Raw genomic sequence first — 143,516 nt, forward strand, 5'->3', positions numbered from 1 at the left:
TTCTCTGGCAAAGAGTGATCAGAGTATAATACAGAATGAGAGGATGGTGTGAAGTCTTTTCGACGGACACCCTTAACCCATTTATCCCGAATCTCAATTATTATACAAGAAAACTTAAAAAAATTTTAAATTGAATCGGGCGATATGATTTTCAATCTAATCTTTACCTGGATCTCTAGGAACCCTATGGAAACTACGTCCAGATGAAGAACCCTTATACAAATTGGAGCAATCGAAGTAGAACAATATTTAACCATTTTTGTAAAATTTTCGTCTACTACTATCTTTTATTAACAATTACAGATTACGTCTTTGAAATTATGGTGTTCTTTACTAAACTCGTCGCCAGGGCAGGGGGCAGGAAGATAAGTTAATTGAGATTTAACAAAAGGGGTACTATATTATATACCAAGACACAATAGACGCGAGGACTGGCAACGTCCTCATGGAGATTCACAGACTGAAAGTGCATATGTAAAATAAGATAAAAGTAAGATAAGTTACACATAATCAAATGCATAAAAGAGTAGATTTGTATTAAGGGGTCATGCGGGTTGAGTGCGTAAACACTACAGAAATTACACTCACTTCTTAGATTAACAAGTTCAGAACCTTATATTTTAAGAATATACAATACCAAATTGTATTTGTAATTATATTCAAATCTAACGACATAAAAAAAGTTGACCAATCAATTTATTTCTTTTAGCTGACGTTGAAAATAACATAGGCCCTCATTTAGCAACTGTTCATTCCTGCAAACCCAAGGTATATAGAATAGATGGTATATTCTTCTGACTTCTTCGGCTGTGTCAAACAGTTTTACAAACGGGCGCGCATGTGACGTAGGTGGAATTTTGAAGGTGCACATCAAGAAACGCTATAAAATATATATATATATAATATAAAAGATAATATTCACTATTCCATAGATCTATGGAATAGTGAATATTATCCTTTTTTCTTTCGCAAATACAATTTTAGTGGAAGATTCTTCTTCTTTTTTCCCTCTTATTTTTCAAAAAGTGAAACTAAACAATGCCTTAAATTTATTTTGTCCCTGGTTGCAATGTGGGCCAGCGGGGAAAGGAAATACCACCCCAAGTCTCCACCTACTGGATCCTATCCGAAGGCACAAATGGATTGCTGCCATCAAGAAATTACAAGACCATTAGGATTATAACGAACATTCAAAAGAGTTAGAGAGAGAAAGGCTTGAATCAGCTTGTGAAGCTTTTGAAAAAATTCCTCCGTTTAAAGCCGTGAGCTCATTGTTGTAAGGTAGCTGCGCACTTCACATCTCAGACCCAATTAGTCCAAACCATTGATATTCTCATATTTTGTAAGAGTGATAGTGGACTCCCGTTGGTGGAAGGAGGGATCACTATTAAGGACGATTATACCTTTAGAACATTGATTAACGGCTCTATAGTACTTCTTCATAAACTCATGACACATTGTTAACAAAAAAAGGAATACTTACGGAGACTCTCCAGATCACTAAAATCATAAATCTAGCCTTTCCTTGGTGAATATTTACTTTTAGTCAAGTGATTAATCCATTAATTTCGTATAATTATGGAATTACGCATTATAATGGCTGTGTACCTCCTTCTTTGTCCATGATGCCTTATCTCCAGAACCTTTGGAAGGCTCAGCATCGGGCGACAAGGATGTGATGGTTGGGATCCGATTAACTTGGGGTATGATGTGTAACACACCAGAGCAATTGTCAGATCGAATGTCTAGGAATCAGAGGTCAATTGTTCTTCGGGCCGTTGAAGACTCTATTCTTCTGCTCGGAGACACCTATGGACTCTTCTATTCATATTGAAATTATTTGTTCGACATTTTGAATCTATATACTACTTTCTTAATTATAGATCTTATGAATTTTATATTATAACAATATTTTAAATATTATTGGACAATTTCTTTAACTTTCTACTAATTTCCTTGTTTTTCATTAAATTGATATTAATATTTAGTGCCTTGATTCTAATAAATGTTCTTACACTTGTATATATTTTTTTAACCTCATAGGGGAAATCTGGACCCAAACTTTGTAAAATAGGAATTATTTTCTCTATAACGTGAGGTTGAGGGGATATTTCAGATCCATGAAAGGCTTCAAAGATTGCTTCGAATTTCTTTATTTGAATAAAAAAGGTACTCGCTGGTTTGATAAGTCCTCCGCTGGATACGTCTTATATTCAAGACGTAGTATCTGAGCCACAGAAAAGGTCATCTCCCTTTAATGAACACTCCTTGGCCAAGTATCCAGTAATATAACCAAGTCCTTGGAGGTTACAATCATAATCTGAAGAGGAAGAATCTGAAGATGTTTCGTGTTCCATATCCGGATTTAAAGCTAACTCTGTCACTAAAAGATAATCATTTTGACATACTTCCTAATCTATATCTGCTGCTTTAACTTCTGGCTCCATGTCCTTAATCAAGCAGCCAAGGAAGTTATTTGAAGATAAGTTTTCTGAGGCTTCAATTTGGGCTGCTGTTGATCCAATGTGAAGTCTGTCAGCTTGACCGAGGATAAACAGTCTGAATCTATTGATACAATCAAGAGTAATTGGATGGTCATTAGAGACTCCAAGAGCCCTCAAAACGGGAAAAAAAGTTTGGAAGACAATCTTGGTTCAACCTGGATGTAAGTATGTATTTTATATCATATGTTTACCTCAAGTCATCAAATAACAGCTCTAAAGACGAAATGGAAATCAAAATCCCACACTGGAAAGGGATAAGTGTAGTTCCTTTGCCGATTCCTATAGTATTTTTGATTGTTTCTTTTTTAAAGACTCTTTCTGCTCATTTAAATATTTGCCAAATCCACAAGACATCCTTTTTTTTTTCTTCAAAAGGCATTGTACTATTAAAAATATATCGCAAAAAGTAGGATAAGTCTCCATTTCAGAGTGAATCATGTCTTGTCCGTGTGGGGCTTTTCATTTTAGTAAAATTAAAATGTACTTTGTGGTTGATTGATGGAACAATTTGCTGCTTATTGCAGTCATGATGAAGACACTGGGTAATTGATATGACTCGTTATTGATCATGGGTACTTAAAACTGATTTTTACTGCTAATTTTATCATTTCATATGTAAAAAAAGGTGGTATTTATGTATTCAAATATATTTTTAGATGAAATGTTAGATTTATATGTCAAAATAGTTATTTTTTATGTTGGCATCCCTGATATGGTCAGGAGGCGCCCTAGTGTGCCGCGTCATCCACATTGAAAAACACTGAACTAGATTATCATTGATGTCATTCTTATCGCTGGATGCCAAACTCTGTCTTTGATACATTATTTCCCCCAATGGCCTGCTGTCCCAATAAGATAGAAAACAATGGTATTTTGTGTACCATCCCTGCTGGCCTAAAAGAAAGTTCACCATTTGTCAAATCGACACAAATTAACCACCCCTGAGGATGATATTGCAAACGAATTATTATTGATAATATTAAAGCAAAGTTTGTTTGTGTTTTTGTCTCTTAATAACTCTGAGCAATGCCAGGTAAGTACCAATATGAGTATGCCGTCAGATGGAACTTATGTTGGCTGGTCCTTAGCATATGGACTGAAAAGTCCCGGGCTTCATACAAAGATGATGCAATTTATTTTTAAAAGCTTTATTTACACAGCAAATAATTTATAAAAATTAGAATTATTTAAAATTCTCTGGTGAAGATTTTTTTTTACAAAAATATGATTTAAAATTATAGTTTAAAATTTATTAACCAGATTAAGGCTTACAAATATAAATACTAATATATCTAATCTAATAACATTAGCATGTAAAATCAAACAAATACAAATATATAACATAAAGAGCAAATTTTCTCTTAAACTAACAACTGTCTTTTTTGCCTAAAATGTTTGAGTATTTTTTGCAAAGTCCGAAAATATCTTGATGCATTTGATTAATAATATCTAATCAGGGTTGTCCCCTTAGCGGTCTTGTGATTCTAGTAGTTCAAGCCATTCCAGTTTTGAACCGCTAGAACCACCGAAAAGTATAAAAAATAATAATCACTATATTAAATACAAATTTCCTTATTTGGTTTGATTTTGCGGTTTAAAATAAAATAATTAGAGACTATTTAGAACAGACTATTTAAAGAGCAAATTTATAGTTGAGTCAATATAATATTAACGTTTTTAAAATGGCAATACTCTTCGTTTAATTCGACTCTATCTCGTTGTGCCAATCATTTATAATAGGTATCCATATTTCTCAGTATTTCGATTCTGAATTGGCAGCAAACTTCCTTGAAATATTGATGAAGCAAAGTCATTATAAATTTCTTAATAACTATATGAAGTTCGAGAAAGAAATTAAATTGACCAGTCACAGTGTTCATTATTTTGGATGAAGATTTCAGAAACCCTAAATCTGAAATGTAATAATCATCTTAATACAATAATTCAAATTAAGGAGCTCACAAACACCATAATTTGATAACCTTCAGCAATGGATTTTTCGTTAAGCTTAAATTCTATACTATTTGAAAAAGTTGTTTAGCAACTTAAAGTTATGACATATTTAACTGAATTCATATCAGAACAAGAAAATATTATTTGGATCAATCTATTATTTCAATATTCTGTATTTATAATTTATTTTTATTTATAGTTATATGATTACAATTGTTTAATTTAGTATATTTAATATAAATGTATGATGATAAATTTTTTAGTATGTAGATTATATTTAATTTAAGCCTTCTTTTTAAACTTGGAACTTCAAATATATTTCAAAATACTCTACTTTGTCGTTTCATTAGTTATTATTCTGAGAATATGGTTCATAATAAATTACAATTTCATGGAGTGTGACGTTTTCAAATCTACTGTAACGGATAAAAAACGTCAAAGTCAGTTATACGTAGTATATCTTCAATAAACATTTGCTAATAAATACTTTCGTTATACCCTCAAAAATCATAATAAAGCAGGCAGCTGATAATCACATCAGTATTTTAAACAATGATACCATAAGTCTTTCTCCCCCTTCTCTTTGCACGCGTTTTTCTCTACAGAAGTATTAACTTTACTGATAAGTTATCACTGATCATCATGCCGAAGAAAACGTGCCTTTTTTCATGGGTTTCTAACAACGGAGGTACTGAATAAAAGCATATCTTATTGTTTTTTCGGTTTCTCGTGACCATCTCGTTCTTTATGGTAAGTAATCAGCCACTCCTAAACCTCCCATCACATCAACATATTAAAAGTCTTCCAGAAATACAAGATTCAAGGAGACGAAGGAAATTAAACGGTTCATCATTCAACTTGGACGTAGTAAAGTTATTTGTGTCGTATAACATCCTTTAAATATTTTGGATCATCCCAATTTTTACAAGTTTATTGAAAAATATACTGGAAAACTTTTCCAGGTCGATGGGTCGTTAACAATTTGGTTGTTGAAGTATGTCAAGGAGTTTTGAATAGAATAAAAGAAGAGGTGTAAGACAAGATATTTTTATTGCACTAGATGATACAAGAGATCATCAAGGGAGGTCAATGACGGCAATTTTGATTGGCCCTTTGGACGGACCTTTCTGTGGGAGACCTTACCTTATTGACTTGATTGAATTGCAAACGCAAACAAAGTAAAGAACATTGTCATAAGCTCAGTTTATAAGTTATTGGGATAAGATTTTGTCCCGTGTAGACTTAAAGTTTTCATCACTGATGGAGCCTCTTATTGTCTCAAAGCAAGAGAAGATCTTCGAAAAAAAATCCCGGAATTGATTCACATTACATGTATTACTTATGGATTACATAGAGCTGCAGATATGGTTCAACAAAAGTTTTCTCTAACGAACTAACTTATTTCCAATGTGAAGATGTTTTTGAATTCTGGTAGAAGAATGCGAGTATTTACTGCTTCGTACGAAATTTCCCTCCCTCTATCACCAATTATAACAATATAGGGAACTTGGTTAAAAGTAGTAGAGTACTACTTCCATCACTTTGCCGTCTTCAGAGAATATTTAAACAGCCTTGAACCCTGCAACCAGAAGAGCACAAGAAGTAATTAATAATGATTCCTCAAGAGAAAAAGTCGTATTTATACAGGAAATTTTTCGTCAAATACCTTTGGAAATTACTGCGCTTGAGGAAAGATTTCCTCTTCTTACCAGCCTAACCATAGTAGAAAATCTGACTCAAGATATGAAGGAAGAGCCATTCAAGACCAAGTTAAAAGAAGTGCTTCAAAAGAATCCTGGCTACACAAAACTAAAGGAACTCTCAACAAGTGAAAACCTTGTATACAAAAATACACCAATTGTCAATTGTGATGCTGAAAGTCTTTAGTATGATGAATATCATAAATACGGAAAGGAGGTCCAAACTAAATTGGAAATTGATCCACTTTTCCATCGACAGTTTGTGTTTTTTTGTTGTTAGAATGAACTTTCAACGAAGAACTGTTTTTTCCATGTTTTGAACTCAAATTTCCCCAGGTTGGAAATGGAAAATTTGGAACAGACGAAACACTTGGCTGACTTTTCAACCTCGTCATATTCTAGCCACGGGAACTTACGGAACCAATCATATTGAAAGTCTCTGGAGTATTTGTCATCTATCTGAGGACTGTATGTTTGTAACTTGGGCTGTAGAGGATGGTCTCTCTCGACTTTAGGCACAGTTTCCCGCTCAGTCTCCACTCTGGTTCTGGTCTGGATGTCCTTCCACTTTGGCTCCCGCCCGGTAAGTATCAGGTCACCCAGCTGGCTCGTGAAGACGACAGGGTACTCTGGGCCTCTGTCCACAAACTCCATCTCCTCAGTCTTGCTCTTCTCACCTCCCTGGACATTGTCGCTAGTCTCAGAGTCCTCTGCAGAGGGAATATTGTTGTTGTTGACTACAGAGAGCTGCTCGGGAGAGAAGATTGGTCCGATATCGAGATTAGGAAGTCTTATTCCATGAGAAATCCGTCTGCTGGGGTAATTTGATGAGTCGCCATTATTTTCTGTGTCTGCAGTAACTTTCTTTTCAGCAGAAACGGACTTTTCAGATCTTGGTCCAGGCAGTAAGGCCTCAACTGGAGCAGGGTCATCGGGACAGGAGGAGGCAGTGACTGAGGATGTAGCAGAGGAAGTTTTCTTATCAGCAAAGTTCAATGTTTTCTGCTTCTTATGATCAATTTTCACTTGATACTTGCAGCTGGGGTCATTCTTATGGAGTTTAACTTTGTGATCATTAAAGTTGTCCTTCTGTATTTCCTTCTGACAGATAGAACAAATCACCAACTCTCTGTTAAAATGCGTTTTCCGTTCCCGTGATACATTTCTGATAATTAATAAATTACTGCAACAATCCACTCTAAAAAGTACATAACTATTATTTATGTCCCTTTTAAGCAGTAATAATTTAATTTATCTTGTATTCAATGAAACAAATTCTCACGCTCTTAAATATTTCAAGAGTACTCCATACGAAAAATGTTGTGTGCGTCTTTTTTTTTTTTGGGCTGTAAAGTACTTCACATTTGCAACCAGTAATGTTAAACGTAATATCTAACTCAAATATCCACTCAATGTGAAGTACTTTAAATCCATACGAAAAATGTTGTGTGCATCTTTGTTTTTTATTTTTGGCTGTAAAGTACTCTTGAAATAATTGCAGTAATTTATTAATTATCAGAAATGTATCACGGGAAGCGGAAAACGCGTTTTATATTCAAAGGTTCAATCATTTATATTTATTAAATGACAGGCAATATTTGAAAGAGATATTACGGTAAATTACAGGATTTGAATTCAAATTTCTGCGATGAATTGAGATACCCGAGAGTGTTAACTGTAGTTTAAAACCTCCGTTTTATCTATCTGACTTAATTTGGCCCCAATATTGTCTTAGAGATATAATTTATTAATTTACTAATTCTATAAATGTGCCGGTGAATTTTGGCTACTTTAAGTACAATTTGTGGTGCCTCCAAAGGATTAATCAGAATCATTTTTTCATTTAAATGAACTATAATTTGTTGGAAAATGTATTCCATGTTCAATTTTGAGAAAAATTATCTAGCTTCCTTTTGGGTGGACGTGCTACAAATATGTAATTTTATTATAATGACTCAGTACTATTATGAGTTGGTCATAAGTTACATATATATAATAGATTTTAATAATTAATTATGACTTAATTCATCTATATTTACATACCTATATGATTGGTGGACGGTTGAGTAAGGTTTGTTTTTTTTGGTCCGCTGAAGCGGACAAAGCGCAATACTGACGTACGGCCCTGTCTATACATCCTACCCTACATCGGTAGTAAGAAAAATGACAAAGTGACGTCATATACAAAACGACATTTTGCGAAAAGTGTTAAAACGCTGCACCATTGTATTTCCTCAGGATAACGGTCGTGTTTCGCTACTTGGTTTAAAGTAAAGGACTCCTTTACTTTAAAGCTTTATGTGGTAATAATAAGTTTGAATAAGTAAAATACGTATATAATTTATTCTTGTCTTAAATATTTTATATTTACATATTAAAGCAAATTTGAAGCAAATTACTTCAAAATAATGGGTCATGTTAGTGTCTGAGGATGCAAAAATAGAACTGAGTCAAATTTGAAAAGCTTCGAGGAAACATTCGCTTTTTTAAATTTCCCATTCCCAAAAATTCCAAAAGAAGTCGCAGGAAGAATAAAATGGATATCAAATCTTAAATATCTGCCTAATTGGAAACCTACAGACCATTCTGTATGTGAAAATCATTTTGAATCATAATTCTCATTCCATAATTGTTCAAGCAAAAAGTATATGAATAATGAAATAAATCAAAGTACTTGACTCATTCACGAGAGAACAGGAAAGGATTCTCCAAATGCTTGAAATAATAATACCTCTAGCGGACAAAAAAAAGTAGATTTCCACAAGGATATCTTTTTTCGCTAATAATGACGTTAGCCTTCGATGCGCTACTTGGATTAATACCTTAGTTTTACCATGTTGATTTTCGACTTCTTTTTTTTTTTAACATGCCAATTCTACACCGGATTTTCACCTTTGGGTATGATCGACTCATTTGATTCACTACCAAATGATTTCGTACCTTTTTCTGTTTCTTCATTAGAAAAGTTTACGTAATACAATAAAAGTAACGACGTGAGCTAAATAATAATTAACAATTGGCTATAAGAAAAATACATAATTTTTCCTGTCCCTTTTGTTAGTTGAGGGTGAGTGAGAGGGGATAAAAAAAGCTAGTCGTGATACTGTTAACAAATAAGAATTCAAAGTTTTTACCTATCTTAAATTCGAAGTTCATATCATTTATATGAACATTGTAATAGATGGAATTAAAACATATTCAATTTTTAAACTTAATGGATATAATTGAATATTGAATCAAAGATAATAAGGAGACATAATATTATTTTTGAGTTGAAAAAATCATAACTTTATTGTTAAATATAATAGATATTTAATTCGAATTAATAAAGCATTATTTATTCTATTTTCTACTAGCATTTTACTTCAATGATATTGTGTATTGTATAAGGTCAATTTTTTAATGAATATATTAAGTCTTAGGAAACGGAGGCAATTGTCCTACACAATTTTAGCAATCAAATAAATGTAATATTTAATACACCTAAAAAATTAATTGTAAATAAAGAAAAAATGTAGAGTACTATTTAATACGAGAACATCTTGTTGAAGCTTACAGAAATTTATTGTAAATGACGTTAATAATCCTGAAGTTATCAACCAGCTGGATGTCCTAGGGTTAATTGGTAAACTCTTTTCTGGTCTATCGATGAATATTTTTAAGACCACATACAAAACTTAATTAAATCATTCAGATGAGATAATTTCCGTCCAAATTGGCTAATTCCCAACTGATTTGGGGCCCTTTTGTTCTTTCTTTTTCTCGTGAAAGGTTGCGAGATACAATAAAGACGTGTTCTCTCTCGCTCTTTTCTCTAGCTCTAGTCTCTCTATTCTACCTTATTCTTTCTCTTCATTTATGTTTCTTTCTCTCTACGCCCTTTAATAATTAATTGAATAAATTGATCTTATTAGATCAATTCAAAAATGAAATATTGTGATGCCCTTACAACGATATAGGGTGTTTTTGAATAGAACCTTTTTCTATAGTTATAGTTCAGACTTTCAGGTATCAAATGAGATATTTTTGAATTTTTAGTATTTCTTCTGCATAGACCTATGAGTCTCTGAAGTAAAAACAACCGTTTTCAACTTTAAACATAGATAACTCGAGTTCTAAACATGATAAATACATTTCAAATATATATATATTTTTAATCTTTCATATTAGGGTTTGAAATATATTAATATAATTTATCTGCAGCTTCAACACCAAGCGCTAACATACATATTGAATCTTAAAAGTACAAAAAAATATATAAAGCCTTTTTCTGAAGGGCTTGATGGCAATAGAGAAATACTAAGGCCATATTTGGAATGAAAGGATCAAACTCAACTATTTCAATCTTTTGACATTTTGACTGTTGAACTGTCTTAGTAATTAGTGATTGCCTATGTAAATACTATTCACGGTAGTTTTTCTTTATTTCAATTATATGAACTGGGAACATCAGAACTATTTTATCCACTCTGAACCTCGTTTGTCAAAAAGGGAAAGGAAACATTTGAAAAAAATGTATAGTAGCTAGTCTTCCATATTTTTCTAGTTGCCAGCTGTTGCCAGGAATATAACGATAGAGAGAAATGGAAAAATCTGAATTATAGCGTTGATAAATAAGGAATCAATGGAAATAACAAATTTAAATTAATACATTTTGTACTTTTTATTTATTACAGTCTTACAGATACTTACGAGTTTATAATTCTCTTGGATTCGATAACAACCTCCTCAATAAAAACTTCGTCGCTCTAGATATATATATCTTATAAGTTATATGATATAAGTTATATCTATGATTGTGCCCAAGGTGGTTATGCCATGTTGGAGTAAACATTTTTTTATTAGTTTGCTGGCGCTTCATTAAATTTAAGCGAATTTAGTCTTTTTTTAAAAAAAGTATGTTAAAATATTCTAAAAAATTTAGATTTGAAGGAGATAATAAACTTTATTTGATACAGCTATTTTCCTGATTTCAGAGATGACAGTATTTTTAATATTTATACGATAGGAACAGAGTAATTTGATTTTTTCAATAAAAAATTGGTCTCTTTCTTCTCCGCGTCTATAATATATATGTAAATTGCACTGATATGGTGTATGCCAGCTGTATGAAATTTTGTCAGTTAATAGATGACATTTATTAGAAGAAATCTATTGTAAATAAAATTAAATACCTTAAACATTACGAGAGTTATGTGGCTATTACTTGAGATTAATTATAAATTCCCTCCTCTCCTGGGGAGAACAAAATGAGCGCCCCTACTATTTTTAACATACTTTTAAAATTTTAATTTCTAACATAATTTTATAGGAAAAGAATGGGCATGAAGTTAGAATAGGGCATGAGTAAATAAAAAAATATATATTATCCTCAAGGTGATGCGACAGATTTTAGCTTGGACCCCAACACAAATAAACTAGAATAGGGACTCGGTATAGCGTAAAACCTCCTTCTAAAATCAAATTGAGTTATCACTTATGTATCCCAATTTGTTACGAAGTTATGGTCGATTATCTATATTTTACGTTTTGTTACCTTGACTTCTAAATATTTAATGGTCTCTTACCGGGATTATATATAATCTTCGTACCAAATTTGATCAAAATCGATCTATAACTTTTGCTGCAATCCTGGTGACTAACAAACAGAGGCAAAAACATAATACAACTTTGTTGCAGATGTAAATAAATAGGTAATTCCTTCTTCATTTTCTATAAAATAAAAATTCCCAGCACCCTATATAAGTAACATGTACATACCTATATTAGTATATTTTATATCAAATAATATTATCATTTTGGGAGTTGTATTATTTTTGTGCAAGAAATCGTAAGCTTTGTTTCCAAACTAATATAAGTAAACTATTGTAATGGAGATGAGATATAAATAAATCCAAACCGCTACATATATTTAATGTGAATTAATTATGTATTGAAAGAATTGAACATAGCTTCTCAATGACATTAAATTATATAACTATATATACTCTTTAATAATTAATAGATTATGAATAGTAAGATTTTATTTTTTAATTTGTAGCTTTGGTGAATTATTAAAAGTAAATATGAAAGTCAGTAGGTTCTCAGAACTCAATGTATAATAATAAATAATTATCATCAATAGCAAAATTTTGTCTTGTTTTTAATCTTTCAAAGATTATAATTGAAATATGATGATTTGTAGCCTATAAAATTAAAGACAATATAACAAGTTCCTCTCAAAATTATGACTTTTTTTTTTCATTTTCAGAAAAATACCTTTATCAAACTAGATATCTAATTTAAAGGTTGTTTTGCAAACTTTAAAAGCATACTAATGATCTATATAGATTTTGAATTTATCGTAAAGTATTTAGCTGAACAAGAAATAGAGGTGATTTCTGTAGCATCATATGGTCACAACTCGTAATTTAATTTTTAAATGAAACAAAATTAACATTATGTATCTTAAATTATCACTTATAAAGTTATTTTATAAAACTTTGGATTTAGTTAACAGAATAAGAAAATAATCTTAAGTTAATATGAGATACATTAATTAATAATTTTTCTTTATAAAAAATAGGGCTATGAAATATTAAGTAACAATTCATTTTAAATGAATTGGATTATTGTATAATGGAAAATTATGATAACTCTTCAATTATTCATAACATGGTGTTATAATATAATAAAGCATTTGTACATAAAAGGTATTTCAGCCATTGTGGGGGCCCGTATTATTTTTTTCCCCCAAGTGAAGGTACTCTAAAAAAACTGTACGCTATATTTTGGTCTTCTAAGTATAATAATTATATATAGGCTTTAAAACGTTTCAATGATTTCCTGTACATCACTCTTTAATTTTCGTAAAATAGAGTAAATTAAGTGAATAATATAAAATGAATTAACTTTGATTGATCTCTAATTAAATATGCGACCACAAACTACTATTTCTCGAATTTCAGAATAGAGTAAATAGAATAGATTTCTTCTCTAGGCAATTTATTGAATTTGTAATCAATCATTTAGTAACACAAGATCAAATAATTCAACCCCATGAAATATACAACGCAATTCTTCAATGAGACTTTTATATTATATAAATTGTTCATTACTCAAACAGTACCTATATACTTAACAGTGGAAACAGCCCAGGTTTTATTAAACCTTTCTAATCATCAATTCTGCCACATTAACAATGTATTATATATCATTTTGTCTCATGTATAATTACTCACATAAAATAAGTATTTTATATGTTAAGCTACTTAAATTCACCTAGTAAGTCATCAATCATCATAAAACAACGTATTCCATTATGTACTTAGTATTTGAAATATTCATACCACGTGGTGACTCAGTTTATACCTCGTTAAACTGACAAAAATAGAACACATATATACAAATAGGATTTCGAATTCACAAAATGTCTCTTGGATGCCAATACATCATTAAAGGGATCATCTCTTTATGGAATAATTCAATTATACAGACAATCCCATATTATAAGAATATGAAGAGTAATTATTTTCATAAGCATAATCTTTTAGAGATCTGCAATGATCAAAAATATCCAATGTATTATGATTATTTATGTCTATAAGGGTAAACCTGTACAAAAAAATTATTAATGTAATTTATAAAAGGAAAAGCCTTTGGATATTTTGAATTCATTAAAGTATAATTATTATATGAATGAAAATGGAAGTAGGGGGCCTTGAAAGAATTAGTAGCAGTGATTGAAGTGTAAAAGTAGTTGGTAAGCCTGAATTTATGTAGCGTTAGACCCCGCTTCCTTTTGTAGTGAGAGTGGGGGAAGCGTGGGATATTTTGGTTGCTCTTGTTGCGTGGTGCCTGATGATAGCTCCTCCTTCTTCCTCTCCTTGAATTGAGCTTCTCTCTTCTTCTTCTTTCTTTCCCTTTTCCCCTTTTTTCCTTTGTACTTCCCTTTGTGGCTTCATCTTCTCTTTGGTGTTCATTGAAGAAAGACCACGTTTTTGAAGGATCCTCTGGATTGAAGAATTAATTTGTGTAACTTTGTGAGTAGACCTTGTATAAGACGCGACTAATGAAGTGCAGTCCTCTGGAAAATCTGTTATCTATGGATTTCTTCTTATTCAAGAGGAAATGAGCTTAAGTACCTTGAATATACTTCGTAGGCCCTCGCCTATGGGGATATATTTGAAGGTAGAAATTAAGTGTTGAAATAACCATCGGACGATCCGCCCAATTGAAATAGTGACTGACAAACGCACGCGGTTATATGTATAGATTTCGAATGCGTAAGGTGCCACCTTGTTGCTTAGTAAGTAGAGGCATGGTCGGAGAAGACAAAAGCTCTGGTACTTATTACTAGAGTATTGTAAAAAGGACTTGAATGGCATATTGAATGAATTGACCTGTTTATTTAATGCAAGAGGGGAGTTTGGAATGGAAATGAGTCTCGTACCTCTTGTACTCCCTTGTTCTGACTCCTCCTCAGGGATCCACTTTTGATTAGTCCTTTTTATTAGCTTCTCTACTTCAGGCTATTTATCAAGTTCTGAAGGGGGCACTTGACTTCTACTTAAGAAACGCGTTCATTTCTGAAATTGAAAAAGAAAGAGATTCCGAGACTAGATGGACACTCATTTCCTTTCACAACTCCCCTTTCCCCTTGTTCTGTACTCTTTGTGTCAAACAATCGGAAATAAAGGGATTGATTTTAAACTAGTCTTCAGTTGCATCTCTTATTGATTCATTTCTTTCTTTCGGGGCGTTTGTCGTTTCTAGCATTTGCAGGGGACGTTGATTCTGTTGTAACTAATTGAGTCATAGATAGAGGGGTAGCTGACTGCCAGCAGATTGGCGCCTGTGTATTACACTTACGGATTACATTTAGTCACTCCTGTTCATTTGTCAAGACTGCGGAATGCCACGTTCGGATACCTACTATCAAAGTAACTGGAATCGAGGATCAAGAAGTGAAAGTCCTTAGCTTTTATGTCGTGGGGGTCTACAAAGGAAAGGATCCTACTGTTTGAACAGGTGCTGCACTAGATAAGTAGTCCATCGGTCTGAAGTGAGGGGCTTTTCTCTCATTTGGACTCTTCAATTGTGTTCTCATAGGTGCGAATTAGAATGTGGTAAAACGAATAATGACTCATTCACTTATTTCATTACTTCATTCCGTAATTGTATTTCTTAAGACTCAGCAAGTAATGACTGTATTTTGGTTTATATACATTATCAAATTGAATTATTAACGTTTAAATCGTAGTTACTACAACAGAGCCTTTGCAGGTATTATTTTGGGCGATCGTGTTTTTGTGAGTATTAGAAAAATAGGGTTTTTCAAATTTACCGGTGGTAATTTCTGTGTAGATTATGTCTTGAATTCCATGGGACCTATTCATTTTTCCCTATTTGTGTCTGTGTTTAATTGTTTCCCTTTTCTCCCATATTTTGCATCACTTTTTAGACCCTTTAAGATAGTAATTAAGATGTCGCGTTCTCAAAATGGTAGTGGATCCTATGGTCGAGGTGGTGGTGGAACCCGCTTTAATTCTGGAGGTCGATACGGTGACCGTGGTGGGCAAAGTCGATTTGGAAGTGATAGAGGAGGCAGATTTGGAGGAGATCGCAATGGCGGAATGAACAAAGGAAAGAACCCTGGACAGAATTTGAGAAAACCCGTCTGGGAATCTTACGATTTAGTTCCCTTTGAGAAGCATTTCTATAATCCTCATCCCAATATACTTAATGCTGAAAAGAAGACAGTGGAGGCTTATAGAGACGAAAAGGAGATCACTATTGTTAGAGGACACAATATTCCCAATCCTATATTAGATTTCACGGAAGCAGGATTCCCAGACTATATTTTAAAAGAATTCAAGAGGCAGGGGTTTGAGCGTCCTACTGCTATTCAATCACAAGGATGGCCTATTGCCCTATCTGGTTCTAATATGGTTGGTATTGCGATGACAGGTTCAGGAAAAACTTGTGGTTATCTTCTGCCTGGAATTATTCATGTCAATAATCAGCCTTATCTTGAAGAGGGAGATGGTCCTATTGTTTTGGTTCTTGCACCAACTCGTGAATTGGCTCAGCAAATTCAAGAAGTCGCTAGTGAATTCGGAAGAACTTCTCGTATTAAGAGTACATGTATTTTTGGAGGTGCTCCCAAGGGGCCTCAACTCAGGGATTTAGAGCGTGGCTGTGAAATCGTCATCGCTACCCCTGGGCGTCTAATTGATATCTTGGAGATGGGTAAAATTAATATGCGACGTTGCACATATTTAGTTCTTGACGAGGCTGATAGGATGTTGGATATGGGATTTGAACCTCAAATTCGTAAAATTATTGAACAAATTCGCCCAGACAGACAAGTGTTGATGTGGTCAGCTACTTGGCCTAAAGAAGTGAGACGCCTGGCTGAAGACTTTCTTGATGATTATGTTCACATAAACATAGGAGCAGCTACGCTCCATGCAAACCACAACATTCTTCAAATCGTAGATGTATGCGAGGATTTCCAGAAAGAGGAGAAATTGGCTCGTCTTTTGGAGGAAATAGGTTGTGAACCACATAATAAGATTCTTATATTTGTTGAGACCAAAAGAAAGGCTGATGAATTGACGCGTTTGATGCGACGTGATGGTTATCCCGCTATGTGTATTCATGGTGACAAGCAACAGAAAGAAAGAGACTGGGTTTTGGGGGAATTTAAACACGGTGCAACTACAATACTTGTAGCCACTGATGTTGCAGCTCGTGGACTAGATGTTGATGACGTTAAATTTGTTATTAATTATGACTATCCAAATAATTCTGAAGACTATATTCATCGAATCGGAAGAACTGGTAGAAAAGATAGAACTGGTACCGCCTATACTTTATTCACATCTGGCAACAGTGCAAAGGCTAAGGATCTAGTCGATGTTTTATTGGAAGCTAAGCAAGTAGTAAATCCTAAATTACAAGAACTTGCCCAATGTAGCGGGTTTAATCGTCGTGCTGCTGGTGGTAGAGGTGGTCGATATAGCGGGAGCTCTCGTTATGGTGGGGGCGGTGGAGGCTCACGGTACGGTGGTGGTGGTGATCGTAATGGTGGGTCACGCTACGGTGGTAACAGTAATAGTGGATCTAGGTTTAATGGAGGTGCAAGATATGGTGGTAGTGGAGGTCCTCCAAGGACAGGAGGGGATCGCCGTTGGTGAATTTTAAGTACCAAAGACTAGGGATATTTATAATTGGGCTCTTTACCTTGCTATCCCATTCCTCTAAGTCCTATATTCAATTACTGGAACATTGAATGTTTGAGAAATGGTTATTAAAGCATTTTTTGTCTCAAATTTTTCATTCTGTATATTTTTCCCCTATGTGTTTAGAGGGAGGAAAGAAATCTATTTTTTTTTTGTTTTCTAATCAATATTATTCATGTAATATTTTTGTATGTAATGTATTATCCCTCGTATTATCTCAGAGAAAGATTATTACTTTTTGTAATCTAGTTTTAATTCTCAAGTTCAAAAAGGTAGAATATATATGGAACTAAATATTTTTTAATTCCTTATGCATTTTCTAAAATTTATTCAATAAATTATAATATTTAACTGACGTTAAGTAGTATTTTTATTTCTTCATTTGGTTATCTGATGGGTGGAACTTTGCTAATGGACATCGGTCAAATACTATTAAAAAGTAATAATTATCAGTTTTCACTAAATTATGTAGATGGTGATCATTAAAATACCGATGTAGTGTTTCCTGCTCGTAAATTACAAGTAGTATGATGAGAAGAAAGGGAATTTTGATATAGGTGAGCTAAAGATGTAATGAAATTAAATCCATTATTGTTAACGTCGTAATATATATACTTAATTAGTTAATAAACTTATATCCTAAATAATGTATGATTAACTTTAAAAAATATATAAATAGCCTAATAAGAAGTCTGACTTAAAAAAAAAGGACTGGATTGAATCAAATATATATTAAATTTAGTAATGTTCCCTGATTTTTTAAATATAAATTGAAGAACCAACATATATAATATTAATACTGAATCTTACGAGAAAGAAATGTACTTTTTTATCTATGATACAAAACATATGTTTTCAGATATTATACTTCACTAAACCTATTGGGCATATTTAATTTTATCAATATAATTAAGGTATTATGAAATTAATGATAGCCTTAACGTAAAACCTATTTTGCTTTTATTTAAAAAAAATTAAATGAATATACAGTTTTTTTAATGATTTCTTGTAAGTTGTAATAACGTCTTCATAAATTCAATATCCGTCATTACGATTATGTAAATTAAGATACTTCGAGACTAAGTATCTTGAAGTAAATAACATGTATAATATCTGAATAATGAACGAAATGAGTAGATTTTACTTTTTAAGAGTTGATGGGTATTGATAAGAAGTGGAGTAGGTTTGGGATGTCGAGGTTGAGTGTGTGAAAAGAGTCGGGTATGTTGTATTGTTAATAATTGTATTTTTTTAGCCCTAGCTGTTTTATGGACGCACGCATATGGTAGAGAAAATGGCGATGAATCACGTGACCCCTGGCAGAATTGGAAGGCCTTGGAGGCGCAGGAAATCAATTTTTCAATGGAGAGAAACAGCTGATAAAATGGCTAATTGTAGGACAGACAGCTGAACTTACTTTGAAAGAGAGAGAGCTTCTTGCTTCGGGTTCAGTCTTGTAGTGAGTTTGATAGGAGTAACATGATGACGAGCGTAGGATTGATGAATTCCCTTAATGTCGGTAGACGGGTTCTGTTGGGAGCTCCTTCCTGGAGGAATTACAGTGCTGTAAGCGCCGCTAATGGACAGGTCGTGGCTGTGATTGGTGCCGTCGTGGACGTGCAATTTGATGATAGCCTTCCCGAGATCCTGAATGCTCTGAGGGTTGAGAACCGTGAGCCCAAGCTGATCCTGGAAGTAGCTCAACATTTGGGTGAGAACACAGTTCGTTGCATTGCAATGGACGGAACGGAGGGTTTGGTCCGTGGGCAGAAGGTGTTGGACACGGGTTCTCCAATCAAGATCCCTGTGGGAGAAGAGACCTTGGGGCGTATTATCAACGTGATTGGCGACCCCATTGATGAGCGCGGTCCCGTCAACAGCAAGAGCAAGGCTTCTATCCACGCCGAAGCTCCTCCCTTCTCTGAAATGAGCGTCCAACAAGAAATTTTGGTAACTGGTATCAAGGTTGTGGATCTCTTGGCTCCCTATGCCAAAGGAGGAAAGATTGGTCTTTTCGGGGGTGCCGGTGTAGGCAAAACTGTCCTCATCATGGAACTGATCAACAATGTCGCCAAGGCTCATGGTGGATACTCTGTCTTCGCTGGTGTTGGAGAGAGAACCCGCGAGGGAAATGATTTGTACCACGAGATGATTGAGGGAGGCGTCATTTCACTCAAGGACAAGAGCTCCAAGGTGGCACTCGTCTACGGTCAAATGAACGAACCACCAGGTGCCCGTGCTCGTGTTGCACTTACAGGACTCACTGTTGCCGAATATTTCCGTGACGTTGAAGGCCAAGACGTACTCTTGTTTATTGACAATATCTTCAGATTTACTCAAGCTGGTTCTGAAGTCTCTGCTTTGTTGGGTAGAATCCCATCAGCTGTAGGGTATCAACCCACTCTGGCCACAGACATGGGTACTATGCAGGAGAGAATTACAACTACCACTAAAGGATCTATTACATCAGTACAAGCTATTTATGTCCCTGCTGATGATTTGACTGATCCTGCCCCTGCCACTACATTCGCTCACTTGGATGCTACCACTGTATTATCTCGTGCAATTGCTGAACTTGGTATTTATCCCGCTGTGGATCCTTTGGATTCTACCTCCCGTATTATGGATCCCAATGTCATTGGAGCTGAACACTACCAAATTGCTCGTAATATTCAAAAGATCTTACAAGATTATAAATCCCTTCAAGATATTATTGCTATTTTGGGTATGGATGAATTGTCTGAAGAAGACAAACTTACTGTCGCTCGTGCCAGGAAGATTCAAAGATTCTTGTCTCAACCTTTCCAAGTAGCTGAGGTCTTTACTGGCCATGTTGGTAAACTTGTTAGCATGGAAGAAACAATTAGTGGCTTCCAAGAAATTTTATCTGGTAAATATGATCATTTGCCTGAAATTGCGTTCTACATGGTCGGTCCCATCTCTGATGTTGTTGAGAAGGCTGAACGTTTAGCAAAGGAGGCTGCCGATTCTGCATAAGTTATCTTCCTTTTGTTAAAACTATTTTAGTTGTCAAGAAAATATATTGCGTTTATTTTAAATCACTTTTAAAACAACTTTCCTCGATATATATTACGTGAAGAAATAAAACTGTGAATAAATGTTTTGTTTTTAATTATTAGCTTTTGTACTTTTATCTGGACTAGAAAATATTTAAAGATAGAACAAAAAATGAGCGAAAGGAGATATACTTTAAAAAGGCCACGTTACTGTCAGGTAGATTAGTTGAGTCAACACATTTGCTTCAGTTTAATTGTAATTTCTATAAGGGTCCTATTTAAGGAATTACATGGTTCCTTTTGCTTGTAATAATGTTTACATGTTATACTCATATACCATATTTATTAGTCGTGGAATAATGCGACTTATCGCGCCTTTGATCGCTATCATGATATTCATTATGTATTGTCATCATTTATAAGAAAAATATAATAAATATAAGACTTGTCGTTTCTTAAATCTTAATGTGAGTTGACAATAACCTTTTGACTTGGAATACTGGCTAGGATGCCCAAGATAGAGAAATGAGATCTTCTTGCTTAATTCCCTTATTAAATAATAACAGGTATACGTGAGTCTTGGAATAGCTTGAGAGTCCCTTTGAGGGGCAATTAAAATATGTTAAATACATTTTTTGGCAATCTATTTCCAAATGAAAATAGGGGTTTTTGCGGGTCAAAACTGACAATTTTTAGACCAATTTAAATTTATATTTGATCTAAGGTGCAACATAGATGCTTAATCACTAGTGCGCGTAAGGTAATGGGTAACACTTATGATTAGGTGTGGAGTTCTAAGTGTAAGTCCTTCTTGAACTCGGAATAGAATTGAGAATCGACATCAGGGTAATTTCTGCCTATATCATTGCTAAATAAGGAGTGAGTTCTCACTTCACTGTTTATTTCCTTCATCTCATAGCTAATGAAACGTCATGACAGCTAAGCTGCTCTTCTTTCAAAGATTATTTAAATTGTCAGTGTGACTATAGACTTAAAATTTTATATATAAGGTGAGCCCACGTTAATTTTTGGCTTTTCTTTTTAGCAAACCGGGAGGTCATATTATTTTTATAATTATAACTGTAATATGATAATTCATATTACTTAAATATTATATAGAGCTCAACATAATGTATTTGGAGATTTAAAGAATAAATTTGACCAAAAATTAATGTAATTTCGACAAAAACGGTTAGGTAATATTGAGTGTTTTACGTGATATAATCACGAAAAATAGTGAACTATTGGATGTCAAAATGGGACCATTAAATAAAACCTTAAATTGTCCATAAAAATTATCCCTATGTTTTATTGCATATCTGACCCTAAAATGTATTAAAAATATGCAAGGTTGTGCTCGGTTCATGTTCAGTGGTTCTATTGGCCCCGGGGTTGGTTCTTTTTAATAGAGGCTCTTACCCAAGCAACAATTTAACGTTGTATTAACATAGGCCTTAAGTTACTGAACGTCGTGTAAACGTTAATTTTGGTTGCTCCATGGTTGTGCAGGAAAGTTGTCGAAGCGTTGTATTAATGTTATCTAAAGGTTAAAAGCAACTTTCAAATAAAGTTGATATATGTTGAAACATGTATTCATAAAAGAATGGCATATAAAAAATATATAAGAATAACATATATATATATATAATATAAATAAGAAATAACAAAATGATAATCAAGTGCCGAGTGTTTAATATGATGTTTCAATGCCCAGTGTTGTAAAAAGTTATTGAGTGAGTTTTGTACTTCACTGTTCTCAAGGTAGAGTCATTAGAGAACTCAATAATATGTATTTTTATATCTTCAATAATCTCAGGACAAACACTTTTACTTAATGGTATTCCAATTGCCATCCTATTCTCAGGCTCAGTATTTGACAATAACAATAAGGAATCCTCATGGTTAGAGTCCTGAATTCTGATAGGTTCTTGTTGTGTCGGTTCAAGCTGTTCAACATTGGTTACACTGTTTTCTTGAAACAATTATTCTATCAATCAATTTCGCACAGATTACAACTCTTGACGAACCCTCTTCCACTTCTTGCTGTAGGCTTGTCTGGCTAACCGCTCCTGACTCATTGCTCAAAAATTCATAAAAAAATTAATTTAAAATCATAATTTAGCTTTATAGTTGTAGAAAAAAAATATTTTTTTTGAATAACAGCGACACTAACCACTCAAACAACAACGAGCTACATAATGAAGGGTATAGAGGATTGATAAAAAAAGCAAGCTGAACAACCCTAGGTAATTAATACATGCTCCATTTTACATTCATTCCTAGATATATCTAGTCTTTTATGAATTTAGAATTATTAATGATACAGCTAAAGAATAACTTCAGAGTGACAAATAAATAGTAAGGTCGTTAGGTGGTACGAGTACCCGTAGAATTTTTGTGTGCCAAATACATTTGTTCGTCTATTTGTTTGTGTGTTTTAATCAAAGAAAATATATATTTAGGTAACAGCAAGGTTAATAGAAATAGTATTTCTATTAACCTTGGGTAACAGCAGGTTTGCCTAAAATGAGGTTTGTGGATATTAAAAGGGTTGTTTGATGCTTAAAGAATCCGCGACGATAGAATTTGACATACTTCAGGGGCAAGCTTAGAAACGCGGTGGCGGTGGAGTTTAAACTGTTTTAGGGCCCAACACTTTGCTCTATAACCTGTGGGCTGAAAATATTAAATAGAGTATTTCATGGCGAGTTTTTTCATCATTCAATAATTTTATCGTCGAATATAATATAAATTGCACACGATAATAATATTTTCAAATAAAATTGCTTACAATCATATTACTTACAATGATGTTACTTCACAATGATATTACCCACAACAATTTTTTTCATAGTGATAATGTACACGACAATTTTACCCTATAACGATTTTGTCTGCAAACTTTTTAGCACAACCATTTGTTTTTATAATGTTCATTAATGATTATAATTAATAAAAAATATTTTTCTGCAAAAGAACACTCATTAATTTACCTATAGATTATATACCATATATAGCATATGAGCAATACATGTTTATCATAATATCATTTTAAATTAAATTAAATATAATTTAATATAATTTTTAAGGCAAATTTCCCATATGGTCCTTCGGCAAATTGTTCATTCGGTTAATTGTTGTTCGACAAAATGTCATACGGAAAATTGTCCTTCAGCAAAAATACTTTTGGCCGAAAGTCTGCTAACAGGCTGAAACATACAAAAGTGTATAAAATTCATATCGAAAATTATCAAAAAACAGATTTTATACGAAAAAACTAATTTCACATTCGAATTAAAATTGAATTCATAATTTAAAATATTGATGAAAAAATAAAATTTTGTTAATTTTTTTTTAAATTTATATATTTATATTTTTTGGTCTTATTTGAATTTTGTAAAACTTTTGCTCCTTTGCATAATGTGGTCAAATGGCCAAACAAAGAAATCCTATTAAAAAAATTCACCACGCTTTTCTCATAATTTTGTTTGTTCCAGAACAGAAATTTTTTCTAAACCAAAACAAAAAATCCTTCTTTTTGGGGTGAGGGGGGGGGGGCTACAGCGACTCTAGCTCACCCCTCTTTTTAATTATTTTACTAGCGGAACTACCCGGCCTTACTATGAGTTATAAGGCGTCGACAAACAAACAAAAAGACTTTGCTTGTATAATATAGATATGTACTCTCCTTTTCTTTTTTAATACGATGTGCTGAGCTTTAGATACAGAAGCCACTTGCTATGTTGTTATTTATTAGATTAAGTAGTAACGCCGTTCCAAGCTTAATAAAACTACAAGGCTATACATAACGTTTTTCTGACTTATGTTTGACTGCCACAACCCTTTTTAGTAGTGACGTCAAAGAGTATATACTGTTTCTGTTCATAATATATTTTCTAGTATTATCTGCTTTAATATACCGTTATTATACTCTATGACGTCAAACTATATCTGACTTGCCTACCAGTCGGTACGTTACATCAAATTGAAAATTATAGCAAGCCCAATTACATGATTGTTTAACCTTATATTTCTTTTCAAGCATTGACAAACAGATAAACATCTATGAAAACTTTTCTTCATTAATACAGATATATTATGAATTAGAATACAGATTGCATATTGTATTGTAATATATAGGCAAAGCAAGGCCCTGATTTAAATGGAAATCAATTCATAATCGTTTATACTGATTTGTTATTTATAATAATTATAAATCATTATGTAAGACTTTAATACATTATGAGTGAATAAGTGCAATGTTATTCATTTATTCTTCAAGAAATATTCTCCAGTCTAGTTTTCTTAATTCCCAATTCAAATAAGATTTTTTAACTCTTGTAACAGTACCTGGGTATGGATACAGTTCCAACATTTTACGGATCGTATTCAAATGCAATTAATAAGAAAATAGCAACCATACATATGTGGCTATGTTGGGTGAAAATTTAGCAGGCTTAAGTCAACCAACTCTGAGCAATTTAGCCAAAATTGTAGCAATTGTTTCCGGTCTCTCCCTTCTCTGCAACATATATTTCTTAATCTGTATTTTTAGCTATGCTTACTGTGAAATCGTAAATACGAAATCGACATAATTTGGAGTTAGATCTGCTTTCTCTCTCTCTAAATATTGAATGTATTTTCACAAAAAATAGCCCCAGTCATCACACATCACGTTTGTAACGTAAATTTTATAATTTTTTATTACTTTTGCCTTATAAATATATGAATGCATATTATTGGAGTTTATTCTTTTAATATTGTTAATTGTTTTTTTAAACACAAGTTAAATTAATTATCGATATTCAGGGCCGTTGAAAGTGGCGCGCCCTTCCAATGAATCTTATAAAAGAAAAATATTACTTTCCTTTTTTTCTTTTTCATAATGTTTCCCATTCTATTATTCCCTCGGTAAAATCTTAGGTGGAGTTTGAAGAGTGGTCACGTCTTCCTGATCCTTAAGATATGTATATGACAATACTTATGTTTTATTATTTTTAACTGGTATTTAACTATTTATTACTTTTCTAAGTTATAAAAAATATAAAATAAATCAGTAAAAAAAAAGAAAAAAAAAGTATCTAAGAAAGCTCGCCTTTGGAATTTTTGCCCTAAGAAAGTTTGCCGTAGGATTACTCACCATCAGAAAATTTCCCTCGGAAAAGCTCGCCGAGCAGAGGAATCGTCTTCCTTTATTTAATGTAAATATAATTTACGTTAATTAAGGAAGGTAATTTATTTTATCAATTGTAATTATAATAAATTTATAGCAAAATGGTATTTTTTAACTAATATTTAAAATATTAAAGAACCGGCATCAGCATTTTTCTTACTTTATGTGCATTATTTGTGAGAAGTGGATAGAATCCCTCCATGAGAGTCCAACACATTCCAGATTTCGGTTCTATAGTGTATATTTTACGTACGAATCATATATTAACTCCAAAAGCTCTTTATGGACAAAATTAAACCCGTGGCAATTGATTAATTATTTTTCCAGACGTAAAGAAAAAGTAGATATACTGCAAGTCCAAGTCGAGTGTCAAGTCTTTGCACACAAGTCCAACTCCTTAAATAACTTAAAAGAGTCCATTTTGAGCCCTCAAATTTCATCCGATTACATTTTAAAAGCAGTTTAAAGTTTTTGTTGAGCACATCGTAAACTAGGTAACTTAATCAATCATAAACATGTGAAGAAATCTAATTTTATATTTGGAATTGTAATTTTTTTGTAAAAATATTTTTTTAATAAGATTATGCACGACAAGAGTTTATAAAAATGCAAGGTTATTCCATCATGTAATCGGGTTTCCCAGAATTTTCAATTTGATGTACCGTACCGACTGATATACAAGGAAGACCTATTTTGAAATCATAACAACGGTACTCTAACAGCAACAGTCAAGGAAGACGATATATAGCTACTTTTGCTAACATTTATACTCTTTGACGTTACTATTAATAAGTGTGGTGGAATTCAAACATCAGTCGGAAAAGTGTTATGGTATAACTTTGTATTTCTATTAACCTTGTACACGACTAGTCTTTTTATCCACTCTCAACCTCGACTGTCATAAGAGAAAGGAAAAATTTCTAAAAGCATATGGTAGCTGGTCTTCTATGTTTTTCTTGTTGCCAACTGTTATCTATTATTTAGAGAATATTTATTATATACATTGAATTGATAATTTTATCAAAATAAGTATCAATGACTGAGTATGAAATGATAAAAATTTAAACGAAGGCCCTTGATTGGTATAAATTGATATAAAAATCCAAATCTTGTTTAATAACTTTTTGAGTTCATAATATGTAGAGTCAACTAAACAAGAGTCAGTCAACTTATAAAAATTATTGAAAACAGGTGAAAGAAAAATACATTACATCTTTGTATATTTAAAAAAAGGAGAGGAAACAGAAGGAACAGCTTCTTGCGAGAGGGAGAAGGGGCTGATCATAAACAAATAAAACGGACTCAAATTGATTTTTAACCTAGAAAAGAGTAGTTTAAATCCACTGAGAAAATTGAAATGTCCAAGAGGAAATTTATACATAGTAAAGGGGGATTCAAAACGGGCGGTTTTTGGATTGTAGAAATATAAAACATAAAATATTATATTATGGTCAAAACTTTATTATGAACCGAAAAAACAATCCTCTACAATAATTTCTAGAAAATAATCCCTTTCATATGTTGGCCGCAACTGGCCTTTAAATGGCCCATTCTTTCGCGCCAATTTTAAATGACGCGTTGGAGCATTGTGACCGGAATTTCACTAATAACTTGTTCAATATTTGCTTCCAATGCTTCAATCGTCGCTGGTTTATCCACATAGACTTTTGCTTTTACGTAGCCCCAAAGAAAAATGACCAAAGGTGTGATATCACACGATCTTGGTGGCCAATTCACCGAGCCAAAACGTGAAATTAATTGCTCACCAATATGATGTCCCAATAAGTCCCACACGCGCTGTGGGGCAAGTGGCACCATCTTGTTGGAACCAAATATCGTGGAGACCATGTGCTTCAATTTGAGGTACCAAAAAGTCTGTTACGACAAGCTAAGGTGTTGAGAGTGGGGGCGAATCGATTCTTCACGATCTTCGGCAACACTCTCGGCTACAGCCGCAATATTTTCTACACTGCGAAAATCTAATGATCGTACCCAAGTCTTTAAGTGAAGACACTAATGTCAGATAAACTAGTTGCAAACCATCCAAAGCTACTACTCCCGTTGTTGTGACCATTTAAACACTTGTTTTTTTCCATTTAATGAGTTGTGTATTATAATTCTTGATAATTTTGGCTAAAATAGAATCATATTTTATGATTAGATTTAAAAAAAATTGAATACTTACTGTGAGATAGTACAAAATTCAGAGTTCCATTTCGATATTCGTAAATACTTTTTACTGATAACTTGATCGTCATTTGGTGTGGATGACTCAAAACATTTTTATATGTATTTCTATAAATGACATCAGTACCAACATCCTCCATTAATTAAATGATGGTTCCTCGGGAAGGGATAGGTTTACCCGTGTGTTTCTCCATAAATTTTTTGAACATAGATGATTAGCAATGGATAAGGTTATATTACATGCAATAAGCATCTTTGTGAGATGAAAGTTAAAGTCTGACTTGATGTATGCATCGTTAACTTGATTTTATAGATGAATATCCATACTCTTATTATGAGATGAGAATAATGAGTGGCGTGTAATTATAGACAGGGGACTAGAGGCACATTTATATCGATAAATCCGACAATTATTATATTAATATTGAATAATATAGGCGGGAATGATAACGTTCTTGATAGAAGAAGATATATATTATTTAATCAATGATGCCATGTGTATTTATTCTTTTCTCCTCGCACGCTTTTCTATTCTTACCAAAATTATCAATCTTAAGTATGCCTGCATTTAGCCTTGAAATAGACTATCCTATTACTAAGGGTGATAATTTTGGTAAGATTAGAAAAGCGTGCGAGGAGAAGAGAAGAAATACTTATGGCATCATTGATTAAATAATATACATCTTCTTCTATCAATCATGAACGTTATCATTCCCGCCTTTATTATTCAATGTTAATATAATAATATTAGATGGTGATAGACTATAGAGAACTGAATAAAATGCCTAAAATAACGTTACCTTCTGTCTGGATTTCTGAAAATGGAGGACCTGGAATTTGGAAAATACTTACCGGATGAGAAACAGATGGTTTGTCGGATTTGTCGATATAAATGTGCCTGTAGTCCCCTGTCTAGAGTTACACGCCACTCATTATCCTCATCTCATAACTAGAGTATGGATATTCATCTATAAAATCAATTTAACGATGAATACATCAAGTCAGACTTTAACTTTCATCTCACAAAGATGCTTATTGCATGTAATATAACCTTATCCATTGCTAATCATCTATGTTCAAAAAATTTATGGAGAAACACACGGGTAAACCTATCCCTTCCCGAGGAACCATCATTTAATTAATGGAGGATGTTGGTACTGATGTCATTTATAGAAATACATATAAAAATGTTTTGAGTCATCCACACCAAATGACGATCAAGTTATCAGTAAAAAGTATTTACGAATATCGAAATGGAACTCTGAATTTTGTACTATCTCACAGTAAGTATTCAATTTTTTTTAAATCTAACCATAAAATATGACTCTATTTTAGCTAAACATATCAAGAATTATGATACACAACTCAGTAAAGGGCAAAAACAACTGCTTAAATGGTCACAACAACGGGGGTAGTAGCTTTGGATGGTTTGCAACTAGTTTGTCTGATACTAGTTTCTTCGCTTAAAGACTTGGGTATGATAATTAGGGTTTCCAATATTACATAGTCAATAAATATTACTTTTTTATCACTTAAGGCTTAGCTATGGTTGATGGGATCCAAGAAATGGTGTTAAGAAAACTCATAAAAGGCAAAAACAACTGTTTAAATGGTCACAACAACGGGGGTAGTTACATTGGGTGTTGCATTATAATTAACAATTGTGTATATCCTTCATGATAATAGTATGTTGTTATTTAAGCATAAATAACGGGGGGGAAATCTTTCTTGATGCTCTTAATAAGGAGTAAGATGGCCGGACATTACTACATAATTAGCTTTTGCTCTAAATCTTTCAGATGGATTTATTTCTAACATTTTTTTTATTAGTATATTTATTGTCTAATTTTATGATTTTGACATTTACTTTATTATTAATAATTAGTTAGATCTCATCGGTAGAGATATGTCTATCCTGTGTACAATTCTATATAGCAACTTCCACATGAAGAAGAGGGGTGATTATCTTTTTGATTAAACTCCACGTCTCGCTTGTGTCTTGCAACCTAAAGTTATGCCATATTTAACTGGATTCCGATGTCAGAACAAGAAAATATTATTTGGATCAATCTATTATTTCGATATTCTGTATATATAATTTATTGTTATTAGGTATATGATTCCAATTGTTCAATTTTGTATATTTAACATAAATGTATGATGGTATATTTTTTATTATGTAGATTATATTTAATTAAAGTCTTCTTTTTTAAACTTCGAACTTCAAATATATTTCAAAATACTCTACTTTGTCGTTTCATTAGCTATTATTCTGAGAATAAGGTTCATAATGAGTTACAATTTAATGGAGTGTGACGTTTTCAAATCTACTGTAACGGATAAAAAACGTCGAAGTAAATTATACATAGTATATATTCATTAAACATTTTGCTAATAATTACATTCGTTATACCCTCAAAAATCATAATAAAGCAGGCAGATGATAATCACATCAGTATTTTAAACAATGATACCATATGTCTTTTTTTTCCCCTTTCTCCTTGCACGCGTTTTTCTCTACAATATTATCAACTTTACGGCTATTACACCGGAAGAGTCTTACCCAACGCAATGACCAAAAGAAGGGGATTGAACCAACGTGTTGTAAAAGCGGAAAAGCTTTTGCTCTTATAATGTGCTGAGATTGTTCGAAGTTAAATCTCACCCAAGATCTTAATAGGAGAAATGAAGTGCAAAGTGAGATGATAAGAAGTTGATACTTCGCGGAGGAGATCCTGTTCTAGAGATTAGTCCTGGACGAGGAACAGTCTTTCGATCACTATTTGGCAGGTTGAAAAGTGCTGATCTATCACCCTCAGTAGGATAGCTTAGCAAATATTGCATATCCTCATAACCAAGAACCCTAATTCATCAATTGAATATTATTTATTGTTTCTATATCTATCTTCCTCGCTTTTTTGTGGTAAATCTCCTTGTGAGGTGTTGTCCTTATTTAGGACCGAGGACCTTGGTCCAGTCCAGTCCAGTCCCACTTGTCGGTCCTTAAAGAAGGTAAAATCGATCCCTTGTGACGTCAATGAGGGTGTTTTTCCTCCTTTTAATGATTCTGTTATACAATAAAATAAATTATATAACCAAGTAACAATATAATATGGTCGTATTATATTGTAATATAATGAAAAATATAATATTTTTTTCATGCAATAATCTTAATACATAGTTCCATGTATCATATTTTGCTCAATAAATCAACGATATAATTATGAAAAATTCCAGGGACCGACAATCTTAAGGACCGGTCCCGAAAACTGACGGTCCTAAGGACCGATAGGACCAATTCTAAGACTGGACCGAATAAATAAGGACTCACACAACACTACACATAGTGCACCTGAATTAAGAACTATTGTTAATATTAGCTCCATGTTACATGATCTTCTCATGAAATAAAGCCCACATCTTTATTCAATACTTTAAAAAAAAAAAAATTATTTACATTACAAAAATTTTTCAAATGTGCTATATCTTATGGCTAGCCCATTTTTTGGAATTGGTAATCGGAAGAATGAATTTTCATTTCCTTTGCTGTTCTCATTATTATTTAACTTCTAATTAGTGAACTTCCTTTCCTAATACATTCAATGATATTCAAAACCTGATTGAACATTCGTGCTTGTTCATAAAAGACAGAGAGTAACCTTAAAGATATGTAGCAGATTTATAATTGTAAGTATTTATTGGACTCAGAGTATAATTGGGGATCGACATCGGAGTAATTCTTGACAACATCTTTGTCATGAAACGTCTTGATAGCTAAGCTGTTCTCCTCCATAACATTCTTCAAATTGTCATGGTTTCCATGTTGATTTTTGATTTCTTCTTTTTAACATACCAAAAATACACACGATTTTCATTACAATTCATAAATTTAATGTGTTTTTTAAAAGTAGTTTTTTTTTCAACATAAAGCTAGATTTTAAATTTATTGGAAACGGAAAAGATTTAATTTCCAAATAAGCAGCTTTACACGAGTTTTGACAAGAATGTAACAGGTTTTGTAATTTCGTTTGTACTTATTACTTAGTTCTTTGTGATCAGTCACTGATCCCTAACAAGTTTCTAATCACTTAATTATATCTGATAATTGAGTATTTATTTTGTCACCCTTCTTTAAAAAAATGACTTCGTCCATTCATAACACATAATTATAAATTATAATCTTAACTAATGATTAGGTAAAATGTGAGGCAGTAAGAATAGCATTCTGGAAATACTTATATAAAATAATGCAGTTAGTCTGGGAACGAACTGGATTTACAGAAAATATGAGAGGAACATACCCCCCTTCCTTCAACTAGATTGACTCCTGTTTCAATTGTTGTTGTTTTTGTCCCGCAATTTTGGTTTCTATCCCAATTCTCCCATATTAAGTCAATGCCCTTCTTTTTGTTGATTGAGCTCAAATGAGCGCTTTCATGTGACGTCGGTATTTTTGATGTCGGCAATTTTGGTGGCGTAAATAACCATGTTTTATAAGAAAGAACCCGATTTTTTCATTAACATATTAATATTTGGTGAACTACTGATTGTCAAAATGCAGGGGTGTCTGCAGTCCGCTTAGTCATTAAAAAATATTTTAGTACATCACTACGATGCTATAGTAAGTTACGGTAAGTAGATTAAAATAGTTTGTTATCTTAACATAAACATAATGAGCAACTTGTATTTACTTAAAATGATGAGCTTTTCAGAAATTTTAATTTCGGATCTTAAAGGTGCAAGAGCAAAATTTTTAAGCGCAAATGTATCAGTTAAAACGCAAGATTTGTGCATTTTGTGTAAGCATGGAAGTAATGGCTGTCCCTATGATACCCATAGAAAAAGGATTACCATCCATATTTATGCATAAATCCCTCGATAGGATTTGACTTAAGAAGTAGCTTAGTAGGGTATGTTTTAATTAGTAGTCATTTTAAGTCATGGTGCTAGGTAATTTTGCCTCAAGGATATTTCGATTTAATTTATAAATAAATTTATGGGTGATTTTGTTATTTTTAGTTAAAATTGATGTTCCTTTAGAATTTTTTTAATCAAAATATGTAATGTGTATTACTATAAAACACATTAAATGGTTGTTTTCTGTTGAAAAATAAATGATGAATTCATGTCCCGAAATTTCAATCATACACCAACAAAATCTCAATATTTAATGAATTCGAACCAGAAACGAATAGGTAATCAAATTAGTATAGTAATAAAAATAAAAGTTAATAATCACGGCAACGATTCGTTGTAATTATCATTAGATTTGATGGATTATTCATACTAGAAAAGACTCAGGCATAATATGAGACAAGAGCATAATTCCATCATTATTCCAATAGAAAACAAACATTTAATGGATTTTATAGTAATAAATATTACATAATTTGATTTAGAAAATACAGAGGGAACATCAATTTCAACCAAAAATGAATAATAATTAGGTATACACCTCATTCATTTATCAATTAAGACGAAATATAACTTAGGCAAAATAGTTCAAGGCAAAATTACCGGGCATCATTAGTCATAACAAGTTCAAATTATTATTGTCAAAATTGGGAAAGTGAGGACTAAATCTGACTCCTCAAATCTCGAGGGCACTATGTATTAAGCAATAAATAAAAAAAAACAATATTAAAATTATCAAGGATTTTCCAAAAAATAACACCACTAATTTGAAGGGAAACAATTGATGATTGGTTGATATTAGAGTAGTTTGGAGCATCAAAGTACTCTACTTTGTTATTAATTATTTTTGCACTCGACATGATTAGTTAGTTGTTTGTTTCCCGTTGAAGTGAATAGATGTCGTCTAGAAAGCCGCCTCCTCTCCCTGAAAACCTCGCTGGTCGAGGAAGAGGCGGACGCGGTGGTCGAATAAGACCACCCACAACTCTCATGCCTGGACCAATCCCACGTTCTGGATTAATGGAGGGAGCTGCACCGAGACCTCGTCCACCGTTTCGACAATTTCCATCACTTTCATCAAGCTCTTCAGGCAATTATTAAATTAATTTATTATTTCATCTTGATTATGTATTTTTATAATGAATTTATAGTTCCCGGGGTCGCAGGATCTTCTGAATCGGCTGTTGAATCTGTTACTCAAAAGTTAGGTCTAATGAATACGGATGAGAGTGAGTCTATCGAAGGAACGGGGCGTGGAAGATGCAGAGGGAAACTCTCGACTTGTATGCTCCGCACCCGCCCAGATGACTGCTCCTCAAAAGTGGGTAAGTTGGGGAAAGTGGGAGGATCATTATTAGATATTATATATTAATTATCATCATTTAACCTGATCAAATGAATGCTTTTTCAAAACTGATGACTTAATTTTTCTTTGCATTTGTAGGTACATCTGGAAATGTAGTCACTATTGCGACGAATCATTTCATTATGAAATGCAAGTCTGGATGGAATCTTCTTCAATATCAGTCAGTAGTTTTTTCGTTAGTGATATATTTATAAAAATTATTTGTATTTAATTTAGTGTGAGTTTTAATATCGAAGAGGATCGGACTTATATGAAGAAGAAATATGTGAAACAAGTTGCGAATAAACTACCACCTTATATTTGTGATGGGGCAACGCTATTTACTGTAACTCCGCTCACACATGATAACTCGCCTTTTGAGATTTGTACTAAAAGAGAGGTAGACTTGGTCATAATCTCCCTAAGTTTTAAAACTTCACAAAATCCACTTCTATTTTTATAAGGATGATGGGAAAATGATTGGGATTACCATGAAGTATACTCGTCAGGTGTCTCCCATGGATTTTAGTTACTTTCAATTTTTCAATATAATCTTAAGAAGATGTATGGAAAATCTGGATCTTCAGATGCTGGATAGGAATTATTATGATCCAAATGCCAAAGTTACGCTCACAGACCTACATTTGGAATTGTGGCCGGGGTACATAACTTCTATTCGTAGACATGAAAAAGAAGTGTTACTTTGCTGCGAAATATCCAATAAAATTCTAAGGACAGATACTGTCTATTCTCAGTTAAGGACTGCTTCGGCTACTGGGGATGTTAGGAATGCTGCAACGAGGTTATTGCTAGGAGAAATAGTAATTACTAGGTATAATAACAAAACCTATAAAATTGATGATATCGATTGGAACACAACTCCATCCTCAACATTTCCGGTATAACCTTATTGTATTTTATTGCATCTTTTTGGTCAGTATGTATGTAATATTAATTATAGAAAAGGGACGGCTCTTCCATGAGTTTTTCGGATTACTATCGAGAGAGATACAATATCACTATTAAAGATTTGTAGGATAGTGTGGGATATAGTAGATCAATTTAATAATGTCAGGCTACTTATAGGAAACAACCCCTGCTCATATCTTTGCCTAGAGAAAGGGATCGTAGAGGAGGCAATATGGATAAAAACCAAAGAATTATGCTGGTGCCTGAACTATGCTACATGACTGGCTTGAGTGAATCCCAAAGATCAAACTTTAGTCTCATGAAGGTATCTTACGTTCGTGTTAAATATAACGCTCTAACGCTTATTTTTTTTTTTAGAGTTTGGGAGAGTATACCCGCCAAGATCCAGCGAATAGATGCTCATCTCTAAAGAAGTTTTCTCAAAGGCTTTTATCTTCTCCTTCAGTTAAAGAGGAACTGAAGAAATGGAATATTGAATTGGATGAGTATAAAAATGAGATATTCTGCCATCGTTTATAAACTAATCATTTCCTTGTTTTAATAGCAAATTACGTACGTTTCAGGGAAGATCTCTCCCTCCTGAGGTTATTCTTGAAGGCAGTGGCAAGAAAATTAGTTACCCAGTAGAGAATGCTGATTGGGGGAGTACTTTTCGGAACATGAAACTTTTTCAACCTGCTCACTGTCAGAAATGGGTGGTCATCTCCCCACATAGATTAAGGAATGAAACCAGTGATTTTGTAAAGGGATTATTGAAAGTATCTAATGGCATGGGCTTTCAACTTGATGCTCCAAAACTTTTTGAGATACAAGATGATAGAGTGGGGACTTATGTGAATGAAATAAATTCAACTCTCTGTCTAAGACCCCCACCGCAAATGATTATGGTTGTCGTTCCCAGAAATACTGGGGATGCTTACTCAGCAATTAAAAAAATTTGCTGCGTTGAAAAGCCGATAATAAGCCAAGTTATAACCGGTACTTTGCTTAAAAAACCCAAGGGTCTGATGTCTGTTGCAACCAAAGTGGCCGTGCAGATGGCAACAAAGTTGGGTGCTGAGCCATGGGGGGTATCTATCCCCATTAAAAACACGATGGTTATAGGTTACGATTCCTACCACGACACAAGTTTAAAAGGAAAATCTGTTGGAGCTGTGGTATTTCATATTAATTTATTTCTATTCTTACACAAGTTGTGTTTTTTAGGTATCATCAATTAATGATAGCCTGACTAGATTTGTGTCTTCAGTCACAATTCATCAGCACAATGAAGAGCTACTAAATCAGATAGGTATGTGCATAAGTCGTGCACTCAGAAAATATAATGAAGTGAACAACGCATACCCCAAACGGATTATTATATATAGAGACGGTGTTGGAGATGGGCAAATAGAAACCGTGAAACAAGTAGGTTATGATTTTTTTCATCAAGTTAGTATAAAATTTCAACCGGCTCATTTTTCAGCATGAAATACCTGCAATCAAGGAGGTTCTTAAAAAATTAAACATAACTCCCAAGTTTACATTTATCATTGTATCAAAGAGAGTAAACTCTAGATTTTTCTTGAAAACTCCCCAGAGAATGCTTAATCCTGACTCTGGAACGGTCATTGATGACGTTGTCACACTGCCTGAAAGATATGACTTTTTTCTCGTGTCCCAGAGTGTAAGGCAAGGAACCGTAAATCCTACTAGTTACAATATAATAGAAGATGAGAGTGGGCTCAAACCGGACCACATACAAAAACTCACTTACAAATTGACTCATTTGTATTATAATTGGCCTGGGACTGTCCGTGTTCCCTCTGTATGTCAATATGCTCATAAATTGGCATATCTCGTGGGAACTTCGATCCATCAGGATCCAGACGCGGTATAGTACCATCTTTATATTATAAAAAAATAGTCTTCGCTTCAAATAATAATGAAATTTATATTATTGCAATCTTATTTTTATTCTTTTCAGAGTCTTGATTCTACACTATATTACTTGTAATATAGTTACGCGAAGTCTGAGAAAGGAATTTATTAAGTGAAAAAGAACTGGGATTTGGTTATTTAAAATTCGTCAAGATAACGTTAGATTCAAGGTGGACCAATGCATCTTCATGAAGCATTTACATTTTTAAGGAGCTACGATTTTCAATCTATGTATATGTATAGGATAATTTTCTGTTAATGACCAATTCGTCTATTCTTATGTTAGTGTTAATTATATAGTTTATCTAGAATTCAATTGTTCAAATGTTAATTGTTTTAATTATTACAATGCTTCTACCGAGTTATAATGCTCTCCTAAACCATACATATGCCTGTGGTATGCTAGTATGACTATATCCTCATAATCTTCACCTAGCAGTATAGGTGTTCCCTCTGCCTGTATGACCTCAATTTGTCTTTCCAAAACATGAGACAGGGCATTTAGTTCAACTTGACCTCCCCATATATCAGACTTCGATTCAAGATCGGAGCAATACGTTTCGAATTCTGTGGGAGACAGGATTTTGCCATTTGCATTGGTGAGGAATGGAAGAACTTCGGTCATTGATTCCCTAAGCCTTTTGGCGGCAGATAGTCTTAAGCTTTTTACTGTTTGTCCTCGAACTTGGTCAGCAATTGCTGAAAACATGCAATCTCCATCTGCAGGTATATCTTTCAGTCGGAGTCCTCTATTTGAAAGGATGTCTTTGAGCTTGTCGATCTCTACTTGACGAACCCCTAGTTGGTTCATTTCAGCAGCCAACTTGATTTCCTCTTCTCTATCTTTTTCCTTTCGCTCTTTTTCTTTTCTCTTCTTCTGGGCCTTTGACATTTTAGGATTGACTCCAGGAGCTGGAGCTGCTTCTGGAGTCGAAATCTCCTCAAGAATGGACTCATCTGTCTGTAAAAAAAAGAAATACACTTATGTGAACATATTAATGAGATTCACACAACTGAATATTTGTATTACCTCTTTGACTAGCTGGAGTTCATTACTATGCTTCAGCTCGAGATCCTTCTCAAGTTGCGTTATTTCCTCAAGGGATTCTTTCTTCTTTTTCTTATCTCCTTTGGAAGCACATTTCTTAATGCTTTGAATTTGAGCCTTATGTATAAATAAATTTATATATGTAATTGTATTAATTGTATGCTGTTTCACGCAAACATTATCATAATAATTCATTCACTCATACCTGTAGTTCCTTTTTTTCTTTTCGATGTTTTTTCTTGATTTTCTCCAGTGGGGAGAGCTCTGGTTCTTCATGATCTTGGATGCTAGTCATATTGTTACGTAATCTTTGTCCCAATAATATGATCTATAAATAATACCGCACCCGAACCACCCTTGTCAGATATAGACACGCAGCATGTTATTCCTTAGTTATTTAACATAAATATAACTAGAGGAGACCAGAATAGGTTGTTTGATCAATAAGATCTATAAAAAGCTCGGTATACAAATACAAAATTAAAGGAAATTATAATGGAATTCTCTATAGACTTATGGATTAATTAGCTAAGCTTGTTTTTTTTTATTTCTCTTCTTCAAGGATTCAATGGAGTAAAAAATGACTTCAACTCTTTTTTTCAACCAATATGTTTTATTCTTTTATATTCCCCTTATGTGGGGAAAAAATTCTGTGTGATTATTCTTTCTAGAATTCCATGGCTTAATGGTAGGCCCCTGTGCTTCAACCAAGGTTAGTCCTTTGGATTAAAGTGGCCCTGAATATTAGAGTAACCATATTTTGATTTTTTTTAAAAGAGGATATTGTTAAGGCGTTGATTAATAAATTTAATAATATATTGATTTTATCTTATATTTAAGTTGATTTTAACCTGTGCCATTTGTCGAAATTATAAAACAGTCAACGGAAAAATAAGATGTAAAACGAGGATATATCTGCGAAAAGCAAAATGGGATATGCAATTAATGCACATTTTATTGATTTAAATAATTTTGTGTTTTTTGTCTATGACAAAATAATTGGGAAATGTTTAATTTAAAAAATATATATTTAAATAAAAATCATGTGATTACATCATTATTTGAAAATTTTATGGGAAAATGTTTTTGTTATCAATCTTCAAAAATTTTATTTCAATAAAATGATGATTAGTTATACGAAATTAACTATTTATAGTACTAATAGTTAAATTATAACTTAATAATTTATTTTAACAACGACTATTTATTTCGTTAAGTTAACAAGATAAGATGGTAGTTATTGAATATTCCTAAATGAATTTTTTTAGTAAAACCCCACCACAATATTGATAATATATAATATATTAGTCATGTTATAAAGCAATTTCAATATATTAGTAGGTGTGGATGTCGGTCATCTCTGGATCAAATTTCGAATTCAATCTTCATCAAATGATGATAATTCAAGGAAAAACAGTTAATATAACTAGCAAAAATCTGTCTTGGTCTTCCCTAATTACATTTTTTCTGATGCAGATAGTGATTTAAAATGAAAATGGAAACACATTTAATAAATCTCTAAACCTTTTGTTTATTATAGTATTTGATAGATTGTAGACTTTCACCAGCTATTAACTTCATTATTTAAAGATCTAAGTTATTTACATTGCTCATGAAAATTAAAATACTAACATTATGTCCGGCTGAAAAGAGTATGAATATAAAGATAGAAAGATTGAGTATTATTTAGATCCACAGACTACAATTTGTAATTTGACAAAGATATCAATTTGATGGAAATTTTATATTATTATATATTATAATAATATTGGTAACATCAATATTAATTAAGTTAATATGAACCTAACTACTATTTAGCCGGGAATGTGGAAAAGTTGCGTGGTTTAAATAATACAAACGTACATTAAAATATGTAGCCTGTCAACACTAAATCAAGCTAGTGTAATTTTTCTCTAAATTGAGTGTTATTATATTGTTGAGCTGTTTCCTCAACGAATTATTGTCAATTTCTATCAACAAATTATTCCTATTAAGCCCTTGGTTGTGTTGAAAATTGCAATTAAAGTTGCAGAAATTGATTGTCACTATAAAAAAAAGGATAAATTGATAGCTTTTATTTGAAAGGTCAATGGAAGCCAATATGTCTCATAATTCAAATAAAGGTTCTAAACTATAGCTAAAATTCTTGAGTATCTTAACTAATTCCATAAATTTGAATACAAAGCCTATAATTAACTAAAATATTTCTATGAAATATTAGTGCAGTGTATATATATATATATATATATGTGTGAAGTAAAAAAATAAATAAAGGTTTATGTGGACGTTGGTATCTGGTATGGAAAAAATTTATTAAATTTATTTATGAGTATTTTGGTATGCTAAAGTTAAATAAAGTGCAGTTACATTATCATACATATTTATATTAATGGCTTCATTCTTATTATAATTAATAATATGAATAAATTAAATAAAGTTATTTTACAAATTATTTTTGTTTATTCTAAAATTCTTATACTTTTATCGCTGGTCCTCAGCTCTTTAAAACTTTCTTTTTTTAAAATAAAGAAACTGTTCTTAAGAAAAAATCGTTTTCATCCATGCGTGCGATTATTTCTTAATTATTCATGGGATGAACTTAAACAACTAACAAGTATAATGATAATAATCTAAGTTCCAGCAATACAATATTACAACATTGAGGTAAAATGAAAATACGATTAAAATGATAGAAAAAATGAATTTTCAATAAAACACAAACCTAGTAGAAAAAAAATTAATATTTTTTGTTTAAAATTAAAGCTGATTTTCAGTTTTCGTAAGGTTTTTTGCAAGGTTTTATAGTATATTTTAATGATGATATGAGTAAGATAAGACAATAAGCTAGACAACAACATGTTATTTTATAACCTAAATATTTGTATTATATACCACTCAACATCAAATGTGTTTGTAATTATTCAATACTTATTATCAAACATAGCATGAGTACATTTTTTTAGTATCAATGCTTCGTAATTTCAATGGTATTTGAAATATTCTTCATAAATTTCTTTGTTAAGTTTCATTTAACCTAAATCATTTTTTATATTTTTGATAAGATAAGACATTGATTTGAAGTTATATTTGCTGATAGAATTGCTAGGTTTTGTTAGACACTAAAAATGAAGCTATAGCTTTCGTGAATCATGTTATTATTAACAATACAACGAGTGAGAAATAAAGAAGAGAATATAAAGAGAAACAGTGAGAGAGAGGGAGAAAGAGTAGAGCCATGAGACAGAGCAGCTGGTTTAGAGAAGAGCATCAATCTAGCTGTTGCCGTGAAGAAATGAAAGAAAGAAGCAGAAGAAGCTGAAGGAGTGAAGAAATAATAGGAAAATAAGAATAAATAAAAATACCTAATGTGAAGAAAAGATGGAAGCTGCCATGCATGGAATAATTCTGAAGAGCAGCTTGACTGCTGGAGAAGGAATTGCTGCTGCTGCTGTAAGAAAAGCAGCTAGCAGCAGCAACAACAACAAGATTCAAGACCTAACTAAGAAGCTGAATGAATCCGAATAGAGTCTGTAAAGACCTTATTGAATGAAATATCAAGTTTGTCCGTCCTTGCGTCCGCGTGTGCCCAAGTTAAGAAGAAGGAGTGAGTGAGCTCTCGGATGCGGTACTTACTCTTGGAAGCATGATTCAAGGCAACGGAGACCCCCTGGGGGATCCTTCTCTGACTGATGCGGAGTGGTACTGGGGTGACATAACTCGCGAGGAAGTGAATGAGAAGCTCAAGGACTCTCCGGATGGCACATTTTTAGTGCGTGATGCGTCAAGCCGCGGCGGCGAGTACACCCTCACCTTGAGAAAAGGAGGGATCAACAAATTAGTGAAGATTTGCAGAGGAGGAGAAAGACTCTACGGATTTGCGGAGCCCTTTCAATTCCGCTCCGTCCGTGAATTAGTGGAATTCTATCAGAAAGAATCCTTGCGGGAGTACAATGTGATCCTGGACACTCGACTCCTCTACCCCATTAATCGATTCGCACCCTCAGAAGACATTGAATGCGATGAAAGTGTGGAGCGAGTTGCTCTGAAACTCAAGGAAGTGAATTCCCTCTATCTTGGACAGTCTCGCAAGTACGATAGATATTATGATGAATATCACAGAGCGGCTGGTGACATCGTTCAAATACGACAGGCATTAGATGCTGCTACTGCAACAGTGGATATGTTTGAGGCTCAGATTGAGCTTCATACCAAAGCTCAAAGTAATGTTTTCCCGCATGAAAAAGCTGCACTCAAAGCTAATTTCGAAATCATAGTCAAAAGGTTGGAACACTATCGAGAAAAGAAAAAAACTTTGAGTAGTGAACTTAAGAAGAAAAACGCGAAATCTCGCTCTTTAGACAGCGAAATGAATTCTCTTAAGCCCGAAATAATCAAATTCTATAAAATGCGTCAGCAATACCAAAATTGGTTAGCATCCCATGGGAAGAAGAATGAAGAAATTAATAATCTTCTTGATCAATGGCGGTCAGAACAACAAAGAGAACAACGCATTGAGTCTTTAGGTTCGCATTATCCTACGGAGACGTGGTTGTTCCCCGAGTATGATAGAAATAAGGCTATAAACGTCTTAAATGGACGACCCAATGGAACATTTCTGATTCGGAAGTCCAGAGATGGAAAAAGATTTGCACTCAGTGTTATGTGTGATAACAACATTGGGCATTGTATAATTGAAAAAGGCGATAGAGGATTCGGTTTCGCCGAACCAGTTTATGCATCTCTTTCTGACCTTGTTGTTCATTATTCCAAAAACTCTCTGGAAGAACATAACGACAAATTAAGGACAAAACTCTTGTATCCTGTCGGATTAAATTCTCATCCCGAAAGTGCATATATTGAACGTGCTTCATGAAACTCATTTAATAAGTTACTGTTTTTACATTCTGAAACCTTAAGGATGAATATTACATACGATCGAGACTTTCAAACTCTTTTGAACTCCTATATTGCCCATTTATATCGAAAATATCAATGACTTTCATTGTAAAACTAGTCTTATTGTCTAATTACTATTAAAATTTATGTTTTCTCTTCACTATTGATTCTTCCATAATTATGTTCTCCTCTCAATCTTATTTTGAGCGCACATCAATGTGAAATCATACATCAAGCCACATTTACACGAGCCAATTTAAATAATTTGAAACGTTGCTTTAAATGTTGATAAAAAATATGCTCATTGTTTGTTCATTACTCAAGAAATTATTCCCTGCTTTGTTTTTTTTAAATAAGGGATATTTTAAATAGTTACATACAGTTATACCATATTAAAGAAAAAGATAATACTTACATCATCTGCGATTTTCTTACATTTTAGATTGTACTGTCTGTTACAAAAGAAAAAAAACCTGTATCCAAGTTTTTGTTATTTTTTCGGTAAAACAAAGAATAGGTCTAAATATATTTATAATTCCTGTAACGCTTATCATACAATATAAATTATATTTTTCCTTTTTTCTTTCAGATGATGAGTCTTGAAAAAGACGATGAAAATACTGTTCAGTATTATATTTATCCTAGCTCTGGAAAAGTGAACGAAGATACGCTTAGTGAAATATACAGTTTCTTATTTCCCTATTTAAATGACTATATATGGCACTTAGAAACGTTCAACTTAAACTGTCGTAGAGATCACTTCTTTGGAAAAATTTGTTTTGGCGAAAACATAATCGATGAATGGTTTCTTTTTGACTTATTAATAAAGATATCCAAAAAATATATGGACTTTGTTATTCGTATCATTGATGATGACGGCGAATTTCCATTGATAGAAGCCGCTGAAGAGATTCCCAAGTGGGCCCAAAGACCTGATGTATCGGAGGGGAGAGTTTATATATATAATGGGCATCTTCATATAATTCCGATTGCGGTGAGTCCATCTTTACTTACTCCATTTCCAAATGGAGCTATAACGCAAATTGATCAAGCTGTTAACGTCGTTCGAAATCTGGAGTTGGTTACTAAAGCTTCTTCAGGTGTGCAAAAGTGTTTAAAAGATAAACTTGATAGTTTTATGCTAAATAAGAAGGAAATATTTCATCACAAAACGTTACTCATTCCAAGATCTTTAGCATGTGTTCTGCAGCAAAGGCCAGACTTAATTTCACCGGCTATTCATTGTTTTGTCTCTCGAGATTGTATTGATAAAAGAGCTCTTAGAAAAAAACATTTTTTTAAGGACGACGAAGATCTTGTAAACTATAGAGTTAAATTTACTAGACTCTTATATGCAATGTTAGATGGTCAAAAGTTTTATCCTGATAAAAGGACACACAAAAAAGAAAGGGATTTAATGGGTGTTAAATTGACTTCCGCTTTCGAAGTCTTATGTAACAGAGCTAAACAGAAGGGAGGAATGAAGCAAGGATCAATATTAACTGCAAAGTATAAAATTTTTGAAAATAAACTACAAGAAAAAGGATATTTTTGCAGTTTACTTCCAAACTCTAATGAATATCGTTTATTGCAAAACAAGTCTTTAACATTTTTTGAACAAAGCGGTTTGAGCAAAAGCGATGAAGCGATGAAACACAGTGATGATTTGATAAATATTTTGAAAAGTGATCTAAGCCATGTCCAGCTTGAAATCAATACCAAAGAGGATGATGATGATGATGAAAGTTGGCTCACTGTAGATGAACATTCATTTGAAGAAATGCTCAAAAAACAATTTCAAGCCAAGAACAATAACACAGAAGCCTTTGTTGATTTTGAAAAAGAAATTCCTTCTGAATTGAAAAGTTTTTTTGCGCAAATGTCTGGGTATGAAGGAATTGATTTTAGTGGAAATAAGGAAAACAATATGACGGATGAAAGAATACGGTTTAATCCGGAAGAACTTGACTCTCATCTAAAAAAAATGTCGTCTAATATAGACTTAGATTCAGATCAAGAAAGTCTGGATGAGTGTTTCGAAAATGTTTCCTCTGAAATGAAGGAATACTTTGAGGAGTTGGATAACGAACTTATTTGTTCAAAAGTAGAACCTATTTCCGAAAAGAAGAATGTTTCTTCAAAAAAAGAGTTAGAAGAGGAACTTTCTAAACCTCTAAACGTTGATTACACAGTTTTTAAAAATCTTTTGACATCTTATAAGGACGAAAGTTTTATGGGTGGTGGCCCTGTATCTACATTGTTAAAAAGTGTTAAAATGTAATTAACAAATAAATTCATGCTTAAATATATACATATAGATTCAACTTAAATTATTTTGATACATTCATGCTTCATTTACTAACGTTTGCTTTAAATTTCAGATAAATGCCTGTTGATAAAAAAGGAAATACTGAATCCAAAGGTAGGATTGCACCTTTCACCAAGGATGGAGGAAAGAGAGTCCATTCAAGAATGGGTAAAGAAGGGTTCGTTAATGAAAAGAGAATTAAAATCGATTCCTCAACCCCTACAGTCGCACAGATAAAATCGGACCGAATAACTGATTTTGCTCAAAAATATTGGTCCCCATTTTCCAACAAACTGGAGAAATATGAAGCAGATATTATTGAGAACATTTATAAAGTTGACCTTCAGGGAGATTTAAGGTCCGTGGTGATTCTTGAGTTCTCTCAGTATCTAGAATGCTATCTATGGCCCAATTTCAATGCCGAGTCTAGTTCGAAAGCACATATCATGTCTATTATAATCATGATTAACGAGAAGTTTAGAGAAAGAGTGCCTCCGTGGATCCCTTTTCAAAAATCACCGGACAAGTTTCCTGTTTTTTTTAATAAAGTAATGAACTTGGCTCTTTCCTCTGAGATTTGTAAAGTGTCCATATCGGAGCAAGTTGAGATCTTAATTTTTTTAAATCACTGCTTTACTTCGATGGAAATAGATTTGATTCGAGACAGAGTTCAAAGGTTAGTGTCACTTTCGATTTGGATAAGTGTAATGGAAACTAGGCGTAACAAAGAGTTAAACGCGATTCCAAAATGGAAAAAGTTTTGGAAAGCAATTCAAAAGCGAGATGCGAAAACAACTGAAAGTAAAGAAGAATTATTGATGGAAAGAACATTTTTACGCGAGTTAATAAATAGATACTTTTCGATATTACATCAAATATCTTCAGATAATTTAGATGAAAACAAAAACTTAATTAGTTACTGTGAAAGATTTATAATTTTCATGACAGATTTAGAAGCTCTGTTACCTACAAGGCGATTTTTCAATCTAGTGTTGGATGATTCTAAGTTGCTCACTACTAGTAAATTGAGTTATTTGTACAGATCGCCCAATGGAAAATTATTCAATGAATTACTTGATCAATTAAATTTTTACGTTAGATTTGAGATTTCGGATGAAACTGGTGATCAGCTAAGTACAAATCAAACTATGGCCATTCATTATGATAAAATTACTTCTCTTCAGTTGGCTACTTTCTCAAAGTTTCCAGAAATGAGACAACTTTGCCTCTCAACTGTTGCTTCTATTGATAATCGAGAAAATCTGTATAACATTTTTGAAAATTTAGATAGGAAAACTTTATACAATATTGCTGAGTACCTTTTCTTGGTTCCTCCAGTTAAAGAAGATGATTCATTCCAGGATATTTTTACTAAAGAATTTCTCGTCGAAATGCTGATTTCGAAACATGAGAAAAGAGAGTCTCACTCGATGAAATTGAACGAAATGCCTTTATATCCTACGGAAAATGTCATATGGGATGAAAACGTTGTACCTGGAGAATTCTATAATGGAGATAGTGTGTTGGCATTGCCAAAACTTAACCTACAATTTTTGACTCTTCACGACTACCTTTACAGAAATTTCAAGCTCTTTCAACTTGAATCTACTTACGAAATTCGTGGTGATATTGAAGATTCTATAACTCGACTCAAACCTTGGACGGGAGATGAAGGAGAAGTAATATTCGGAGGATGGGCCCGTATGGCGCTTCCTATCATAACTTTTTCTGTAGTGGAAGTTGCAAAGCCAAATATTGGGGAGAAACAACCTTCAAGGGTAAGAGCAGATGTATCAGTAAATCTTAGTGTTAAAGATGCAGTAAAAAGTGAATGGGAAGGCCTTCGTAAGCATGATGTTTGCTTCCTTGTGACTGTTCGACCACCTATCCATAACCAAGAAAAAAATAGACATTTTGTCGAAACTTACGGGATTATGAGTGTTCGGGGATGTGAAATTGAAGGCATTCTTGATGAAAATGGTCGTGTAATGGAAGAAGGGATTATAGAAAAGCCAATTTTTAAAGGAGATAATCGAACGTTTCGCGTCAAGTTGGATACCAATCAATATCATGAAGATATGGAAAGTATTGCTCTTGAAAATAAGCAAGATGTTTATGAAACTTTTAATGTACTTATAAGAAGAAAGCCAAAGGAAAATAACTTCAAAGCTGTATTAGAAACAATTAGGGAATTAATGAATACACAATGTGTGGTTCCTGAGTTTTTACATGATATAATTTTAGGATATGGTGATCCAAGGTCTGCACACTATTCCAATATGCCCAATCAAATAAGAAATGTGAATTTTAGTGACACATTTCTGAGTTTAAAACATCTTATTTCCTCTTTTCCTCAGAACGAAGTTATCTTACCCAAAGATGATCCAAAAGATCTAGTGCCTCCTTTTAAGATTACTTTTCAAGATTTTGGGGAAAATGAAAAACAGAAAATACATGTAGAGTCCTTTAAAGTAATGAACCGAGGTCCTTATTCTTATAACTTTCCTAAAAAGAACGCTATTCAATTCACTCCTACCCAAGTCGAGGCTATTAAATCAGGTGTTAATCCTGGATTAACTATGGTTGTTGGACCTCCTGGGACAGGAAAAACGGATGTTGCCGTTCAGATAATAAATTTATTATATCATAACTTTCCAGAACAAAGAACTCTTATAGTCACTCATTCTAATCAGGCACTTAATCAACTTTTTGAAAAGATCATGGCCTTGGATATTGATGAAAGACATTTGCTTCGTCTTGGTCATGGAGAAGAAGCTTTAGAAACCGAAAAAGATTTTTCACGATATGGGAGGGTTAATTATGTTTTGAATAAGAGGCTAGAACTTTTAAATGAAGTGGGAAGACTCCAAAGTAGTCTAAACGTTCATGGAGATTTAGCGTATACTTGTGAGACTGCAGGCTACTTTTTCCTTTATCATGTTTTATCAAGATGGGAAATTTTTTGTCAGAGTGTTCTTGATTCTAAAGAGTCTGTTTCAATTGGGGATATTGGTGAAAAATTTCCATTTAAGAATTTTTTCTCTGATGCTCCACAACCACTATTTAAATGCACTTCTTTTGAGGAAGATAAGGAAATAGCTTTTGGTTGTTGGACTTGCATTCAAGATATATTTACGCAGCTCGAAGAGTTCAGAGCATTTGAGCTGTTAAGATCTGGATTAGATAGAACTCGATATTTGTGCGTAAAAGAAGCCAAAATTATCGCAATGACGTGTACACATGCAGCCTTAAAACGCAAAGAATTAGCAGAAATCGGATTTAAGTATGATAATATACTTATGGAAGAATCTGCTCAAATTCTTGAAATAGAAACATTCATCCCTCTTTTACTTCAAAATCCCCAGGATAATCACAACAGGCTGAAACGTTGGATAATGATAGGAGATCATCATCAATTACCACCAGTAATTAAAAATGCAGCATTCCAAAAATTCTCCAATATGGAGCAGTCCCTTTTTACGCGACTTGTTCGTCTTGGCGTACCTACTATAGAACTAGATGCTCAGGGTAGAGCCAGGCCATCTTTATGCTCATTATATAATTGGAGGTACAAATCATTGGGCAATCTACATCATGTACTCGAAAATAATGAATACTTAAATGCAAACGGAGGTTTCAGTTTTGATTACCAACTTATTAACGTCGCAGATTTCCAAGGAGTGGGAGAATCTCAACCCTCTCCATTTTTTTATCAAAATTTAGCTGAGGCTGAATACGTTGTTGCAACGTTCATGTATATGCGTCTCTTAGGTTATCCGGCAGAAAAAATTTCTATTTTAACTACATATAATGGTCAAAAACATCTCATAAGAGATGTTGTAAATTCAAGGTAACGAGTTAACTTCGTAGTCATTTTCAGTAAGTTATTTTGAGAACATTTTCAGGTGTGCTAAAAATTCCATGGTTGGAGTTCCTTACAAGATCACGACAGTTGACAAATATCAAGGACAACAAAATGATTTCATACTTTTATCATTAGTACGAACGAAAAATGTTGGTCATTTGAGAGATGTTCGAAGATTAATTGTAGCGATGTCTCGTGCCAAATTAGGGCTTTATGTATTTGCACGAGTTGGTTTATTCAAAAATTGCTTTGAACTTCAACCAGCATTTAATATTTTGACAAAGAGGCCACTTCAGCTACACTTATGTCCAGATGAGGTAAATAATTATCCGTACATAAACATATTATTTTTTGAAAATTATTTAACAATTATTGTTTATCAACAGGTTTATCAAACTAAAAGGCAAGCCAATGTGAATGCACCTAATCCATTAATTATTAATGATATGACCCAAATGTGTAAATTTGTGTACGATTTTTATTCGGATAAAATGTCATCCCTCGTTGACCTTAAAAAATCTGAAAATACGGCTCCAACCAAAAAAGAGGAGAAACATGTTGTGGAAAAGAGCAAACAAGATGATGAAAAAATTGATAAAAAAAAATGAAGAGACGAAAGATGAACCCAAGATCGTTGAGATTGTCAATGAAGTGAATGAAGAATCTGCTTCTTAAAAATATATTTGATCTGTATTTGTTCATAGAATTAAACTGATGGTATTTATGTATGTTTTCATGGCTTATTTATATTTAACTAATAAATCTAGATTTATTGTAAAAGAGTTAAATCTAAAAAAAACTAATACGAGAATGGTCCTATTGTGGGTTTTTTTTTCTCTGGTGGGTAACGAATTTTAAAATCTATCAGGCCCAATTATATAATTAGGGTTTCTCGAGAAGTGGCTAGATGCTTTGATTGAAGTAAATAATTTGGCAATATTGATATATAACCAGCTGAAGCCTATAAGCTGGGAAAGGCCGTAATAGAAATATGATGAAAGTGTCTGGCTATGAGTTGAAATCGGCCATTTTGTTTCTGTTCTTGTCAGCTGTGCTCAATTCTTGATTTGATCATTTCATTTGACGGAAGTATTCCAAGTGAAGTCAGTAAGAATGTTGTCCAGATTAGCTCTTCGCTCCGGTTTGTATTTTAGTTTTTTTACAAGGAGATTTTGAGATGAAAATAATTGTAAATTTTGAATGTAGTGCAAAACTCGACTAAAATCCCTTCTTTGGTGACTGGACTTCGTTCCGCTTCCACTGCAACTTCTGAGGACTCTCAAAGAGATTTGGTGAATTTTCCTCGTCGTGTAAGGCCAATTGAACCAGGTAGTGTTCGTCTTGGTATATTTCCCGAGGAATGGTTTAATGCACTCTCCACGAAAAGCGGAGCCACAGGTAAAAAAAAGTGAAAAGCTCTTTTTAAAAGCTCTCTCTCCTTACTTGTGAAGGTCCCTATGTTTTCTTGGCCTCCTTCGGAACGTTCCTCGTGAGCAAGGAATATTTTGTCGTTGAGCACGATTTCTACAGTGGTTTGGCTCTCTGTATCATTCTTGGAACTATTAACAACAAGTTTGGAGCAGACATCAAGAACTACCTTTCCGGACTTGTTGCGGGCGATGAGGACAAACTTCGCTCGATCCGTCAAAAAGAATTTGACAAATTTAATGAGGCCATCGCAGAGGAAGAGAAGGTTCAATGGATGGCTTCCAGCTATGAAACTTTAATTGAGGCCAAGAAGGAGAGCGTAGCTCTTCAATTAGAAAATGCCTACAGATCTCGCCTACAAGAAGCATATTTGAGAGTGAAGGAGAGGCTTGACTACCAACTCGAAACAGCTAATGTTCACAGACGTATGGAACAGAAACATATGGTCAACTGGATTCTTGATGGAGTCAAAAAGGCCATCACCAATAAACAAGAGGAAGATGCTCTTAAAAAGGCTATTGCCGATCTTAATACTTTAGCTTAAAAACCATGATTCATTCCTTAAGTATATCCTTATCTCCCGTATTTAACCACTTTTAAATATATTTAAAAGCTCTAAAATAATAGTAGTACCTTATTCACTGTATTTTAGTTATGCAAATGAAACAATGTTTTATTCATTGAAAAAACAACTTTTATTTTTTCCAAAGTTTAAGCACTTTATCTTTACCTCCTGACACAACACGTTGTCCGTCGGGAGACCAATCAACACAATAAACGTCAGCACCATGACCCGGTAGGTCTGTGTGCAACTTTTTGTTCTTTACACTCCACAACTTTACTGTTGAATCAGCAGATCCAGACACAATTAATCTCGAGTCCAATGACCAGGCTAATTGGTAAACAGCTTGGACGTGTCCTCTGAATACAGCCATAAACTTTCCTGTACGACCGTCCCATAGTCTGATAGATTTGTCAAATGAGGCAGATGCAATATATCTCGCGTCAGGTGAAAATTTAACATCATTTACAGTTTGTTGATGTCCTGTAAGTCGGGCATAAGACTTTTTGTCAGTCTCTGGCTTCCAAAGGAATAGGGTAAAATCGTCGGAACCGGATACAAGAATTTCTGTTCCACCGGCGGATTTGATGAGATGATTATACCGTAGTTCAGCGCTCTTTTTTAACTCCTCTTTTGGATAACTTGATAAGCTTCTGGGTAGAAGAGAAGCTTTAGCTGGGTCAAAGGCACCCGTGCGAATAACATAATCTGTATTTAACGCTAAAACATTCACCCAGTGGCCATGCCCCTGTAATGTCCGACACAAAGTACCATCGCTAGCTCTCCAAACTTTAATAGTCCTATCCTGAGAAGCTGAGTAAATAAGTCCAGAGCCTCCCCATTTAAGGCAAGTTACATTTTGTGTGTGGGATGTGAGGGATCTTAAACAACGACCAGCAATATCCCAAATCCGAATATCTCCATCTTTTGAAGCACTAGCAAAATGTTTAGATTCCCCACCAGACAAATGAAGTGGCTCCCAAACAAGGGCGGTTATAAAGTTAGAATGTCCAGACAGAGTCCGACCCACTGTTTTATTTCCTGTTTTTGGATCCCAGAGCAAAATACCACCCCGTCGGTCCCCAGAAGCGAGTCTGGATCCATCTGGTGCCCAAGCTAAAGCTAGAACCCATTGGATATGCCCCTCACATTTAAAGTGTGGTGTTTCTGTGCTTAAATCCCAAAAGCGTACTGTAGCATCTCCAGAGCCCGAAGCTAGATATTGACCATTTGGAGAAAAAGAAGCGACAATGACTGGCTCACCATGACCACAGAGAGAACTGGTGCATCGAGATACAGGGGACACTGTAAATCAAAAAGGAAGGAAAGATTAATAGTTTAATTTAGATCTAGAGGAATGAAGTTTGAATGTACCTTTGAAGATGGCCTCTGGTTTGAAGATGATGTCCAAAGTCTTTTCACTCTCCACAATCATGGCTTGAAGAGCATCTCGCAGTGTGGATTTGATCTGATAGTCTTGCACAAAGAAGGTGAAAGGAACATCCTCGTCCTCAGAGTCCTCATTGGATTTGGAGAGGAAAGCCTTCACAAGAAGTGTGAGCTCTTGAGGGCTTGAACCCAGGGGCAAAGTAAAAGGAGAAAAAGGCGCGTCTCCATTCTCATCCACAAACTGCACAATCAAATTCTCCAAACCCTCCGTTCCAGCAAGCATTCGCCTCTTTGACATAGGCTCCATCAGAACCTCCGTCCCCATATTAGAATACTTCAATTAAATAGACTCTATCAATGATGATAAATACAAATGTTAAATGATATCCCAATCGGCAATCAATTATAATGAATAAATGACTAATTACCTACAAATTCGAAATTATTATATACAATAATCTCACGTGTTTCTCTTTCTGCCTCTAAAAACTACTACAAATTCATAGCTCCATTCATTTGTTTACCTTAAGAATTCACGTCATAATAAAAACCAATGACGTTTTTTGTATATCTTATTCATGCTTCTAACTTAATTTAACTATTATATTATTAATATTAGTAGTTAGTACGAAAGTAAAATAGTTAATTTTCACAATTTATTTTAATTAATTACTATTTATCAATGGGGATCAATGAGCTCTACATAAATATCTGGAGTGGCACCTGCGTAATCTCATCGATGGGTTTAAGAACATTTTAAGGAAAAAATAAAATGGCAGGGTCTTAGAAATTATGTACAATTTATTTTATTATTCAATACATCATTGTTAATACTATTTTCATAAGTCACGTGGCATAATATGTATCCTCACCATATCATCCAAATTGGAATACTGAAATAAGAACGTTTTTCAATTTTAATAGATCATTAGACTGATTGTTTTGACCTATGCATAAAATATAATTTTTAATAAGGAGTTTTACATAGTCCCATGACAAAAATTGTCAAAACAAGGAGTTTCATAAGGTTAATTTATACGATGAATTTAGGGAGCGATTTTTGAAGGAGAATCTACAGTGATCAGAAAATCCCTTCTCAGATATTTATTTTAATATACTTTAAATTCATATTAAGTAGTATGATGCATTAATACCAAAGTGAAATACTTAAATTGGTTAATTATGATTTTTAATATGTATATTATTTCAACAAATTATAAAATAACTTAATAAACTCATTGTGTAGCTTATTATTTTTTTATGGGATTATGTATAAATATTTATTAAAGATTAATATATGCGATGCATTGGTCAAAACATTCAGTGTAATTATATATTTTAATTGAAAAATGTTCATATTTCAGTATTAAAATTTTGATGATTTGGTGTCATTCCAGATATATTTATAGAACTCATTATGCATTATATTGTACATAATATATATAAATATAAAAATTATAATAATATAGTCTAATATAGATAACTCATGTTTTGATGCATTTTAGAAAGTCAGCTGCAAGTACGAAGAAAACAATATTATATACATTGAATAATAATATTGAATGTCCTTACTAATTGCTCAAAGGTATTTTCTTTTATCATTTCGTTCTTTTCTTATCTTTCAAGTAATTTAACATAATTAATATAACTATACGAAATTTAAAAACGTAATCACTGGAAGATATGTGAAAACAAAATTGGCTTTCTTTAATTATATATAAATATAAATTGAGTGATACATTATTATAATATTAACTAACGTTTTTATAATAATTGTCAAGAAATCCTTTGTGAAATCTCAACCCAGTGGAGTCACTAGCCCTTTTTTTGAGATGGCTCAAGCCCCCCCTGCAATTTTTTTAATCATATATGATATATCATATGTGTATACAGTTGAGTATAATATATAAAGTAATTAATAATTACGTTAGGTTATTGATAATTTTTGGGCTAATCCCCTCTCTGATGAAAGCTAGTATTGCCCCTGTCTCCATAGTTACAGATGGAGAACTTGATATTATATTTGCAATAATAATAATAATATATTTAATATAACATTAAATACTTTATTTTTTATTCTACAGAACGTATCATCATCAACAGTATGACTTCAGGATTGATAAATAAATGTGGTCGCTCATCCAATGATTTACTTCATCTAGCCAGGCTATGTAATAACTTTTATCTGGGGGGTAAGTATTATTCTATTTACATGTATTAAATCAATTACTTCTTCCAAAGAAAAATCAAATCAAATTATCCTTTTACCAATCTCAGCTTTCAAACAAAATGAATGTAAGCCCCTTTATTTCGGAAAGTTTCAAATTGGATTGGTTCGAAAAAATGTAGAGAAGATACTGCAAAAATACGAAAGTATTTTCCATATAAGAAAGGAATACATATCCATCGTACATGACGAAAATATTTCTTCGAAAATTGACTATGTACTCCGGGAAATAAAGGGGAAATACCCTCACATAAGTGCTCTTCAAGGTTGGCGGGATGAAAACTACAACATTAAAGCTTATTTCTCTGATTCCGAACCCCTTCTTAAAATGGAACGATCTGCTACGTGTATGTCTATTGTCTATTTTAAAATAAAAGTTATCCAATTGTCCTTTCACAATTTAGGTCTTTTTGGACTAAGACAATATGGAGTTGATATAAATGGCTATGTTAAACATCCTGAAAAAGGTATGTGTCTTTGGTTCCAAAAAAGATCTCACAACAAACCAACTTGGCCAGGGAGATGGGACAACTTTGTAAGGAACCCTTTTTAAAACCATGTACGGATTAATTCTATTTTATTCATCATAAAATATTATTAATATAGGTTGGAGGAGGTCTTTCTGAAGGTTTTGGGATATTTGAAACGGCCATAAAAGAGGCCAATGAAGAAGCTAATGTTCCGAATGAACTAGCACAAAAAATGCAACCAAAAGGATGTGTCTCGTAATTCTGTTTTTACCTATTTTTAAAACAATATTAATATATTATTCAAATATTCTTAGATTTCGTATAGTTTATCATGTTCATATTATGTATGTATTTGCCTTTTTCAGATTTTTCTTTGAAAGTGAGCGGGGACTTTTTCCACAGACAGAATTCGTTTTTGATTTAGAACTCCCCCTTGATTTCAGACCAACAGTGAATGATGGGGAAGTAGAAGAGTTTGAACTTCTTTCAATTGATCATGTTATATCTAGAATTTTGTCAAAGGATATGAAAATGACAAGTTGTCCCATAACTATTGACTTTTTGTTTCGACATGGCTTTATTAATATCTTTAATGAACCAAATCTTCCCGAGCTTCTAGAGTTAATTCATATTCCTTTGCACAATATATACAATGTCAGATCTACGGAGGAAGACTAAGGTATACCTCACTCTAATTTTGAAATAAACATTTATTCTTAAAATATACTTTTTAATTCAATCCATGTGTACTCTTATTATTCTTAAGTAATGACTAATGAATATTTTTGACTTTTACATGGAAAATAATATGTAATTTTCAATAAGCATTATTACATAAATAATCAAATAAATGAAATATTTTATTGGATAAATAAGTTAGTAGAGTACACTCAATAAATATATAATTTAAATAACATATTCATGTTTGCATAATATTTGACGATGACATTGGTAATAAAAAGTTTATTTGTAAAAATGGACGATGCTCAATTTTCTTTAATTTTCAGACGTTTCGTTCTTGAGATCTCTATATTTCTTTATGATGGGTTGCCAATGTATTGCATGCTCAAGCATGTTTCTACTTCTCATACTACTGACAGAAGCAGCGTGTGCACCCTCATTTGTAGAAGCAGCATCTATAATTAAACATTATTAATTTATAATGAAATAAATGATAATATTATGTATAACACCTGTAAAGGGAGATACTTTGCCCATCTTCTTTTTTAGGGACGAAGTTTTAAGACCCTCGGAGGGTCTTCGTTGCTCATGCTTCATTCTCTTATACTTATCCTTCTTTTTCAAATTTTCTAGGAAAGTATATAGAAAAAAAAGTGTATGCAATATAATTTTTATAATATCTAGTTATTAGAAATTCTACTTTTGAAGAGCTGATACATGAATACTGCCCATGTGGTGACAAGATTAATTGGCGCAGGCGATGCATTTGTTCGATGCATGTTACGTATCAGTTTAGCAAGCCCAAACTTCCATTCCGTATCGGAGTGTTGCTGAATCCTTTGATAAGTATCGCTCATCATAGCAATTAGCAAGTTAATAAGTACAATAACTGTAACTAGTAAGTAGACTGAGAACAATACTTTGAACAGCTCCAGTGTCCATTCCTCATTATAAACGGTCATTTTTAGATCTTGAGGTTTTGTAAGACCAAAAAGAGAGAAAAACAAGCCCTCAAACCCTTTAATTGCTGTTACATTTACCTCTATAAATAAAAAGATGAGTAGAACACTACATAATCAAATATATTGGGGTTGCATACCTGGTTGCATATCTTCTTTGAGGTTTTCAGGACTACCTAGTTTTGAATAAGGCTGATTCATTGCCATAACAAGCATCGTAAAACCAAACTGGAAGAGAAGCAATACTGTGAGAAACTTCCCGAGATCAATTATGAGTGATGAAATGATGATGGCCCATGGACCAAATAAGTGATGGAATGATAAGAAATCTAGAAATTGAGCACAACAACAGAGAACTGCGACTCCACTAAGTTGATTTCGAATGTACATAAGTCTTGACCAATCTTTTTGTTCGACAAAAAGGGCAGCAATGTGAATCCCTGCTGCAATCAAATATAACACAATAATAACAATTTTTATAGCCCCAAGACCTCTCCTCTCTCCTGGATCCGTCAATTCTCTCAAGAGTAATCCCGAGAGCCAAATGAGAACCATCCATTCGTTCCAATAAGGAAATAGTGATGACCTTGTAATGGGATATAGGGGTAGGCATGTTGTTATAATTTGGAATATCATAAAATAAATGTGAGAAGTTAAATGGCATCCAAATTTGATGATCGGAGTCTTGTTATACTTGTTATTCAGAGGTAATGAAAAAATAAGCCATAATGGTGGGAAAAAGGCAAAACATGATAAAAGAATAAATATTTTCCATCCAGGCCAGTGCTCGATGCCTCCTTTCCAGAGCTCTGTTGTATAAGTCTGTACCGCTGAGTTGGCAATCACTTTTTTCAATTCGCACTCAATTAAAATATCCAAAAAGGGAGAATTTCTTCGATCTGTAGCCTGAAGAATAACTCCTAAGGGAGAAAAAAAAGGTCATATTAAATTATTTGATATTTTAAACGTTTTCCACTTTCGTTCGTAAATGCCATTCTTAAGAGAATACTCTTTTTATAATATTCAATGTAGATTCTTTCTCATTTAGTATATTTCGTTTTCTGATACAACACTAATATCTTATGTATCTATGACAAAGCATAGAGTACCCTATTAATAATTACAATTTTAGGTTTAAAAGCAAGTCATTTAAACATATATTTAAGTCATTCCAAATCAAATCACCTCAACAACTCAGAATTTGATAAAATTTAGTACATATATGTAGATTTTTACTTACAAACCCCAAATCTGATTTTTTTTTTTCAATCAGATTATCAATGCATTAGTGAGTGACACTCAAAATTCATGAGCAATTTGATATGAGTAAAATAAATAGCTCTTTTGCTCATTAAAATTTTAAGGAAAGTGTATTTTTTAGTGCCCGATTGAGGAATAGCGGGGGCGCACTCATTGGTTCTAAAGACGAGCGGAAGCGCGCTCACCAAATTGGAGTAGTGAGCAGGAGTGTGCTAGTGATTTCTTGAGCGGGCCTAATGCATTGTAGATTATTGATTCTCGAGAAATTTAGTCCCTTATTTGTGCAATTTTAGTAGAAACTGTGTTGTACACAAAATTTTGAATTGACATATTTTCTAAGCCTTTGGTTCAATTTTTAACGTACAAAGTATTTCTTAAAAGTAAAAACGTGTGGAAATAACTTATATTATTTTATAGGTTGTTTCGGGAGCATGACCTTAAAATTGACCTCTTGTATCAAGTTTTACCAAAAAAGAAAATAAATTAGACTTGGAGTTAGCAGGTGAAATTCACTTTTATAGTAAATTTCACAAAATTTTGAGGTATATATTTTTTTCCCCGACGATTTGATATGGAATGATGGATATATATGACTTAATGCTTATACTTTTCTCAATTCCTTGATTTTAATGCACAAACCGATTTAAAAAAATGAACTTATGCTCAGTGATGTATGTCACTTATGTCACAGATGTAGATTGTCTTTTCCCATTCTTCAAATCTTCAATCGTTAAGTATCTACTTGAAGCATGGATTTCTTATTAAAGAAGGGGTCACTAAGCAATGTACAAGGTTTGGATCCCTTGAGAAAAATATTCTATATTGCGTCATCGGGGGGGTATAAAGAATATATTAAACAAAAATGGACCCAATTTTCTGTTAATATTTCGAAATTAATTTGTAGAATGCATTTTCAAGGTGTGTTATAAATTCGTCTATAATAAAATACTTTTATATAAGGAAGGTTATTTCTAAACTTTGCATACAAAAAAGTAATTCAAAAAATAACGTTTAAATCACATCTCCCTTTCTAATCAAATTTATCATTTTCTCATTCCTTTGTTGTAACGATCAATTATGGTTACTCTAGGTGCAATTTGCGATACACCCGAAGGGTGTATAAAATAATTTGTTCATAGAAATTGATGATAATTCGTCGAAGAATACAAAGGTAATCCAGGGTCAATTTTGATGAAAAACATTCTAGCTCGCTTTTATGTTGACGGGCCGCATCTGTAATTTATTATCTTAAAAAATATAGGATACGAAATTCCCCTAGAAAATGGTATATATTTTTTTTAATTTATAAAAAAAAATTCTAAATTTGTAGCGTAGGAGAGGTAAAATTTACAATTGACTTCTACTGTGAAAGTTGTGCTACTTCGCCAATGAGTATGATGACCTTTTATGGACAATTCTCAACACTTTATCAATCAATTATAGATCTATATTAATGATATAATATACTTACCTTACTAAATTGTACATACAATAGCATTAACTATACCAAGCTAAGAGAGCAAATCCGTGAGAGGTACTTATTTACAAAATCAATAATACCTTAGTCCTGTCTCAATAGATCTTGTTGTATTTTATATGAATGTTTGTATCTTAGATGTACATAGAAATTTAAGTATGTACTTTATGTATATGTAAAACACTCCGGGTTTTGTAAAATTAAAACTTTGCTTTTTCTTACTTCTAAGTGAAATTTCTTGTTATTCTTGCGAATAAGCATTTGCAATAACATCAAAAACAATTAAGTAAAGAGCGTTTTCACTAGACGTCAGCATTGTTGATATCAGCTATTTTGAGGGCCTACACAACCAAGTTTTATAATAATGAAAACCCTTCTTTCATTATTATAAAGGAAAATATTTGATTGGATGTCAAAATGAGACGAACAAATAAAAGGACTTAAAACTTACTGTGCATCAAAAATTTATCCCTCTATTGACTAGTCTTATTAAATATCTGATCCTAAGTAAAATGTATTTAAATTTTATTATTTCATGGTTGGTTATTTTTTTGCTCTAATTATCCTACTTTTTTCGTCCCTAATGGATATATTTTTTTTTGTGCAAATTTTCATGGGATTCTCAGTACATATTACTTACTTTAATTATATTCAAATATCGGTGTTTATCATTGCCATCAAGTTGTATACGATTCAAATGTTATAGAAGCGTCCACAGGGAGTGTGGAAGGGCCTGTACCCCCCCCCCCCCAAAAAAAAAAAATTTTAATGTTTGAAATTTAATTAAATTTTTCAATTTTTTTATAAAAAACATAATTTTTCAATTTTTTTTTCCAAAAACATAATTTTTCAAATTTTTTTTCCAGAAAACTTCATTTTCTGGGAATAACTATGGAGTTTTTAAATTTTTCTAAGAAAAATTTAATATTTAAAATTTAATTTTTGAAACTTTTTTCCCAAAAAATTAATTTTTTTAAACAGTCGTAAATTTAAAAATAAATTCTAGAAAATTTAATGCTGTGAGAAGAGTTATGGATTTTTGAATTTTTTTTCGAAAAAATTTAATATTTGAATTTTTTTCTCAAAAAATTTGATATTTGTAATTGAATTTTTGAAATTTTTTCCCCAATAAATGTTATATTTGTAATTTAAAATAGAAATTTTTTTCGAAAAAATTTAATTTTTCAAATTTTTTTTCTAAAAAAATTAATTCTCAATTTTTTTTCCAAAATTTTGTAATTTTTTCCCCAAAACAGTTCCAAAAATAAATCCCTACCCTCCCCCAACAAAATGTAATCCTGCGGACGCCCATGTGTAAGAGGTTTTTTTCTTTAAAACCCCTTGATGAAGTTTCGTCAAGATTGATCAAACATTTGTCAATTTTGTTGTAGTAAAAGTATCAACTTTGAGCCCCCAAAATGGCGTTTCCTTCAATTTTGATGCAATTTATGGCGTCAGTGAACACACTCTTTTTTGGTATGTATTAGTGTTGAGATTCGGTCTGAGACAAAGTTTATTATCTGGTTGGTCTTAAGGGATTTTTTTCGAAACCGATATGGACCGAAATATCAGTCCAGACCAAAATGTGAAGCCGTGGACCGATTCTTTTTTTTGTTTACAACCAACAAAAAATTTTTATTCCTCTTTTCTAAAAAAAAAACCTTTATTTTTTTAAAAATTTCTTTAAAAAAAACATATTTTGTTATGTAACCGGAATTAAGAAAGAACGCTATTTTTTATAGATCGGTTACATACCGTTCTTGGATCTAATTATGACAGTCTCAGACTGGTCTAGGATTTCTCAGACCGAAACCCAACACAAGTATAGTATATTATATTAGACTGTTTTAAAAAAAGCAAAACTTATTTGGAAATAAATGAATGAAATGACATAATTTCAACATATCGGAAATATTTTTCCTTTTCCATGCTTAAATTGATTAAAATTTACAACGCACTCGGTATATACTATTCCCTTTAGCTCAATGTGTGTAGACTCGTTTTCGGATCTTTCCTATAGAAGGAAATATACTTGATGTATTTTGAAATCAAAGACAATTTCTCTGTCAAATGGAGTAAGTGTAAAACTAATATGTTTACTTATACTTAAATAGTGCAAATCTATCTCACCATTTAAAGAATCATAAAAAAATCAATTGTGACTGCAACAGGGCAGGCCTTAATACGCTACGGTCATAGAGGGCCCACACATCTAATAGGCCTCGCCCTTGATTGAAAAATATGTAGAAAGTTCCCTCCCAAAAAAGGAGTACCCTTTTCCAAAAATCTAATTTTTAGATATTGCGCAATCCTCTTCAAATGAGGCCCTTTCAATAGCTAAAAGAAGCCCCTGTTCTGCAATTCTAAAACAGTCTAATATACATATATTGTAATATATAGGGATGTATCGGTTTAAAAAATTTGACGTCCCGTCCTAAATCTCAAAGACACGTCTGAATCGGAGTCACAAATCGTACTTCACCATTGACGCGGGAACCATAGGGGCACTTTTGGAAGATTGTCATATTAAATTATCGCCTCCTCTAAAAAAATTAAATGTCAAGATTTTCTATATTTTTTCAAATTTGTGTATTTTAAATAAAAAGTTCAGTTTAAATTCATTCTCTTCCAAATATGTAAAAAAAAAGTTATTTGTCAAATTGTCAAAAAAACCATCCCTTCGTCAAAAAAACAACACCAACCTGCGGTCGGCCCTGTTGAAGTCTCCATGATACATGTTTACTGTTTTTGTTGTTGCCTGTGGATTTTTTTATTTATCTCTCCGCTTATTCTATACGTTGATTGGTTGAATTGGAATGAGCTCTTGTTAAAAAACTATTGACAATAATTATAGTTCTTTAGTTTAGAAGAATTGAATAACAATTACTTTCTGTTTCTTTTTAGGTGAAAAGTTGGGAGATAAAATAAAATTAACGCCATGCGTCACATAGATAAATCTTTGTATGACTTTATTAAAAAAAGCAGACACCATTCTCCAAATCAATTTATCTCAGCTATATTCGATGTTTATAAGAATATTACAAATTTTAAATCTTAATGTAAAACTTGTCTCACGGATGAAAGATACTAAAAGGATAATTGAGCGAATTCAATCCTTAAACTGTGACGTACTTAAGAGTAATATCATTGAAAATTATGTACGGTGTCTTTTTAAATTTGGGACGTGTTTGAAGTACGGACAATAAGGACTGGACGGAACAGGACGTATTTTAAGTCCCATATTAAGGACTGATACAACCCTACTAATAAGTAATATTAAAGCTAAAGAATTACCTGGATCGTTTATGTTCCCTTTTAACGTGATTTGAATATAAAAAAAATTTTGTAATGATAATATTTTCATATTTGCATGAATTAATTAGTATGTATCTAAATATGTATATCAACTCATTAATTGCTTCCTAATGATATCAGAGGTTTTTTGTTTCAGCATTTATTTCTTGTTATGATTATGGATGAGAAAAAATAATTTTTGGGAAATAAAAAAAACAGTTATATCTTTACCAGGATTATCCGCTCCGCTAGAAATGCTAACAAGCTCATTACAAATATGTTCTGAGAATTTGGACACGTCTTGAAGATCAAAGGCTCTTTCTTTTTCCTACAATGTATAAAATAAATGAAGATTTACAATGATCCTTTTTTGAATAATTACTAATTTATTTAATATGTACCTTGACGGAAAGCTCTCTATATATGGAGGATATTTTAGCTGCTATGTCAACCGGAGCGGGGGATGCGAGTATAAAGTCCTCTGTAGGTGTATTGTTACATTTCTTACCACAAACCATTAGATTGAAAATAAACTGCAAGGAATAAACAGACCAACTTATCTCATGCTCTAAATGTTATCTTCATTTTATAAAGGTCTTATTGAATTTACTTTTCTATCTTCTAATAAATTGTAAGAGTCATGTTCTTGTTTTATCAGATAGATAACAACCACGATGTGTCCCTCAGCCGCAGCAAACCTGTAAAACTCAACTGAATAAAATAGGCCTATTTTTAACATTCAAATACTCATACCATAAGGGTGTTTTGCCATTCTTTGTTTGAACAGTTGTCGGAGCTCCACTCTCGACCAAAAGTTTTACCACATCAAAATGCCCAGCCTGGGCTGCACAGTGCATAGGGGACCATCCTTCCTATAATGGAAATTGGCTGTTAGATTTTTGCATCAGATAAAATATATAAGCGGGTCATGATCAACCTTCTATTTTTATCCAGACAATTTATTCCTAAATTTATTAATCTAAAAATATTTTCCCCTTTTACCTAAACCAAATGACCTTTATTTGGAAATCAAACTATGGTCACTCTATGTAGAGGGTTACTTATAAGCAGAGCTCCACTCAAGAAATCCTGAGCGTGCTTCCGCTCAGCTATTAATTTTGTTGAGGGGGAGTAGGAGCATTTGAATTTGAGAACTCTTTATGATTGCAATCAATTTCCTTATATTTTCCTATACTATTTATTCCGAAAAATGTAGATAAATAAGATACAAGAATAAATAAAGCATAAAATTACATATATTTCATTTCAAATCCATAAGATGATTAATCAAATGTTCTAACTATTAAATATATGATTCATTTCCTTCTTTTTTTTTTTCTCAAAGATTTCCTCTTTTAAACTCTGGCATCTGTTCATAAATAATTGACCACGTTTGGAAAATAATATCTCAACGGTAGCTGAGGACAATGGCGTATAAAACAGAAGTTAATATTTGGGCTTGATTAGATCTAACGGCAATTCCGCCAAATATTCAAATATCTTTGAACGACAATTATTAAATTGATAGAATTCACATTACCAAATAAGATAATATTAAGTGCTAAGTGTTAGTGGTTCCCAAACAGTGTGTCTTGAGGCCCGTTCAAATGTGCCGTACAATTTGTGACATCCATACATTACTTGCGATAGCTAATAATAATCCAAATATTTGGTTTAATTAAAATAGGTGTGTTAGGAAATTTTGTATGTCTGTTGGTGTGTCTTGGGCACAAAAAGTTTGGGAACTACTGTCTTAAGGGACATGTTATTATGAGGTTTCCTGCACTATCATCCAGTTAAGTCTGGTAATTAGTTTGAGCTTAAACACAGGGTTATGAAGTTTTTAAAGTTATGCTTGCCTAAGATTTTGAGATTTAATGTTAATTTACTACATAAAAATATAACAAAATCGTATTTCAGTTTGTAAAATTCGTTTACAAAAAAAATAAAAAAATATTTATTTTCCAAAATAATATCCACACACGAAGGATCTGGCAGGGTCTCTAAGGGTACTAATGTCTAATTCTTCTTATAGTGGCTAGCTACATGAGAAGCAAACTCGTTAACCGAAGACAGCAGAGATCCGAAGATACAGCATATAATAAAAGATTATAGCTTATCTTGAAACATAACTTGAACCGTCTTTTCTTGCAATCTTTAAAATTATTCTTTAATTCCAATTTTTTTGATGTTATCTCATAAGATGTAGAAACGGAAAAATGTAATACAAATTTATATAAATGAGTGCAAATTCGAGCGATTTTATTGCTCACCTAAAATGGCAAGCGTGCTCCATTCAAGAATTTTTAATGGTGCGCATTAATAATTTGCTCAAAGTTTTAAAGGTTTCATAATTGTTGCAAACATTTGCAGCATTTAATCTATCAATTTGCCATCTGATTGTCTTAAACTCAACCCCAGACTAAACCATGACTAAAAGTGTAAAAAAAAGTGTATTTAGTCATCATGTATCCATTAAGGAAGGCGGTTAAAGGTATTTACAATGAAGGAAAGACGCCGTTTCAAATCCACCATACCCTAAGTGACTCGATAAGTCTTAGTACCAGTGAATATACAGTCTGGAAGCTTTTTAAGACTGGTAGCTGTCACGACAAGCCAAAAAATGATGATCCAAGGATGGAGAGATGGGGAGAAACATCGGAAAGATGAAATGAAGAATTTATCGGAACCAAAAAGGTTGATCTCCAAAATGTCGTCAAAAATCGGAATTTTGAAGCAATTAATTCATAGGTTGTCCAAAATAACTTGAAGATGAAACCTTAAGCTGAGGCTGTACAAGCCAAAATAATGTAGAGGATCTAGAAACGGTTGGAAATTTGTCTATAGAAGCTCTGTAGTCTGTATTGTCTTTAATGACGAGAAAAAATGGGATATGGATCAATACCTTTCTTAGTTTAGGGAACATTCCTCCGATATTAAGAAAATCGTATTTCAGGAAGATTAAGCTCAAATTCATACTGGTCGAAAATCTCAGGAATGGCTGAAAGAAAACAATCAATTAAGGGAAAAATCGATATGGCCTCCTTCGAGTCCAGATTTGTATCCCTTTGATTATTTTGTATAGGGTTATCTAGAGTCAAAGGTTAGTATAAATTCCTATAGGAATTTGGAATCTCTCCTCAATGCTATCAAAGAAGCCTGGGTGGAACTTCTAGAAAAATACATCCTTCCGCATACAACTCTTTCTTCCACTCTCGTCTATCGAATGTATTGCCTAACAAAGGGAGGAGTTCTATCGAATAAGTAAATTATAAAAAAATTAAATCAGATAACAGTATTTTATTATTACTGTTTCCTAAATATAATTTTGTCTGTTTCATTATTGGGTAAAATAATATCTTTAAAACTTATGAATAACCCTGTATCATTTAATTAAATAATTTACCTTATCAATGATTGTATAATCACTGCCTTGACCCAAAAGGACTTGAACCATTTCATAGTGGCCAGCTAATGCCGCCACATGTAGACAAGTTCTGCCTTTGCTATCAGGTATCTTCAAAAGGGTAGTTGAGCGACTCAAAAGAAGCCCCACGACTCCAACATGCCCCTTTAGGCAAGCAAGATGAAGAGGTATGTAACTCTAAACAATCAATCAAAATCAGGTTATTTACATCTTAAGTCCTAGGTTATGGGGCCATATAAATATATATGGCATATACATTTTATAAGAATAAATGAAATCAATTAAGATAGCAATGAAAGATTACATTCTTCCCTTTTTAGGAAGCACTCAACTTACAGAAGGACTGCTTCCTCCCTCCACTTGCACACCAGATGAGTTCAAAAGTGCTCGTACTGCATCTTCTGATCCCGAAAACGCTGCTAGATGTAATGGTGTAAGTTCAGACTCCGTAGCAAGCTCTCGAGCAATGGCGTGGCCTGGACTAGATGGAAGTTCAGATTTCATACTTGATGGAACATGTGTAAGTAATTCTCTCACAACATCTACAAAAAAAAACAAATTATTATATACTATATGTACATATATATAATTAACATGAGGGTCGTAGATAGCTCCTCAAAAATTGGGGGTATGTAAAATTTTTCTTTTATTATATTGTAATTACGCCCCCCAATTCTGACGGCCTTAATATATTGTGAGAGATAAATAGTCAACACTTTAATAGTCCTTACCTTCTTCACCATGATAAGCTGCAATGTGTAGAGCAGACATCCCTGTTTTTCGACTTACTTGTCGAAGATTAATACCTTGTCTGTAAAATTGATCTATAATGTCGTTGTGACCGTGTTTTGCTGCAATGTGAATGGGGGACAACCCAAACTAAAATGTGTAAAAAGTAAGATATCGAACACATAAAACTTAGAATTATCGAACCTTATTTTCATCAGTTGCAGAAGCTCCTGATTTCATAAGAAGAGCTACAAGATCTTTATGTCCTCCTTCCGTCGCAATATGTAGAGGTGTAGAATCAGTGATCTTGTTTCTTGCATTGATAACAACGGATTTATCAAAGAGCATGAGTTGCTCAATCACATGGGATGACCCTTTTCTAGCGGCAATATGAGCACAAGTACTTCCATCCTATACGCAAAATCAATAATAATGTGTCCCTCATTTTTGAAATGATTTTATTTACTTTTGTCGTCACTGATACAAGATTAGGCCTCTGCTTTAGTAATAGCTTAACCACCTCTGGTTTATCTGACCGCGCAGCCAAATGAATGGGTTTTTGTCCAAAATCATCTGTAGAGTCCAAACTCGCTCCCAGTTCTAACAAGAGTCGACATACCTCCAACTGACCTGCAGAGGCAGCTAAATGCAGTGGAGTTTGTTTTCTCATATTATGTGAGTCGATGGTGGCATTATGTTTCTTGACAAAAAACTCAACAAGCTCTGTGTATCCTTTTTGAGCCGCAAAATGTAGACTAGTCCAACCTGTTTTGGACTTACTATTGATGAACGCATTCTTTTGAAGGAGATTTTCGCATACTTCGATGCTTCCATGCTCAGCTGCCAAATGAAGTGCAGATTTACCTTCATTATCGAAAACATCCACTCTTCCATTGTTTTCGAGATAAATCTGAGCGAAAGTTAAAAAACAGACATGAATGTTTCTGATTTCATAAGTTTCCTTATTTAGTGATTATGATCATATATTTATGTATTTTGACCATGACAACAACAGCATAAGTTATATATAAAAAAACCCCAAAAAAAAAGAAATATCAACATTCAAGACAAGGTGGGAAAGTTAAAAGGAAATAATATCAAAAGGTATTCGACCTTTTGTATGCTGAGTAAATATTTTTTTTTTGTTTTATAATCATTATGATTCAAATACTGACATTTATGACAAATTATAAACCGGTCCACTCTAATTAAAAGAACTTAGTTTGAAATTATGATAAACTTTGCATTTTGGCTACTCAAAAAAATGTTAAATATGTAGATGTTTGATTTTGTCTTAAATACCTACACATTTAGATATACAAAAGTATATTTAATTATTTACACATTAAGAGCCTCCTTACTTTCACAAGTTCATTATGCCCTTTACTCGAGGCCACAAGAAGAGGAGACCATCCTGTTATGGACTGTTTATTCACGGCGAGTTGAATTTGACCAGAATGAAGACTTTTGAGTATCTCTCTAAGAACATCTGGATTCCCCTCATTGGAGACAAAGTGGAAAACAGTTTCTTTCGTATCATAAGTCTGTTGAAATACCTCAGCCTTGTGCTTCATGAGAATGGATACAATTTTCTGATCCTCGTCTGGGTAATGTATATCATTTTTACCAATTTTGGCAGCGTAGTGCAAAGCAGATTCTCCTCTGGTATTGACTTTATGAATAAATTCGTCACAATTTCCGTCTCGCGTCTCCACATAAGACAGTAATAGTTTAATGACTTCGTAGTGGCAACTCTTACAAGCCTTGTGAAGAGCCGTTTCTCCTGTCTATAAGTAAAATTTATTCATTAAAAGGCAATCCTGGACTTATATAATGTACATATTTAGATCTGATTCATTTAGTATTCCTTACCTTTGACACCAGAGACCTAGAGATATACATATGTATAATTTTATATTGAGGCATGCAGTTTAGATGAATCAAAGTGTTACATTCATTCTCACAACACTTGTGGAGTACACTCTATAACTATCTAAAGACAGAACACAATATCCAATCCCAAATTATGTAGAAGGGGGGGGGGGTACAGTGGGGCGTGTTGGCACTTTTCAATTTTCATGGAATAACCCCTACTAGTGCTCCAATAGCTACGGGGATTTGAGAGGGCCTAGTACTATTCCCTATCCTGAGCTGTGACTTATTTTCTAAATTTTACACTCTCGGAGTAATATTTGTCACGGCATTTAATTTTCTTTTGAAACTCAAGCATTAACTTAAATTCTTAAAATCTTTTAATTGGAATATTATAAGTTAATTTAAGAGTGAAATAGAGTTAATTTGTTTAGTGTTTAGTATAATATTAGTAATTTTATCAAAGAGTATTTAGCTAATTGAACTTTGCAAAAAAAAAAAAACACCCTCAATATAACTTATGCAAGCTGAGTGGTATACCAAAATGTGAAAAGTATGCCAAGTACCCGTTCCCCTACATATAGGATTATAATTTATAAGTGACTACGACAAGGAATGTGTAAAATGTGATTTAAAAGTCTTTTTTGGGAAGGACTGAGTTAGTTGACACCCTGGGCCTCTTCAATATCGTGAACTCCCTATGTATGTTGGACGTGAGTAGGTAAAGTAATAATTTGGCAAGTGCATTATTAAACATCATAATAATCTTATTAATGGTCATTTTCGTTCACGTAGTACCTGTTTAGAAACAATAAAAAACAAGAAGGTAATTGCTAGTTTAAAGTTATGCAAATCCTAAAGTACCTACTTGAGCATACATAATACAGGTTATTAAGAATAATTTAAATGCATGCAGAAACGAATCTTCGCAATTATTATAATTTATAAGTTACCCATTAACTAATCAATCAGAAACAGATCAATATTAAATACATATGGTACTACAAAATTAATAAATTAGTCCAGCCACTCAGTCAAGTGTGATTTAAGTTTTTAATTACACTCGTCAACAATTCTCCCCCCTCTCCACATGGATTGAGAGATGATGTGTACATTTTGCCCTGTGGCCGGTTTATTGGTACAATTTGAAACTTGCTCTTTGTAGACTAAACAAATCGGAAAAGTTTTGCCTCCTGCTAATAGGGCTCTAGGTATTTTACAGCGAACATTTTTGCCACTGGTAATTTTCCCTCTTGTCTTTCCAACATAGCCTCCTTGTAATTCTACAAAATTATCTCAGTGATGCTCCCATCTCTGTAACCCGTCCCAATGCTTAGTCAGAGTTTTTCTCTGAAAAATAACACAGGTCAACAAAATTAAACTTTTTTTGTCATCACGAATTTCATAGCATTTTTTTAAAGGCAATTTTTGCGCGGATTTCAAATCTAATTTTTTTTTATGTAGCCTGTAAGGTTTTCAAAATAGAGTAGTTTGAAATTTTATCAATTTTTTGAGATTGTTATATCACAAAGATCAAAGTACATGCAAATAGTCTAATTTTGCAAACATAAAGCAACAATATATATATACATAAAGATTATATATTAGAAGCTTATGAATGTGTCTTCCTTTTGTGTATTTTGCCTGGATTGTCACGATACATCCTCCAACAATGGTCCACCATTAGGCTTTCATTCCAAAATTCTTGGTAGCGATTCAGTCAGATGTGCCATAAGTCTGAGACTTGTGTGTAAACATACCCATGATGTCGTGGTAGTAAAAGAGAGTACCTTCAACTGAAAAAAAATGCAGTTAAATCAAAATTCTGCTTTCTTTAGTAGCTAACGTGAACATTGTGATCGATTAAATTGTTCTCCTTTCGTCTTGAAGCCAGAAGTTCTTACTTTTCTTTAGGCAGGCACAAGTTTCTAACAAGATCATTCAACTGTTCTTGGCTGGTGAGTTTAGGCTCAAAACTTATACCTTTGTAAGTGTAATCTGTATCTGCCGTTGGTCCGGACACACAAGTTGCACCTTGAGGACTTTCCATGTCATCAACCTTACAATCTATCCGTACATGTGGGGTGATTGAAATAGGCAATCAATCATCATGTATTAATGGTGTACGTGCTGCCTCCATGTTTGGATATTCAATCAGGTGCTTGTTGTTGAGAGAAAACCCTATTAAGTTCACTCTACAGAAAACCCAACGACATTTTTTTACTTTTTATATATTTTACTATACTTTAGAAGAATCACAGCGAGATATGGGTATCAATTTTAAGAATTGTATTTAAAAAAAAATATTATTTCAGTATAAGGAAGCTTTATTAAATATATTGATTTACCTCAAACCAATAAGTAAACTTACAAAGAAGCAAAATCAGCTTCATTTTAAAAACTGTACGTGCTGGAATAAATACAAAGACAAATTTGAAACCGCGTCAAAAATACTATATAATAAATTCAAAATCATATCTGATGAAAATTCTACGTTGACCTGTGTATTTGTCCATGAGACACTTTTTTTTTTTGGGCTCAATTACTCTGAGACGCGTCAAATTTTAACACAACACGCCTGTGTTTGTTATTGTTTGAATCTATTTAAAGCTACACGTTCAAAAATAAATATTTAATAAGAGCTCGATACTCGATTGTGTCCATTTTCACAAAAATGCTCAGATCAACTCCCTCAAACGACTGTTAAATAACAACTGCACGTCCAAAATGGCTGAAATGGGCAGTAACTGTCGACAGATGCTAGATAGATGTGACTAACTTATATTTATGAGTGCTGTCATCTTCACATTTAGCTTTAAACTTTTCAGACCATCCTTTTAGACAGGGAATATGTCATGCGGCAAGATTTCAGAGAGGCAAAATTATACGCACCAAAAATTTTCGCTGTAAAACTCCATGATTTTGAAAAACTTGAAAATAACATTTATACTCCAAGATTTCTTTTTTTTTACTCCATAGAGAGAAACATTTTATAAACTATCAATAAGCCTTGATAGCTTTATATATATACATATATATTTCTAAAGCAACAATTAATTTTCAAAATATTGATTTTTTAAAGATGTTTATTATTATTTTGAAGTTAATATGTCCACACTTTACGACAAATATTTTTTTTTGCCATTGTATTCAAAAATGAGGAAATTATCAGACTTTCAAATAAAAGCTTGACTATCGTCTTTTTTTTCTGAATACATACAAATTTTCTCTAATTAAAAAAAAGATACTGAAGTAATCAAAATATTTTTGAATCTGGAAAGATGCACTTAAAAACTTTTTTTTTTTCTTTGTAATACAGTTCAATCTTTCAGCACGAAAAATAGCACTAAATAGTGTAGATGTTGTAATTTTTTTTCTTCAAAAAGGCATTTTGGAGGTTACAGAAAACAAAAACTTTGAATATAACTCTCATTTTTGTATTTTTCGATGTAAAAACAATCATGAACATACCATTTCAATCAAAAAGCCAAAAAATAGAGTTATAAATTTGTTGACTAGTGTTATTACAGGGCCGTCCGCAGGATTATATTTTGAGAGGGACTTGGTTTTTGGAATTTTTCTTCCAAAAATTCCAAAAAAAAAGTTGTAAAAAAATTTTCAATATTATATTTTGTGGGAAAAATTACAAAATCTAAAGCCATTCACAAAAAATTAAATTCTTTGGAAAAAGATTTCAAAAATTTTAAAAATTCACAGCTGTTCAGAAAAAATTTAAAATTACAAAAAAAAAATCAAAAGTTAAATTTACACCTAAAATTATTTTTAGGGGGGAGATCCAGCCCCTCCGGCCCACAACTTGAGGACGCCCCTGTATTATTTTTACTTTTTAGAAACATGCAAATTGCTTTAAAATTATAAGCAAATACAAAAGTGATTTGAAACAATTATACAAAAAATAAAAATTGAAGCAGTAAAGTACCCGCTGAAATAAGAATAAGTAACTTGTGGATTAAACATATAGAATAAAATTAATGAACTCTTAAGTATACGTGGCTTAATCAGTGACCAAAGAACGATTTATATAGACCCATAATTGAATAATATCTATCATTATATAAATTACATAAATATATACATAGTATGGATGTATTGGTCCCCAAATTTTGACATCCCTACACCTTAAGAATAAGCCCGAATCAGACGCAAAAGACGTCCCATTGAACAATCTTTGATAAATGAAGTAATCATGGATATAGTTTAAAAAAATAAAACCTCCCGGTTTTTAAATACCGGGAGGTCTTATTTATGTGATCAGCCTGACAATTGGAAGAATATTTGGAAGGTAGCTGTTACAGGTTTGATTAAATTTGATGCAATCAACCGTAAGAGGGAGGAGTTAAGCACAAATCCCACTCCGTATCTGGCAACGATATAAGTGGAATTGTTCCAATATTGATTCTCAACTCTACTCTGAGTCAAACAAGGATTATCAATGATAAATCCACAACCAATCATCAGTATTTCTCTCCATTGTCCATGAACTCATGTACTGTATACTTAGATGTTCCCTCCTCGATAATTAAAGGTTAATGATATCAGTTTTGGAAAATAAAAATTACAAACTAGAAAGAAAAAAAAATCGTCGAAGCTAATATTTTTGGCAACCATAATCATGGATATGAGCTAGTGATGTCATCTATAATATTCAAGATTGTGGTCACAATTCTGCAGTTTAATTATTAGAGGGCACAAGCATAGTTTTGGTTAGGTAAGGCCCCCTAATGCCCTTTCCCGTATTTACAATAAGGATGTCAATGCTCCCCTAAAATCTGGCCTCATAATCTCAGAAACTACTACAATGACACAAGATAAGTTCATAAACCCATTTGTCAAGCATTTGTTATAAGATCTTTATGGATAAAAAAAATAAACCTCTTTATTAGATTCGAATAGTTGAATGTATAGCTTTACCCTAAAAAGGCTTGATAACGTAATTAATTAATTTATTAAAAACTGTGATTTTGAATATAACAGGCCCATGATTTTTTTATATTAGTATATAATTAATTACCTAATTTAAATCTAATAAATACTTTTTTTCCCCATGAAAATATGACGCATGGTCGACAAATGGCCTTTTGGACTTATGTTATGTCATTGTAATAATTTGAGCCTTCGCTTACAGGTTTATAGTGTTATATGAAACTTCCTTTCATTTGAAGTACATTTATTAGTATTGTGCTTCGGTTTGAAAATCTGTGACCGGGTAGAGACGACTAGGATTTTTATTAGACAGAACTGATTTGTACTGGCCTCAAAGAAAAATTATGTCTTGGTCAGTTCCAAAGAAAAATTCGGTTTGGATACTTCTTGTTTAAAATTCAGCCGAAATTGATTCTATAGATGAATTGTTGATGACATCATGTGTGTATCTCTAAATTGAGTAAATCGGCAAAATAACGTCATATGAAGTTTTTTTCTTTTTTTTTATCATACAGTATTTGTTACAAATTATTTTCTACGAGTAATTACAAAGAACAATAATTGCTTAAATGACATGATATATATATATTTCATAGCGTAACGCTATCACTAATTTATATCGCCTATATTGTAAATATTAAGGAATCATGGCTGTAAGAATTTTTCTTTTCTTCGTCATACGAAGTTTAATGTGTTAATTAAACAATATTTAATGATGAAAATCCAGTATAGACTGGGCATCTTAAAAATAAAAAACCGAAAATCAACATGGCAACCCTGACAATTAAATGATTCATTAGATCAGATACAAAGGAAGGAGGGAGAAAAGGATATAAACAATGATATTTACTAGAATTACACCGATGTCGATCCCCAATTCTACTCTGAGTTGAAAAAAGACTTACAATTATAACTGATTACATCCCGTCTTGTATGAGCAATCACGAATATTCAATCATATTTTGAATATAATTGTATCTAGTTAAGAAAGGAAGTCTCAACACCATTATTTAAAATGTATATTGTACTGAAGACTTAATGAGGCCAAGACAAGGGATAATAATTGTAGTCGTTTTTACAAACAACAAACTGAAAAGATTAACCATCCCCTAGGGAACCATATTGTATTTACACTTTATTGGGCACTTTATTCCAGAATAATTCCCTCAACCACCCTGTAAAACTATTGTCTAAAAATAAGACTTGCATTTACGAAATAAATTTAATAAATGCAGTAATATAACAGGGGCGTCCGCAGGATTATATATATATATTTTTTTTTGGGGGAGGGGTTGGTTTTTGATTTGAAATTTTTTTTTGAAAAGTTAAAATTTTTTAAATAGGTATAACATTTTTGTGAAAAAAATTTCAAAAATCTATAGTTATTCTCAAAAAATTAAATTTATTTTATCAAAAATTTAAAAAATTAAATTTATTTTATGAAAAATTAAATTCATATGAAAAAAATATCTTAATTCAAATATTAAATTTTTGAAAAAAAATTTCAAATATAATTTTTTGGAGATAAATAATCAAAATACACAGCTATTCACAAAAATTTTAATTTGTTGGAAAGAAATTTAAAATAAATTACTTTTTGAAAAAGCTTCAAAAATCCATAACTCTTCTCAAAAAATTAAAATAAATTTCAAATATTTGAATTTTTTGAAAAAACAAAATCAAATATTAAATTTTCTAGCAATAATGAGAAATTCCTTAATTATATCCCCTCTGGCCCACCCTCTGCAGACGCCCCTGTATAATAAACATACTAAGTCATTGCATATGATTAATTGAAAAGATTAAATTAGAAATAAATGATATGTATATAAATGCTAGAAGCGTGCTTCAAAATGACCAAAATAAAAAGGTATGTATAATATATAAATAGGATACCGTGCCAGCATGACATGTCAGGGGGGGAAGAATCAGTCAATTCTCAAATATTTACAACTCAAACTACTTTCAACTTTTTTATTGACAGCTATGATTAATATTTGATTCCTTGATGAGTAATTACTACGTACTCATTTTTACAATCGCTGTCAAATGCCATGAGCCCGCAAGAAAATAGCCCTCTAATATTGCCATTAAAAAATTGCTAATAATTTAATTAGACTAAATTTTGACTGACCCATCTAAGTATCTGTAGATATTTTTCCCCAGCTGTCATTGTAAAAAAGTATTGATAAATTAGGAGATGTCTCTTATGGTTCTTAAAGCGGCGGTGGTGATTTTTTATATGTCTTTTTTTAGCCAAATGTGCTCTTATTTAGAAATCAAAATGTTGTCGCCCTAACATACATACTACTCATAAAGCTAGATACAATACACATGGTATATATTGTGCTCTCAAATTCTCTCTTACCTCATCTATCTTCCCAGGATCTCCATTATTCTCTAAAAGTTCTTTGAGTACAGAGATGCTCCCACACTCTGAGGCAATATGACAGGGGCCTCGACCATCTGACATGGGAAGATTGGTGGCTGCACCAGATTTGAGTAACATTTTAGTGCATTTCTCTCCGCGGACTTCATCGATGCGACAGGCAATGTGCAGAGGAGTTTCTCCAATTGTACCCCCTATTCAATAAGTCAATTGGTAATTGTAATTAATTCTATTTTTAAGGAAAAGCAGGATTCAACAATGTCGCATTTGTAGATTTATATCTTGAATATATATTTACACACGTTGTTGGTATGTATTGTACTTTCATGCATATCAAAGTCATTGAAAGGACTCTCATATTTAAAAATAAAAACCTAAATATAGCCCCTTTAAAGATTAATCTTTTCATTTAGCTTTTATTTTAGGATATTATTTAAAAAAAATTATCTTTATGACGTAGATTACCATTATCATGAAATATATTCCAAGGCTTTTGAGACCTACATAATTAAATTATACATATATGAACTTGAATCATTTTACCCTTAATGTGTACTGCTGCTCCATGTCCTAAGAGTGTTTCCACGACTGCGGATTTGCCGGCCTCCACCGCCAAATGGAGTGCAGTATAATTGTCCTAAATTCAAAAAGTTAGAAAAAAGTCTGATGAATAATATGGTCTAACACTTACATTCGTTACTGCATCCACATTCTCTCCTTTGGCCAATAAAGTATTGATGACGGATACATGACCCTTCATAGCTGCTGTGTGGATTCCCCTCGCTCCATTCTATGATGTTAGATTAGTATTTTTGAGACCCCCAAAACACAACTCACTTACTTTATTAGGCATCAATAAAGGTACACCCTTTTTGAACAAAACCATGGCCGTGTCTGGATGGCCATTGAGAGCTGCTATGTGCATGAGAGTGCTTCCATCTTTTGTACGATCAAAAACAGAGGCTTTAAATTTATCTGCTAGGAATTCTACGACTGCTGTGTGCCCCCTTTCCGCCGCCATGTGTAAGGGGGTTCGATCTATATATATAAATAGGGGCGTTATGTGACAATATATAAAACGGGTTCATTCATGTACCTTCTTTGTCTGTGATGGTTGCATTGGCCCTAGCTAGATATAAAGTGCGGATCATGTTTTCATCTCCATTCAATGATGCTATGTGAAGAACCGTGGTTCCATCAGTCTGTTGATTACAAATAGTAATTGAGCTAGGAAATTAGAATATGAAACTCATTCTTACATTGCGAGCATCAACAGCTGCACCCCCTTCGATGAATAGCCGCAAGAGATCATTGTCTTTGCGTCTTCCAGCTAAATGCAGAACTGTCTCGTTAAGAGGTTCTTTCGTATATTTTATTTGGGCTTCAGTGTCTTGTGTCAAAAGCTCTCTGCAGACATTGATATTACCAGAGTCAATGGCAGCAAATAATGGAATATTTCCATCCTGTTGCACAAAAAAGAAGGAAGAAAAGTACTAATTATAATTTTATTCGGGGAACGAAAGGGATGCTTACGGCATCAGGGATAAGACGAGCGTTTTTTGGCGCAACAGTCATAAGGGATCGTAGGATTTGAAGAGCTTGAGAGGTTGGGCGTGAGCAAACCAAGTGAATGCACGTTTGTTGCTTAGGCTGAAAAGAAGAGGATTACGATAAATGTAAAGTATTGCTCCGCATCACAACAAGACGTGAAACATACTCCTCCAGAAATGGACGGATCCGCTTTTTTCGACAAAAGCATTTTGATTGTGTCATCCCGTGAATACATCGACGCCAAATGTAGAGTAGAATACTGTTCCTTATTTTTGGCATGGATATTACAGCCAAGATTCAGCATTCTCTCCAAAATATTCGTTTTGTTTTCCATCGCTGCGTACATGAGAGGCGTATTTCCAGTTACAGTGTCCATGGTAGTTGACAGAGGCTCAGATCCGCTCTCAATATCTGGATCCTGAACAACTCTTTCAAGAGCTTTTAGAGCCTGTTCGCAACCAGACCAATCTCCTTTTTGAGAAAGGACAAGGATGCGCTTAGCAATGTTGTTTGGATTTCCCATGTTGACGGAGGTTTTCATGGATGAAGAACCAGTGGATGAGGAACTACTGCTGCTGGACTTTTCCGAAGACTTGACCTCATTCTCAGTTTGTAACTAAAAGCACAAGAGATACATCAGATCAAACACAAGTTGGAGAGTACATGAGGGATAGAGAACTTTTCAGGATCTCTAACCTTAATCATGTTTCCTTGATCCAAGTTTCCCTCCTTTTTCAATTTCTCAGAATACATGCTGGAGTTTATTACTATACAAAGTTATTGATTGTTTTATTTATATATTTTTAAATATATATTATTTATTTTTGATAAATATTTTGAATGGAGGTCAATAACTTTGTCTTTTTTCTTTTTTAAATGTTCCCTTCCAAGTCTGTTATAATTTAGAAATGCCTTAGAACTGATCTGAGTGTGTGTTCCAGTTCATACATTTATAATAGTTTGTTGTTCTTTAAATAAAAAGTAAATTACTTTCTCTCTAAACAAATTCAAAAAGAATAAAAAATAAATTATAATATAAGGAGGGTGCTTAAATAAATCGCGTTTTCTTTCTTTTTCTCTCTTGATCGTTAAGGAAAAACCATTAATTTTCATAACCATAATTACATATACATTTTCAAAACAGTCCATCAATTAATATATATATCAAATATAAAAAGTTTTTACGAGACAAAATCACGAACATGTACAAAATGGTACAGAGTCAAAATATTGAATAAAGTCAATCCTAAACAAACAAATAAAGACACACACACCTTTCTATACCTCTTCATACAAAAGGATCTTACTAACAAAGTATTGTGAAACCTCAAAAATCAAAAGAAGAACTGAAAGTCCTTTTTTTCTTTTTCTCTACTGATACATATATGTATATGGTATGTGCAGCATGTCTGTTTTTAGGTATTGTCACTTATTACTCATTCGGTTCCCTCTGATAAGCAAAAAACATGCTTTGGAAATACCAAAAGCCATGAGTTATTAGGATACTATATAATACAAGGGTGTCCGCAGGACTATTATTATTTTTTTTTTTTTTGGGGGGGGAGGCTACAAACCCTCCAGCCCTCCCCCACTAATATGTTGTGTACAAGTCAGATATTGTACAAGTTGCAAACAGCGAATATTTCGTTGTATAGCTTGTTTTTAGCATAACGATTACCAGATAAAGATGAAACGAAACATTTTATTATGAACCTTTTGTCTGGCTAAAACAACATTTTCTTTCTTGACAAAATATTGACGAAATTAAATGTTACGAAAACGGAGGAAATGAGAGGAAACAATCGTAATTAACATACTCGTTGTAAGCAAAAAAAAAAAAAAGAGATGTAACACTATAAATCACTTTTTTTTTTTTGTACTTTTGACAAAGATAAACCAATGATTGGATTTTCAATAGATGGTTGATGTATTTGTAATTTTTAACTTTTCTACATATGAAGTTACGAATTGACAAGTACTCTTTGGCACATAATAAAGTTCAAATGTACACAACCTTATATTATTCTTGCATATATAATTAATAATTAAGTAGTTTTAATAGACCAACAAAGTATAGAGTAATGATTGCACTATTTAGTAATAGTTTGTAATTAAAATGATTCACCTCATATAATTACAACCCCCTCCCCCTGTTAAAAAACAAAAAAGATGCAATACTGCAATACTAGGGAAACTCAGGATAAAGTCAAAACATTGATCCCTTAACAAAAATAAGATTTATAACTAGAGTTGTAAATCGTAAGCACTTTCGGTATGTGGAAAAAAAAGACATCAAAAATTAATTTGGTAATCCTGACAATTTGAAGATTGCTTGGAAGAAGAGAAGCTAAGCTGTCATGACGTGTATTAGACATTTTATAAAGTAAGCTGAAAGCAGTCGTGTGATGAAGGAAATCAATATAAGACCCAATCCGTATCAAGCAAGAACATAGGGCAGGAATCACTCTGTTGTCGATCCACAATTTTACTCTGAGTCTAGCAAATCTTCAGAGTTATTTTCCGTCATTCATAAGCAAACACATATTCGCGGTTATACATTATACTTTATGTATTATGTTCTTATTATCAGATATTAACCTAATAATAAGAACAAATACCTACTACACTTGTATCTTATTAGCCCAAGGGCAAAATTTGATGCTATCATACAATACTATTACTTTACTTTACTATTACATTTTGAGTACGTCTACATCAAAACAATCTTGAACTAAAATCTAGGAATTTTTTTTTTTTACTTCATATATACCTGCAAGCCAATGTTTCATAAACATACTTTATTCAAATACAGGCTCAGTATAAAATATGTCAATATCTCATTTTTTTTATTGTGATGATCAATTTTGGCTACTTTAAACGTCATTCTAGCATGCATTCATTTGTCTTGACGGGCCACATTTACAAACCAAAAAATAGTAACTTGAACAAGTTTGAACTAATACAATTATTGTACCTTTTAACTTTCATTCTAATTGGTTGGCTCAGAGACGTTTCTTATTCTGCTATGTGCAATGGAGACACTATCAAATATCTATAACACTTGAGGGAGATTCTCATTCCTCCTTGACTCTCTTTTCAACACTATGTTTATGTTTTTTTAAGAAATGGCTTTTCTTATTCTATACCTATGTATGTACAAGAAATAAAAGTCGAATATACAATAAGAAAAAACAAAAACAAAAAAATAATGAAAAAAATAAATCGTGGTATAAAGGTTTAGAGTTGCTTTACAACTTAGAAAGTTCTTAGACTCACACTATGACTTTTCATTCTTTTTTTCTTCTTTTTCTTGTTATTTTTGTATATAATAGTATAGAAAACATAATATTACCTTTAGACTATGTACAACTACTACTAACATAACTAACTAAGAATATTAGGAAGACCTGATTTATATATTCTGTAATATATTATAAATATATTTTAGCTTCTTGTAATGTGTGTACATAATATTTTATTTATTCACATAACTTTTTGTTAACCTGATTACTTTGTAATGTCCATTATAAATAATGTTCATAAAACTACTTAATTTCTGTATAAACATTACTGGTATTCAACAAGAGTATACCATTGTTGATTTTTTACTGGAGGGGGTTATTAAGCCTCGACAACAGGCAGACAAACAAACTTTGTAGTAATAATATAGACATAAAATCCCCTTTTCTTTTCTTATATGCTGAGTTGAGCTACACACGCTCCTTGCTAAGCCTCAACTAAAGTGACATTAATTATTTTATGTAATGTACTCCCCTTTTCTTTTTAATATGACACACCGAGCTGTAGCTACACACCCTCGTTTTTATAAATGAGTTCTCCACATACAGAAAAACTGAGATACTTTCCATTGTTAATATAGATGCACAGTACTTCACTTTTCTTTTTTGATATGCTCCGTTGAGCTAAAGCTACACGTCCTCGTTACTAAAAATGAATTATCCAAAGTGAGACATGTATTAATATAACATAAAAACCCTGTTTATTTTTTTTTTTGATATGACGCTCTGAGCCTTAGCTACACACATTTGTTGCTACATTGAATTTTCTTCGATCAAGTAGTCACGCATTTCTAAGATATCAGGCGTCAGCTCATAAATAGTGGCTAAGCAGACAAACTTTGGTTTATTAATATGGATAATTTAGTGTTTTTATTAACATTAAAAATTGTATTTAAGGCCGGCTTTAGGCCACCAAACCCACTACGGCAGCAGTGGGTCCGCACTTCTAATGGGTCTAGCGCTTGATTCAAAAAATAAATTAAAAATGTATCTTCTAAAAAAATGGATGGTTGAGAAAATTTATTTTATAACTTGAAATTCATTCAAGTAAAATGAGAAATTACCATTCTAAAAAAAAGTTATTTTTAAAAATGAGAAAGAATAAATGAAATACGGACACACTTTAATAATAAAGAAAGGCTCATACTAAGGCTTAATTTTTCCTAAAAAAAGTTATTTAAAAAAATACAATATTCATTTTTTTTTTTTCATTTGATAACTATTATACAAGATCTTATCAAAAAGGGGGCTCTAAAATATGTTTTCTTCAAAAATGAAAGTGTTCCATATTTTACATTTAAAACTTAGTTAAAATGTTAAGAAAATCCCTACACAAATTGGAATTTAGGCTCTACCCAATCTGTTGTACATAGGGCCTGCAATAGCTAAGACCGACCGTGATTGTATGCTTATAATGGAAGGCAACGACACCATCTAGGGAACTTGCAGTGGATATATTTTAAGGTGAACATCCGCCCTCTTTCCCCCAGATACATTCTCTTTTTACATTATATCCAAAGTGTCCGGAGACTTTTTTAAATCAATTCATCGACTTTTAAAAAAAAGGATTTAAAAATGAGGAAAGAAATACTAAAAAAAAAAAGAAAAAAAAAGGTCCTAAATATTTTTCCTAAAAATAATCAAAATCTATAATTAATATTTTATTCGTTATTATTATTATTTTTTTAAATCAGACCTTAACCCTATTTTTTAAATAAAATGGAGAAATTTCCCGTAAAAATCTTAAAGATATTTCATTAAATGGATTTAAAGATAAACTGTATTACAAATAGCTTGATGACAACAATAGAGTATCGTAATATTTGAAAGAAATCAAATAATTTTGGAGTTAAAATCTCTATAAAATGGCTATAATTGTCTAATGAATATTTTGGCATTGATTGGGTACATGAAAATTAATATGCATTAGAGATATATATCCACATCTTGATGGATGAAAATATTATTATAATGGAAGAGGTCCCAAGGTTTTTGTACTTGTTACAAGAATATATATTTTTTATTTTCCAACGCTATCATCATTATTTTTTTATTCTTGAAGAGAGAAAATGAAGTATAAAATAATCACGAGTGCGTCATAGACCAACTTAATGATGTGGATTTTGAATTGCTGGTAAGTTATACCGCCAAAAAAGATAAATATCATATGATTTAATGTCAGAAGAAGTGCTCAATAATGGAAGAATAGGATTTCCTTTTGTTGATTCTTCAAAATATTATTTAATGTCATGCTCGTGGAACGTTAAGACGGCCCCCTAAACTTTGATGCAGCTGTGAATGAACTCTTGAAGCTGCATAGTAAGGATTTGTGCCTCCCTATGAGTTGTCTTCTCTGGGGGGATCAATCATGATAAAAAGTTTACCGTGCAGTTACAAATCTCCACAGATTGTATTAAATATGTTAGTCCCTGCAAGGGCTGTGTGGAAAACTCTATAATAACACCCTTCATGTGTTTGTAGACTAGCCTGCCATCTGTATCCTTAAATATTTGTATTCATCAACCTAAAAGGGTTGACGAGTGGGTAAGAAAAATACCTTTAAAGTCTTGTTCTTTTTGGAATTTCAAAGAAGAATAATGGAACTTCTGCAGGTACAAGGGACCTGAACTTTGCAATTCTTTAATGTAAACCCCTCCTCGCCAGCCGACTAAATACTTATCAGCCTATACTGGAAAATGAATTGAGAGGTGTTATCTTGGGAGCTTCCACCTGCTATGTCTCTCTTACTATGTAAGTTCCTAAATCATGATGTGAGTCATGGAATTTTGCGGGGGAAGAAATCCGGTTGCTTCAGACGACTTTGCATCATCATAAAAATATTTTAAAAAGGGTTTTAATAAATTTTAATAAGTATTTATTGTAATTCTTAATTTGCTTGTTTACAGGTTTTTTTAAAGATTGATTTTTAGAATATTAGTTGAATTTCTACTCAAGTAGATCACATCGAATCCCACTGTAATAAATAATCATTTGATTTGTTATAGCTAGGATGTCGTGTTTATGTATTTTTTTAGCTACGCAAACTCAAGGGGCATCAAAATTTGCGTAATTTTACACCATTTATGAAAATAGTAAAATAAATAAAATTGAGCATCGTTTGGAGGGCTCTACAGCTCTTCAAAGTTTTGGAAAAATTTACGTCTTCATAGATTTAAAAATCATCTTTGTATTATTTTAGACATTCGGTTTGAGAGTTATTTTATGATTAAAATAAGAATGGGCATTTGGTAGAGCACAAAACCTCTGCCTATGGTCCTTTTTTGTTGAGACCTTGACCTTGAAATTTGATCTTGACCTCTCAAAATCTAATGGCCTCTTACTGTGACTGTATATATAGTTTTAGTACCAAGTTTGATCAAAATCGATACGTAGCTTTTATAATTATATTTTATTTTATTATTAAAATCAACTCCACTAAAATTTTGCGTCCTTTGGAGGGCTCTACCGGTGTTCGAGTCATTGTAAAAATTTACATTTTTCCATAATTAAACTAATTGCATAATAGAATACAAAAATGAATATTATTGAAAGGTATTTTATTATTAAAATGAATTATCCAAAATATAGGGAAATAATATAACTAAGTTAGAGATTATAATCCACGACAAAACTCAGAATTTAAACTTATTTTTGTCTCCAAAATTTGGCATTTCTGCTCGAAATTGCAATTTATTTCTTATAAAGCCATCTCTAGAAGTAGCGTTAGTTACACTTTGTGAAACATCTGTTACCCGCTTAACACATATTTCCACTGATTTCGTGGGACAAAGATAATCAACAATTTCTAATTTCTTATTTTTGGTCATGATTTGAAGGTCCTTATTAGAAATATTTCGAAGAACCGGTGGTGCTGTAACATGACATTTGTGCCACACAATACTTTCGGTGAAGTTTCTTGCATAAATGTTTACTTTTGGTGGTTTAAATATTCTACTTTTAGTGTTAATTTCAGTTTCCCTAGCTTTTATTATTCTTCGCAATCCCAACTCCCGAATGTGGTCCCGCTCATCAAACAACATACTAACAAGTAGGGTTTCTGGGTGCACAAAAAAAGCATTTCTTTCAATAACAGGGTCCACGACAGACCTAAGATTTTCTGGTAAAAGTCTAGAGCAAATAATCAGTTCAAAAAAAATGCAAAAGTCCATCCTTAAAAGACGTTTTTTGCTTGATTAGGAACCACACTGGAGTGTAGACTTTAAGTACGTAGTTGACAAGCACTTGAAAGTTTGTTGATGGATTATGAGTACTTTTGTAAAGTCTGAGTAAACGATTAGCAGTAGTCAGCCATCTTGAGCGTGCCAATTTTCCAGTTTTAAAGTTTGCCAGCTCAGGAGTAACATCCTCAAAAAAAGAAAACAACAATTTTTTATTATGTACTATGGATCTTAGTAAAAAGGGAATTTTTTATACATTTTGTACAATGATCTCTTCTGCCATAAAACCTCATTATATATTCTAGACAATTCTTGATGTTACTACAATATCCCTCTTTCCGTTCATATGATGTTTGAACATAATGGAAAGGTTGATACTAAGATGGAACTGGTTATTGGCGGCCTTGACTTAGAAAAGAAACAAAGAAATTAGATAGTCAAAAACTTGATAACATCTCTGGTGCATCTGCATACAAACAATCACAAATCAAGAAAATGAGATTTTTCCAATTTTTCATAGACATTTTTGAGTCAATAATGGTTTTTATATCCAAGTTTATGGGATGAGTTAAGATACTCTAGTATTGTATTTATAGTTTAAACTCTTCATTAGATTTAAGAAACATACATTGATCCCTGATATGACCCCTTTCAAATAAAATATATCCATTTCTCATTCGTTTATGGTAAAAATCAGTTTTGCCTACTTCAAGTACAATTTGCGACACATCCAGACGGTTAATAAGAATTATTTGTTAATCGAAGTTAACAATGTGTTGTAGAAGACTGCAAATGTAATAGAGGCTCAATTTTGAGAAATCTGACTATAACTTGCTTTTGTGTTGAGAATTGGAATCGGTATTTCAGTACTTTTAAATACTTTTTCGACTAAAATTATGAAACAAAGCAATTTACATCAACTTACAATGGCGTCCGCACGATTTTTGTATATGTAGTAGCTAGTTCAGAAATTAGAGGACATTTTTCATGCTTGCTTGTTTTATAAAGGACAATTTTGTTTGGAGTGAGAGGACGGCACATAAACTTGAGGGGCTATCTTATCGGCGGGTCTTTTTTTTATGACTTAGTGGTGTATGTAAATACCGATTTAAGTTTCAATATAGCATAGTACCCTTTTAAACGAATCAGGTACCACTATAGTACTGGAACATAAACGAATTAGTGTACCACTGATCTGAGAATATATGAGTGTATGAAGTCGAATCTTACGTAAAAATGTTAATTAGTCCTCGCACTTATCTAGTAAGTTGTTATGTTCTGACGATTTACATATAATTTAAGGTAATGGATATTTTAAAGCTCTTGGAATCACTTTCGAAATGTTTTGTTTTTTTGGCAAAATGTTGGCTCTGAATCAAACGGACGAATTAGGGCTAATCCACACGACAATGTTTCCTAGGAAAACAAAGCATATTTTTACGTTTTGAACTTTGCATCATAGACAGTCAATTCAAACGTTTTTATTTGAAAACTCTTTCTAGAGTCGAGGAATCTGACAAGACCGTTTTACGAGTTATTGTTTGGGGAATGAAAACTGAAATTTTGCAAGAGTGATGGTGACTTCTAGCTGATCCTTTCTTAGAAGTTAAATTATTTATACTCCAAAGGAACTCGGAGTATCCGTTTCCAGGCCTTTACTAGGTTTTCTCTTCTTGACAACAAAGTATTTTTTTAAAATCATAATCTGACAATTATGATTTAGAATAGTGAAAAAAGACAAAATTCGACAAATGACTTTTTTCTTAGAACGACATATTTAATAAAAAAAATCCTTTTCTACAAATTTGACCCCAACCCCGGGTATTCACAGACTTGAATAGTTCCACTTAGTCATTCGTGGTTCGGAAAGTATCCTACTGGTTTTTTACAGTCACCATTTTTATTTTTATATCTATATTAATAAAGCAAAGTTTGACTGTCTCTGTGAAAAATAGTCACGGGGTATAATTCCACCTGATGTATATCGTAAAGATATTTTGATCATAGAAATAACAATTTAGTTGTATCAATGAAATATTGCAGGGGTATCCATGTATTGAAAGAGCACTGTTTCGGTTTTTTGTTTGTTATTGCTCTCTTATGTATATAATTCATATATTTATTCTGTATATGTTAAGATATGAATGAAATATAAACGATGCAAAATTGAATTAACTTAGGCGTTTTGCAATTAGCATATGCACTGCTTTGTTTGTTTTAGTTAATGAGCGCTAAAGTAACCATCACCCATGCCTTCGGCCACCATATCTTTTTTTTTTCTCAAACTTTCATTACTATTATTTCATTCTTGAGGACAAACCATTCAAACATATGAATTGATATATATTTGCATTGTTTTAAAAACGTTGCTATATGGATGGGACTAATGTGGCGCTAGAACCATAGGGGCCATTGTCCCCCACTTTTAAGAAATATTTGTGACAATAACAATCAAAAAAATCCTATGACTAAATATGTTTCAAAGTCAAAATTTGTCTTCATAAAAAAAATTTCATTTGTTCAAATTATTTTAAAAAATTTCAATTTTCTTTTGTCTCAAATTTGGGAATTAAAAATAAAAAACATTCATTAAAAATTTTCTGGGTCTGGTGGGTATATTTATTTTTGTTTTGAAGGGTTATTATTTTTTCCCAAGACAAAAAATCTTTATTTTTTTTTAAATGAGGGAGGGGGCTACAAGCCCCTCATGCGGACGCCCCTGATAAAGAGCATGTTCCTAATTTTTAATAGACCAAAAACTTTCACTTTTGAACCAAAAGGTCTTTTGTATTAGATTAAAAGATTTATAGAGAGAATTTGCATGTAAATAAAAGCTTTCATAGGTTATCAAGGAGTTCTAGGGCGGAGTTTTTAAACGGTCCCCTATTTTAATCTACAATATGAATAATGGTATAAAGATTGACACCTCAGTTGATACCATAACAATGATTAGTTGAGTCAGTGTTAACAAAATTAGTTTTATCTTTTTCTTCCATAAATGCACGAGAGAAACATCAGACTGCAGAAGGAGTGAAAATAAACCAAGTGGTTAGCTTCCAACAGAGTGTGGTATCTACATACTTATATTGTTTTGAATGTGAAATCCTAGTGCAAGAACAACATTAGGCCCTATGTCACATGAATAGCTCGCCTCCCTCTTCTCCAGGCCCTGTTTTTTTATATGTAAGAAATAGTTGAGAGAAAAACCAACGAAGTTTCCAGAACGAGTAATTATTAAGCCATTTTGGGGCAAAACCACAGAACAAACTGCCATATTAAAGTGTTCACATAGGTCAAAAAGGACAAAAAAAGTTTAGTATACTCTCTTTTGTATACTTAAATATTCAGAATATATTAGTAAACTTTGTTAATCGGCTCATTGAGATTTGACTAATTTTAAATGAACTATAAGACTGTTTATAAAAGCCACCCAGTGCATATTTTATAGTATGCATGTTCAAATATTTTTATGTACATATCTACCTTTATGTAACATTATGGTTTTCTGGAATAAGTTAATTAATACTCTGTCAGTAAGTGGATTCAACTAATCAAGGTACTAACAAACAACTAATATAATACCTCTATCATTGCGTTGAAATCATTTCATTTCATTGTTCATATTAATTAGAATGAAAAATAGTCTAATCATTACTTGCCAAAAGTTAAGTTGATTAATGAAAGGTAATCTTTATTAGGGGTGTCTCTATGTACATTCAAAGGGATCCATGTTGTAGAGAAAAAGGTAATTTTCTCCTGTGGAAACGTGAGGAGCTGATAATTATCAACTTTTTGATTAAATTGTCTATGTATATATATGGTGAGAGACCAGGTATACCTACGTATTTGCTTGTTTCTAATCAAGACTAAAGCCTCTTTATACTTGAGGCCGATTAAATTTGTAGGTAAAATATACATACATACAAACATATCAATATCAAAAACTATGATATCATGACATATTTACTAGGTATGATTATCGAGTAGATATTATGTCATTTTTGTGCCTAAGAACTTTGATTTTAGAATAATACTAACTATAGATACATATCTGCATTCTTAGAAAGTGATATTCTTGGCATTTACTAGTGCTTAGCTTAGGTTTGAAAATTCTAGACCGTTATAACTTTTTGTGATCTAGACTCAATTTATCCTTTAAAAAAGTTCAGACTGAACCGGTCTCAAAGAAAAATTCATTTTCTATCCGTCTCATTTAAAATTAGGTCAATATCGATTATGTATATGAATTGTTGATGACGTCAGTAGTGTTTCAAAATTGTGAACATGGACCTACAATAACGTCATATGTAGTTGAATGCAATGCATAAATAATATTTGCAAAACTCCTCAGGGGCGTCCGGAGGATTATAAGTACTTGTTTTTTCTTTTTTAGGGGGGGGGGAGGCTTGGTTTTTGCAATTTCTTAGAAAAAAATTCCAAAACATAAAATTTTTTGGAAAAAAAATTCGAAAAAAAATTCTATTAACCCACCTTTTTACAAAATATTAAATTTTTGGGAGTTTTTTTTCTAAAAATCTACATCTATTCTCAAAAAATTAAATTTTTTAGAAAAAAAATTCAAAAATCCACAGAACTTTTTTTTTTTTTTTGAAAAAAACAATTTAAATATTTTAAAATATATTAAATATTAAATTTTTTGAAGAAAATTCAAGAATTGATAGTTATTTACAGAAAATAATTTTTTTTTACAAATTTATAGCTATTCTATTAAAATTGAAAAAAATTATAATTTTTTGGAAAGAAAATTTGAAATATTAAATTTTCTAGTAAAAAGCAAAAATTCCTTCATATTGCGAGGGGGTTACAGGCCCTCCAGTCAATCCCTGCGGATGCCCCTGCTCATTAGTCAGTATGGGGAATAAAATGGGTCCACGATTAGAAAACAATTAAACAGTATTTTCCTAGAACCCTTTTCTTAACTACTGTTTGAAATCGTTGTATGGACCGAAATATCATTCCAAATTGGTCTATAAAAAATAACTTAAAACCAAGTCAGAAATATTAGGCCCGGATCAGTGTTGCAAAATATTAGGTCTGGACTGGTGTCAAAGAAAAATTCCGATTCTATAAATGCATTGTTATTAGCGTCAATTGTGTTTCAAAATTGTGAACATTAACCTATAATACCGCCATATGAAATGAAATATGTTGCATAATTCATATTTGTATAACTCATAAATCAGAATGGAAAATAAAATTGGTCCATAGATTAAGACCAAAAAAATCGGTCCAGGAATTGAAAACGATTCGGTCTACGGTCTGACATCGCGAGCTGGATCAAAATATTGGTCCAAATTGGCTTAAAAAAGTGACCAAACCAGAAAAATTCGGTTCGGTCTCATTCTCAACATTAGAAATTACATTCCTGCTTTTATCCAAACATTATTTGATTTTGTCAGCTGAGCACAGGTTATTCATTTTTTTTTTTTAGACATATTGGTTTTTTTTTTCATATTGTTTTGTTTAACGAGTGTCAAGAAAGAACAAGTACATACAAATACGGTATAAAGTTGTTTATGCAAATCATAATTAATGTAACATTTGTTAGGGGTTTTCGTGTTTTTTTCTTTTTCTTACCCTCAAAAAGAAAGCCATTGCCACACTTTCCTTTTTTTTAAATGATTCTACGGCTAAATAACTGCATTTTGATTCTTATGTTCATATATTGCATTCTTATAAAATTAACCCCTTTATCAAAAACAAATCTTAAAGAGTATTGGTCATCTTAATTACAAAAAAAAAAATTGATTCTATAACACATCGTAACTTTTATTCTATTCCCCAAACTTACATTCGAAAATAAACAGAAAAAAAGGCACGAAATCCGTTGGTAACCAACTCTTTTTAGTATGGAATTATAACGCAATAATTGTTGAGAGTTGTTCACAGCTATACGTAAATAGGAGCTAATTTACATTCAACCAATTAACACTAAGAGCACTATAAGAGGAAAATATATAGAGCGTTTTATTTGAGGTCAGCATTGTTGATGGTGGCCATTTCGGGGGCTAAACAACCAAGTTTTATAACATTAGAAGCCACTTTTTCGTTAATATTAAGAAAAATTGTAAATTATTGGATGTCATAATTGTACCAAAAAATAAAAGGACTCGAATCTTTCTCTTTATCAACAATATATCAAAAAAACATTTTTTCCTTGTTGTAGATAAAAAAATAACTATTTTAATGGAAAGAATAAGATAAATTTTTGTTAAATATTCAACTTTTATCGTCCCTAATCTATACAAATAAAATTAATTGCACAAATCTAGACATTTTTAGGGATTTTCAAGATATATTACTTGGATTTAATCCAAGTATCAGTGTTTATCATTCACCTCAAGTAGAATTAATACAAGTGTTAAGTATTTTTTTATTCTTAAAGTCATTTAATGGAGTCTAATCAAGATGTATTGGAAATTCGTTCTGTTTATATAGCAAAAATATCAGCTTTGAGGCCCCAAGATGGCGTATTATTTGATTATGATGTAAGTGAAAGCACTCTATAAGAAAATTAATAGTTGACAACAAAATAATGTGCAAATTTATGTGTTAGTATGATAAGGGTGCAGGTAGAGGGAGGAGAGGGGTTTTGAAAATTGTGAAGACAAGCTAAATGTTTAATAACCAATAATATTTAACTCGCAATAAATGCCGCTAGATGCCACTTTAATATATGCGAATAAGGTTGATAAATGGCTCGTTGTTTTTCATAAAGGATTATTATGGAAAAGAAAGTATTCTAACCTTTTTATTAATTTAAAATAACTAATTAATTTTAAAGCTAGAATCGTTTAAAAATTAGACATATGATTAACTATTGATAGCTATTTAAAAAATAGCAAAAAAGAAAAAAAAACAGTGACTCATTGCGTGTAAATGATAAGGATCAACCCCAATACACACGTAATGTGAGTCAAAGCACGACTCCTGGAATTTCTGATTTATATAATGCTTTCCACTTACCTATAGATATTATTTATTTAGAATATTTGTCTCTCACTAACCTTCATCGGAGAATCCAGATCCAAATCATCATTTTCTTCTTGACCATCATCCTCATCTCCACTGCTTCTCTTATCATGATCTCCTCTACCTTGAATGTTACTTCCCTCATGATCGGAAGCCATTGACGTATTCATTCTTCTCCTGGCGGATCGTCGTCGTCGACCAGCTGATGCCTGCCCAGAAAAAGAAGGAAGGAGAGCTCGACGTGATGACCCAATTTCGATATCTTCAAAATCATCCTCTTCATCAGGGTCCAATTGATCCTCAAGAGCTTTAACTGCGTCTCCAATTTTATCGGTTGCAGTTTTTTTAGCAAACTTCTTTGGCATAAATGCCATGGATCGAAGTTTGAGGTCCACTTCGGAACCGAAGTAGTCATGAACAGAATGTGGTGCACTGCTTTGATCCGACATTTTGTACAAGATTAGTCCATACTATGTATGTATGTTGTTTGTGAGGATGAAAGGGTTTGTTTCGGAAGGAGTCTACGTTTTAAGACTTTGTCTGATTCCTGTTGTGCTTAATTACTCGTAGTTCCAAAGAGGAAGATTCTTATTCTTTTTTTCTTAATATATATTACCACTATGTTTCACTCTTGATTTAAATGGTGGGTCTTTCTTTTTTTTCAACTGACTTCTTTTAAACCTTTCTATACAAAATCACAGAGCTCTCGCAACGTTTGTTACTTCTTATCATTCAATCTCAGTTCCACGAAAGAAAAAGAATGTATTAATCGTGAGAGTCATAATAATAACAACAAAAATAGTAACGAAGCTTGGTTCGAACAAAACTATAAATAAATGCACAAACTGTTTTTTCTTCTTTGTTAAATATATTCATGTACCTTTATACAAACTCCACGGAAAAGAGTTTAAACTCAAAACAATACAAAGAATCCACGTCATATTTTCTTTGACAAATGCTCATTCTAATTTGATCTACATACATGACAGTATAATTTTGCATATGCACAAATATAACAGCCCCAAGATAATCATGAAGAAATACCACGCGAAGTATTCATCAACCTACAAAAATGACCGAGGATGCCGTCATTGGGATTTAAAATAGAATTACCATAATAAGTGATTAATACCTCCAATCCATTTTACCACAAAAAGTTCAAAAGCTTCTGTGACTTTGGAAATAATTCTAATGTAGGGAGGGAGTGGGGTAGGTTGGCGCAATTTTTGGCATATTCTCACCTTGTATAAGGACTATTGATATTTGAGTAGTTGTTTTTTGTAAAGTTCAAAACAATATATAACTTTTCGCACCAATTTCATGACATAGTGAATGGTACTTTGGCTTATAAATTTTAATGTTGGTCATTTTGAAGGACCTTGCCCCATCGATGGAATAAGTTGGTGCAGTATATATTATTGGTATATAAACTTAACCTAATGTAAGTTGTATCATACATTGATATTTAAGATTAAGGGAATTTTAAATTTTTCCTAGGATACTTTTGGCTTATGTTGTTGTTGCCCCAACTAGCGTGACCCAACATACTTATGGTAGGTTGCACAGACCTCCCCCCACCAACTTTCCCAACAGATAATCATCACAAGGATTGAGATCATGAGAGTTGTAGGGCCAGGTCTTGATTGCCCCAAAAATGAGGTACATTGTCCTTCAGACATTCCTGCACAATCTTGGCCTTATGGCCGGGGGTGGAAAGTTATAAATACACCCTACAGAACCTCTCCAGAAAAAAAGCTAATTTTCGATATCACTGTTGTTCCTCTTGACGGCCATTAAATTGGTCCAAATTTATCTGCACAGGTCTGCACTTGGTATAAAAAAAGTTGGGTGTGGAAGAGTAGTCCTTATGTCTCCGGCTACACAAGCCTATCGCACTTTTTGAGAATTCACAATTATCAGTTAGCAGAAAAAAATTATAGCTATGCGGAAAAGTACTGGAGCACAGTTTTTTAGAAACTTGCTAGAAATTGACGAAAAAATCAAACTTGTCCCGTCTTCCTAATAAATACTATCATAATTGGAGGAGATGTCATCTTGAGTTCTCAAATTTGATATTCATCCTACATAAAATGAACATTTTTATTTATTTATAAATCTTAATTTAACTTCATCATGCCTTTAAGAATTAAATAAAAAACTTAACCCCCGTATTGAATACTACTTGATTCCAATGATAAACACTGATTCTTGAATTAAATCAAAGTGATAGGTACTAAAGCTCCCTATGAAATCATATTTCCATATTAATGTTATAAAACTTGATTGTTTAGGCCCCCAAAATGACCTACATTAACAATGCTGCTATCACGTATAAACGCTCTATACAAATAATAGATTGAAAAAAAGAGATTTGGTATTATTCATACATCAAAATGGAGCTCTTTGTCATTCAAAACCATCTTACATACAATACAAAAATGTGTACCGTACATAGATATCTATATTGTATATGTTTAAAAATTATATCATTTATTTTACTCAGCAAATTGCTTCTTTCTTTCACGAGATATTTATTAACATTTAAGAGACCCATAAAAAAACGTCTTGTAATAATTTATAAACCTTTGATCACATTTAATTAAAAAATAGACCTAACAATAATGACAAAAAGGATTGATATTTCATTTATAATTTTCAAAATGAATCTAGCCAGAGGTAGACATAGTATTTATTTTACAAAGTGTTCATTAAATATCATTATTCATTATATATAAACTCTTGATATTTGCAGTTACAGAACAAGGACTATGTCTATGGATCACTTTTCTCCTTTTGTTTATTTCTGTGGCATCTACTCAAGAAGAAGAAGATGATGAGGCTCTTCTACCAGAGGATTCAATGGCGCCTAGTTATCGAGGTATTTTTTTAATGTATAAATAAGGATGTGAAAATGCACCAAGTTCTCATGAGTATGCATTTAAAAAAAAGTATATGAAGTCATGGAATTCTAGAGACATGGTACGTCATCACTTTTATTGCATCACGCAACCTTTCCTCTTAAAAAAGACCAGGGAAAAGGCAGGAAATCATCTGATAATTAGCCAAATAAGCCAATCATACGAACTCCTATTATATTTCCCTCGTGTGGGATTATAAATTCTGCTTGATTCTTCCAAGTCTCTAGAATTCCATGGTGCTGGTAACCTGCAAGATTACTAGCGTCATACTAATTATATTTTTTCCAATTTTGAAAATGTAAACGTATTAACAAGGGAGTAACACTGAAGCTTTTAAACATAGCTGCAAAACGAGGCTGCTACCTTGAGAAGATACATGATCGTTAACTTTTTCCCACGCAAGATATATTTTTTGTCAGCTGTAGATTTTTCTGCTTCTCTTCTCCAAATCAATGTTCTTCACAACCTTGATTGGTTGAGTTAGAATTAGCTCCCTTTGAGTTGTGAAAAAGTTTCCAACAATTATTGCATAATAATTCTATAATTGGGACCTGATTTAGGGCCCTTCCCCTTGTTTCTTTTCAGAGAATGGTTTTGTAATACAATAAACGTGTTAGGAAGAACATAAAATTAAATTTTAGCTATTGAATAAATACTTTTAATTAAGTTTCAAACATATTATTCATGTATAAGTTGAATTTAATAAACCATGTCTTTAAATTTCAGGACTATCCCTGTTTAACGTTGTTCGATTTAGAGTAAGTACATAGAAGCACAAATTAACAAGTATAGTATTCTAAACTAATTATATAACTACTTATTTCATAGAATATTCCCTGCATTGGATTTCCACTCAATGGAACTTGTTACACAGAGTAAGGTCATATTTTACACTTCGTATTTCATAATGTATACAATTATATCATTGAAAAATATTCATTGAACATTTTAAAGTTAATTATATAGGATGTTGTGTAATAAATATTAATAATTAATTTAACCTAAAAGAGAGGATTGTCAGACTCGCGGTGGAGTTCAAAGCGGTACTTGTGCGTCTGGTTATGGTGTTTGCTGTTCATGTAAGTACCTAAAGATAAAATAATAATTTTTTTAAATCTAAGGTTGATTTATGATTATTTGTTTGCGCTTAGTTTCTCTGAACTGTGGAGGAATGAACTCCGAGAACTGCACATATCTGGTCAACAACAATCCTTCACCTGGGGCCTGTACCTATACCATATGCAAAAAGAGTAATTGGGTTTGTCGAATTCGATTAGACTTTGCAGTGAGTTAAAATGTATTCTTAATTTCACATTCTATATATTAATTACTCACGGGTGTTGCTCAGAGATATTTTTTAAATTCCAAGTATAACACAAAGTTTTTCAACACCTTTGTTACTCACAATCATAGTATAGTCCATTCAAAAAATTTCATTTTTTTGAATATCTAATATTGATTATTCACAAGTTTAAATATCGAAAAATTAAAACTATTTTGAAGAAAAATTCAAAAGATATTAAATATAAAATTCTAAAAACCATTCAAAATTGTATAGATAGATACTAAAGTACTTCTTTTTAAGCGAAATTTTATTACTTCTGTCTTGCGTTAAGATATAGAAATTATTTTGACTATCAATTGAAATATAACAGACCTTCATTTCTTTGCTGAACGTCACGAACAATCGTTGCTACATTGTTATTCTTTAGATTAAGAAGTCACACAGTTCTACAATATTCAGGAAACACTCAAAAATGAGTCCTCCAAATACAGACAGACAAACATTGCTCTATTAATATAGATTATGTACCAGGGACGGAGTTTCTCAGGGGACGTCATATGCCCCTTCCTCTCCCTCACTGTTATGATAATTGTACAATTATATATATATATATGTATTGATCATATCTTCTCCGATTGATTCAAGGATTTTAGAATTGGCGCACCTGTTTCTGTGGCCACAGTGGATGCTGGAGCTGTTGGAGATTGTGTAACAGATCAATTTTCAGTCACAAGTCGAAACATGGGATCCCCAATTATCTGTGGAATGAACTCTGGACAGCATAGTAATTTGTTAATTCAATTAAAACTTATATTTAAGTCGTTATTACTTTCTCTTTCATCTCAAAAAGTGATTGTTGATGCTGATGATAACTGTAATGTCGTGTCATTCGCAATTGGTGCAGCTGCTGTTCCATTGAGGAGTTGGAACATTAAAGTAACACAGTACAACTGTGATGATAATCTTTCTCCTGGAGGTAAGTCATTATTCGTTTTATGTAATCTAATTGTCTTTGTCTTTTTTAGGTCCTCCTGGATGCTTGCAATACTTCACAGAGAATACCGGAGTTTTCAAAAACTACAATTTCCCTGAAAGTGCAACGGATGCTCAAACCATTGGTAAATACGATAGAGATGTGACTAAGTATCACCCCTCTTAAAACTAAATCTATCTCCTAGGAATCCCAACTCATTTGAGCAATCAAATGTATACAAGCTGCTTCAGACGAGATGTCGGTAAATGTTCAATTTGTTTTACTCCACAATTAGTTGGTATGGATGTAGAATCCTTTGGTCTAAGGTTTGTAGTCCATTAAAACGCTCCACTCAATGAGTTACACAAACTAAAGTTTACTTTTATTTTTTATAGTATAAGCAGTGATAAAAAGGCAGCCAAGAGTGGACTTGGCACTCAGTGTACAACTGACTACTTAACGGTACCCTTAAACATATACATATATTATGAAAATTAATTGTCATATTAACATTGAGTTAAAATGTTTTTATTTTTCAGATTTTTGGAGGAATCAGTCAGAAACAATTGAATCCTAACAGTCTCACATTAGCCCAACGATATTGTGGCCGTAAATTGAATACAAAGATTAATTCTGGAATCCAAAGTACGATCTGTACATTTTCAGTTCCATTCAGAGTCGCCTTTAAATCAGATGCAGATGAAGAGGGGTAATTATAATTAATCAATTGATTTAAAAAAAAAAAGATAATTATTTTCAATGTTTTAGTGTGGGAAATCAACCCAATACGAATGAATTCAAAGTACAACCCAGTGGAGCCACTGGATTTAGTTTAACTTATTTTCAACGGGACTGCCCATAGGGATTTATTAGGTACTTTATTAAGTCAACTAGATTATTTTCAATGATGCAAATATGTTTTGGAAAGGGGTCTATAGAATTAAAATGATATAATCAATTAAAAAATATGATTAGTATAAAGGTATATTGAAGAATAGTTATAATAAAGTTTGTTAGAACAATTATTTGATTTATTTCATGACATCAGTTAATAATAATAATAGTTAATAATTTAGTTGACATGACTTGCATTCTTGTTTTAACTTGAAAAAGATAGAGAAAAAGTTATAAAATCAGTTGGTAGTAGTTAGCTATTTCTTCCCATCATTGGAATTATTATTCAATAAATGTTGGAAATGGTTCATAGATGCTTAACAACAGAGCCACTATAAGTGGAGCTACGTCCCCGGACTATCCTCTTTGACGATACCTGACTTCCTCATATGTTTGAGTCACAACCCAACACATTCAAAATTTAATACTATATTTTAGGTGAAGAACTCTACAAAGGCGATATATTTCGTTAAAATACCCCAAGTATGACCTCTTGTCGTGTGCCGTGGATTACAGGGATATCGTTCTTGAGCTGAGGAAATGACACTTTTTTCATTTCCAATGGAAGGCAATGGGTCCTAAAAATGAAATAAAATCTTTGGAAACCATAATATAATTATCGATTGTACTCGTAACATTTTGAAGAAATATGGAATTCCAACTCTCAAACCATTCCAATATTGTCTAAACATCTAAAACCTAAAGTTCCAAGGTTCAACAGAAACTCCAACAAACCCATTTTCATTCAAGAGAACAATGCTGATGCTAAGAAAATTTAATAATCAAGCAAATCTCAAGCAACTTTTTTATTTCGAATTTCAGGTAAAAAAAGATCTCCACAATTTCAGGAGAATACTTTACGCCTTATTTGGAACCTCCTACTTCCGAAAATAGAGAAATAGACTTAGTGGACATGAATCTAATTTCATCAACAAAAGAAGATGAAACTTCTTATAATGATATATATATATATATATTTTGCAATAGTTACTTTATCCTTAGAAAATAATAATTGTATGTATTACATATATTTCTCCTGGGGTAAAACATCTAAAGGAAATAAATACCAACATACAAATCCACCTTGGAGTCTATGAAGCAGAAATAAAGGAATTAAGGAAGAAGTTGAAGGAGAAAGATGTCAAAATTTGGGACGCAGAATCAAAGTTTAAGTCTTTAAAAATGCGCCTCTCTTCGGTATTTAATTCAAACCATATAAACATTTTAAGTCGCAAGTCTTCACATTCCAAAATCCGCATTTGATCTTATAAAACCATCAATATTTCACTTCAGTTAAGATTCGTTGATGAACTATATGTTGTCCAATTAATCTATTGCACCAAGAACTATTTGGATCAATTTACAAAAATAGAGGCTTTATTCAAATTTTATGTTAATCAATTCAAAAAAATGAAAAAAAATGTAAATTCAAAAACTGAAGTAGCGGTTCCATTAATTAAGTCGTCTATAAATGTACGAAAGGACGAAGAATGTGTATGAGAAATTAAGTAAGTTAAAGGAATTATTATTAAAGTAATTGTTCCATTTTTTCATAATAATTAAGCTCAATATAATTATTTTTTTTAGTATTATTTATTGTATTAAGTTCTTTTTGGGCCATTTGATTTTATGTCAGAAAGGGGCGCTGAAATCGCGGGACCTAACTCTTCTTATAGGGATCTGCTTAACAAGGGGTAGTTTTAATTCAACCAATAAAACGTCGATACCTATATTGTGTCACATAACCTCTCATCCGAAAAGAAACAAAAAAAGGGCCCAAAATCAGTTTGTAATTGTTAAGAATTATTCACAACTTAACAAAAATTCCACCATTTAACGTTCAGAACACTTATTACGAGAAAATAAGCAGAACCATCTACAGTTGACAAAGAAATACACTGTATATTACTATATTATTGAAGTATCCCCGTAATGACGCAATAAAATATTGAAAGTGAAATTATATAATACAATAATTAACAGTAGGATAATTGACGTCAAGGATTTATAAAATGACAACCAAAATTTACTATTACTCTTTTGATAGCTGTCAATTTTTTTACATCTCTTCCCCTTATCAAAATTCTTAACGTTGATTGCTTGATCGTTAACAAAATCTCTTGTTCTGCTGTAAAAAAATCTACAAATAAATGAAGCATCATTTACAGAGACAAAACAATATAATTATGATTTACCAAATCTATCATGGATTTGCACTTTACAGACTACAATGAACACGTAATATGAGCATCTAGAGAATTTATTTCTAAGAACTTTGTATATTATAATCTTCAAACCTCAATAGTTTCACTTTACAAAATGAAGATGTCTAGCGATTTAAAATGTATCTTGATTGTAGGAGTAAAAATACCATGACAAATTAAATTTTAGAGGTACGAAAATTACTAACGTAGCATTTTCTCTCCCTCAAATAAGAAACCCTTTTAATTACAGAACAGTTACTATATATATTTCAACCCTCACACATGAATAAACATCCATAAAATACATAATAAATTAGTAAATACATTCCATACACAATAAACAATTGGTATCAATAAACTGGAAAGCCATATACACATATTTAGGATAAAATAAAGCACATACACAAATGCATAAAAAAGATCAGGTACAAATAGAAAGAAGTTAAGGTCACCGTAAAGAAATGTTTATATAACATAATAATAAAAAAATATATAATATATTAATGTACATGCTAGAAAAGTATAATTCCAAAGTCATGTATGGAATTAATATAAGTGGGATTCCGTCGTACTTTTCTGGTGAGATAAATATGAGTTAATGAGGAAACAGGCGAGATTGTGAAGGAAAAAGAAAGTTTTTTAGGTCAACCATTTTCCCGCGAGTTGAGTCAATCCATAATAATGAACTATTATGTTTGCTGAATTGTGTTGAGGAGACATATGGACATAAAGTAGTAGAACCCATTATATACTAGATGAAGACTCGAGGTTGACAGAAACACACGGTTAATCCATAACACCCGTTCGACTTATGTTTCACTTCCACAAGACTTTTAAAAATAGACGTCATAGTGTATGAGTGGTTGCGTGTTTTCTCAAAATCTGTTTTACTTGTCCAGCAGGGGCTTCGATACATTAAATTGAAAATTTCTATCAATAGTGACGTCATAGACTATGAGTGGTAGCGTGTTTTGTCAAAATATGTCTATCTTCCCTAGCAGTCGGTACGATACAAAAATTGAAAATTGTAAGAGGCCCGATTACATGATGGTCTAACCTTCCTTGTATTTATATTAACCTTGATGAAGACTAAAGTATTATTAGTAGGAATCTGTCCATCTCCTGAAAACGAAGTGTAAGGCAGACAAGATTCTTAATTGGATGGAAGGTAATTAGTTTCCATGGTATATCTAGTTTATCAGTGAGGTTCGTGTAAGAAACTAGGGATATAATGCCCCTCCAGTTCGCCATGAATGGCAAGATTTTGATGGGCTTTCCAATGTCCAGCTTCAAGTGTGCTCTAATAGTCTCTTGAGCGTCGGCTGAACCTATAGAGGAGACTGGGTTAAGATGATCAATAAATTAAAATGCATCCTAGTTGACGAAAACCCAGTGGTTTAGTGGAGGGATAATTTAAATAAATTTCCCCAATTTCTAAGTTAGCTTCACGAGATCTCGTAACTACAGGGACATCTGTATGAAGCGAAATAATTTTTTCGACCACTGGCAATATAGGGAATGCTAGTTTCATTTTCACTATCTTTTTATTTTTACATACCGGGAGGAGATATTTAATATACAATCATACTCATACATAGAAATGGGTTTTTCATAAGAATGCGAGGAGAAGGTGGGAGCGAGATATATAGTACACCTGAATTAACACCCCTGTTAATATCAGCTACCTGGTTTATAATTTTGAAAAGAGAAAATAAATTACAGCTTTAAAGATTTTAAAGTAGCACAAGTGCAAATAAAACATTATTATTATTTTTAGATTAATATAGGTATATTTACACAGCACGATGCATTATGGTTAAAAAAAAGAAGAAGATCACTTGTATCAACCGTTTTTCTTTTTCTAATCGCTATATTAGTTTTTTCTTTGCACACACCCCTCTTTACTCAGTCATGGATTACAAAAATGCTATAACAAAGGTCAACATAGAATTTTCATCAAAAATAATTTAGAATGTATCTTACAGCATTTTTGATGTTGATCCCAAATCTGTCTTTGAATTTCTTCTAGCACGTTAAAGATAAAACTAATTTTATTTTTTATAAGTTTGCTTATTTATTTGGAGAAAATCAATAATTTTGATAAAACCTCCATTTTATTTAAATGATTTTTTTTTTAAATAAAAAATAAATCCTCAAGTGTCAAAATTTGTAAAGATTCTGATTCTTCTAGTTAAATATTAAATATATTGTCCTTCTGCATAATGGTAATAAAATGATGTTTGTTCCCATTCCTCATTTTTTCCATTTATAAGAGACATATGACAATATGGAAATACTTCTACAAGCAATTAAATACGACAGTTATCAATTCAAAATCTTTGCAGATCTCAAAGACATATAAATCAGGAATAACAAAATTTTGTTGTTTCCTATGTCTGTGGGGAAATCTTTGCTCTATGGAACATTACACCAGAAGTGACTTGCATCTTAGGACTACATATGTCCCAGGGAGAAGGAGTGTCCAGTCAGTCCCTATAGTGGATCTCAAAAAAAAAAAAAAAAAAATCTACCACCTCTCCACATTAAACTTGGTTTAAAGAAGAATTAGGTAAAGTCAATTCTGACAGGTTTCAATACCTTATGAGAAAATTTCGGAAGGTTAGTGCAGCAAAATTGAATTAAGGAATTTTTGTTGGACCACAAATAAGGGAAGTTTTGAATGCCACTGAATTTCAAAAAGCCGTACATCCACTGGAATTGAAGGCTTGGTTGACTTTCAAATGGATATGTAAAATTTTCCTTGTAAACAACAAGTCACCTGCGTATAAAGATGGATTCAAGAACTTGCTTGACTCTTATAAAGAACTTGAGTGCCGAATATCCTATAATATGGACTTCCTGTATTCCCACTTAGATTTCTTCCTCGTTAACCTTGACACAGTGACTGATGAACAAAGAGAGGGATATCCTCAAGATATTCGCACAATGGAGAATCCCTACCAAGGATTTTGGAATGGAAGTTTGAAAGCATAAAATTGTTGGATGTTATTGTATCGTGACAATCCAGGCAAAACATACAAAAGGAAGACATATTCACAACACTTCTAATATATCATCTTTATATAGGTATATTATTGTTCTGTGTTCCCAAAATTAGACTATTTGGATAAACATTGATCTATGTCATATAACAATCTCAAAAAATTGATAACAATTTCAAAACACTGTATTTCAAAAAATCTATGTAATAAAAAAATTGAATAAGATTTGAAATCGGCGCAAAAAAATGCGATTAGAAAAATGCCATGAAATAAAAAAGTGACCTGTGTAATGGAAAAGGGCCCGGCTGTTTGTAGTTGCTATCTGACTATATAATGTCTTTTTATTTTCTAAAGCTGTTCTCATTATTCTTTCATTTTTGAGGAGAGTACATATTATATCTATAAACAATAAAGTGTAACCACGAATGACGGATTGTAACGCTGAGGAGTTATACATCCTTGGTGGACTTGGGTAAAATTGAGTAATTCCTATCGGTACTAGATACGGAGTGGGTTTTGTGTTTGTTTATTTCATCTCATAGTCATTGCTGCTCCCAGCTAATTTAATGAAGCATCATGATAGCTAAGTCTTGATAACTCCTCTGAACGTTCTTCCAATTGTCAGGGTGACCACGTTAATTTCGTTTTTTTAACATACTGGCGGATAGTATTACTTTTATCGGTGGTGATGCTAATCGGAAGCCTTTTGGGCATATTAAAAAAAGAAATCGAAAATCAACATGGTAATCTTGACAATTTGAAGAATGTTTTGGAAGAGAGCAGTTTAGCTGTCATGTCGTTTAATTAGATTACCTACAAGTAGCTGTGACAAGCGAAAGGAAAAGATGGAAATAAACAAGGACTACTCCGATGCAAAAACTACTCCGATGTGGGTCTTCAATTCTACTCTGAGTTCAAACGGGGTTACAATTATGACTACTCTGCGTCAAATCCTCAAGGTTTTTTGTGTTAGCGAGGTAACTACGTGTTATGTTTATTGAAATTAATGTAATAAAAATAAAGGTTGTTAAAGTTAAATCAAAGTTAAAAATAAATCTTTTTGATTAAATTGTATTTATAATTCTGAATGAGAACATACCCAAGCCACTATAACTACAATTAAATATTATTTATATGAGGAATTATTAGCTAAATAATTTCAAAAATAGGATTATTACTTATTAGTATTATCCAATCAGAAAAAAAATAGTTACATATTTACATATATAACGTTTTCTGTTATATTAGAATTGTTGATTTCGGTCATTTTGGGGCCTAAACAGCCATGTTTTATAGCAATAAACCCCTTTTTTTGCTTAATATATAGGAAAGTAGTGAACTATAGAAATAGAAATTAACCATTACAATGGAAATAATAAGATACTTTTCTCTAATTATCAAATTTCCCTAGTCCCAAATTGATCAAAAAAAAGAAGTCATACTTAAATCTAGCAATTTTTTTGGATTTTCATTACTTATAACTGTAATTTAATTCAAAATATCACTGTTTATGTTTAGTATAAAGTATTATTCAATTAAAGTGTTCTTGTTTTTTTTATTCTTAAAGACGTTTGATGGAGTTTAATCAAGATTTATTAGAAATTTGTCTATTTTATGTAGTAAAATATCAACTTTGACACCACAAGATGGCGTTTCTTTCAATTATGATTCAGATTATGATGTCAATGAAAACGTTCCATTGAGATTGTATTATTTTTAGTTACGAACGTCTAAAATATTGGGGAAAGTTTAATCAATATCAAGAGGAAAAAATGAGTTTAAGGATTTCGATTTTGAGGATAAAACTCTTTCAAGATACACTCACAATGGAATTTTGAATAGAGGATATAATTTTTTTCTGCATTTGTGTCGGAAAAATTTGCATATACATAAAATTAAAATAATGCTATAACATATGTCAACATAGAATTTTCATCAAAAATAATTTTGGATGTATCTTACAGCATTTTTGACGCTGATCCCAAATTTGTCAACGTTACCCCGATAATGTAAATAAATAAAATTTAAATATTAGAAATTGGGTGATATGAGAAGAACATATTTGATTTAAGCGTTTAAGAACCATATATATTCCATTAAACTCTTTGCCAATTATTAAAATTTAAAATCCAGTAAAAGCTTTGGCTAAAATTAAATAACTGTTATTTTATAAAAGAACGTAATAGTCAAGTTCCTTCTACAACTAAAATACCCATTAAGTTCAGTTGTCAGTAAATCTCCTACTTTATTCTGAGGGTTGTTAAGAAGAAAATGCAAAGACTGTCCTCCATACAAATTTCCCTTGACACTGCATTTTGAAACAGTCTAATAGTAATGAATTAGTAATAATGAAATGAGTCATGAGCTTAAAATAAAGTTTGGTGATTATCAACTTGATAATATTGCGATTATTCCGTTACTATTGCCGGGAACTTCATATTACATCACATATTATTTCTCTTCTAGTTTGACTAGGTAGTACAAATACTGAATCGTTATGTCACGTCTACGTGGAATCCCATCCATTATTTCTCCCGAACTTATCTACACCTTGGCACGAATGGGGCATGGAGATGAAATTGTCTTTGCCGACTCCAATTTTCCCTCTTTTTCAACGTGTAAGTCAGGTCCAGAACTCATTGATGCTTCAGGACATCCTATTCCAGAACTTTTAAAAGGTATGTTATATAATATAAATCATTCAAATGAATAAAATTATTACATCTTACGTTGTTCAACCCATTTCAGCTATACTGCCTCTATTCCCCCTCGATTGTCATGTCTTTAATCCTGCTATAGTTATGGGACTTGTCAATTCTGATAAGAAAAAGGGTATCCAGGTAGAAATTTGGAACAAATATGTGGATATCCTTGAGTCATTTGAGACGGACCGCAGTATTACTCTACTTGAAATTGAAAGGTTCGAATTCTATGAAAGAGCTAAACGTGCCTTTGCTGTTGTTGCTACTAGTGAAACTGCTTTGTATGGAAATATTATTCTTAAAAAGGGAGTTATTTCATAGTTCCTATTAGTTAATTACTTTACATATACATGAATTTTAGAGCTACATAATATTTAATAAAGACCATTCTCCTCAATCTTTTCATAAGTAATCTTTTTCTAAGTAGTGATTCGCGTGTAAATAACCAACTCTAGGCCAAACACACCAATTCCGAAGGTCTCCGTTCACGAGGCAAATTGAAACTGTTACCATGTTACAATGTTGAAGATAAGATATTATGGTGGCATAGCTTTGAGATGAAATGATGTCAGAACAGATAATATTAATTCTTAAGACACCAGACAATTTACTGCATGTATTATAATACCACCTGGATCCATAAGCATTCTTAATTACTCATTATTAGCGAAGCAACAAATGTAAATTAGCTTTTGGAGCTTATTAGGACTAAAGTTCGTATTAGTTACCTATTATTCATGGTCTACTACTAAACGTATTCCAATAAAAAATACGGGATTCATTTAATGATAAGAGGTACAGTCACAAAATAATGACTGGCTGAGACCAGTAGGACAAACAATCAAATTTAAATAGCTCGATACAATTATTGTTAAGATTTCCCATAAAATGGAGAAAAATCCACAATTTGATCACAATATTTTACGATTGAGCTTTCGGAGTATTGGGCATTTTCCCTGACGTCATAAATTACATCATAATTGAAAGAGATGTCATCTGCGGGCTCACTGATATTTTTACAACATAAAATAGCTACTTTTCCAATAAAACTTAATGAAATTCATCAAATGATTTGAAGAATAATAAAACCCTAATACCTGCATTGACCACTACTTGACGTCAGTGATATTTGAATTAAATTAAGGGGATATATAATAAAAATTACTAGATATGAACAGTTATCTCGAGATAAATCTTTTTAATGTAATATTTAACTACATTAAGGGAGTAAAACTGGATTACTGTTATAACTTATTAATTGTTAAGGGTCTGATATTAAAAATTTTTAGAGAACAACGTTACTTAGAGTTAATGCCATTTTAATAATACACTAGTTCCTTTAATATTAGTGAAAAAATGGGCTTCTAATGTTGTCTAGATTGACTTGTTGTAAATTACAAGTGAAACGGAAATTTTTACCGATACAACCCAACTTATCATAAAACAATTTATTTATCTCAAACTCAAGTCAACTAACTTAGGACAAGCCTTTTAACTCCTATTCTACCATCTACAATTAGGCAAATGTGATTAATGGATACCTCTCCCAAATTCTAGAGGGCCTGTGACAAAAAACGCAGTTCCTCTTAAGACAGATTAAACCTGTGAGATGCAAATTATTTCCTAACAACGTCCCATAATGATTTCAGCTTATTACAAGAGTATCTATATAAATAACTTAAAAGACATCAAAAATCGATTTGTAAGAGTTTGTATTATCAGTTAATGAACAGAGAGTTTAGTTTTCTTCCTTGCTGAACATGTAAGTGAGGCCGCATTTACCACAGTACTGCCTATCAAAGTGAGCAGCCATAAAAATACCAGCACCACATCCTTCGGAAACGCATTCACGTCTTGACCGGATAATTTTACCGTTGTCGTCAACTCTGTAGTATTTCAAGACGGCCAATTTGACTTTCTTGTGCTTATGCTTGTTCTTCTTGGGAGTGGTGTAATTCTTCTTCTTACGTTTCTTTCCACCACCTCGAAGACGGAGAACCAAATGAAGAGTGGATTCTAAAGAGAAAGTGCAAAGAAATTAGACCACAGGGTTAGAAAAAGTTTGATCAGATAGGAGTGGAGTTGAGTGATCAGAAATGAAGTGATCATATCTGTGACATCCTCGCACGGGACCAGGAGGACCCCGAACTAGCCAGAGATATATACCTTTTTGAATGTTGTAGTCCGAAAGGGTACGGCCATCCTCTAATTGCTTTCCCGCAAAGATCAAACGTTGCTGATCTGGAGGAATTCCCTCCTTATCCTGGATTTTGGTCTTAACATTTTCGATAGTATCTGAGGCCTCAACCTCAAGGGTAATAGTTTTACCCGTGAGGGTCTTCACGAAAATCTGCATACCTGAGATACTCAAGGATTCCGAAGATAGAACTTCTGCACTTCTCGAAGGCTAGCAGTTGAAAGAAAGAGGAAACGGATGCAATGTTATTTTATTACGTCATCAACCTCACCAAACCTTTCTTCTTACAATTCCTTTCTTACAAATAAAAATAATATATTTATATATAATATTTGTGCTACATCTCCAGTTAGTGTTGGGCTTCGGTTTGAAAATCCTAGAGCTGTTTGAGACTTTAATAATTTTTAGTGGGCCAAATTAAATCAGCCCTTTAAAGAATTCGGTCTAAACCGGTCTAAAAGAAATTTTTTGTCTGGATCGGTCTTACAAGAGATGGGATCTGGATCGGTCTCATTTATGGGGGAATTGTTGTTGACGTCAGTTGTGCCCAAAATTCTAAATATGTAGAGCTAGCTCCATATATAATTTTGGAGACGTCTAGCTAGAAGTATATCTATTTCTTTAGCTATCCTGGGATAAAGCATTAAAAGGATCCAAGGATATCCTATGATCGACACAATAACGTCATATGAATTTAAATATGTTGTATAAATCATATTTGTGCCACTCATAAATCAAGATAGGGCAGAAAATTGGTTCATAGGTTGAGACCGAAAATGATTACATTCTGGCCTAGGGTTTTGAGACCAAAGTATCGGTGCAAATCGATGCAGAAAAAAAATCACATAAACATAACTGAAAAAAAAAAAAAAAAAAAAGTAGAGTTTCAACACTGATCTATACATAAAATTTGTCTTTATCCACATTTTCGATCACGTGAAACTATATTTTGATGAATCTCAATGTAATCTGTCTGATAGTGATAACAAAATTATAAGGGCCCATATAATTTTAAAAGAGTGGTTTTAAATTTTAATATTTTATAAAAATCTTCAACTAAGGATTTCGTTTACTATAAGAATTTTATCTCATAGTTGAAAATATTGTTCTAATTGATTAGGATATTTATTGTTCTAATTTATTAAGATGTTTATTGTTCCATAATTAATATATTTAAATGAATCATATTAATAAATAATGATACCCATGCTTGGTCCGTTCAAAACTTCCATGTCATCACTAACCCTGAATAATAAACACTAAATCGTGTCGTCACTACTCGTCATTCTTAACCAAAGAACTTAAAGCCCCGTCATCAGTTATTAGAAATCGGAATCCAGTCGAAGTATGCATACAGTTCTGAGTAGGGCCAATGCCCTTGGGGCATATACCATGACGGTTCTCACTGTCCTAACCTTTTTTTGTTTTGTATCCACTTTTTTCTTGGACTATTCTGCTCCGTCTGATATCAAAACTGTCAAAGTAGTCGTGTGAGTCACTTCATTTCATTACACTATCATTAATTACCCTTAATTATGTTGTTTTCATATTCTCAAAATAGGAAACATGTTCCAGACTACAGTGCGGCCCGAGAAAAGAATGATTTGGGATTCCTCACCTTTGATTTACATGCAGATCTCAATCCTCTTTTCAATTGGAACGTCAAGCAATTGTTTCTGTACCTCACTGCAGAGTATTCCACTCCCAATAATCAAATCAACCAAGTAGTTCTTTGGGATAAAATCATTAAGCGAGGACAGAATGCCATTTTGGACTACAGGTCCATGAATGCCAAGTATTATTTCTGGGATGATGGAAATGGTCTTAAGGGACATCAAAATGTAACTCTTACTCTAGCATGGAACGTTATTCCTAATGCTGGAAGTCTACCCAGAATCGCATCCACTGGATCTCATAGTTTTAAGTTTCCTGATAAGTATACCTCTGGACGGGCTATGTAAATCGTCATTCATATGTTATTTTAAACAATATTAACATTATAATTTATAAGTATTTTGTTTCTTGTTTCTTTTATAAAATAAAGTTCACCTTTTTTTCATTCTTGCTCCCTTTTAATTATTCAATCAAAGATTATACTTTCAAATCTAGTAGTTGTTAACTTATAGATATATTAGTAAATTAAACTGTCTACGCAGAAGTCATCTCATTCAGGACGTACTTGAATTATATAAAGTGAAAGAAATATCAGATAAAATATTACAAAATTATATTATCTAATTTTATTTTTATAGTATTGAATTGAAATGTAAATAAGGGCTCTAAAGTTAATTTTATTCTCATTCATTCTTGAATATCCTCTCAATATTTACTCTTTATTTTTATGCAAGTCCCTACATATGATTTATTATGCGTTAAAAGACAAAAAATATTGTGATTAGTGGAAAAAAAAATGTATGGATATTTGGTTATACTGGATTTTTGAAGTACATTTGAAAGAAATTTATGTGCCAAAGACCTTTCGCACTGAGATCGACTTTCACTAATTATTATGGTATAGTAATAAAATAACGCGTCAGTTATTTTTTCCATCAATTATGATTAAGCTTGTGATACGGATGTATTCAAATATTATTTACGATGTACATCTTTTAATTCAATGGAAGTTCATGTTGATATTTTTTTAATAATTGTAGAACCTTTACATTGTATGTCTTCGACCGTGTCAGGAGGATTCTCCTTGACGTGTTTGCCTTCTCCCTTTTTGACTTGCAACGTTTTCGGTTTGAGATTTGTGGCGTCGCCCGGATCGGACCGATCTTTTGGTCGGTTATTGGAAAATGCCGGGATGTGAAAGAGAGGAAATAAGAAAAATTATATAATTTCAAAAAACGTAAAAACACAGTCAAGTTTATAATTTTAATTAATAAAATGTTTAATAAAAATTAAGATAAAAAAGATGATATTTATGTGGTGTTGAAGCAAAAGTCTATAATTTATTCCTCCTTCCCTTAACCTACAGATTGTTTCGCCTTGGACAGTAATAAAGGGAATGCTACTTCTTCTAGGTTGTATAGGTTTGTTGGTGGAATTCTTACCGTTGTAGTCCAGCTTTGAGAAATTAGAAACAAAAAGGTTAACAAGCTAGACAATCACAATAATTCAAACCTTAATACGTAGATTTCAATGGATTTTAAAGGAATCGCAGAATTACTACTCCTACGGTCTGTTGCGAAGAATAATTGGGATTCATATCCAGTTCATTTCTTTATCAAAATGTCATTAAGATATATTGAAATCTCTACTTACATCAAGGATTTAATAGATCATGATGGGGACCTCGTCTATGAAAGTAAAAGATTTAGGCCTTCCACTTTCCTGAACAAACTAAGGTTATTTTGTTTGTTGCATTGGAACTTAAACAAATATTGCAATTGGTGGCTAACCTCCATAAGACATCAAGAGAATCTTCTCTGCAGAATGCTAGAATCGGAGTTATTTCTAATGGGCAAGAATTTATAAACTTGTGCCGGACAATATCATCTGCCACTTCAATCTTTCCAACCGTCTCACTAAGTTCCTTCAAATAGAGAGAATGGCGTCCTACTAAACTAATAACAAAATGAGGGATCTATAGTCAAATAATTATAGTTATTATTATATCATTGAAAACTGAATTAATAATTGTCAAGACGAAAACGTTGCAAGTCAAAAACGGGGGAAGGTGAAAATGTCACAAGGCAAAAGCGTTACAAAACAGATACGTTCAAGGCGAATCCTCATAGAACCGTCTTCGATACTCTCAAAATTTTACAAATTCAATTTAAAATGTAGTAGACTAAACCTCAATATATCAACTTCAAATTATGTATGGAATCCGTCATATTGTTTACAAAGAACAAAGTCTGAAGTGTACGGCATTGTGCAAAATTTTATTATATATCTCTTCATTTAAATTTTACATCTACTAAGTTGAATGTTGCTTCTGTGAATGCAATTTGAATCTAATATAAATTATTATTCATTATAGGATTTTTGATGGATTATATAGAAAAACATATTTAACAGTAAGGAAAAAGTCCTTTAACTGTACACCCAAGTATTTTCTCTCAATGTTCTTGAATATTTTCCCCGAATTTTTAGATTCCTTATGATTTCCATTATTATAATATTATAGCGTTCAGCGTTCTTGTGTTCAGTATAAACTAGCTTGATCGAGTCTCAAGTCCTCACCTCTATAATCAATGGATTATCTATAAACAATAAAGACCTTTGATTGAATAACTATAATCTTTATACTATTAAATTAAAAATGTATTGCGAAAAAAATGGTGTAGGTGTACTAATTGATGGTGATGCCTATGACATCCTTAAATGCACGTTAATAAACGCATAGTTTAAAATCAAAATTGATTAGATTTAGATGATCAAAGAGCGATGTATTATTATATATCTACATAATAATAGATTTACCTTCATTATTTAAGTAATTTATATTACTTATATATCGGGATATTATCTGTAAACGGGAAAAATATAGCTGAGTCAAGTAGACTTCATCCGTTAGATGTGATATTGTGTATCCTTAATCATTTTCTAATTGCATGCTCGAGATATATGGGAACATACACATATATTTATTCATTATTATAAATGATGAATGGAGATAAGATAATTAGATATTATTATTATATGGAATAGGATAATACTAATAACACAATGGAAGGAAATCTATGCTAGTTTGCAGTGGTGGGGACTTGATACTCATATTGATTACACAATTAAAACTCGAAAGCTAAGACTTGCAACTCGAAAGTCATTTCATTTTTTCACTGGATTCAATGTACTCTTTAAAGTATCTTTATTTTCTGATCACTTGAAGTGGACGCAATGAAAACCTATTCAAGGACTCAAACTGGACCTTGAATATTTCATTCAACGGCGTGGACTTCACTCTACTTGTACTTGTAGTATAAAAACTGTTTCCCTCCTCGGCTAATTTGTGAGTCACAAGTAAGGCTCATGTCCTTGATCCCCAGTACAAGTTAAGTCTCAAGTCTTAGATGCTCATGTCAAGTCTCACAAGTCTTTAATATAATCAACAATCACATTCGAAATATTCCCTCCCAAATGATAAAGACATCTTATTTCTAAAATCAACTCTTTATGTATTTGAAATACTGTACCTATTTAATGTAAAACAACAAATATTTTCGAATAACCTGAACTCCTGAGGCTACTTTGAACATGGGTAACCAAGTAGAAATAAACTATGAACAGCATCCCTTTTTTTTTTTACCGCCAATCAACTTTATCAATTATTATGCATAGATAAATAAGATACTACTTCTGATGTAGTTTACAAATATGCCAATTCTTACAAATTCAATTGACAAAAATTATTTTCCTACAATACCGAAATAAATATTTCATAACTGAATTACTTGTCTTGTAAGTAATCGTGATTGATATTGAAGTCCAAGTAATGTCTCAAGTCATTCAACATTTTCAAGTCAAGTTACAGAACCAAGGACGTCTGCAGGGGGTGGGTTGAAGAGCCCCCCCCCACAAAAAAAAATTAAGGAATTTTTCTTTTTTACTAGAAAATTTAACATTTGAAATTAAATTAAATTTTTTTTCCTAAAAATTAAATTTTCTGTGAATAGCTATAGGTTTTCGAAATTTTTCTCCGAAATATTGGATATTTGATATTTTTTTTCCAAAAAATTTATTTTTTTGTGAACAACTGTGGATTTACTTTTATTTTTTGTGAATAACTGTGGTGTTTTTGATTTTCATAAAATTTAATATTTGAAATTTAATTTTTTAAATTTATTTCTAAAAAGTTTTATATTTGAAATTTAATTTTTTAAATTTATTTCTAAAAAGTTTTATATTTGAAATTTAATTTTTAAATTTTTTTTTCCAAAGAATTTAATTTTCAGTGAATAGCTATGGATTTTTGAAATTTAACTCTGAAAAATTTTATATTTGAATTTTTTTTCCAAAAAAATTAATTTTTTTTGAACAGCTCTGGATTTAAAAAAAAAAAAAATCCTAGAAGAACTGAAATTTAATTTTTAAAGTTTTTTTCCAAAAAAATTAATATTTAAATTCATTTCCAAAATTTATTTTTTTCAAAAAAATTCCAAAAACAATGTCCCCTAAAATAATATCCTACGGATACCCCTGAGAACCAAAAATTATGACAATGACCCCCCTATCTAGTAATCTAGGTACTACTCAGCACTCTAACCAGAACTATAACCATGGAGCTACACTCCATGTTCTAGTAGGGGCCGGGATGTTGACTATCATTATCTTCCCGGGTTTGCTAATTTTTTAGTGAAAGGTCTGGGATATACACTAAAAAATAAACGATTAAGCACAATAATTTTGAATGTGGTCAATGTTCTGCAGCTTTAACACAACAAAAATAAGATTTTTGTATTATTTACATTATAGTTGGGGGCATAATCTATGTTTGGAGAGGATATGGCCCCTAATGCCTCCCTAGTTACATCACTGATAAATATGATACTTAATATTATTTTTTCCAAAAATTTAAATATTAGAAAATTAATTTTTAGATATATTTTCAAGAAAATTTGAAAAACCAAGCCACTGTAAAGTGCCTTTGGTTTAGGAGTAGAACTGTTTAAGTCTCCTTTAATGTCTTAAGATGATGAGTTTGATAAGGAATTTCTTGATTAAGGAATCGGATAAATAGAACGAGGAGTTGGGTAGTTTTGGGCTTTAGAGCATGTCCATTGAAATCTGAGCACTTACTAATTAAATAATTAATGAAGGTTTAGTGATTAAAATTCCTGCATTTTTATATATATTAAAGCATAAAAAATTAGTTACAAAAGAAAACAAACCTGAGCTCTTTAGCTTATGTACAAGTTGAGAAAATGAGACTTGTACTTCCATTTCCATTTGAACTCGAAGCAATTGGGTATCCCCAGGACCACCGTCAGCAAGTTCGAAACATTGGAGAGGAAGAAGGGCTCTGTCAAAAAGGCCAAAGTGGATCCGGAGTAGTTAAGGAAAGCAGCCCAAGCCAATCCCTCAAGTCCACGAGGGCCTATGCAAGAGATCTCGGGGGTTTCACACCAGACTATACAGAGAGTTATAAAAGCGGATGGAAAGAGTATTGTGAGGGTGGAGAGGCCACTTTTGACACCAGCAATGAAAAAACCCATCTCTTACATTGTAAAAGTATTTTGCATTATTTTTTGACACTTTTGGCCACTACTGCCCTGATCCCAACCCCCTCAACTACAGCTTTTGTGTGCATGTCCCTCAAAACCACTGACAGCCAGCATTGAGACGCCGCCTGGAAGCCGTCATTGCCGCTAAGGGTGGGTACATTAATGATTTAGAGATCTGAGACACACATCTATTTATAGTATATATTTTGTTGAAATGCTATTGTTAATTAATAAATTATATCATATTGAAGTTTAAAATTCAAAGTGATCATATTTTAATGTACCACTCTGTATCATATTTGGTTTGAGTCTTTCAATTGAGATCACGCCCTTCTTTCAGGATAGCAATTCGACGTAGAAAGCATTAGGATTTCTGCCTAAAAACCTCACTGGGCGTGTATAGGGAGCTTCAAGTGGGCCTTTGACACGGTCAACTCGAATCCAAACGTGATCAGCTTGTTTGAGACGATTATAATGATATCCAACTTTAGATGAATTATGAGTACCTCCAACAAGGGATAGAAAATCAACATTTTTAAAGTGTTCAGCAAGATAAGTAACATGATAAAGGTAAATTCCTATCCTTATAGGTTTAATTCTCGATCCTATTTTTAGGAAACATAATTTCTAATTCAGATACTTCCAAGAAGGGGGACATAGAGTATATATCAGGAAACGACCGTATTCATTCCTAACAGGACGAGAGGAAGAGATTTCTTGAAAAGCCTTCAGTGAAGTTATAATCATTGTATGAACACGTTTTATCATTCAGTTTGTTTGGGGATGACAGGAAGTTATTCTCTATTTCGAAAAGCCGGTTGAATAGTTGGGCTTCAAATTGGGTACCATTATCAGTTATTACAAATAACGGTGCACCCAAAACTTGCTATCCAAGGTTAATAAAAATACAACGTTAAACCATAACGCGTGTATGACTGATGTTTGAGTTCCACAACGCTTTTAAAAATAGACGTCATAGTGTATGAGTGGTTGCGTGTTTTCTCAAAATCTGTTTTTGTTGCCCAGCAGGCGGTACGATACATTAAATTGAAAATTCTAGCAATAGTGACATCATAGACTATAAGTGATTGCGTGTTTTGTCAAAATATGCCTACCTTGCCCAGCAGTCTTTACGATACATCAAATTGAAAATTCTAGCAAGCCCTATTACATGCTGGTCTAACCTTGTATTTCTATTAACCTTGTTTTGTCATCCATAAGTTGACAAAATTATGAGCAATATATTCTGAGGATATATTCGTGATAAGTTGAGCCTCAACCCATTTCGTAGAACAGTCAATACACGTAAGAATATACTTGCATGGTTCATGCGTATTTTTGTCCGGATATTTCTACTGGAGGAAGAGGTACAACAATATCCAAGTGTATCGTTTCAAATCTTGCAGCCGAATAAAAAGTTGAGTTTTCGGATTTTTCATGTCTTTGTACCTTGGTTTTTTGGCTCTCTAAACACTCAATCACCCACTGCATAAAAATCTGAATTCATGTTTGGCCAAAAGTAGTGCGATTTGATCATTTTTAAAGATGATCTAGTACTTGGATGAGATAATAAATGAAATTGATGAAAGATATCCTTTGGAAGAGACAATAGGATAAAATGGCGAGGTGTTGGGGTTGATATTTTGGCGGATGAGTTCTAGTCTTTGAGACAAGATTACTTAATTGAAGTTTTCACTATTGTCATTGAAATTATCGTCATCTTTCATTGCAGAGATTTGTTCATTATGAGCTATGTTAGGGAGGTCAGTTACCTTAGTAGAGACAGTCGAGTTAAATAGTCAGCAACTATGTTATCCGTCTAAGAATGCAATGAAAATCTGAGTAAATTCCATCAAAAGGCTAGGGTATCTTTGCCGATGGTCAGATTTTGGTTCTTTATTTGATTTAAATGCGAACTCCCAAGGTTTACGGTATGTCAAAAGTGTGACCGTTTGACCTTCAATTAATAGTCTCAAACAAAGATCAGCCAAATATGCAGATAATAGTTCTTGGTAGTAAGTAGAATATCTTCATTGAATGCCAATAAATTTTAAGGAATAGAAACCAACAGGAGAGGGGAAACCATTAATTATTTTGTGTAATACTGCTCCTGCAGCTTCCTTAGATGCGTCAGTGACTAAGTGAAATATATATAATTCATGATTGAAAAAAGGCACGGTTCTTTTAAAAGTACAGATTTGATTTCTTGAAATACAAAATTTTCTTCACATGGTGAGAATATTAGAAAAACAAAGCTTTTTGGTTAAGGGGTAACAATTCTTGCAAAATTAGAAATTAGATTACGGTAAAAACCAACCCTTCCCATGGATACTCTCAAATCTTTTGGATTTTTGATAATTTGAAGTTATCAATTTCAGAGATTTTTCGTTTTACAGGACGAATTCCTTCAGAATATTCCCTGAGACTCCCTGGAAATCGATTGAACCAACAAAAAAATCTCATTTTTCCAAAGCCAATTTTAGTTTAAGTTTTATTATATGTAGTTTTTATAGTAATTGTCAAATGTTCTTTATAAGAAAGTTTAGAGTTACTAAATAAAAAAAAACGAAACTTAATCTTCCCAAAATCTGGTTCATGAATTTCTGGAATGAGGTGCCAGCATTATGTAATCCAAAAGGCATCAAATTGTATAACACAAAGGGGGTAATACTAGGAGTTTTAGGTTTATGTTGTCCCTTTACGGAGATATTAAAGTAAGCGTTGCATTAATCAATTTTTAAGAAAATCTTTAAATTATTGACAAGGAGTTGTATATTTGTCTGGAACTGTTTTTAAATTTAAGAAACGATAATTTCGCACCATTCTCCATTCATCTCATGATTTTTTGGCTACTAAATGGATAGGAACTGCCCATGATAATTTTGATGGACGAATAATTTCCGACTCGAATAGATAAATGATAAATTAATAGATTTTAATTGAAAAATCATATCAGGGCCAATGTAATTTGTATAAATCAAATAATGGTTTTAAACTATAGCCTTAACTGTAGAATATCTTAACTCATAATGAACTAAGGAGTTAATTATGTTCCAAGACTTTCTGACGGCCCGGTATTTCATATTTAAAATATGTACGTATAGTCCAATAATCATAAACAAATTTGAGTAAATTATGTGGCTTGTATTACAATTTGTGGGGTGAGTTAAGATATTCCACAATTGTAGCTATTGTTTAAAGCTATTATTAGATTAATGCAAATGACATTGGCTCCGACCCTGATCCTCCAGATGGTGGTTCTTCAGACATTAAGGGGCTTTATAATAACAGAATTACTAAATCCGGCGCGTATAAACAAGCCACTTCTTGTTTTTTTTTGCTCTATTTTCGTTAATATTTATTCTAGAGACTTGGTAAATAAGATTTTCTAACGGTAAACCATGAGCTGTTCTTTTTTGCAACAACAACTTCGGCATAGAATTAACCAAAACCTCTCAAAACACTATTAAAATCATGTTTCAAAACTTTTTGACGCCCCGGTAGAATCATATATTCGGATTTTCTCTTTTTCTTGATTTTTGTTCAAGATTTTTGTTATGTTGACGTGCCAAATATTTTTATTGTTTTTATTAACATCTAATTATTCACTCTAACTCAGATAAGTGATAATTAGTCGGTGCCTCCTTATGAAATGGGTCACTGGATTTCTGAAAAACTTGAATGTGATCTCAGGATCCTACGATAATCTCGGGGAATCATTACTTTCTTAACAAAAAGTTTGTTTTTATGCCAATTAGTCTAATTAGTAATTGGTGATAATTAATTAATTAATTTGAAATAATGCAAGTGTCTGGATATCAATATTATTTATTCTTGATCTATTGTTAGTATTCTCTTTTGTATTGTATTGCTATTAATTAGGATATTGTTGGGATTATCAGAAAGTACTTGTACTTGGCCACATTATCACAAATTTAATATAAATATGCAGGTTTGTAAATATATCTATGAATAACTTACATTCGAAACATAAGAAACAGTGTGATCATCTGTTTTTTTTTTTTTTTTATAGTTTCCATGGTCGTTCTACTCTACAAACTTTTTACTTTGAAATGTTAAATGATGAAAGAAATCAAATTCAGAACTTTTAATTATAGTCTTAAGGTCAAACTTTTTTGTTCATAAATATAATTAACAATTGAACTATATTTCTCTTGATGATCAACGAGTCCCAGAGAAGTGTCCTGGGCCTGCACTGAAGCGTACATATAAACGGCTCGATCCATGTATGTTTTAAAAAATAATTCATTTGCTAAAAAAATTTACAAAATCTCCAAATATAATTCCTTTTTGATTTATCTAAATAAGGGGCCGGCAACGTTTTTGGAATATAATTTAGAAATTTTTTAAATCACTTTCCATGAGATACTACCACGGCGTTACTTTACTAACTTACACATATAATTCAAAAACCTAAGAGCAAAGGCTCAAGCTCGACCACTAACAATGGGGTAGAAGAAGTAGAATTTACGTGAATGATGTAACATGTGTTCAAAAAGGCCATTTTTCATTTTTTTAATAAAAAAAAAACACACATGTATTAGATTTAAATAATCGAATGTACATAGATCTAAAAACAGGCGTGTGATAGACTTGATATTGGAATTAAATAATTTCATAACAACTGTGATTTAAGAGTTTCACAGGCCTTAATTTTTAATGTATAGGAATATATTTGACTATTTAAATCTAATAAATATTTTTTTCTCCATAAAAATTTGGTAAATGGTGCAGAAATACCCTTTTAAACTTATGTTATGCCATTGTAGTAATTTCTCAGTTCTTCTACTCCATATGTAGCGGGCGTGCTTGAGCCTTTGCTTAAAGGTTTCTATAATGAATAAAACTTCTGCAGCAACAATATAACTTACTTCTAGGTTGCTTCCATGAATCCCTTCTCCTGCCTTGACCTCAACCCTCTCGGTTTAGTAGTTCCTGGGATCTTATAGAAAAATGTATACCGGGCCTCTCATCTAAATTTGGATTCGCTCAACTCTGCCATCATGACAGAGTGCTAACAATCTGTTCACCGGCGTTACAAGGATGCCATTGCTTGTGAAGGAGGACATATTGAATAAAAAATGTAGATAATATGGTGTTTAAACATATCCCAAATTGTTTTTTCGTAATTTAGTCATGCTACTGCAGTTTGGTGTCCTCACACTGTACAGAGGTCACTCGTGCCTGTTTTTATCAGTCATGGATTTGAGGATTCATTCGCATTTTTTATCGTATAAAATATTTTTTTATGTTGGTCATGATTCGAAAAGTAGAATTGCATGGGTGAAAGAATTGTTGTTGTTTTTTGTTATGTATAAAGGTCTAATGTATGTCGTAACAAAAGTCTTTTAGCTGTCCATGGATGGATAAGAGATACATATCTAAGGATTTAATTCCTACTTTTAATAACATATTTGTATATACTTTTAAATGGTATTTTAGGAAAAAGATTTTCTTCTTTTTCAAGATCTATTTTCTGCTGTAAAAAATTACATTGTAATACAAATATTACTTCTCCTGTACTACAAATTAAGCTGTTTGAATTTAATGGAACAAAAATCTAATTACTTATTTAATCTATGTAGATCTCATATTAACATGTATTATAATGACATCAACAAAAATTTTGATTATTTAAAACCGGAGTGCCCTTTGAAAAAATAAAATATACCTACTTTCTAGAAGTAGATAAAAATATGCGTTTGTAAAAACCTGTAGTTATTAAATAAAATATATTCACAGTCCAGAAAGCAGGCCCCAAAAATGGAAAAAAAAGGACCTTTAAAAAAATTTATTTAGAAAATAAAATAAAACATTCTTTTCTAAAAAAAAATATATATATTAAGAAATGTCTTATTTTTTTTGAATGAATAAAAAAAAAATCCTGCATCAGCCAAAGCTTTTATGGTTAAAGGTTGACCTGACCTAGGATAAACTTCAACCTTGAGATATGGAGTGACATGATTGATGGATAAAGTTTTCACTCGGATCGTCGATGTTTTTGTTGGCTTACCCTTGCTCTGCACTGTAGATTTAGCATCATATAAGAGTCATTCCATGTCAAATCAGCCAAGGCCTTACACCAAGTATATCAGATTTTCTTCATTTTAGATATGTACCCCTTATTTTAAAAACTCCCCCCTATAAAACTGTCTGTTAATTGTTTAAATATTGCTTTATATAATATTTACTTTCATCTCAAAATCAATTAAAGGCCCCATTTGTGGTCGAATCTCACAGGTTGGGAATCATTGATGTAGATACATAGATTCGAGTATGCCTCTCTTTGGGAAATCCTAATTACACGCAATGAATACAAAGGAAATAAGTAAGAAAATGGAAATAACAAGTTTATTTTTAAATATCTACAATTTACATATTATTAATATTATAAGGAATCAAATCCGATTTTCTCTTTTGCAACTCATCAAAAGTAAAATATACATAATTTATTTTCAATGCATCTTGGTACTTGCATATAATTTATTCTATGTCTGTCTACGAGGAATAAATTTATGTATTTATCCTTGAGTAAGTGTCGTCATGCCTCTCAATAATAAATCAATGTATGAAAAACGTCAATTAATGTGTACAAGGAGTAATTAATATACAGAAAAACACACTCTTTCTAAAAGATAAAATAATATTCAATCTAATGAGATAAGGATCAAAGTATTTTCAACAAATATTTGCTGATGTAGGAGCTGTCAACTGATAAAACGGCCACCTAATTTATTGTAAGAAGACAAAAGTTTCCCATGTCCTTAGGGCTTACCCGTGACCCCTTTGATCATTGTTACAGCGGTGTTGGAATATATTTACAAGTAGGGGAGGGGGAGGGATTATATAATGGTGAGGTCTGAAAGTAATGCAATCTTAGAACTTTAATAAAAATATTACACCTGGTCTAAAAAGGCCCCAAGAAATGATAGAATACATTATTATTAATTGAACTTGAAGTTAATACCTTAAAGTTCCGTAATCATACCTAAGACACTTTAGGGGCTTCCGCAGTGAGGATAGAAGGGATGTAACTCTCTCCCAAGTGAAAGAATCTTTCAAAAATTATCTCTGTAGAACAAAAAATTTTAATGAGAAAACAGTCCGCCCCCCCCAAAAAAAAAGTGCTAAGCCACTAATATCCTTAAAAATGATAAAGGTGAATTTGTTTCTACGATATCTCATTTTGATGTCTCAGATTGTAATGAAATTTCACGCGTACTTACTGTATTGGTGGACTAATAGATTATTCTATTTTCAAAAAAGAAGCAAATGATTGTTGCAGATGTATGCTTAGCTCTTCCAATGCTTTCAATAGACGAAAATGAAAACCATCGATAATTACTTTTTTGAACGATTTTTACATTTCTGATAGTAATTAATTGAAGAGACAATTATTTGGTCGTAGTTATATAATACCTTTGAATCTGAAATCATGTTTCAGATCATTTTTCATAATGCCATTGTGCTGCATGTCGCAGTGGATATAAAAATGCACCAAAGGACCTTTTGTGTCTTTATAATCGTTCCTTTATGATGAATGCTTAAAGAATGCCTGGCATAGAGCGATTCCTAAGCAAGCTGGCGGAGTCTAAGAATTCACGAGTTTGCTCTCTTCATTTTCAAGACGATCATTTTGTTACAGAAAGTCGATATAAACTACGGAAGAGTCGAAAAAAAACCCCAGTTAAAGTCAGTGGATATCAATCTCAAGAATCCATGTTTGAAACCATTTTCTATTCCGAAACTTTTCCCAAATCTTCATAAGTACTTATCTAATCATAAACATGAGAGAATAACTAAAAAAACCACTTCATCAGCAAGGCTTGTAGTTGAAAATCTCAGTATTCTCCAAGATGAACAAACTTTTTGGAAAATGGACTCTGTGGGACACTTTGAGTATTTATGCTCAAAAGTTACTAGTAAAATACTTCCAGTTAATATCTGTTATAGAAAAAACAGATAATTGAATTCAATTTTATTGCTTGGAAGGCTCACAACAAAGCATCCTTGAAATAATATTCACTTTTTGTATTCAAATGGATCTAGTATTCTTACTCTTTCATAAGAATATAAAAGTGCATCATAAGATTATTCAATACATACCAGTTGAAGAAAAGATTACTTCTATCAGTAATCTTCAATGAGTTCAATGACTCTACCAAAATTACGAAAGTACTAGCCGAGTGCCTCATTCGTCGCTATTCATTATATATGTATAATGATTGACATAATAATACGTAAATGCATGTTTAAGAATGGAAATAATTAAATATGACATTATTATCATATATATTGAAGACTATACTCGAATTAAGTTTAGAGGTACATTGAATGTGCTGTGTGATAGTGGTAATAAACTAGATTATAGTGATACAATTGATGAAAGAGAAAATAAAACGTGAATTAATTTTGAATATTTAAGGTTTAATTATTATATCGGGAACCCCATCACTATGTCATCAATTGCTCCCGGAATATGAAATTCCTTCCAGACAAGGCACTCAAGGATGGCCTCTCTGAGTCCTATGACGCTGTTGTCATGCTTGGTGGACGCAAATGTGCTCACAACCTCGCAGACCCTGCCACTTTGAAGCTGTTTCTAGAGAAACAGCTTCAGACTGGGATTGTCGCATTCCACCGTCATCTCCTCGAATGACCTTCCAAAAGATAAGAAAATTACATCATGCCCCTGCTTTAAGGATAATTTCGTCAAAGCTGGCTATAAATATGTATGTCGCCGATGGATTTCTCATCACAAGTCAGGAAACCGGAATGACATTTGCCTTTTCTTTGAAATTGGTCGAGGTTGTTCTTCAAACCTAGGATAAAGCCAATAACATTAAACAGGGCATGCTTTTGTAAATATATACTCATATAATAAATTGATAATAATGTTTTATATAATTATTTCCAATCTTGTTTATGCATGTACATATAATTTAACCAATATTTTAACTAACAAACATTCCATATAGTTAATATATTAATTTAATCCATATCATCCAATCAACTTCCATATTTGACAACATTACCTTTATTTTTCCACAAATTATTATTTCCAATTTAAAAAATGTCTTTAGTTTTTAAGTTAAAATATTGTATTAAATCCCGAAATATACAATTTAAAAAAAGAAAAGAGAATATACAAATAAAACTTGACTTAAATCCTTTAATAGTGAATATTTCGGGGTTTAATGATTATATCGAGAACCACATAATTATGAAGAGATGGATCCCATACGTGCTTCTCATTTCATTATTGAGACTAGGGTATTTACTAAATTACATAATGTTACGTCATGATTCCTTGTTAGAGCATTTCATTCCTTTTCCTACTCACTTACACGCTGTACCTTGATTTTGTTCAATAAACTCGGTGCTCCTAATTCCTTGTATTATATCCTATAATTGGTTTATAAAAACTACATCGGGTGACGAATATGAAAAAGGTACTCCTACGCCTTATCCTAGTAGAAACTCAAGACAGAGTGCCTCCGTATGGACTAGCTGCCAACGAGGAAGAGCTCGTTGGAAAGAGAAAAGCTGACTTGATTCAGATCCTAAAGGAACTGTGTGGCTGTAAACCATCTTCCTTGGAGTTCGTGGACGACTCTGTCAGTGCAAATGATCAGTGCCATGCAATTGCTCCTTCCGTAAATCCTCAGTCCACCCACCTAGGGGTTTCCCAGTCTACTCCTAACTCACTCTCCGGTCTGCAGAGTGGACACCGTTGGTCTGCCTGGTCTGACGGATTTCAGATGAATATGTATCTTTTTGGTGACCTTCGCCCGCAAAGGTACAGCAATACGCACGGCCCTAGAAGTCCTCCCTATAGGGAGAGAAGAATCGTATACAGAACTACTTGGGAAGATGGACGACGCCTTTTCACCTATAGAGTCTGTCCTTTTTGAGAGGTATCGCCTCAAGGAAACCCCCGGAAGAGCCCATAGACAACTTTTTCACTCGACTCCGTGTTCAGGCACGCTTTTGCAAATGGTCTTGCTCCTCATTCAAAGGCCCGTGCGATAAGATTTGATAGTTGGGTCAATTCTTAAGAACATGATTTCACCTAAACTGAGGCAGCTCGTATTCAAGAACAGGTTGTCCAAGCTTGACAAAGTAGTTCAACTGGGAAGTTCACTCGAGTCTGCAGAGAATCACTCTCGAGAAATGAGAAAAGAAAGCTCTGTCCTGATATCCGAGTATAACGGTCCCAAGGGTAGTCGACTGCCAAGGAAGCCTCCCATCACCCATAAGCCTCCTAGGAAGACTAAAAATATAGGTTTTCCAGATCGATAGAACTTCCTGTTAAATCCTAATGTCTGTCTATCGGAAAGACCTTCTCTAAGTTTAGGGTCCTGACCATTTCACTCCTTGCTGCAGGAGTGGGTAGAGTCATATGGTCGTGGCGGAGGTATCAAACTCTCCCACCTTAACAGAGCCTTTGCCAAGGCAAAGCTCGATAATAAATGGGTCACCTTCTTACTCAATATGGGAGCCAACGTCAATATCATCCCTACTCGGCTCGTGCAGGACAAAGGCGACCCTACAAATGGTGGCCATATTGCCGTTTTTGGTGGTGGCAAAATTCCTACCCATGACCTTGTTTATCTTTCACTCCGTCCGAAGAATTATAGCCTCAAAACTCTTGCCTTCCTCATTACAGACTTCGAGCAGCCTATCCTCAGATCGCGGGCTGTCTGGAAATTGGCCTTGTCTCCATCCATAAACTTTAATTCCTCTAAAAACCAATTCCAACCTGCAGAGCCAGACCTCAACAATGATTTCAACCAAATTTTCCTGGACTCTGGAGCCCACACTGTCAATCATACAAAAGTGACAACCTGCAATAAAAACGAGGCAAAACCTGACTATCTACGTGATGTCATGTCCCTCTTGCTCTCCAGGATAATGTCAAGAAATAACTTTTAGACATGGTCAAATGTGGTTTTAGAGAGTGGGTTAGAGAAAATCGAATTCTCTGAATGGGCATCTCCAATAGTCACTCTACTCAAACCTGACGGAAACGTTTGTGTTTGTGCGGACTATACCCACTTCATCTCTCCGTTCATCAACAAACACCTCCACCCCTTGCCACACCTGGATGAACTGTTTGGAGACCTTGCCGGCTCTAAATTATTTACTAAGCAAGATTTTCTCCACTGATTGAACAATTCTAACTCGAGGGGCGTTCCAAAGAACTCCATACCATAAACACTCCCTTGGGCCACATGAAATATGGCATCTTCCCCTATGGTCTTTCCTCCACTCCAGCGATCGTTCAAACCGCCCAGGAGAATGCCTCAACAGAAGAACGTCATGCAGAAGAATCTTGGAATATCACTAGATGAACTCCTCTTCAAATACCATTCTACTCCTCTGTCGTGCGGCAACTCACCTGCACAACTCCTATTTTCAATGTCAATGCACCACACCCCTTGGATGGATACCTCCATATCACTACCTCAACACCTAAAGAGCTTATTAAGGAGCAATCTTATGTATGTTGCAAGAGTTATAACCATACATGTTAATCCGGTGTGTTTTTTTAGCTCGCCCGTAAATTTTTAATTGGCATTATAAAGAAGGAATTTTATTTTCCTTAACAGTTGTCATTATTATTTAATTCCTGAGTAGTCAACATCCTTTCCTAAATAGATTCAGTTATATTCAGAGCCTGTTTGAACGTTCGTGTGTGCTCATAAAAGACGCAGTGTACCCTTAAGGATTTATTGCGGAGTTATTATTGTAAGTTTTTGTTGGACTCAGAGTAGAATTACCATGTTGATTTTCGGTTTCTAAGTGTATCCCTGGCACTACAATCGAGAAAATGGAACAACTATACGGAGTGTAATTATTAACGGGCTTATCAAAACACATCTCATCAATCAACTCCAACCTCGTCGGATGGTTGAGGGGTGGAGTGATGTTATGTATCTTACATAAGGATTCCTTGTAACAGCTTGTAATACCTTTTCCTACTTACTTACACGCTGTACCTTCATTTTGTTCAAAAAAGTTCGCCCAATGTTAACAGAAATAAAAGGTTAGACCATCATGTAATCGGGCCTGCTAGAATTTTCAATCTGATATGTTCTACCGACTGCTGGACAAAATAGACAGATCTTGACAAAACACTCAACCACTTATAGTCTATGACGTCACTATTGCTAGAATTTTCAATTTAATGTATCGTACCGCCTGCTGGGCAAGAAAAGCAGATTTTGAGAAAACACGCAACCATTCACCTACTATGACGTCAATATTAAAAGCGTGTTGGAAGTCAAACATCAGTCGTACACTCGTTATGGCTTAACCTTTTATTTCTATTAACCTTGTGTTCTCCTATCTTATTTCTTTCTATAACAAGTACAGGTTCCTAGTTCCTTGTATTAAATCTATTATTGGTTTATTAACACCATACATAAACTATCATAACTACCAAAATACTGTTTAATAAAAGGTTTCTAGAATACATTAGGTCAAAACAGATCTGGATGTCGTTATAAGAACACCTAATCATTGCATACCCAAATTGTGATTGACATTTTACAAACATATTACATAGCTTTTATATAATCATTTTAATAAATCAGAGGGGCGATAATTATCGCCCATGTTCACTACAACAGACGATAATTAATCAATTGTATTTGCTTTCTACACAAAACTGAGGGCTTTGAGTCATGAATTATTTCATACGACAATTTTTTTAGCTTTCTCAAGGTTATAAAGTATTACCCTAGATAGGAGTACTCATTGCAGTCCCTTGGGTGATTAAAATGTTATCTATATACAGATTCTGACCGGGGGATTTTTTGGGCAATTCTCAGAAATTTAGTTTTTTGGACTAGGATTTTTAGATTACTTTTTTTTATTTAATAACATTTAAAAAAAAAATATATTGTTCGAATATCGCTAGGTTTGCCTAATTTTGAGAAGCAATTACCCTCTTCTATCTTCTACGCCTATGATATACATATAGTTACATAATTATCTGTATCCTTTTGAAGCTATTTTTCAATCTCAATGGCAAATTGAATCTGCTTTTTTGTTATTAGTTGTACGAGGGTTGTTTGAAAAGTCCGTGCAAAGTCCGAGAAGTGGCACTATTGGTGCGTATCGAGGTTATTTTTAGTTAGTAGAATCTCTTGAAAGAACATATCCCAACTTTCAGCCTGATCGGTCTATTTTTTTTCAGTTTCAGTGGAGTGATTTTATGAAAGAGACAAAACGGCTCAAAAGGCTAAAAAGAAGTTTGATAAACATTATGGGAACTCTCCGATTAGAAAAGTTTATAAGTGGTTTCAAATTTTTTGGAGTGACCATATGGGGAAAAACACGCTGAACGTTCTGGACGACCTGTTGACGTTACTACTCCAAAAATTATTGATACAATCCATTCTATGGTGATAGATAATAGTAGATTAGGGATCAGTGAGATTGCTATTGCTGTGGGTATCACGAGTTGGAACCCTATTTCCATTAATTTTGGGCCTACAACTGCTGAAGTGTGGGCTGGTGTATTGTTGGGATGGAAAATGACTTTTTTGTTGTCCAATACATTTCAATGTATACACCAACAAAATCTTAGCATGTAATGAATTTGAACCAAAGAAAAGTAGGTAAAAAAAATTACTATAATAAAAAACAAAAAAAACATGACAACAATTCGAATATAAGAATTGCTAATTACTTCTCCTTTAGTAATTATTATTAGACACGATGGATTATTTCACTGGAAAAGACTCATGGATTGGCAAAGAAGCTTAATATGAGGCAAGAGCATAATTCCATCATTATTTCAGCAGAAAACAAACATTCATTACATTTTAAAGTAATAAAGACTGCATATTTTGATTTAAAAAATTCAAAGGGAACATCAGTTTTCACTAAAAATAACTATAATGACGTATACATCTCATTTACTTTAAGCAAAATGTCCTACTGAAAAATAGTTTAAGGCAAAATTACCGGGTACCAAAAATAACGATACACAATTAGTATAACAAAAACATTTAATCGACTCATGAGTTAACAAAGAAGAAGAAGTTAAGCTTAAAGACAGTAATATCGAGATCATGGTATTTAAAACAAATAATAAATCTAAGTAACATGCATAAATATGGTTGACAAAACAAATAAAAATAATGCGTTCTGCATTTAATCAAGCAATGTATGCAAGTAACATATAAATATATCTACAAAATAATGTAACATGTAAGTATTTCTTTTCATTTTTGGTAGAAATTTACTTCATGCATTTCCAACGAACCATACGATTTCCTAATTAAATTTGTACACGACAGTGCTTTAACGCCCATTGGGCCCAATTCTATCTCCTTATAGGATGATTGGCAAAACCATCATCCCTCCTTGAAGAGTAGCCTTTTCTTTTGACATGAAAGTATAAAATACCAGCCACAAAAATCATTTGCGTGAATAAGAAAGCCCCTCCTCCTATAGTGGCTCCAAATGCGTCCAAACACCTATATGGTTGCCCGCCTAAGAGCTGCGTAGACTCCTCAGACTTTTCTTCATTACTTTCAAACCTGTCACTGATAATAATTTTCCCTCCCACAAGAACTTCGTTCTCTGGAGTTGAACCTTCCACGGTCTCTCTTCTTCGACGCCGTTTTCCATATGAATACATGGGATACCCTAAATTGCAAACAATAGGGTCACATCTGGGAATACAAGGTGTGACCAAGGCACGGAATTGAACAGTGTCGGAAGTAGGAAATTTAAAAGCATCAAAATCTGCCTGTAGAGTCTGCGCACTTCCATTGACTTGTTTCACGTGGGACATGATGGACACATCCATGGGGCAACCTAAAAACTACCTTCCATTAATAATAATCCTTCATAAAAAACTTTAAAAAAACAACAAAAAACTTGTCAAATACCCAGCTCGTCGATGAGTATAATTTCTGATGAATCCAATCCGTCTATGGCCACCAGCTCACGTACAAATATTTCATAATGATTCTTCATTTCGTTTGTCTCAATTCTAAAAGTAAGAGCTAAATGATCCCCTACTTTAGCAGCCGTCACATCCCTCCTTTGACGATCAGTAATCCTCATCGAAACATTGGGCGAATGAATTATGGTCTGTTCTGCTTCTGCCGTCTCCCCTAACTCTCCATCAACGTTGAAGGTATCTTGGTTGTTAACAGTTCGGTTGAGAAGGTCATAGTTGCATCTTACTTTTAAACTGATATCTGAGTTGGTCACAATGGTACTGTGATGCTATGATGGATATTTGAAATCAAGGGATGTATGCATGTTTACGTATGTAGAAACTCAAGCCCTGCTCTTTCTTACCTGTAAAACCACATCAGACACAAAATGTCCTGGTTGAACTTCTTTCACGTCACATCCAATGTCGTTATACTCCATTTGAAGTGAGAAATTGAATTGGTTTTCAATATGGAGTCCACAAGAATTGGGCCTTTTCATCCCATAGATCTTACCCTTAAACATCTGATTCGTCCGTACTTTAGCTATCATATAGGAATCGCGGCAATCAACAGATATGTTGTAGCAGGCCCCAAGCTCATATGTTGTTGCACCCAATATATCGATATAGGGAGATGAGATGTGGGAGAGAGTCAAAGATGATTGATAGCTCAGGCGACAAACTTCCGGGCCTGACTCTTTGTAGTCATATGAAAGACATCTATTAATAATGGAATAACATAAAAAAAATATTATTTTCTTAAAATGTGTATTAATAAATAATAATATTTTATTTTTTTCCAAAGATTTTTACACATGAAAAGTAAGAGTTAAATTTAATCACATATTTAAAGGAGTCCTAGTTTTCTTCGTTTCTTTTGTTAATATGTGAACAGTTTTGTTTGTGAGAAGATTTCTGTTAACAATTTAAAGAAGTTAAAATGATAATTATATTAGTGGGGGGAAGGAAATAGGGTTATAAGTACTTTTATGGGTATATATTTATAGGTATGTACTATGTAGGTAAGTACCCATGTACCCACGATACAGAAGAAGTAAAAATGAAATTGCTTACATATGTACATCAGGGGCGTCCACAACAGGTGGGCTGGAGGCGTTGTAGCTCCCACCAAATTAAGGATTTCTTGATTTTTACTAGAAAGTTTAATATTTGATTTTCGAAATTTAATTTAATTTTTCAATATTTTTTCCCAAAAATTTAATTTTTTGTGAATGGCTATTAATTTTTTGTCAATAGCTGTTTTTTTGTCAATAGCTGTGGTTTTTTGAATTTTATTTTTTCAGAAAAATTTAATTATTCTAACTTTTTTCTAAAAAAAAATTAATTTTCAGATTTTTTTCTTCAAGAAAATATCAAAAACCAAGCCCACCCCAAAATATAATCATCCCCAAAACCCTGTATATACATCTGGTTTCCCTCTTCCCAATACTAATTTGTCAATTTAACGTATCAAATTACCTTTTTTGGATGCAAAGGGATTTACAGTCATTTAGAGATTTAACCTTGTAGTGAACAGAGTCCATGGTTTTAAGCATTCGATCCTCAATGGACTTGAATTTACAGAGAGAGAGTTGAGGCTCGGAGATACATTTGCTCTCGATGTATTCAAATCCGTTATTTTGCTAAGGAGCAAGAAAAACATTTATATTATTTGTAGGGATGTGAAAATTGTCCTAATCCTATTTTAAAAAGAAGGTAATCTGCAAAATATTAGTGATCTTATTTATTATTTCTCCCTGTCTTGAAAGTTCAAGCATATGAGGGAATAAGGAGTACTATACTTTATTTAATGGTCTTTTTCAGTAGATATGTGGTCGATCAAAAATTGCCAATATATACTTTTCCTTTTGATTTACACTCACGAGGTTTTAAACAACTTTCCCATCTTTGATGATAAGTAGACAACTACAAGGCCATCTACAGGTTTTTATTTGTGGGAAGGGATTGGGGGCTCGTTATCTCACTAACATTCACATTTGCATTGTAATATGTAGTTAGCTGTCAATTTTGAACTTATTTTCCTCTTATCAGTTTCTGAACGTTTATTGATTGAATTCGAATTAGCTTTATATTAAACTTTAATCAATTCCTAATAACTGTTGACGAAATTCCATATTGGAAGAATGAGCTTACTACAAATCAAGGCTAATATTAACACAAAGTTATGATTTCATGCAATCGAGCTTGCCAGAATTTTCAATTTGATGTACCGTATCGACTGCTGGGCAAGGCAGACATATTTTGACATCATAGAGTATAAAGTGGTACTCTTACATTAACAGTCAAGGAAGGCGATAAATTGCTACTCTTGGTAATATTGGTTATACTCTTTGACGTCAATATTAAAAAGCGTGGTGGAAGTCAAACATAAGTCGGAAAAGCGTTATGGTATATCTTTGTATATCTATTAACCTCGCTACCAACCAGAGGTGAGGTGGGAAAAAGTTCTTATAGAGCTAGTCTCAAGTCAAGTTCTTAGATTTATTTTAAACCCGTTTCAAGTCAATAACTACAATATGGTGTCCATTTAATGTTGAAGCTTTCCATGAGTTCCGTATAAAATAGTTTTAGAGTCCAAATGGAGTCGCAAGTCTTCAAAAATGCCCAAATCGAGTTGCAAGTCTTGTGTACAAGACCTTACTTCTCCTACCAACTGAATTATTTTATCAAGTAAAAGTGATACAATAAAGATAACGATGTGGGTAATAGCATATAAATCTAATTACTAAACTTAATCTAAAAACACATAATTACATTGGCTATAAAATAATTTACGCCCTTTATATCGAATCCTTACCTTCAAAACCCCAGACCGTCTATCCACATCCAATAAACTGCAACTCCCAGATGATACATCAAAGTTGACAGATCGACATATGAATTTTGAAGAGGATATACAGAGCCCCATGCACTCTTCTCGCGTAAGTGTTATCCTATGTAACTTCTCCGGACCCATTAATTTATGATTCATAACAATGTCAAAGACCCAAGGTGTGGGGGATGAGGCGCAAAAGCTCCTAGAGGATCTGACGCATATTTTTTGGGCATAGATGGTGAAGACCGGGAATTGACTTTGTGATAGGGCATCTGAAAGCAAGAAGCACATAATGTACTGCCCGTGCAATGTATATGTGGTAGCTAGGCATATATTATAACATATTTTTTATGATATAGAGTCACAGATAAGAAATTATGTATGTATGTAAAGGATGGGAAGAATGTGACTTGAGTCACTACTCATCGTGGATTCGTCATTGCATGATTACTCTTAATAAGGCACTCTGTGTGAACTTTTGCCGACCTAATTTCCTGTGTTGTTGTAGTTATTGTTATTGCCATCAAGAGTACTTTTAAGGAAGAATAAAAATTAGTGAGAAGAAATCGTGAGGCATACATATGTAGTGTATAACTTGTGTTAATTTGTTTTCCCATTCCTTTATGAATAAGTAGGTAAATATGTGGCCTGTCAATACAAAAGCAAGCAAGAATGATTTTTCTTAAAATTGAGACTGGATTACATTTGTATTCTTCAACAAATTACCCTTAATTTATATGAGCAAATTATTCATTATTCCTTTTTGAAATTGGAATTGCACTTAAATTAGCCAACATTGATCGTCGCAAAAATAAACGGAGAAAGGGATATATTAAAAAAAAAATATCTGGGCCAATGTAACTCTCCTAAAATCAAATAAAGGATCTCAACTATAGCTAAACCTCTTGTGTATTCCAGCTCATCCCAGAAATTTGAATACAAAGTCTATAATTAACCAAAATATGTCCACTGGGATGTATTTATATATTATAATATATGTGGCCCATCAATACAAAATCAAGCTAGAATGATATACCTCAAAATTAAGTCTGGATTACATTTGTATTCTTTGATGAATTATTCGGAATTTCTATTAACAAATTATTCTTATTAACCATTGGCAGGGCACGCACATTGCACTCAAAGTAGCCAAAATTGATTCTTGCTATAAAATAAGGAGTAATTTACATATTCCATTTGAAAGGGGCCATATCGGAGCTAATACAAGTATTTTAAATCAAATAAAGGTCCTAAACTATTGCTGAAATAGTTTGTTATCTTAATGTAGCCTACAAATTTGAATAATAAGCCTATAATTGATAAAATATGTCTATTAAATATTGGGCTGTATGAGATAATATGAAGTAAAAAATAAATTGGGATTTTCACTTTTTCATGATTTTTGTACAAGATTGTTTTTATGTAGACACATCAAATATAGAATGTCTCCTTTAAAAAAGGGCTACGTGATAAAAACACAGTTATTGTACACATCATACGATTGATACTTAATACTAATCCTTTTACTCTCGTGTTGTTGACCAGGAATTATAAAAAAAATAAAGAGATTCATTAAGAGTGTAGTAGTCACTATTTACACTTTCAATACAACGATAATGACTCAGTAAACCATCCGAATAATATCGAAAAATGTAAGAGAAAAAAATATTAGAATCATTCAAAGAACAATGAATTAAAGAAGGAAAAACTTAATACAATTATGGACAATAAAGTCAACTCTTTATTTAATTGGATCAATTTCTATTTCAGAAGGGATCAGAGCTTTAAAATTCAGTCGGTCTTTAATTAAGAGTCTTTCAAATAAACAAGGATTCTTCTAGCAATGTGAATGGGAGTATGCATTTGCCTCCTATTTATTTTAAAATTATTTAACGATAATTACCTTTTTGTGGAAAAGAAAATTTTTGATAATCCTTTTTTTTATCCTTGCGACGGACTCTGGTGCCCCCTCCCAAGGGATAACCAATAATGATAGAAATCTTCATCATCACGTGTTATTGGCAGGATTGTGACTAAGATTTTCTTGGGGGGTGACAAATCCTTGACAATTTTAATAGACTGTATTTATTATTGGACAAAATTGGACAAATAAAATTTTAGAAAATAGACAATTTTTGGAAGAGGGAAATTTTAAACGAAAAATTCCTTATTTTTAAATTGTGAGAGTTAAGGCTGCTTCAAAATATACATTTGAATACACAAAATTGTTAATTTAATAATTGAGACAACTACAATAAGTAGTATAATTCTTTTCTACAAATTTAACAATAAATTTTAGTAGGGGTGCTTAACTCCCACCCTCTAGTCACTCCCCTGATTGTTGGTCTCCAGAGCATCCCTTTATATAAAAATCATTGGAAATAACAAATTTCAAGGGTGGCCAATTTCCAAGTTTTGATCTCCAAATAAGATAATATCAGTTATAATTCAGGTGGGTCTCTATGATTTTTAAAATTTTTTTTACCTCCACTACAAATTTTGATCAAAAGACCTTTTTTTTTTAACGAAAATAAATCCTTTAAAAAAAATTAACAAAATTCCTTAATTTGGGGGAGGGAACTACAGCCCCCAATCCACTATGTGAAGCCGCCCCAATGATTTTTGGTGTCAAGGGAAGAAAATTGGTGTAAATATTTTTCATTAATAAAATTATCTAAAATATTGAATAAATTTGGATTCTCGTTTACTTAGAAATCTTTCAAAGGGACTTTGGTCTTTCCTTATCTTTAATTTGACTTTTACCATAAGTCAGATGAAAAACGAATTAATCCCCAAATAAACTGACTAATCATGAATTTATAGAGGGGTGTGTAACAGAAGAGGGAGTATGACTGCCTCACTTTTTGAGAATTTAGATCCTCCACTTTCGAAAACAGTCTGCAGAGACGGATAATAAAAATAGTTCTTGGGCAAGAAGTCATGAGGGGGCATATTCATTGAAAAATTTGTCTGATCCGTTAAATAATATTTCAAGCTTAAAATATATACTCAAAAGACAAAAAAACAATCATTTATAAGAACTTGAAGCTTAAGATAAATAAAGTTCTATTTATGGAGGATGATTTCCTCTCTGCTTTGCTCAGCTATGTCAATTCAATTTCTTTTCTTAACAAATACATATTATATTATGTTAATGTATTGTGTGTTATTTCCTGATAAAAGAATTACTTATCATAAAAAAAAAACAAAGATTTCTCTCAGAAATCTGCATATTGTGTGTTAATTTCTATCCTTTTTACCACCAAATGTACACTACTTCATCCCAACCATATGGCACTCATCATGATCAACACGAGAGATGTACACAAATTATAATATATGCAAATGTAAAGTATTTTGATGGTGGCTAAAATCCTTCTCTTACCAGGTTCATACGTAGCAGAAGTAGAAAACAGAACACAGAGCTCCGTCTCATAGTTGAGAGCTCGGCAGGACCTCGTTGACTCACAGGCTGAGATACACTGACTTAGAGAGGCGATTCCAGGAAGAGTCTCGAGTAGAGAAGAGGGAGCTGTAAGGAGGACTCCCGTATGAATCTCAAAGGTAGAGTCTTGATTTGCTCTTCCAAAACAGTCTGACTCGAGATCATCAAGGATCTCTCCTCCTCTGACGAATATAAGGACATCTAGGAACAAGGCTATGGAGAAGAAGAGGAAAGGGCTCTCTGTTTTTTTCCTCTTAGTGGCACGAAGTTGATCAACCCACCATAACATGTCTCTATCTCTTGTAATTAATTTCTTACTTAATTCCCTTCACAAGGAGAGAATGATAGTAAATGAAGTACGGAGTGAAGTATGTCAGTATAAATAAACATACTTTTGTTGTTGTGCGTCTCTGTTCTGCATTGAGAAATCTCATCACTTTTTTCACATTTCTTCGTATTATTTATAATAAATGTTTTGCGTACGAGTACGCCGTTTCCTCATCCCGATAGTTACATATTATAATACTGTAGTTAACATATTCAACTCAAAACACCTCACCTCAAACCTAGCTTTGGAATAGAGTGGAGATATATAAAGATATGTATATATGAAATACCGTCCAAAAATTTGATGACACTTGATTTAATCCTATTATAGAATGGGAAACAGCATTACTTCGTTTTGTCTGAATTTTGCTCTTGTACGGTTTTGCATTTCAAAATCATTTTTTAAATTCCACAATTTAAACATATGTACTCATCCCAGAGGTGGAAACTTGGACAAGAGTTCAGATCTTGAAGACTTGCAATTCAACTTGATCATAGAGTCAAAGACTCTCGACTAAATTTTGCCTCGAAATTCATTTCAACTTTTTCATTGAATGTAAAATATATCTTTATATTTCTGAGGGATTGAACTGGACTCCACGAAAATATTCCAAGACTCGGACTTGTCAGCAAAGGCTTAGTTTAATCAACTAGTTTTCTCACTCTAATACACATTTTCTGTCTCAAATAATACGGTATTTTTCTTTGGTAGGAGGGGGATACATGTTACCTCCCCTCACCCCTAGCTTATGTAATCCCGAAATGTCTCCCTTCCCGACAGATTTACAAATTTATTTTAGTGGGGGGGGTTTGGAGTTCGGTTTGAAAATCCGAGGCTGGTATAAGACTCTTATGATTTTTTTTAGTGGACCAAACTAATTCAGTCCTTTAAAAAAGTTTAATCTATACCGGTCTCAAAGAAAAAGTCGATGTAGATCGGTCTCATTTATAACTCGGTCTAGACTGATTTTATATATGAATTATTGTTGGATTTTTTTATCAAACAAATCCAAAAATTTTTTTAAATTTCATAGAAAATTAAATTATTTGGAAAAAAAATTTGAAAAATTAAATTAAATTTAAAATATTAAATTTTCCTGTAAAAAACAAAAATTCCTTAATTAGGAGGTGGGAGGTTACAATCCCTCCAAACCACCACCTGCAGACGCCCCTGATACAGGGAGCACTCTATGTATATTATATACATATACAGTGTATGTTAAGAGTTATAAAAATGAATCAAATCTTGAAGGTGTTTAGGTCAACTCATATTTCATACAACTCTATAGCGTATAAAATGTGAGTTGATGACTCATTTCTCCCTTATCGCTGTTATCATTATTATTTCATTCTTGAGGAGACAACATCCAAGTATTGAGTAGCTACGTGTGAGTATGTTCATGAAAAATGTGGAGTAACACTGTCTTCTGTATGAATAAATCAACGTTTGACCATTTGTCAACGCCTTATAACTCCAGACAATGACGGTTAATACCAATAATAATAATAAATAAATTATGTTTTGCACCCCTCATAGTGAAGATCCTCTAAGTAGATTATCCTAAAAAATGCAAGAAGTATAATCTGATAATTATTATTATTATCCAACTTCTATGAAGTCTATTTTGGAGTATCATAAATATGCATGAAAATATTAAGTATTTTTTTTATTAATAAATAAACAGTTTTAGATATAATGTATAATCATATTATGCTTTTAATACGTCTTTAGCAGAGGTTTAGACAGTTTTACTGATCAGAGGTAGTGTTGTAAGCATACCTAGCTATATCAAAGGGTCTGAATTCTAAATTTATGGGAGGGGGAGAGGAATGTGACAAGAATTTTCCTTTAGGGGTTGACTAGCATTATTTATTTATTCTTGATTTTTTTTTTCACTTAAAAAAAAGAAGAATCTAGATTACTGTTATTTTTGTAGGGTGCTAGGATAGGACAGGAGCAAGACAAATGGTAAAACTAAATGAATACCCTTGTTAATATGACTGTTATATGACTTTAAAAGGGAGAAAATGAATTACTACTATAAAGAGGAGAACCTTCTACATTTTAAATGGTATTTGTGCACGAAAAGTATTGTAATTACATTTAAATTCATGGATCTTTATTTTATTATACATTAATAAAACAATTTATAACAAAGATAGACAATAATGCTTAACTAAGAGGGAGAAGTTAACACCACAACGGCCTATTAAATAATGAACAAAATTGACACATCCCACATTATGAAGAATTTGTTTGGGTGGACATCCTTCCTAAATTATCGTTCAAAATTCATTCACAGATAGGCAAAATAAATCTGGATCCACTGAGGTCCGGTACTCGAATTATACTTAAGGCTGAGTAAACTGCAAATTCAGACCCCATTTGAAATTTAAAATTAAAAAATTGAGACTTTATCCTTGACTCAGATTTGTAACAAACGACTCTTGAACAAACAACAAATGCTTCATAGTTACCAGGTGTAAATTTAACTATGACACACTTTCTTAAATGACATTTTTTAAAGGAATTATGTGTCAAAATCTCAAATCTTCGTAAATATTTTTAGTATTACTCTGTTATTGTTCTGTGTTTTTCAAAAAAAAATCCAGTAGATCTTCTAAAAAAACTAATTTTTGAGATACCAATCGAAATCTGCAATCAAATTTAATGCATGCTTCGTCCAATGCCAAAGTGTTCAAAACGGTTAAGGATTTAATCATATCCTAGTTAACTCTATATAAAAAACCGACGTCTAATGGGAGGAGGCAGCCATGTCTAGAGTTGTAAATCCTATGTTTTTTGCAATGTGTCATTTTTGTTTTAGTTGGCAACCTGAACAGAGTTTTTATTTTATTTTCTAAAGCCGTTATCAATGTTCTTTCCTTTTTGAGGAGAAAATCTCTAAGTATAAAGTGGTACCACGAGTGTATGTACTCATGAATGACAGAGAGTAAGTCTGAGGAGTTATAAGTGTTAGTCATTGTTGGACTCGGAGTAAAATTGAAGATTGACATCGGAGTGACAATTTGAAGAATGTTTCAGAGAGCAGCTTAACTGTCAAGACTACCAAGTTCATTTTTGGTGTTTTTTTTTAACAAACAAAAACTACATATGCTTAGGGTTCTAGGGCTCTTACCTTCTGTCCAACTATCCCCCGTCCTTTAACCACCGACCAATTACTTTTTTTTATCCCTTAGCATTTCACCCCCTGAACCATCTGAACCTTTCACATTTTACCCCATATTAAAATAAATAGCAACCATACGACCAAATATTCAATCATTTAACAACCATACAACCGTAATTATTAATTCAACTTGATAACGTAGGTACTAGTGATGTATCGGACTTCTCTTGACGTCATTACTTGGCACCTTTTGAATATCAAATAATTTATGATTTATTAATGGTTATTTGAATAATTAATATTATAATAATAAAGATATAATTTAAGATACAATGGTCAACTATTGCCAGAGGTGGGAACTTGGAATCAAGAGCTGCAACTCGACTTGAAGTTGTGTCTATATTTTGAAGACAATCTCACAGTCAAAGACTTGAGACTTGACTTGGACTCCATAGATAAGTTTTGTAATTCTACTTATACAAAGATAGTATATTGTATACTCAAGAATAGCCTTAACACTATGGAGGCCCCATATTATAGTTATGGACTTGAATGAAATCTGAGAATTCGATGAAAATATTCAAGGACTTGGACATGATTTGACATTAGACGTGGACTTGGAGTATAAGGAATTTTCCCTACTCTAATTAATGCTATTTTGTAAGCTGCAGGAATGGAAGCGACTATCCGAAATCTTTGGTAGCTAAATGTTTAAGATACCTGTGTCAAGACAAGTGTGGGGTTATAATATTTTTGAAAAAGGACTTTATAGGCAACATATTGATAACAAATCCTACTGTACAACTAAAAATGATATAGTTCCATCAATATTTGTACCCAAAACACATTCCCTAATCTTGATAATTGTGAAATATGAATTGGGCATCTTTTGAAGCAAGACGAAGTAAATCATTGGAATGATTAAATAGTAAAATAGACGCGTTTCACTCCTCAAATCTACTCAATAATTTGTCCGATATACAACTTATGTGCTTACTTTTTATCCTTATCTAAATTGTAAGAAGCTTCCAGTGTCAAAGATTGCGTATATTGTGAGGTAAAATAAAATTAAGATTGTTGATGCAATTCATAGCATATTTGAAAGGTAGAAATACTATATAATATGGAACCAAAAAAGGGATGATTACGAAAATTGAGGAATCCTAATTTCTTATATACCAATAAGATAAAATTTGCAAATTTTGCTCTTGACCATTGAAAGAGGAAACTAATATATGCAATGGACAGCGACTTCTCTATGTCTCCTAGGAACACCAGGAGGGCTATAAAGCACAACTTGGGATGAGTTTCACAAAGACCCCACGACATCTTCTGACAGAGGGAATGGACGTCAAGAGGGTCGAGAGGTGCAAGAAAAACCAAATAGATATGGCCCCTTCTTCACCATGTTTGAGCCCACTAGACTTCTCCATATGGAGCACTTTGGAGAAGCAAACCAACATGACCTCGTACCCTAATATGGACTCACTGAAGTCCTCCATAGTGGTTGCATCCTACAACTTGTTAGAGAAGTTTTTCCTCAACCCAGTTGCATAGCCTTCATCCGACGTGTAAAGGCTGTGATTTATAATTAAGGTCGCCATATTGAGTAAAAAAGTTTTGCAAAAACTTTGTCTACATGTTTTGTTAGTATTATTTTTTTTGCCTATAATTGAAAATATAAAATTATTGATGTACTTCTAAATCAATCTCTCGAGTCTACGTTTTGCTTCCCTACCCTATACATTACGTCAATCCATTATTTTTTGCTGAAAAACAATTTATTTAGGATTCCACATATTATCCCAAATTGAATAGTTGCTTAAATTACTACGTATGTTGAGAAAAAAATTACAACTACGACCAATCTTATAATTATACAAAATTCACATGAGTTTATCAATTAGAATTTACCATAAAAAATGATATGCATCTAAGTCAGTATTTTGAAACTTTTCATTACAAATATACCGTTGATATTACTTGATAAGATTTGGGATGATTTGTCTTTTGTTATGTTGAAAGACATATTTTAAAAATTACATATAATTAAATATATTTATTTTGGATATGCATGACTCTATTTCACCGTATTTAAGGAGTTATCAGAAAATCTCTTCACAGACATTTATTATATTATCATGTAACTGCTCGTTTAATATAATTGATCCCTAAATTCATCGTATAAATAACCTACCAAAACTCAATGTTTTCTCTATTTTTTTTTGTCATGGGGGTAAGGAAATTAGATTCAGAATTGTTTGGAATATTTATTGTATCTTATATGTCATGTCTATGGCGGAACAATCAAGCTAAGTATCTATTTTAATTGAAAATGTTTTTTTTTAGTTATTAAAATTTGGATGATTTATAAAACTCATTATTACTTTCCGATTCGAACTTGAAAGTTTCATTGCTCAACAACTACTCCAAAGAACCATAACATTCATTTATTACTTTGGCCCTCTATCATTTACTAACTGTATTTTTCAATAATAATCATAGAAAGGATGGGGGGTAATGGGTCTAAGGGGTAGTTGGTCGGTGGTTAAATGCAGGGGGTCTTGAACTGGGTTTTAGCTGTCTAACGCACGACAAAAAAACATGATTAAAAGAAGAATTTCCAATTAAAAACACGGAATTTTGATTTTTTACAAGAAATATGGCCTATTTCCAAGATTTACAACCCTAATTATGCCTCCGTTCATGCTAGAAAAATCAATCAGTCATTTTGAGGGGAAATGATTCCTATTATCCGACGTCCTCACCTCAACCCTTTCGATTACAGGAAGCGTGTTGTATTGATCCCAGTATAGCAAATTCGAGTGTCATCAAGGAGCGAATAACTAAGGAATGGACAAAACTTGAGCCAGGCTATATCATTAAGGTCTTCTTAGCACTTTGATTCCGGCTGGATGACGTTATTGAGGTCAAAGGGTTTCATATTGAATAGAATATGAGTTTTACTTTAAAATATCAAGCCTCTATCAATAAATTCTTTAGTTTTAATTGCAAAAATGTTTGGATTATTTAAAATATTTTCCCAATTAAATTGATAGCCTGTATTGAAATATGCAAAACTTTTGTAAAATTGCAAGCATCCTTTGTTAGGATCCTTAATATTTTATAATATAAATTGGCCTTTCTAGCATTTTAGAAAAGTGATGTATGATTGTGACTGAATAACAGATGATGACAAAATTAGTGACGATAACAACAAAAATAATAATAACAAAAGTGACAATAATTACCACAAAAGACGAATGAAAAATAACAAAATGACAAATAAAAAGAGCCATTTATGTGTAACTTGCAAATCATTGAGTGACTGAA

General features: G+C 32.6%; 16 protein-coding genes and 1 long non-coding RNA gene across 20 annotated transcripts; 11 read left to right on the forward strand and 6 right to left on the reverse strand.

Moving 5' to 3' along the window:
* The first annotated feature begins 13,934 nt into the window (after positions 1-13,934).
* On the forward strand, positions 13,935-17,737 carry LOC121114452 (probable ATP-dependent RNA helicase DDX5). The gene is made up of 2 exons (XM_040708428.2): positions 13,935-14,178; positions 15,600-17,737. The coding sequence occupies exon 2, from the start codon at positions 15,622-15,624 to the stop codon at positions 17,335-17,337; it is 1,716 nt and encodes a 571-aa protein (XP_040564362.1). The 5' UTR covers positions 13,935-14,178; positions 15,600-15,621; the 3' UTR covers positions 17,338-17,737.
* On the reverse strand, positions 17,510-18,152 carry LOC121114455 (uncharacterized). Its single transcript, XR_005863262.2, has 2 exons — positions 17,874-18,152; positions 17,510-17,811 (listed from the first exon to the last, which is right to left on the reverse strand). It is a non-coding gene; the product is annotated as an uncharacterized lncRNA (long non-coding RNA).
* Positions 18,153-18,751: 599 nt separating this feature from the next.
* Positions 18,752-20,501, forward strand: ATPsynbeta (ATP synthase, beta subunit). The gene has a single exon (XM_040708429.2). The coding sequence runs from the start codon at positions 18,862-18,864 to the stop codon at positions 20,377-20,379; it is 1,518 nt and encodes a 505-aa protein (XP_040564363.1). The 5' UTR covers positions 18,752-18,861; the 3' UTR covers positions 20,380-20,501.
* A 12,894-nt stretch (positions 20,502-33,395) lies between these two features.
* On the forward strand, positions 33,396-37,184 carry aub (piwi like RNA-mediated gene silencing protein aubergine). The gene is made up of 12 exons (XM_040708426.2): positions 33,396-33,763; positions 33,825-33,998; positions 34,118-34,199; positions 34,256-34,418; positions 34,483-34,917; positions 34,980-35,050; positions 35,105-35,252; positions 35,306-35,433; positions 35,493-36,105; positions 36,155-36,355; positions 36,414-36,821; positions 36,915-37,184. The coding sequence occupies exons 1-12, from the start codon at positions 33,571-33,573 to the stop codon at positions 36,942-36,944; spliced, it is 2,646 nt and encodes an 881-aa protein (XP_040564360.1). The 5' UTR covers positions 33,396-33,570; the 3' UTR covers positions 36,945-37,184.
* LOC121114451 (deubiquitinase OTUD6B) lies at positions 36,862-38,335 on the reverse strand. Its single transcript, XM_040708427.2, has 3 exons — positions 38,122-38,335; positions 37,899-38,033; positions 36,862-37,829 (listed from the first exon to the last, which is right to left on the reverse strand). Exons 1-3 carry the CDS (start codon positions 38,209-38,211, stop codon positions 37,212-37,214), a joined length of 843 nt encoding a protein of 280 aa, XP_040564361.1. The 5' UTR covers positions 38,212-38,335; the 3' UTR covers positions 36,862-37,211.
* A 3,224-nt stretch (positions 38,336-41,559) lies between these two features.
* Pi3K21B (phosphatidylinositol 3-kinase regulatory subunit alpha) lies at positions 41,560-43,402 on the forward strand. The gene has a single exon (XM_040708422.2). It carries the CDS (start codon positions 41,560-41,562, stop codon positions 42,787-42,789), a length of 1,230 nt encoding a protein of 409 aa, XP_040564356.1. The 3' UTR covers positions 42,790-43,402.
* LOC121114445 (protein ecdysoneless homolog) lies at positions 43,402-45,198 on the forward strand. The gene has a single exon (XM_040708418.2). The coding sequence runs from the start codon at positions 43,402-43,404 to the stop codon at positions 45,091-45,093; it is 1,692 nt and encodes a 563-aa protein (XP_040564352.1). The 3' UTR covers positions 45,094-45,198.
* On the forward strand, positions 45,198-49,788 carry LOC121114443 (RNA helicase aquarius). Its single transcript, XM_040708417.2, has 3 exons — positions 45,198-48,970; positions 49,026-49,302; positions 49,372-49,788. Exons 1-3 carry the CDS (start codon positions 45,198-45,200, stop codon positions 49,591-49,593), a joined length of 4,272 nt encoding a protein of 1,423 aa, XP_040564351.1. The 3' UTR covers positions 49,594-49,788.
* Positions 49,789-49,950: 162 nt separating this feature from the next.
* LOC121114449 (ATP synthase subunit b, mitochondrial) lies at positions 49,951-51,037 on the forward strand. The gene is made up of 3 exons (XM_040708425.2): positions 49,951-50,126; positions 50,192-50,383; positions 50,437-51,037. Exons 1-3 carry the CDS (start codon positions 50,099-50,101, stop codon positions 50,955-50,957), a joined length of 741 nt encoding a protein of 246 aa, XP_040564359.1. The 5' UTR covers positions 49,951-50,098; the 3' UTR covers positions 50,958-51,037.
* Positions 51,038-51,084: 47 nt separating this feature from the next.
* Nle (notchless protein homolog 1) lies at positions 51,085-52,929 on the reverse strand. 2 transcript variants are annotated; one of them, XM_040708419.2, is made up of 3 exons: positions 52,793-52,929; positions 52,350-52,715; positions 51,085-52,280 (listed from the first exon to the last, which is right to left on the reverse strand). In XM_040708419.2, exons 2-3 carry the CDS (start codon positions 52,687-52,689, stop codon positions 51,109-51,111), a joined length of 1,512 nt encoding a protein of 503 aa, XP_040564353.1. In that variant the 5' UTR covers positions 52,690-52,715; positions 52,793-52,929; the 3' UTR covers positions 51,085-51,108. The 2 variants fall into 2 exon arrangements, with proteins under 2 accessions (XP_040564353.1, XP_040564354.1); XM_040708420.2 differs by having other exon boundaries at positions 52,350-52,698; positions 52,793-52,889.
* A 931-nt stretch (positions 52,930-53,860) lies between these two features.
* LOC121114448 (uncharacterized) lies at positions 53,861-56,251 on the forward strand. 2 transcript variants are annotated; one of them, XM_040708423.1, is made up of 7 exons: positions 53,861-53,949; positions 54,449-54,556; positions 54,642-54,938; positions 54,996-55,126; positions 55,198-55,316; positions 55,427-55,740; positions 56,069-56,251. In XM_040708423.1, exons 2-6 carry the CDS (start codon positions 54,469-54,471, stop codon positions 55,737-55,739), a joined length of 948 nt encoding a protein of 315 aa, XP_040564357.1. In that variant the 5' UTR covers positions 53,861-53,949; positions 54,449-54,468; the 3' UTR covers position 55,740; positions 56,069-56,251. The 2 variants fall into 2 exon arrangements, with proteins under 2 accessions (XP_040564357.1, XP_040564358.1); XM_040708424.2 differs by lacking the exon at positions 56,069-56,251 and having other exon boundaries at positions 53,942-54,256; positions 55,427-55,800.
* nompC (no mechanoreceptor potential C) lies at positions 55,757-92,781 on the reverse strand. Of its 2 annotated transcripts, none has more exons than XM_040708415.2 (23): positions 92,150-92,781; positions 77,811-78,260; positions 77,627-77,743; positions 77,353-77,556; positions 77,190-77,295; positions 76,935-77,131; positions 76,785-76,883; positions 76,637-76,730; positions 76,073-76,287; positions 68,250-68,675; positions 67,355-67,798; positions 67,093-67,299; positions 66,891-67,038; positions 66,496-66,701; positions 66,139-66,336; positions 63,486-63,604; positions 63,343-63,430; positions 63,134-63,265; positions 62,964-63,060; positions 56,842-57,621; positions 56,443-56,784; positions 56,255-56,371; positions 55,757-56,197 (listed from the first exon to the last, which is right to left on the reverse strand). In XM_040708415.2, exons 1-23 carry the CDS (start codon positions 92,561-92,563, stop codon positions 56,058-56,060), a joined length of 5,340 nt encoding a protein of 1,779 aa, XP_040564349.2. In that variant the 5' UTR covers positions 92,564-92,781; the 3' UTR covers positions 55,757-56,057. The 2 variants fall into 2 exon arrangements, with proteins under 2 accessions (XP_040564349.2, XP_040564350.1); XM_040708416.2 differs by lacking the exon at positions 92,150-92,781 and adding an exon at positions 80,619-80,802.
* Positions 92,782-94,699: 1,918 nt separating this feature from the next.
* On the forward strand, positions 94,700-98,312 carry LOC121114441 (uncharacterized). The gene is made up of 13 exons (XM_040708414.2): positions 94,700-94,790; positions 94,867-94,992; positions 95,759-95,790; positions 95,861-95,907; positions 96,041-96,111; positions 96,184-96,317; positions 96,963-97,101; positions 97,168-97,293; positions 97,343-97,435; positions 97,496-97,616; positions 97,686-97,752; positions 97,830-97,999; positions 98,059-98,312. Exons 1-13 carry the CDS (start codon positions 94,736-94,738, stop codon positions 98,150-98,152), a joined length of 1,275 nt encoding a protein of 424 aa, XP_040564348.2. The 5' UTR covers positions 94,700-94,735; the 3' UTR covers positions 98,153-98,312.
* Positions 98,313-105,856: 7,544 nt separating this feature from the next.
* LOC121114440 (fucose mutarotase) lies at positions 105,857-106,489 on the forward strand. The gene is made up of 2 exons (XM_040708413.2): positions 105,857-106,068; positions 106,139-106,489. Exons 1-2 carry the CDS (start codon positions 105,888-105,890, stop codon positions 106,411-106,413), a joined length of 456 nt encoding a protein of 151 aa, XP_040564347.1. The 5' UTR covers positions 105,857-105,887; the 3' UTR covers positions 106,414-106,489.
* A 1,298-nt stretch (positions 106,490-107,787) lies between these two features.
* On the reverse strand, positions 107,788-108,448 carry RpS27A (ribosomal protein S27A). Its single transcript, XM_040708412.2, has 2 exons — positions 108,259-108,448; positions 107,788-108,108 (listed from the first exon to the last, which is right to left on the reverse strand). The coding sequence occupies exons 1-2, from the start codon at positions 108,446-108,448 to the stop codon at positions 107,831-107,833; spliced, it is 468 nt and encodes a 155-aa protein (XP_040564346.1). The 3' UTR covers positions 107,788-107,830.
* A 144-nt stretch (positions 108,449-108,592) lies between these two features.
* Positions 108,593-110,348, forward strand: Spase22-23 (Signal peptidase complex subunit Spase22-23). Its single transcript, XM_040708411.2, has 2 exons — positions 108,593-109,779; positions 109,851-110,348. The coding sequence occupies exons 1-2, from the start codon at positions 109,637-109,639 to the stop codon at positions 110,248-110,250; spliced, it is 543 nt and encodes a 180-aa protein (XP_040564345.1). The 5' UTR covers positions 108,593-109,636; the 3' UTR covers positions 110,251-110,348.
* Positions 110,349-129,488: 19,140 nt separating this feature from the next.
* LOC121114437 (uncharacterized) lies at positions 129,489-137,134 on the reverse strand. Its single transcript, XM_040708410.2, has 6 exons — positions 136,666-137,134; positions 133,263-133,552; positions 131,924-132,087; positions 130,810-131,164; positions 130,392-130,734; positions 129,489-130,317 (listed from the first exon to the last, which is right to left on the reverse strand). The coding sequence occupies exons 1-6, from the start codon at positions 137,012-137,014 to the stop codon at positions 129,821-129,823; spliced, it is 1,998 nt and encodes a 665-aa protein (XP_040564344.1). The 5' UTR covers positions 137,015-137,134; the 3' UTR covers positions 129,489-129,820.
* Positions 137,135-143,516: the final 6,382 nt, after the last annotated feature.

The sequence above is a fragment of the Lepeophtheirus salmonis genome, chromosome 3 (genome assembly GCF_016086655.4).
Source record: "Lepeophtheirus salmonis chromosome 3, UVic_Lsal_1.4, whole genome shotgun sequence".
Taxonomy (NCBI): Eukaryota; Metazoa; Arthropoda; class Copepoda; order Siphonostomatoida; family Caligidae; genus Lepeophtheirus; species Lepeophtheirus salmonis.

Coding starts and splice junctions, on each gene's coding strand:
- ATPsynbeta (XM_040708429.2), top strand. CDS start 18,862: ATGATGACGAGCGTAGGATTGATGAATTCCCTTAATGTCGGTAGACGG.
- RpS27A (XM_040708412.2), bottom strand. CDS start 108,448: ATGCAGATTTTCGTGAAGACCCTCACGGGTAAAACTATTACCCTTGAG. Junction 108,109..108,258: donor GGACTACAACATTCAAAAAG/GTATATATCTCT, acceptor CTTTCTCTTTAG/AATCCACTCTTCATTTGGTT.
- nompC (XM_040708415.2), bottom strand. CDS start 92,563: ATGTCGGATCAAAGCAGTGCACCACATTCTGTTCATGACTACTTCGGT. Junction 76,731..76,784: donor ATGTGGATGCAGTAACGAAT/GTAAGTGTTAGA, acceptor TTTTGAATTTAG/GACAATTATACTGCACTCCA. Junction 63,431..63,485: donor AATGGCAAAACACCCTTATG/GTATGAGTATTT, acceptor TGAGTTTTACAG/GTTTGCTGCGGCTGAGGGAC.
- LOC121114443 (XM_040708417.2), top strand. CDS start 45,198: ATGCCTGTTGATAAAAAAGGAAATACTGAATCCAAAGGTAGGATTGCA. Junction 48,971..49,025: donor AGAGATGTTGTAAATTCAAG/GTAACGAGTTAA, acceptor GAACATTTTCAG/GTGTGCTAAAAATTCCATGG. Junction 49,303..49,371: donor TACACTTATGTCCAGATGAG/GTAAATAATTAT, acceptor GTTTATCAACAG/GTTTATCAAACTAAAAGGCA.
- LOC121114445 (XM_040708418.2), top strand. CDS start 43,402: ATGATGAGTCTTGAAAAAGACGATGAAAATACTGTTCAGTATTATATT.
- LOC121114452 (XM_040708428.2), top strand. CDS start 15,622: ATGTCGCGTTCTCAAAATGGTAGTGGATCCTATGGTCGAGGTGGTGGT.
- LOC121114441 (XM_040708414.2), top strand. CDS start 94,736: ATGACAAAAAGGATTGATATTTCATTTATAATTTTCAAAATGAATCTA. Junction 94,993..95,758: donor AATGGCGCCTAGTTATCGAG/GTATTTTTTTAA, acceptor TTTAAATTTCAG/GACTATCCCTGTTTAACGTT. Junction 97,617..97,685: donor GTAGAATCCTTTGGTCTAAG/GTTTGTAGTCCA, acceptor TATTTTTTATAG/TATAAGCAGTGATAAAAAGG.
- Pi3K21B (XM_040708422.2), top strand. CDS start 41,560: ATGATTCAAGGCAACGGAGACCCCCTGGGGGATCCTTCTCTGACTGAT.
- Nle (XM_040708419.2), bottom strand. CDS start 52,689: ATGGGGACGGAGGTTCTGATGGAGCCTATGTCAAAGAGGCGAATGCTT. Junction 52,281..52,349: donor ACCAGAGGCCATCTTCAAAG/GTACATTCAAAC, acceptor TTTGATTTACAG/TGTCCCCTGTATCTCGATGC.
- LOC121114437 (XM_040708410.2), bottom strand. CDS start 137,014: ATGTTATGGTGGGTTGATCAACTTCGTGCCACTAAGAGGAAAAAAACA. Junction 132,088..133,262: donor GACGGTCTGGGGTTTTGAAG/GTAAGGATTCGA, acceptor CTTGCTCCTTAG/CAAAATAACGGATTTGAATA. Junction 130,735..130,809: donor TGTCTGATGTGGTTTTACAG/GTAAGAAAGAGC, acceptor TATCCATCATAG/CATCACAGTACCATTGTGAC.
- Spase22-23 (XM_040708411.2), top strand. CDS start 109,637: ATGCATACAGTTCTGAGTAGGGCCAATGCCCTTGGGGCATATACCATG. Junction 109,780..109,850: donor AAAACTGTCAAAGTAGTCGT/GTGAGTCACTTC, acceptor TTCTCAAAATAG/GAAACATGTTCCAGACTACA.
- aub (XM_040708426.2), top strand. CDS start 33,571: ATGTCGTCTAGAAAGCCGCCTCCTCTCCCTGAAAACCTCGCTGGTCGA. Junction 35,051..35,104: donor AATATCACTATTAAAGATTT/GTAGGATAGTGT, acceptor GGCTACTTATAG/GAAACAACCCCTGCTCATAT. Junction 36,106..36,154: donor GAAAATCTGTTGGAGCTGTG/GTATTTCATATT, acceptor TGTGTTTTTTAG/GTATCATCAATTAATGATAG.
- LOC121114451 (XM_040708427.2), bottom strand. CDS start 38,211: ATGACTAGCATCCAAGATCATGAAGAACCAGAGCTCTCCCCACTGGAG. Junction 38,034..38,121: donor AAGAAAAAAAGGAACTACAG/GTATGAGTGAAT, acceptor TTTATACATAAG/GCTCAAATTCAAAGCATTAA. Junction 37,830..37,898: donor AACTCCAGCTAGTCAAAGAG/GTAATACAAATA, acceptor TTTTTTTTACAG/ACAGATGAGTCCATTCTTGA.
- LOC121114440 (XM_040708413.2), top strand. CDS start 105,888: ATGTCACGTCTACGTGGAATCCCATCCATTATTTCTCCCGAACTTATC. Junction 106,069..106,138: donor TATTCCAGAACTTTTAAAAG/GTATGTTATATA, acceptor AACCCATTTCAG/CTATACTGCCTCTATTCCCC.
- LOC121114448 (XM_040708423.1), top strand. CDS start 54,469: ATGACTTCAGGATTGATAAATAAATGTGGTCGCTCATCCAATGATTTA. Junction 54,939..54,995: donor AATGGAACGATCTGCTACGT/GTATGTCTATTG, acceptor TTCACAATTTAG/GTCTTTTTGGACTAAGACAA. Junction 55,127..55,197: donor CAGGGAGATGGGACAACTTT/GTAAGGAACCCT, acceptor TTATTAATATAG/GTTGGAGGAGGTCTTTCTGA.
- LOC121114449 (XM_040708425.2), top strand. CDS start 50,099: ATGTTGTCCAGATTAGCTCTTCGCTCCG. Junction 50,127..50,191: donor CAGATTAGCTCTTCGCTCCG/GTTTGTATTTTA, acceptor TTTTGAATGTAG/TGCAAAACTCGACTAAAATC. Junction 50,384..50,436: donor CACGAAAAGCGGAGCCACAG/GTAAAAAAAAGT, acceptor TTACTTGTGAAG/GTCCCTATGTTTTCTTGGCC.